Genomic DNA, 118,176 nt, shown 5'->3' with positions numbered 1-118,176 from the left:
GATATAGTCTTTCGGAAACAATGAGCAATATGCAAACAATGTTTCAAGCATGACTGGAGCACTATCGTAACTGAAATTGAGGACTTGTATAATTCCATCATCAACCTCATCAATTTCTGGTATTTCTGGAAATTCGTGCACTTTGTAACGGAACCATTCATCTTTCTTTGCCGTACAAAAGGCCTCCAATAGTTCTAATGGCAAGGGGAACCCTGTGCATTTTTTAACTATATCTCGACCTATCTCCTCCAGTGCTGGGTCTACCCCATCTCCAAAAGCCATTTTCCTGAATAAGTTCCACGACTCATTTTCAGCTAGGCCACGTAGAACATGAATAACTGATTTCTCATCCATGACCTTTGCAACTTTGTGGCTGCGAGTGGTTACAAGTATCTTGCTTCCCGGTAAACCACCCTCAAGCCATTCTCCAAGCTCGAACCATTTATGCCGAACTTCATTCCACAAGTCATCCAAAACAAGCAAGTATTTCCCCAGATAGAGTCTCACAAAGAAGACTCGGCAACTGGTCTTCAGGCTTATTCTCAACATCTTCTGATAACTTTTTCATCTCATCATCATGTCCTCGACAGTCACTTTGCAGATTTAAGAATTTCTTTGAAAATCAGACCACATCAAAGACATCAGATACACAAACCCACATCTTAAGCCCGAAATGTCCTTTTACCTCCCATCGTTGTATACTAGTCGTGCAAGTGCGGTTTTTCCAAGACCTCCTTTACCGACGATGGAAACCACGGACACAGTGTTGCTAGAGGAGGAAGTAAACAAAAGTTGTTTGATCTTTTTCTTTGTCCTCTTCCTCACCAATTATTTTAGTGTCAGGTGCGAGAAATTCAGGCTTCTTTTCGTCTTCCGGTGACCATTTTTCCCTCACCGAAGCAGCGTAAAGTTGAAATTATTATTATATGAATTCATCCAGTTTCTTCCTAAGTTGCCGAATCTGATTAGCCACGTTGAAGCCGTGCGCAAGCTGATTTGATTCGAGAAGAAAAGGCATACCTCTTTTCATCATCTTGTTGCTAGCCATAGTTTTGTCGTATTTCAGGTCTTCGGTCAGAGATGTCATCGAACAAGTCCTGTGCATCGTACAGCACATCCTTGAGCCCCTCGACCCAGTGCTCGAATCTGTTTGTCCTACATTGTTGCTTCGGCATCCGGAAGCACAAGTTGGATGGTCTTGATAGTTTCCCTAAGACTATGGAGCCGCCCTCGCCACAGCAGAACAATTGGATCATTTGAGAAGGTAGGGCGCGAGGTTTCCCAATTTGGGAGCCGATAAAGCTTTCCATTATGCCAGTGGGCAATGCTGTAGAGCAGTGATTCGGCCATTTCCAAAGGCAAAATCAGGGTCGAGAAGGCTGCAGAGCTGATGCTTTTGTTGAGAGACAATAGTTTGGTGGTGCGGCATGATCAACTTCATGCACGAATATACAGCAAGGCCAAACGGCATTTCCATGTTAGTTCATGGTCACTGTCACCTGTAAATTCAGTGGGAATGGATTTGACCAGTAAGAAGATAAGCAGTGTGCAAATGTTAGGTGGTGTGATCAACTCATGCACGAATATACAGCAAGGCCCAACGGCATTTCCATGTTAGTTCATGGTCAGTCACTGTTGTAAATTCAGTGGAATGGATTTGACCGATAAGAAGATCAGCATGTGCAAATGTTAGGTGGTGTGAAAGGCGCGTGGGTCCAGAAAAAGCAAGAGTTAACACTACAAATGCCAGCAACTCAGTATAATAGCAAGCTCACTGGGCTGCCATAAGTTTTTTTGATCACTTTAGTGCTAAAATTTTTGAAATCGATCACTTAAGTGCTAAAATTTCTTGAAAAACGATCACTTAAGCGCCAACTCCTAGAAGGCGTACACAATTTTTCGCCAGAATCCGATGTGGCATTTTTTTTATTAATTTTGAAGCCGACGTGGCAAGCCGAGACGGTACTTAGGCGATCGTTTTTAAAAATTTAAAGCACTTAAGTGATCGTTTATAAAAATTTTAGCATTGAAGTGATCCAAAAAAAAACTTTTGGCACTTATGTCAGGTTCGTTTCCATGATGTGTCATCATCTCATTTTCCTGAAAAACATTTTTCACAGGCTAACCCAGCTCGCAAAATGCCGTTTTCTGTGGGAAAAACATTTTCCTTACCCATCTCAAATCCTTCTCATTGTTTGAGGAAAATGATTTCCTTTTCACAAAGAGGAAATCATTTTCCCCCAAATCAAGGCAAAATTGCCCATGGAGGGAAAATGTTTTCTCGCGAGAGGATGTTGATCACCAGCCATCGCTGTTGGGTCCGTTGCCGGCCAGCGGCCGCCGGCTGGGCTTGGCCGGCCAAGGCTGCTTTCATTGGGCTGGCTGCTACGGCTACGGCTTTGGCGGGTCCACGCTCACGGGCTGCTAGCTGGGCTGCTGCTGGTGCCGCTGTGGCTGCTGCTGCTACGGTTGCCGGCCGGCTGTTGGGCTGTCAGCCGGCCACTGGCCCGCCGCTGCCGGCCATGTGGTTTGGCCGCGTAGGAAAAATTCGAAACTTTTTCATATTGATCGGCCGAACACCGTAAAAATTATGTTCCCGGAAAACATTTTTCGTCAGAAAATGACTTCCTCGAAAATATTTTCCAAAAGGAGTATATTTTCCGCCAAACGAATCTAGAGCCTAAGCGATCATTTTTCTTCCGATTTGGCACTCAAGCCGAGCTTCAGCCAAAACTTTCGACACTAAAGCCGAGCCACTGTAGGCGTGCTTATAGACTTATAAAGGCCCTTTTGGCGTGAAAAAGGGTCTAAAGAAAGAAAGAGCAAAGACCAAAAGCCTATAGGTCTAAAAAGCAGGTTGCCCCGTATGTTTTGAGAAAATTTTCTACTTTTTGTTTTCATTTTCGTTTGGAACGTGAAAACAGTATTGAAAAAAAGCCTTCGGTCACGTATTGAGAGTAGTTTCCAAGGAAAACCCAAAATTGTTTAAGTAATCCTAGAGTTGATGAGGAGAAGGTCACAAGAGATTGCTGAAAAATACTCTCAAGTACTGGTATTGGTCGAGATTTCTAGTGAATGCACTTCAACGATGAGCTATCGGGTAATTAGATTTCCATCGCGATCGGGATGTCGAACTCGTCGAAAGAGTCTCGGCCATGTAATCTTTGTTGATTATTCTAGGGCTATTATTACGAAAAATCCTAAACCTGGGTACACCGCGAAAAATTTATTCAAACTAATTTTTGACTACAAAAACCCCAAATCGTTATTATACATTGTAACAAATTTACCCTCCGTTAAATTGGATTAATACCACAAAAAAATCATAAATTGATAAATATGTTGCAAAAAGAGGGTGGAAGCCCTAAATCGGAGAGACTGCATACCGCCACGCGCCATCTAACTTAGCAATTTGGATGCAAAATTCTAACTAAAACTAACATATGGTAAATTTATCAGCTGTGTGTACCGGTTTGGGGCTTTTGGTAGTCAAAAAATTGGGTTGGAGGAATTCGTTATTATGCTGTAATACACTCGGGAGTTTTTTGTGGTAAAACCAATGGAGAGTAAATTTTGTTTAAGCTTCTGATGGTAATATCAATGAGAGGACAAGAAAGTTTATATTCCCTTGGTTATGAACAAGGTGAGCGAGAATGCAAGTATACGATGCACCTAAATTATATTCACATGTTGTTAGTAGATAAGTTAGATTCTCTCATACGCTACTTCCGGATAGAAGTGATTGTGAATGTATGGTATTGAGCATGCATGCGTAGCTCAAGAGAACGGGTTGCATCGATGATGAGTTCCTAACAATGCCAATGGCAATCGCAAAGTTCACGGGGTAATTGCAGTTGTCCGATTTCACTTTCAGTCAATCTCCGTAGTGGGAATGGAAATTGACCAATAAGAAGATAAAGCTTGTGGAAATGTTTGGCGGTGTGAAAGAAAGACGCATGAGGTCCAGGAAAAGAGAGGAAGGACCCGATAAGAAGACAAGTGTGTAAAAACAGGCTGCAGGATCTTGCATGGGGATAGACCTAAAGAAGGGTAAGCCACCTTGCTGCAACTGCTATAAGTGAAATGATTTAAAACTTCAAAGATCCGGTGCTACCTGGTGGATATATACGCGTATTCGGATCCATCAAGATCGCAATCAATGTCTAAGGCGCTTTTCAACATCCAGAGGCGAAATGACTCCTACCAAATTAGAATATCCTGCAAGCCATAATGAGAGCATATCGGCTGACCAGCTTTAATTGGGAGTAGCTATGAGCCCTAAGTTGCTTTTACCTTCAAGAATCATTTAACGTGATGCTTGTGCTTGGACATAAAGAGTCCTTGTTCCTTCCGCTGCTACCGACATGGATTCCATTCTAAAATCACCCATACGATGTATCCAAGCAGATCAGCCAATATCAAGAATTCCTAATATCCGTTTAAGAACAAAGCATGCCGCAGTAAAAAAGGAATACTTAACCAGTTAAAACACTCCTAACAATATTCTTTCAAAAGCTAGTGTTATATCAGATTTGACCAAACAATTTTCGTGGATTGCACTCAAATTAATAGCTTGATGACCACTTAAGAAAGGCACTCATATCAACGTACAAACACACAGCTAAACCATGAAAAATCCATTTGTGGCTGGTACGGACGGAGAGGAAACGCAAGTGGGCAATGCTATGTCGTGGATAACTTTTGGAAGATTCCCAATGGACGAAGTCCGAGCTTGATATGCCCGAAATCGATAGGCTTCCCTAGCTAGTCTATCTCATGGCTTGACTATGAGGCAAAAAGCAAAGCACGTTGCCCTGTTTGTTTAGAGAAATGGCCCTTCTTTGCTTTTCATTTTCGTGAACTTAGTATGTTAAGAAGCGCTTAGTCGTGTATTCAGAACCGTTTCCAAAAAAGCAGTTTTCAAAATCGTGCTAAGTGATTGTATAGATGATGAGAACACTATGAGAGATAGATCCAATAAATTGCTCTAAAGTGCTAATATGATTAGAAGATTCTTTAGCGGATGCACTTTATATGATGAGGCACCGAGATAGATTTTTACCGACTACGATCGCATATCAATCCACTGAAAAGTTTGTCAAAACGATGCAGCAAAAAGCAAAGCAAGTAGCCTTGTTTCGATAGAAATCAGGACACTTGTGTGGTGTCGCATTGACGAACACGTGTGGAATGGACATGTCATTGAAAGCGGTGGGTTGAAATGAATCTTTGCGAGTGGACATCGTCGCCGTTAAATACATTTTCCATGGGCCTGGAGCCTTGCTGCAGTGATCTATCTGTTACATTTGATATATCGAAAATTTGTCATCCTAAACGCACATCATCATGGCTCCATAATTTATCATCGAGTAATAATTTCATATCGCGAATAAGAATTCATACTTTCATATAAATTAAATTTGGCATATTTGGGATGATTTTGTTCCTTAACTCACGAACAATCGTAAGCATTATGACCACCGGTGGTATTTATGTTATTTTCATATATGAATTTAAAGAAAATTAAAAATCTAGGTGATGACAATAATGTTAACTAAATTGTAAAACATCAAATACAAATTGATTGGATTTTGCGTAGAATTATGTACTTATATGTTAGAACTCACTTATGTGTTAAAAATAAATAAATAAATAAATATATAAGAAAAAAAAACGTGATGAAAATGAGAGAGAAAGTCAAACTAAGATGATCATTTAATAACTTAAGAATTTTCCTGAAAGGAATAAAACGAAAAAAACTGGAAGTCGGCAAAACAAACCAAAGCCCACTGGCTGTAATTCGACACTCATGGATCTCCCTCCCATCCATCCAAAAATTCCTCCTTTCATATTATTTTATAGATATTAAGGCTCCATTTGTTGGGCGATAAATAAATACTTAGAAAAATATTTTTTCAAAAATGGTCACTTGTATCTAGACATGGCCATGGTTCGTGAACAAAGCTGCTCAACCGAACCTAGGTGGTTCCAGCTCCTGGCCACAGGCGAACCTGAATCGGCGGCCCGGTCTGCCTGGCTCCTATCAAGGGGGGAGGAGGAGAGCAGGGGAGGAGGCGAGGTAGCTGAGGGAGAAGGAGGAGGGGCGGCTTGCGCACATTGGTAATTACGAACGGGGTGATCGCGGCGATACGGCGGGGTCAGATTCGGGAAGACCTGGGCGAAGTGAGGAGAAAAGGGGAGGACCTAGAGGAGGCGCAGGGGAGAGGGGGAAGGGGCTGGTCATGAGGGAGCTGAAGAGGACGAAGATCTGCGCTGGGACCCCTAAGCAGCCCGCCGTGAGGAGTTGCTGGGGAAGCTGGTCAAGAGCTTGACGCCGAGTGTGGGAGGGAAGGGGTGGGAGGACCGTGAGGGCAATGAGGAGGAGGAGGAGGGGGCGCCGAGGGGGAGGACCGAGAGGGGAGCTTGAAGCCCTCGACTCCAGAAGATGAACACATTACATCGAGTTTTTTTTTTTTTTGTTTTTTTGGAACTGGGTCGGCCCGGCCAACTGGCCGTCCCAAGTTTGACCCGGGCCGATTCCGGCCAAAACGGCCCGTGGCCATGTCTACTGCATCGCTACAAAAATAAATGAACGGTAAATATTTTCGTCGCATACGAAAATATTTAGACATAAATCGTTGTATGTAATGAAAATAATCTTCATTAATTAATTATTTCAAGCGATACAAGCGATTATTTTTGTGAAAAGTGATTTTCCAAATCATTCATTTTCCGGGAGACAATGGAACCTAAGTCAATTTACCGAATTGACTCACTTTGCTTCCTTCCAGAACAATTAACAATTAATATCAGCAATTCAAGCATCTATTTGCTCCTCTCAAAGAATAATTACCTGCTCATTTCATTCATGGAAAAATAACTGACCTTTCTTTTTTGGTAGACAATCTCAATCTATAATCTTTTCTTTTTATATGCGCATTTAATTTTGTGAGCACGTAGTAAGCTAATAAAAGTAAGATTATAGGATTCTGAAAAGAAAAAGAAAAACTGGAAAAACAGAAAATAGTGAAATGAGATTACAGCAATGGCGGCTTTTGAATGAAACGATAAGGAATCAGCAATAGGAAGAATCGAACTCGAATCCTTCCCACCAACAACCTTCTCTCCTTTTGTGTGCTTGGCGTTGATCGTTTCTACCCTTGGAGTTGTTGATTCTTTTGAGCTGCGACTGGAGGAATGGGAATGACAAAATTAGAAGACAAAAGCATGTGGAAATGTTAGGTGGGTGTGAAAGACCCAAAAAATTGTTGTCCTATCGACCAGTAGCAGATATGGCCCCAGTGTCCACACACACACTATAAAGAATCTTGTAAGGGTTTCATTCTTCGAAGGCGACACTGATTTGCGCGTTACTGAGATGGTTTCCAAGTCTCGCGTGATATATAATTGGCAAAGATACACCATGTCAGCTTACAACTCGCGTACGCGCGATCACTTCGCCAAAACTTTTTTTCTGATCACTACAAGCTCAACTTTTTGAAAATCGATCACTTTTAGTACAACGTCGACGTGGCATCGGCACTGAACGCTGTGGCGTACGACACTGGCCACGGAGAGGTCCGGGGCAAAAGATTAAAAAACCAAAAACGACGCCGTAGTAGTTCGGCTGACGTGTATTTTAAATATTAATTAATTAATTAATTTTAAAAAAACTTCAGCAGTTAGGCGACAGTGGAGCTCACGAGCGGCCACCGCTAGGCCACTATTTTCACCACCGGAAGCGGCCAGACTAGGCGGGCGCATGATGCGCAGCGAGGTCGTCGCCCCGGCGGCCCGACAACCTCTGTCGACTTCCGGCGATCCTCGGGGCCGGCTAAAGCGAGACTGGACCCCGAAGGAAGGCGAGACTCGCTGCCAGCCCGGGAGTCGCACGGCGAGGTCTCGCCTCGGGACAAGGGTCGCGACGGCGAGGTCTCGCCGCCTAGCGAAGGCGAGGCTGCACCTGGGCTGTCGCGACCTGCGACGGCGAGGTCCCGCCGCTTAAGAAAGGCAGCGTACCTCGGTGGCCGGCTCGAAATCGCGACGGCGAGGTTCCCGGTCTCGCTCGCCGGGCGAGTGGGACCCGCCGTCGCTCAAGGTGCGACGGCGAGGTCTCGCCTAGCCTAAACCGAAGGTGAGGCCGACTCTCGCTTAGGCCGAAGGCGAGTATGGGCCTCGTTGTCGGACCCAGTGGCGACGGCAGGTCTCACCTGCGAACCGCCCATCGGCGGGGCCAGGGTCGCTGCTCGGCGTGGGCGGCACACCCTCGCTTGACCCCACGCGCCCACCACCGCTAGCCCTTCCTGACGGCAGGTGAAGTGGCTAGAGCTATGCCGAGGGCTCCCTCGCTACCGCCGTAACACCTTATTTGTTTTTTGTTTTTTGTTTTTTTTTAATTATTTTAATTATTATTATTTTTCTAAAAATTAAAAAATTCAAAAAAGCCAATGCAATTCCACCGTGTACAAGTCGATCATTTTTTTAAATATAAATGCCATGTCAGCTTTTTACCTAATTTTGGCTCTGAGGTCACTAAAGCCGACGATTTTCCTCCGACTTGACACCAAAGTGATCCGAAAAGCTCAAGGCACCAAAGGATCGCCGCACACAAGCTTACTAAGACGGGTGATTTCACTACTATAATTGCGATACGGAACTATGGGGAGGGCGACCGGACATGAAATGCTGAAATTATCAAAAGCCTCCGTGAGGTTTGCTTTTGGATTCAACGTACATACACACACATAGCTGTCCATGAAAACTCTATTTCTAGCTAGCATTGATGGAGTACGAACACAAGTGGGCAGCTAATGTCGTGCATGACTTTCGAAGTGTCTCAATCGGCCCGAGCTAGGCTACGAAACGGTACGGTCTAAATAACATATGGTTTGGACGATGCGCAAAGCAGAAGCAAAGTTATGCCGTCCGTTTGTTTAGCTAAAATCTTCTCAGGTTTATTTTGCTTTTCATTTTCATTTGAACATGAAATAGCATGTGCAAAAAGGGTCTCCAAAATTGTTTAAATAATTGTAGAGTTGACGAACGGAATGTTACAAAGGATGATTAATAAAATAATCTCAATACTATAATGGGATTAGAAGATTCCTCGGTGGATGTACTTATTACTGGGCGAACTATCTAATAAATAGATTGTCATCGATTGTTATTGTAATTGGATGTCAAACCCGTGAAAGAGACAGGTGGCAAGGCTAACGGCATCTCCATGTTACTTGCTTAGTCGCTCCACTAGATGGATAACATAGAAAAGACGCGGTGGGGTCTAGAAAAAAAGGACTAAAGAATGAAAGAGGAAAGACCAAAAAGCCTATAGTATCCATTGGTCACGTATTGAGAGCTAGCTTCCAAAGGAAAATCCAAAATTGTTTAAGTAATCCCAGAATTGATGAGCAGAAGGTCAACAAGAGATTGCTGATAAAATACTCTCTAGTACTGTATTGGTGAGGAGATTCTAAGTGGACGCGACTGCAGACGACGAGCTAATCTGGGTAATTAGATTTCCATCGATCGCGATCGGATGTCGAACTCTAGAAAAGTCCGGTCATGTAACTTGAAAGGTTATTCTATTATCAAAATATTCGGATCAGTCTCGTATTTTGTTAATGAGAGGACAAGAAAGTTTATATTCCTTAGTCATGCACAAGGTGAGCGAGAATACGAATAGATGCACGAAATTAAATTCACTTATCGTTAGTAGATAAGTTAGATTCTCAGCTACTTTCGGGATTTGGCGGATTGCGAATGTGGCTGTTTTTTTTTATCAAGAACCATATTCATACAATTCTCACGACTTAGCTTGCGAGTATGAACGGCAAAGTGATCGACGCAAAGTAGACTGCAAAGATCTAGAGCGGGGTAGAGTTTCCAATTCTCGTGGCATAACATTTTTTCTTTGAGCCTTCGCTATCCGGGCGCTTGCACTCTTGTTGGACTCTCTATTACAAAAGGTCAACTTAATATCAGATAAGAAAATTTTCCCAACAAATCTTTGGCTTTCAAAATAAGCACATGTATATCCCACTTGAAATAATCTACACATGTGATAGCTTTAACCAAGTCTAAATTATCTCGACTCTAGTAGAAGGCAACTTGCCCTGCTCAAAGAAGAAGACTAGCGTTTCTAGAAGAAGACCGACTCCCAGCTCGAGCCGCAGTAGTTGGCCCTCACTCGTTTTGCAAAACCATCTACCATTCTTCCATAGCTATCTCGCATCACAAACAGCTTGTTGCCCCGATGTTCAAGGAACCTTCAATAAAGGAAGCATCAATATCGATCTTCTCGTGACTTCTCGTCATGGATTTCGCCAAATTTGAGGTAAGTGTTGGCCTTCAAATGTACCTCTTCTTTTCCTAAATCTCGTTTCGCCGTGCTTCATTTTGAGCTTCAACCTCGAGTCAGATTTATCACTGATGGCTTGGTTTCTGCTCTTCAATATGAAATTGTTCCTTGATTTCCAAATAAGCCAAAGGACACTTCACCAGTAGTCAAAAGGTAGCAGTTGTGACGCTAAAATTCCATAGCCATTCTTCAATTCTCGGGAGACCTTGATCGGGAAACTTGATTTGCAAAATGGATCGGGACCCAGTATTTGTTTCCTTTGGCCTATGGACAAAGAGGAGAAAAAGATGCTCAATAGTTAGGATATTGGGTGAGATAGCTCACACATCTGCTCGGGTACAATACTTCTTCTAAATAGATTTACCTTTGTTGGTAATGCATTTCGACATATCGCCTATAGGAAAATCCGATCTTCGGCTCGTGTTTGCCTTCCAAATTCTCGTCCACAATGCTTCTAGGGTTCGATATGAAGAAGAAGCCTGACGGTTTGGTTTCATCGAAGTAGCTGTCTCTCAAGCTTTCTATTATAGCCACTCTTGATCAGAGTAGGATCCTTTATTTGGTATTTAACCAAAACCAATTTGTCTTCGTGTCATGTGACCTCAAAAGGGATTGCAAGAATTTCATCGACAAGCTGCTCATCAAAAAGCCAGCCGGAGCTTTGATTCATTCCACTTCGACTCCTCCCGGCAAAATTAACTCACCTACCCTCTTAGGCTCCTCAAATGGCCAGCGGACCCCAATAACTCCCCTGCGAAGCCATTTGTCTTCTAATGTTAATTTGTTCCCATTGCCCACGTGTGACCACATAAATGGAAGGATGGATGCATGCTCTCCCCATCGAACACTAAGCCACCCTCTACGAGGACGAGTCCATTTCCCCGCATGCCGAAATCACAATTAGGGAAATACAAACTCTTTCAATACTTGAGTCCATAATGAGGAAGGGTTTGGGTAATTCGCCATGCTTGTTTTCCCAACATAGACCCATTAAAAGTCATTAGATCCCTAATCCAAGTCCTCCAATATCCTTTCTTCGCTTCGAACATCCCATTTCCTCCAATGGAGTCCAAATTTTTGTGTTTCACCATTTTTCCACCAAAAAGACGCAATTTTCTTTCAATTGCCTTCGCAAATGGGAGACGGATTTTAAAGATAGACATAGCATATCAAGGCAAGGCTTGTCACCAATCCTTTGATGAGTATTTCTTTTTCCAAATTTTGACATCGATTTCCCTTCCAACCTCGCTAGTTTCGTGTTTACTCTTGCTAAAGTATCCAGCAAACATATGTTTTTTTGATGCCCCTAGGCCCGAAGGGATCCCTAGGTACTTCCTTCTTCTCTAATTCTGAACTCTAAGCCTCATATGACATAATCCGCCTCAAACTCAAATGGACAATCCTTGCCGAAATATACCCCTGACTTGTTTAAGCTTATTGATTGCCAGACGCAAAAATGTAAGATGATTCAAAACAATAAGTAATTTTTGGCATTCCATAATCGTTCCATCGAAGAAAAAGATCGAGTCGCCTGCAAACAAGAGGTGAGATAGCGTGGGGCGTGAATCTAACTCACTGATCCCCTTTATACTGCCGTCCTCCATTGTTTCTTTTTCATCAAAAAAGATAATACATTACCCACCAAGATGAACAACAGGAGCAGGATCACCTTGTCTAATTCCTCTTGTCGGTTGAAAATAAGGCGGTAGGCTCTCCATTTAGCTTGACACTAAAGGACACAAAGAGAGACACATTGCATAATCCACTTCACCCATTGATCACCGAAACCCATCTTCCCCATGCAAGCTTCCAAAAATCCCATTCAACTCTGTCATAAGCTTTTTGCATATCAAGTTTAAGCACTTTGCTTGAAACTTTGTTTTTCTCTTTCGATTCGTCAACCGATAGAAGCACCTCTTGGACAATTAAGATGTTATCCTGAATTTGTCTTCCACTCCGAAGGCACTTTGCTCAATAGAAATTAAGTTTGGCAAGCATATTTTCAATCTAGTTTGCCAAGACTTTTGATATAATCTTGTACGCAAAGTTACACAAAGCTTATGGGGCGAAATTGTTCCAGCTTTTCCTGGTTTGGGATCTTTGGAACGAGGGATATATATGTTCCGTTCAGCTCGAGTTGAGATACCGAGCGAAAAAAGTTTTGTACCTCCCTGAAAACTGCTTGTTGTAGCTCTTTCCAGTTATGCTTTGAAAAAACCGGCCATTTAAACCATCGGTCCTGGGGGCTTTGTAGATCCCAACCGGTAGAAGCTCTTGCACATTTCTTCTAGTGTCATCGGCTTTGTCAACATCTGGTTCATGTCCTCCCCTACTAGACAAGGATAGTCCTCCGTAGTTGGCTGGAAATTTCAGGGCCGATTTGTTTGAAAAAAGGTTGTCAAGAATTGAGATGTGCTCTTTGTAGTTGAGTTATATCATGAGCCCATTCCCCTTCTTTTCATTTTTTAACATGGAGATTTTGTTCCTCTGTCTCCTCTGAATTGTTGTGGCGTGAAAAATTTAGTGTTTTTGTCTCCCCATTTGAGCTAATTTACTCTCGATCTCATACCCCAAGACATCCCCTCTTGTCTCCACATCTTCTCGATTTCATTTTTTAGAACCCTCTCTCTTTCCCAATGCAAGTGTCAGTTGTTGGAGATGTCCTGAAGCTCTCTCTTTAAAAGGTCTATTTTCTTCTTTCCATTGGAGAACTTTGTGTTGCTCCATTTAGATAGAGCCAATGATACTACTTTCAGCCTCTTCAGCAGATCTTCATTCATCAATTCTTCCGAGTGCCAGACTTTTTTAATGATGTTTCCACATTCCTCATCTTCCAGCCAAAAAGCCTCAAATTTAAAGTCTTTTTTCCTTTTCACTAACTCGGGAAAGAGAGATAACAAAATAGGACTATGGTCTAAGACCCTATTGCTTCGCAATGCATATGCTTCAGCGTGTGGAAAGCAAATTGCGCCGGTCCATAGTGCACAATACCCCCGTCCAATCTCTCCTTGACATGATTTCTCCATCCCTATTATTTGTCCAAGTGAAAGCACATCCCTTACTTTCCAAGTCCATTAAAGAACAAGCATTGATGAAGTCTCTGGAAAGCATTGAGTCGATAATGTTCCCGCCATGCGCTTCCTATTTTTTCCCCAAAGGATAAAGGATTTCATTGAAGTCTCCTATGCGCACTCATGGTAGATCATTCAAGTGGCTAATGTTGTACATATCTTCCCAAAGAACTAGCCTTCTCTCGAACTCATTTGGTGCATGTATAAAGGTCACGCATTCGTTGTTTTGTTTCCTCTACGCACACCAAATCTATAAAGAATTTAGAGTTTGATTCCACTATTAAAGATACTTGTCATCCCAAAAAATAGCCATACCCCCGGCAATACCCCTCGGATTAACCAAAAAATCGTTCTAGAGTCGTAGCCGCCTCCGAGCCGAAGTACTACTTGTTCTTGATTTTTGGTCTCCATCAAAAAAATATACTTTGGGCTTTTCTTGAGCCACAGTTGGCTTCGATTGCTTGAATTATCAAGGGATTGCCCAACCCCCGACAATTCAAAGATATAATATTCATATGTAACCCGGGGTGGCTTATTAGGGCTAGCCACCAAAGCCCATTCCATTGTTCCCCGACACCACTTGAATAGGTGTATCCAGCAATTGAGTTTTCATCTAGCAAGCCTGCGAGTTTGCCATTTGTGCTTTATGTGGCAGTACTGCGTTTCTTCTTAGCAAGGCTTTCTTTGTCTCTTTAAGCTCTTAGTCCGAGCAACTTCGGGAGCGTTTGTACATCGGGGGAGGTAGAGCCACCTTTGCCCGGGATTCGTAAACAGCGGATTGGTTGAAATAAAGTCCTCACCCTCTTGGCTTGTTGTCACATCGCTTACTTGTATCCCCAAACATTATGTTCTTTCCCTTTTCTACTTGAATATGGTTGAGCCTGAGAGACAGGTGAGGTGGCTTCACCGAAAAGGCACAATCTAGAGGGAAAGTATTGGGTTTCGTAGATAATTTCCCTCCTCTATATCCCTCCTCCTTTAACTTCCCATAAAAGAGCTTCATAAAAGGATCGTGACGACTCGTGACTTCGGCTTTAAGCCACCGGCCATGTAGACACTCATCCTCGCCCTCGATTTCCCCTTCTTTGAATTCGACTTCTTCACGACTAATTTGCGTTGTGCCTAATCTACCACAAGAGTAGCGTAAATTAGGGAGCCTCTCAAACTTATAATCCAACCGAGCTTTTTTTTCCCTCCCATACTAGCAATAAATCCAGATTTTAAAGGGGTTTTCACATCTAAGAGGGCTTTCAGCCTTCCCAATTTTGTTAGCTATAACACCTTTCGCATCTACCTTCACATCCATAACTGGACCCAGGACTTTAACGAATGCTTCTTAGAATGACTTCTTCTGGTAAGCCATTCAAAAGGAAGTCCGTGGGATTTGCACCCAAAAGGACACGTATCAAACTCATCGGTGTGGAGGCATATCCGGTTCGATTTTTTTGAGAATCAATAGATGGCTCGAGGAAGGACCAAGGACTAGTTTCAAACACCCTCGGAAGTTCTTTCTCGCCTCAAGTGAAGGTAATGGCATAAATTCCAGATTCCAAAGGGGAGAAGGTTACATTCTCAAGTCTCCATGCTCTCCTCATTGTGCTTTGGAATGCTGGAAAGTTTATCTTTGGGTTTTGAAATGACTTTGCCAACGAGGGTAAGTCTACCTTCTCCGATTTTGCTTGTGAGGGAACCGCCTCATCCATTGCGAGTAACTTCGTTCTTGACCAAAGCCCGCCTAATCGTTTCCCGAGTAATCGCCATTCGACTTTCGGATTCCTCCTCCCTCTCCATGATCACTTTCCAAAGAAAAACAGAAGGCATACAAGAAAGACTTACCCGAGACTAGATGTAATCGATTCAAGAATGAAAGACCCAACGTAGAGCGATCGGGAGAACCGCATAGCATTCGATATGGACTCTCAACCGAGAATTTTGTTGGACAAGACGCCGACCATAAATCACCTTCACCTTACCCTCACCGGTAGTGCTCCGCAGGTTAAAAAGGGGGAAGAGTGGTTCGTGCATCAAACCGGGTTTTGGGCTTTAGGAAACCACTACAAAAAATATGATTTTGCGACTTAATTTGCGACGAAAAATTTGCAAAAACTGTCGCAATGAATTTGCGACAGATTTTTGCGACGGAAAATTCCGTCACACAGGTCGTCGCAAATTTTTGCGACGGAAAATTTAAATTTCCATCGCAAATTTGCGACGGAAAAAATTCGTCGCAAAATCCATCGCAAAGTTCGTCGCAAATAATTCGTCGCAAAATCCGTCGCAAAATCCGTCGCAAAATCCACTAGCAAAATTCATGGCAAAATTCGTAAGCAAAACTGGCCGCAAATTTCCGAGCAGCAAAATTGCCGCAAATCGAATTTGCGACAATTTTGTGACGCTACTAGGTTGCCGCAAAATTCGTCACAAAGTTCGGGCCGCAAAATTAAGTCGCAAAATCGTCGCAAAATTCGCTCTAAAAAACCGCCGCAAAATTGTGGCAAAATTGGGCAGCAAAACTCGTCGCAAATTTCGTCGCAAAATTGGCCGCAAAATTACCACGAACTTTATTCGTCGCAAATTAGCCATGAACTTTATTCGTATTTAAAATTGCCACCAAATTTTTTTACTTTTGCCATGAACATTATTCATGAACAAATTTAGCGACGATTTTTTATTAATTCTTTAACGACGAACTCTCCGCAACGAATATCAAGCTAGGGACGAAATTAGCGACGTAAATTTTAATTTTGGAACGAACTTTTGTAATTTGTGATCGTACGATAAAATCATTTATTTTATTTTTGTGATTTTAAACCTAATTAAAAGAAAAATTAATTTTTGGAATTTATATTTAACATTGATTAAACACTTAATAACATCAAAATATTATAATAATATGAAAATGAAATACATTCATCTACATTTTCCACAAAAATGACATAAATATTTTTCTTTATAGTACACATAATGAGAGAATAAATAATCTTGCACAATAACTAATCTTTGCAATAATAAATAATGACGATGCAAATAAATCAAAAAGAATATCCCGCTTTTAGCGACAATACCCATCATATAAAATACGAACAAAACTAAAGACACCTGGGCCCATGTGAGATGCTCACTTCCCCGGCTCCATTTTAATAAATGCCGGTTGAAATGTTCTTTACGCAACCTCCTCATTTGCATAACTTATGCAGAATTGCTCAAAGTCAGTTGTTCTTCTACAAAACATAAATTGTCCGGAATTAGACACAAAATTAGTGACATTGTTTCCACATTAAATGTTAATATATTCAGCTTCTAAAGGATACATAATGACTGTACACGGCATAGATTGTGAGGATATGAAAAGGTGCAAGGCGTTCATGGCTCAATGTGAATGATATACCTGCATGTACATGAATATTGGATCTAAGCAAGCTTACAAACTCAAAAGCACATTAATAGCAGACATCGAGTTAAGTCTTTAAGAGAAAGCCTCGAAGCCATTACCTGCAAGGATGATTACAAGAGCTGTTGTCCAAAAACTTCCATAAAACCACAAGAAGACAGTGCCACAAAGTGCAAGCAGCAAAAGTGCAGCGGCAAACCCCACAAAAATACCCACAAGAACATCATTGCACCTGAATGAATGCAAACTTCAGTCAGTAAAAAGGAATGCAGCAGAAGCAAAGTGTGCTTAATAGAGTTATTCTGAACATTTCAGAAAGAGCAACTGAGGAATGAATTCTAGGAACATAGACAAAAGAGGATGTGTATCTTACTAGATAAAATCCAGCAAGAATACCGTGTGGCTCCAAGGAGTTTGGAAGTGACAACAGGTAATACTCTATGCTTATTTTGATTTCTTCTACTTTGACAGGAAGGAGGAGTTGCACATATTTATAAGCTCAGTTCAGGATGAAATATTGACATACAAACATGAATGGATCCAGGGTAACAGGTCATGTCAGGATGGGAAAGGATAACTTGAACCAGCAATACAATAGGAAGTCAATAAAAATAGCTTGTGAAGTGACGAGTGACTTTTCGACCTAAAAGGAAAAAAGTGATGAGTGACTTACCGAGACCACAAGAAACTTTACCATGCCGACCATAGCGATAGCTGAGAAAATTCCACACCATATGATAGAAAAGAAAGATGTAGTCCCCATATGTAGGAAAGAATCGATTCCCCTAAGAGTGCAATCCAACCAAATCATTGATAAGAGAAACATTGTGTTCCCAAAGTATACAAGCCATTTCAAAACAACCTAGTAGGCCAGCTCAATCTTCACTTTGACATAGTCACGAGCCTTTAGTATGTCACCTTTGTGACTCTAGCCACTCTCCAGCTGCCCTTAGGACACACAAAACTGATCTTCTCACATTTCTAACAACTAAATTGTCAAATATGTGGACATTTTCTATTAGATTCGTTATATGCCCATTCAGCTTGCAGCCCAGGCCACCTTTTCGGCTATTTTGACAATTATTATCACAATGTAGTCCACCTTGTTCTCTCTCGTGGGACATGCCCATAGGAGATGCATTTTGAATATAATCCCCTGAAGATTCCCCAGACAGAACTGGGTGCTCTAATCCCTGAGCTGCATCTGTCCCTTGTTTATCCATACTCATTAGTTTCCCAGTTCCTTGACTCATGCTCTCAGCCGACACGTTGCTCGAGTGATGACTGTTCACAGTTGTCTCTTTAGGAGGAATCTTCACGTCAGTAGCTTGTCTTCTTTCTTGATGTGTTTCTGAACCCTTCTTTTTGCCATTCTGTGAGGAACTACTAACCCCATTCTTCTGCTGATTGCCCTTCCTAGCCATGAGTCAATATCCTAGGAGATTCTTCCTGGGTTAGGATACCAAGTTAATACATCCCCATCAATCAAAGTTGGCTTGCCATGCTGATAAGTGTTTTACTGCCATACCATCACCCATATTAAAACAGATGTCAGAGCTTATCTACCATCATTTAGGAAAAATAAGATGCCAACCTCGTTGACAGAGCACACTCCACAACTTCAAGAAAAGCTTGGTCAAGAAGTTTATGCACCTAAAATCGTAATTTATACCTTCCAAAGAGATGCATTTTACAAACTGTAAGACCTAAAAACACAGTAACATTGTTTTTTACTTTTTAATTTCAACGCAGTAGCTTCTAGTTATAATTACAAAAAGCAAGGGAAAAAAATCAAAGGTGCTAGAAGTTTTGAGAAATCCATGGTCTAAACCCTCCAAAATCACTTGAAGCAGGGGGGAGCCAATTCCAAACTGAATTACAGGTCAGAACGACTTCACCAAGCAAGCTCTGTTACCAAAGGCGACTCAACAGTCACTTAGCATAACAAAAGTTGCAAGCTTCCGCTATTTAACCAATACTCCTCTGGGGAACCACAGACATAGGTAAGAACTTTCAACGGAATCGAACTGAACACATTCCCAAGTAAAGAAAAGTGTAAATTCAAGACCCAACAACCAAAAAGTTTACTTCCCCGAGAGCATTGCAAAAGCTCCGAATTTGAACACTCAGCCCAGTAATTCAGCTAACAGAACCCCGCTGGATACGAAAATCAAAAGCCAAGCAACACCACTGTCGCACCCAGAAACATCGCTTGAAATTCAGCACGCAACACTAGCACTAAAATCACGAATTACAACACCAGAACCCCCTTTACCCCAAACTACACCCGAAACAGTCGAGAACGAGCAGGAACGCAGCTAGAATCGAGCAATCAGGCACCCGAGAGAACGGGAGGAGCACGCAATCAAACGAACAAGCCGGCAATCGGGTGCAAGAATCACGGAACGCGACGACCCCATCCAGCGAACACCAACCGGAACACCCAAAGGGGAAGTACCTCGAGGCCAGTTCGGCGGCGGCGCCGCCCCCCAATTCGGACGAGGGAGGGACGGGGGCGAGGGAAACACGGGGGGCCGAGGGAACCCGAAGGGACGCGGGGCCCAGCTGCTGCTGCTGCTGCTGCTCCTCCTCCGCGGCGGCGCGTCCTCTCCACCATCATCGAAGCTGCGGTGCGAGGGGTAGGTTCTATATCTAGCGAGGGGTACAGCGAGTGCAGATCTGATCGAGAGACGAAAGAGGGAGAGGCAGGGAGAACAGCGAGTGCAGGGAGGATCTGAGGAATCAGCAGAGAGAGAGAAGAGAATGGCGGGTGAGGGCGGGCAAATTGGAAGTGAGGGCAGGGAACGCGAAATTTTGCGACGGACTTCTTTGTCCGTCGCAACTAGCTACGGACAACTTTTTTCCGTCGCTAATTTGCAGCATCGAACGATAACCATCTCTGTTCGAAACGAGTTTAACCAGAAATAGTAAAAATGGACAGTTTCCGAGTAAAAAACCCGTTTGGATAACGACAAAAATTTCTATTTCTGTAACGTAAACCCGTTCGATAACAAAGATAAAATTTCTAATTCTAAATAAAAACCCGTTTGATAAACAATGTAAAATTCTATTTCCGTGAATAAAATCCATTTTTTTAGAAATGGAATAAAAAATTGAAAAATTCATAAAAATCTTTAAAAAATTCAGAAAATCCCAAAAAATTGAAAAATTCCAGAAAAAATCATCAAAATGTCGAAAAATAAAAAAATTTAGATTTCGGAAAATAGGAAATTTGTTGAATTTTTTCAAAAAAATCAAGAAATCAAAAATTTCAAAACTTCACTGCAATCTGCTTAGAATACCTGTACCACCCACTTTTAGTGAAATTTAAATTTTTTAAGTGCAAAAAAATCAAAAAATCAAAAATTTCAAAACTTCACGTATGAAAGCTGTAATACTGCGCTTTACCCACTTTCAGTGAAATTTAAATTTTTTAAGCGTGCCCAAAAAATTCAAAAACTCAAAAATTTCAAAACTTTACAAAATGGCTTAGAATACATGTGGCCACCCACTTTGAGTGAAATTTTAATTTTGAGGTGAAAAAAAAAGCAAAAAAATAAAAAATTTCAAAACTTCACATGACTTAGTGATACATGCGCCATCCACTTCTGAAACAAATTTAAATTTTTTAGGTGAAAAAAACATAAAAAATAAAAATTTCAAAACTTCACAAAATGACTTACAATACCTTCTAGCCACCCACTTTGAGTAAAATTTAATTTTTTTTAGATGCCCAAATGGTATTTTGATTTTTTTTTTATTTTTGGTTCCTAAAGAAAATTAAATTTCACTCAAAGTGGATGGCCACATGTATTCTAAGCCACTCTATAAGCTTTGAAAATTTTTTCTTTTTGCTTATTTTTATTTTTTTCGACACCTAAAAAAATTAAATTTCACTCAAAGCTGGGTGGCCACATGTATTCTAAGAATTATGTGAAGCTTTTTATTTTTTATTTTTTTATTTTTTTTGCACCTAAAAAAAATTTAAATTTCGCAAAGTGGATGCACTACGTATTCTGTGCCATTTTCATGAAGTTTTGAAATTTTTTCTTTTTTTCTTTTTTTTTATTTTTTTCGGCACCTAAAAAAATAAAATCTCGCTCAAAGTGGGTGGCCACAGGTATTTTAAGCCATTCTATAAAGTTTTGAAATTTTTACTTTTTTGCTTATTTTTATTTTTTTGGCATATAAAAAATTTAAATTTCAATTAAAGTGGGTGGCCACGTATATTTTAAGCCTATTCCAATGAAGTTTGAAATTTTTTATTATTTTAATTTTTTCTAAGACCTAAAAAATTTAAATTTCACTCAAAGTGGATGGCCACAAGTATTCTAAGCCATTCCCGTGAAGTTTTGAAATTTTTGATTTTTGTTTTTTTTTTTATTTTTTCGCACCCTAAAAAAATAAAATTTCGCTCAAAATTGGTGGCCAAGCCACGTATTCTAAGATATTCCGTGAAGTTTTTAAATTTTAGAATTTTTTATTTTTTTTGGCAACTAAAAAAAATTAAATTTTGCTCAAAGTGGGTGGCCATAGATTTTCTAAGCCATTTTGTGAATTTTGAAATTTTTTATTTTTATTTATTTATTTTTATTTTTTCGTACCTAAAAAATTTAAATTTCACTTGAAGTGGGTAGCCACAGATTCTAGCCCATTCTGTTAAGTTTTGAAATTTTTGATTTTTTGCTTTTTTTTTCTCACCTCAAAGATCGTGACTTCCATATGAATATGTGTCAAGAAAATGAATTCCTCGTAAATGGTTCTCACTTTTGCTCCGCAAATGAAAAACCAACTTTTTTGGTTCTCATTTCTAGTTTCGTAATCGGCTTTGGAAGCAAACTTGTCCCGGAAATAGAAAAATGAAATTGCGTTACCAAACGGGTTCTGCGTCCAAAACTCGATTCGAATAAAAACCAGCCTCCGGACGTAACTGCAATGATTTTCATGCAAAGACCTTAGCGACGTGACTTCTTTTTCCGTCGCTAATTTCGGCCGACGGACTTCTTTGTCCGTCGCAAATTAGCGATGGACTTTTTTTTCCGTCGCTAATTTTAGCGACGGACAAAAATGTTCGTCGCTAATTTTCCAAGGCTCAATTTATTTTTTATAGTGTAATTTTGTGATGGATTTTAGTCCGTGCCTCATTAGCGACGGATTTACCCACGAAAATAAAAAATAGTTGGGAAAGTGAAGCAAGAGTTTATTTTCGTCGTTATCCGTTCGTTCGGCGGAAAATATTCTCCTTTTAAAATATTTTCCTGGAAGTCATTTTCCCGAAAACGTTTTCCCCGAAACATAATTTTCCGTGTTCGGCGATCAATATGAAAAAGTTTCGAAAAATATTTTCGCCGGCGACTGGCGGCGGCCGGCGGGCGGGCGGGCGGTCAAGGGCGGGCGGCGGTTGGCGGTTATAAGCTGGCCACATACTAACGGCGGCCGGCGGCTAACTACGGTGGACCGGCGATCAACTTCCTCTCCCACCTAAATCATTTTCCCTCCCATGGGCAATTTTACCTTCAACTTGGGGGAAAATGATTTATTTTCACAAAGAGGAAATCATTTTCCCCAAAACAATGAAGGATTTGGGGGTGGGGAAGGAAAATGTTTTCTCACGGAAAATATTTTCCGCCCCCGAACACCGGAAAACGAGGAAAATATTTTTCGAAAAAATATTTTTCTGCAAACGAACACAGCCTAAATCCGTGGCTAATTAGCTACGGATTTAGCGACGACCTTTTAAAAAATAATTAAAAAATTCAAATTTTTTACAAAAATAAAAAAGAGAAATAAAAAATAAATCAAAAATCTGATTTTTTTAAAATAAAAATATTTAAAAATTCTTTTATTTTTTTGATCTAAAATAAAGTCATGAGATTGAAATCATTTTCCAATGAAATCCAAACATCAGAAAACGATTTCCATCGTATATCACCAAACGAATGAAAACTAAACGTATTCATGGAAAATGATTTTCCGGAAAACACTTTCCTTTATCATTAAGTTTTCCGCAAAATAAACGTACCCTTAGAGTGATTACCAACTTTTTTCGATCAAGTTACTAACTAGTTTTATGTTACCTTCTTTTATTTGGTTTTCTATTTTGAAATGACCGACTTTTCTTATCTCTAACAAAAATACATTTGTAATTTTCTACCAGCTTTGAATTTATCTTCTATTACATGAAATTATCAACTTTTTTGTGTGCCTCATTAACTTTTGCCCAATTAAGTTACCAATTAGTTTTGGATTGTCAACTCTAATTTGAGTTGCTTACCCATTTGGTTTTTTAACTTACCAATTTTTATATTGAGTCATGCTTCTTTTTGCATGACTTACTAATCCCATTTTACGATTTAATACCAATTAATTTTCTATTACTAACTGTTATTTTACTTAATTACTAACATTTATTTGATTTTATCGTCAACTAAATCCGCGACGGATTCTTTTTCCTTCGCAAATTTGAGTCAGATTTTTTTCCCGGTGCAAATTTGCGATGGATTTTTTTTCCGTCGCAAATTTGCGACGGATTTTTTTTTCGGTCGCAAATTTGCGACGGATTTATTTTTCCGTCGCAAATTTGCGACGGATTTATTTTTCCGTCGCAAATTTGCGTCCGATTTTATTTCCAGCGCAAATTTGCGACGGATTTTTTTTCCAGCGCAAATTTGCGACGGATTTTTTTTTTTCCGTCGCAAATTTGCGACGGATTTATTTTTCCGTTGCAAATTTGCGTCCGATTTTATTTCCAGCGCAAATTTGCGACGGATTTTTTTTTTTCCAGCGCAAAGTTGTCCGGACTTCCCTTTCAGTCAACCTCCGCAGTGGGAATGGAAATTGACCAATGAGAAGATAAAGCATGTGGAAATGTTGGTGGTGCAAAAGAAAGACGCGTGGGGTCTACAAAAAAGGGAACTAAAGAGAAAAAGAGGATAGACCCAAAAACAGGCATATGATCTTGCTCGTGGATCACGTGGAAAGGGCAGCCACGAATCTCTATGCAAGTGAAAATGATTTGAACGTTCAACATCTGGTGCTGCCTGGTAGACACATAAATGTATTTAGACCCATCAAGGTCAGCAATCAATGTCTTGAACCGCAGTTTCCAACATCTAGTAGCGAAATGCTCTCATTAACTTAAGAAGTTAGTGTATTTAGACTCGTATATTTGGTCATGAAAGAAGTAAGCTTGTCAATAAGAAGATGCAAGTTTGGAGTGATGGATATCAATATTGGTGAAAAAAATTTAAGTTAGCCGGTGTTTGAATACACTAATTAAGAGACCATGACAAGGTCTGACTTGAGGATCGAATCACCGTTTCTTGATGAGTTTGCATCAACATGGAAACATGGCATGTCACCATCTGAAGAAGCTTTTCTGTGTCTTTGAGATGGCAGTTTTCAAAAAGACACATACTTTTTGAAAATGCAATGTCAGCCTTTACCGCCATAATCATTTCATTCGCCAAGAAAAAGGAGATGGCGGTGAGTATGTTTTGCATGTTTTGATCAATAAACCAACAAAGTTTCTCACACAAATAGCTCTCAATTCTCCCTTAGGCAATAAACGAAACGAGTCATATTCAACTCACCAAATATACAGAGTCTTAGACAAAATTCATCTTCTTACAGAAAAATAAAAATAGTGAGAAAATGTGATGATACAATGCTTATCTTACTGCTCCACCGTTCCATGACACAAAAGTAGGGCATGTCCTTAATTGCAAAACTTGCTAAAGACTCACAAAGTTCATATGTAGTGTTAAACAAAAGACTACAACTCATTTTGCTCAATCCAGAAGTGCACAAATTTCAGTCGTAATGGATTCTCTATCTCACATGCACTGTTCGTAAGTCATAGCTTAAGAATACTGCACTTCTAAATAACCTTTATGACGAACTCTTCAAAGCATGAGATGAATGGTGGCCAGCTCAAGTCATGCGAAAGAATTGAGACGCCAAAAAAAACCAAGGCTCAACCTTTGAACAAGACATGTTTTTAAGAAATTTGACAAACTACAACTTAGAAGCTTAGATAGAATGTCGTCCTTTATACCATCAATCGAAAACATCCACAAAATCGACCCATTTAACATTTGAACATTGTGCTAAATGATGCTGCGTATCATGTGGTCACCAATACAATGAAATTAAAGCTGCATGACCAGCTAATCTCCACGTATAGTCGACAACTAAATGTAGCAACGAAAATATGATAGCGACATGGCAAGGAAAGAGCATGTTGACCTCGATTGTATCAATTGCTTCATCTGAAGGAATTGCATGAAATACTCTGTAAGAAGAAGAGAATCAACGAGCAATGAGACACAAATTTAGGCTTCGAAACTTCTATTGAAACATACCACCTATGGAAAAAGGATAGCAAAATACTGGACAATCACGCCAAAATCCATAATTGGGCACTTAGACACATCATTATTGACCCGAGGTTCATTTTTTCTTTAAATTCTCCAAAGAAAATTCCTTCTATTTAAATGGAAGATTCCAGAAAACAAAGGAGCATACATAAATTAGAAGTGAGCTTTTTCTCAGTTTCTTTTAGTCCTAAAATAATTTTGATGATAGTCATTGCTAGTCCTATAGACGATTTTTGCTTGATAAATAGAAAAAGTTCAACTATAGGGCACCAAGCGGGTGCAAACCCATTTACATAAACAGCCCAAAAAACTAAAGCCATACATAAAATAGCTCTCAAAACCAAAAGGGAGCTCATGCAGGATGAACCATCAATTATATGAAAGCAATTGGCATATAACAATTGCATAGGGTTTCAAATATCATGAAATCATGACAAGCCCGAAACATACATGTTTAGAGCTCATCGTCTATATTAATGCGTTCCTTCTTCAAACTTTTGCCAGAAAAGATGCCAATATCTTAATTTAAGGAGGGATTACTCCAGCAGATTTCTGTAAGTAATATATTCATCAATTTTCTTTCAGCATAGACGAGGCTCTTAACATCGGTTAATATAGAGTCGAACAGGAAATTCTGTCACCATGCAAGAATGCTCAAAAAGGCACAATTCTGCAAATGTTTAAAGAATAAGCAAAACTAACCTTTCTTCTACACCGGGAATGAGATCCTCAGTCAAAGCCACTCCGCCAATCTAAATCACCAAACCGAGTCATTATACCCAGTCAATTTATAGCAATTCAAAGAACATCTCAGGGTGTGCACGATACTCACCAGTTGTATGCTGCAGAATAGTTTTCTCTTAAGATCGATATGCCCTGTTAAAGTAATATAAAAAACTATGAACCATGATACATTAACAATCCCTGCAAGCAGAATTGAAGAAATTGCGAAGGACCTACCAGTTGAAAGGATGCTACTAGTGATTGCTTCAGCAAGGTCAACCTTCTCTTCCTTCTTAAGTTTTGTTTGAAATATAAGATAGCTGTCCCACATTAGCAATTTAATGTTAAACCCAGGATAAAAGCTATCTGCCATGTCTGGTCGTCTGGGATAATCAAAATGCCAAGTTTCTTTTAGAATATCCTCACTATCATTATATCTTGCAAAATAATCATTTTGTCACGATTAAACTTGATCTGAAAAGTTCTTAGAAGTAACAATTTCGCTCACCAAGAACGAGGTGGCGGAGGATATACATCTGGAGCCAAAAGCATTAAATAAAACAAACCTATAGAGGTACCTAAATAAAAAGGAACTATTGGTGCATCTCTAGAAAGCTAAACATCTAGAAGCAAAGTACTATAGAGATGAGATTTCATTTTGGGAAACATACTTTGAGAGCAGTAAGCCTTGTCCTATGAGATACAGCTGGCATCCCGTCCTCGTATGAGTGAACAATTGGTACAGCATCAACCTCCACCTCCTGTAAGCACGAAACTTAGTTTGTGGAAGAATGCTATGATACGGATTGTCCGAAAGAGAACACTTGGGGTTTGGGTATAATTTAGGTGTAGAAAACACTTGAGCATGTGAGTGAGCAATTATAACTTGGATTCTCCGATTATAGTGGATTATTTGTTGCTGGCTCTCTTCGTAGACGTAAGTACTGATATATCGGACTGAATCACATAAATCTTGGATGTCTTTTATCATTCCTTGTTTATTTCTTTGGTAATTTCATATTGGGCTTAATTTGTAAGATCTCGGTTAGCTTTCGCATTCGTTAATATTAAAACATAAATCCCCATTCTCACGTGGGTTTCTACCATTAAAAGTGGAGCATGGGCATACGTTTTTCAGTGCTCACGAGTACAAGAATTTTGACGAACACCAAATCTTAATTACCAAATTAGAGGGATTCATAGACTCACTTGGATGTATCACTAGGGTTCTTTCAGTTCGTTTAGCATCAACATATCTGTACGCTTGTTCAACATGTCACTGCGAACTTGAGGCCATAATATATGATGCCTCTGGGTCCATAGGAGGCATCTGGATATATCCTGAAACCCTATTACCCATCAATATCATAATCTTGGATGTTCATGAAGTAGTTTCAAGTCCAATTAAACAATAAAGTAGATATTTTGGACAAATAATAAAAAGTTGCACGCTGAATTAAGTTATCTCAAGATAAAAAACAGTAGATGGGTCAAAAGCTCTCTATCTGTAGTGTGACGCCGAATAATGATAGCCAGACCTCACATAATACAGGCAAATCAAAAGAGGAACCTTCAAGTATGTAAGGTGGTTAGGCAAATCAACTTTAAACATTGTGCACATGATGGTAGTGAGGCTAATGCAGATATACTGCAGTAAGCTCAGAACTATGAGAAGTAGTAAGCAGCACCACTCCATCAAATGGTAGTATCTTCTCGGAGGTAGGTAGAGCCACTCCATCCTGACATTTACAAAGGACAATTTCTTCATTAACTCAGTGGAACATAATCCATCATAATATTTAAAGTTGTCAGTAGATATAAGGTCTGAGCAGGATGTGTAGAAGTCTAATTTGTTTCATTGTTGTTAATACAATATTGGCCCAATTGAGAGTTATTTGTTTACCAGAAGAATGTTAATCAGACATATGAAACACAGCATTACAGTGGTCTAGAAAAGGAGAGTGCCTATTTACAAATGTTAACTTTGTAGCATAATTGGTGATAGGAAAAATCAAAACATAAACAGAATTTCTTCATCATTTTAATTCAGTTTTCAATCATTAATTTGGAGGTGACACTAACATTAACAAAATGAGAGGAGATGGTGGAACAAGAAATTTATAGCAAAGAGGAAAGAATAAGGATGAAGGCTGCAGCAGCAACAATCTCACTGCCGGTATGGTGATAACAAGTCAAGATTGATGTTGAAAGCTTAGACTGCACTGCTCTTTAATAATAATTACAGGTCAATATGGATTTCAGAAATAATTACTCTCGTCATGGGTCACTCATAAAGACAAACGAGCATAGCTCCTTTTTCTTTTCCTTCGGTTTATGAAAAGGTGTTATCTCTAAGGTCAATCTATGTTGACATGACCAGTGAATTTGCTTTAAAAGCTTGGCGGCAATGATGAGCATTGCATCATCTGCTCTGCATCACCAAAAGCAAGACTTATACTCCAATAGAGGCAAAATGTAAAATCTTACAAGTACCCCAATGCATATGACTGATGTCACCTGAGCTCCCACATTCACAATGCAGGCAGTTGACAAGCCGTTCCCAAAAGCTGCAGCAAGACTTTCCTGTTGAACATAGTTAATGAAGTATTTATAGTCTACTAATGGAGAATACAGTGGGTAATACTATAGTCACCTAAATATTTGTCATGATCGGTGATCACATCATGAGACAAAACACAATTTGGAGAGTGGAGAATACAGAAGAGAAAAAAGCATGCCATTTGGCTAAAGTTATTGCCATGCAAAGTAAACAAGCTGTAAGATAATGTGTTACATAAGTTACAAATCATGCATAGCCATAAATACGATATCAATTTTGTGATTCTAGGGAATGGCTGTCATCGGAATAGTGAAAGCATGCTAAAATATCTTTCACAGTTAAATATCTTTATCAACTATTTTATCATAAAACATGTTTCACACTAAAATATAGGTAAATTTCTGCAAGTCATCAGAAGGCAGAAAGGTTCCCAACCTGGTGTACCACGGCGGAGCTAAATTGCAAGTCCCGCAACACTATAGAAAGCACTTCCTTAATTTTTGCTTGAAACCAGAGAAAACAGAACATTCAATGTGAAATCTGCTAGATCCCTGGCAGAGAAAAACAGCAAAACAACCAACTACCCATTCAGTGGATTCTGGACACATGCATTCAATGCAACAAGCTCAACTTACAAGAAAGCAAGGGAAGCTGTTTGCAAAGATATTGCCATGGAAAAACCTTTTCGCTGTACCTAATAAAAGATGTACTTAGAGCACAAGAGGTAAAAGGATACCACCCACTGAAGGTACAGATGCAACTCATCCTTCAACCATTGATGTTGCGATCACTATATCATGTTATAATAGTATTTTTCGAAAAGCATATCACTAAGGATGAAGAATCCACCGAAGAATTTAGATAAATACCTCTTCCATCAGCAAGATGACTAAGCATACAGAATTTCAGCTCGATGGGACAAGCCCAGAACTATTTAACTACTAAAGCTAAAACACATTCTCGAATCTTAACTACCTGAGACGACACAAATTCTTGCATAACGGGGATGATGGAAGTGAGCAGGAGAACTTGTAGAGTAGAAGTTGATAAAAAAAGGAAAGCTAATCCATCACAATCTCTTGATTACAAATTACTCTATCTTCTTCTGGCATGGTGCATTAAGTGTAAAATCACTCATAAAACAATTATTCCCTAATTCTTTTAAGGCTTGTAGCAAGCCAGTACAATTTTGAGATTTTTTTGTATACTGGTTATGACAGAACTTGATGGAATATTTAAATATGGTTTGAAGTACCCAAGATTGGGAATTGGAACGGTGTAGTCTTTCTATATTTTTCTTTACAACATTGAGGGTGTGAATCACACCGAAGATAAGGATCATTCGGTCTGTTGGCAGGTATTTTCAATCCAACAATATACTAATCTGTCTTTTCTGAGACAAATGTGAGCGAGGAGGCTAATTTCCTTGGAGGCAATCTAGTAAAGGAAGTTCCTCAAAGAGTGGCTTTCTTTCCCTAGAAAAAGAAGGTTGTCTTAAAAAACATTTTGACAATCAGTAACATGCTGAACGGCTTTGATTCTGGTAATTGGTGATTTTGTAAGTGTGCCCTAGGGTTGTTAGGAACAAGGTTGCTAGGAACACTCATTAACTGTTGGTGCTTTCTTGGTTGAGTTTTCTACAGTTAAGAACAAGGTTGTGAGGAGCGGGATCCTACTTATGATCGATGAAGGTGTCTAAGGGATCGGATTGTAACATCAGATGGTGGGTTGTAAGATCCTAAAGTATTACACCGACAATATAGAAATCTTGGATAGTCCAATGAAGTTTGTTAATTATGAACATGGTGTGACATTAAAACTCCAAAATGGTGTGAATTTATAGTTTATATACTACATGTACAAGAAAAATCAGTATTTCTATTACCTGAACATCGGATATACATATTTAAAGGTGAAAGTATGTCAAAGGTCGACCAATGGGATCAGTAGGATCGCATCGATCCTATGATTTTTCTTAGCTTAGGATAGGGACCATGTAAAGATCCTAGGTAATTAAAGTCCTCCTTAAGATTCCAATCATTTCTTCAGTTTCAAATGAACTCCGGGCATGGATAAGAATGCATGTTAGCACAAGCAAGGAGAAGAAGAGATTGAAGGATTTCATTCCTCCAACAGTGAGAGAAATGTCAGAAGTTCATAGAAGGAGAAGCAAAACACAGCGTTCACATCCAAACTCATTAATGTTAGAAGTTTATTGAGAATCATTTTCCGCAGGGGTGGCAACCCTCAGTAACTTTTTTACAATAAGTCTATCTTATGCTTTCCAGCAGAAAATGTGGTATAGCAATATGACTCTGACGCACTGCCAACTGAAGAATCATAAGAGTACTTACAAAATAAGGTGGGAAGAAGTTGACAGCATGATTTTGATATAAGATCATACATACAGATTGACCTTATATCCAAAGTTCTATTTCAGCCTCTCATCCATTCTTTGGCAGTTCTTTAGCTTTGACTATAGGATCTTCTAAACCTATCACAAGTAAACACACAAGTTAATGACCCTTTCAAGCATCCCAACATAAAACGAAATTTCTTTGCAGATCACTCATAAACTGCGCCTGGTGTAATAAACTCCCGAACCAAAAGTGCCAATATATTTACTACTGATCCATGCTTTAGAGCTTAAGAAAAGGCCACCAATTGCTCAATGAGATGCAGAAAGTTCCCCAAAAAACCATAATCCCGGTAAATTTAGGTTTCCTCTTGTCAACCTAAAGAATATTACATTAGCTGAAGACCTTAAAAGTCCTTTCTTGGAGTAATCTTTAGCTACAGCAATGGTATACTACCTCTCAATTATAGAGTAGAAAAAAGAAATCTATTCCTAATGATAAACAAAGTAAAATGAGCCAATAAACCGTAGGAGAAAATAAAGAAGAAGCATGGGAAGAAACCACACTACAATTCTCTTATTACTCAACCACATGGTCATGCATCCACTTACAACACATAGAATCTCATGAAATGCATAAGCGGAAAAAGTAATAGTAAACTCTTCGTGTATAAACAAATGGACATAAGGAAAAGCAATGCAAATAAGTACCACGATTATCAAATGTCTCAGGCACAACAAGAATAGCAGAATACATATTCCTTTCAGATTGGGGTATATGAAACTTCTCCACCAATATCCCAGTCTCAGATAGTATGCAAATCCTCATATACCTGAGAAGCAAAATTATAGGGATGAGCAGCATCATGCCAAATTATTTTTTTCTACTTCACCGACGCCATACTATTATTGTATGACATAGCAAATGTATGTAGTACTTCACATTACAAGGGTGTTGCTGGATGCTTAGAGCTGACTCTTGATGAGGATATATGAAAGATATCGATGAATCTAACTAAGCAATTATTTTCTTTCTTCCTTTTTGGAGTGAAAGAGTCGAACTCAGTAATAACGAGACAGCACCTTCCTTCAGCGCGTAATATTAGGGGTTCTGATCTTACCTGCTGCATAGGATAATCTTGTGAAATGTTAACATGAACTCTTTGGATAGGACGGCACAAACAGTACGGCTCTATGGGTGATATTTTCAGCTTCGTCACAAATGAACCTTCTGTTTTTACGTTCACCTAAGTCCATATCCATTCCTTCGTGTTTGTCCAATGAAGTACTAGGCAAGTCTTTATTATTTGAGCTATCTGCAAAGCAAAGTTGAAAGTCATATAAAGAAGCACATACTAAAGACTTGCTGCAGATTTTCTATTTCAGCACAAAAATCATATTGCATTACACAACCTGTGTATAAAAAATATGAACTCGATCATTCATATAGCCCGGCAATCATAAATGCAGGGGACACGTAGGCGCAGGGGAAAAAAAGAGATGCTTCCACAAACACTGTAGATCATTTAGCAACCTGGACTATTTGTAAAATGCCTAAGACCTTTGCTCTGGCTGAGAGCCAACTCCACATATCCTTGAATAGCAAGAAAAAAATGAAAACAACCCTTTTCCGTTTTTGTAAACTACATATATAGTATTGCAACATTACGATTATTTTAATTTTTTTTTTTTTTGCGGCTGGACATGAATTAGATTTTGTATATGTTTTGATGTCATAATATCTAACATAGGGCTACCGTTTAGAGTATCATAATTTCAATACTAATTAGATTAGTAGGCTCATAATTTTTTTTATCAAGGGTAACTTATATGGGGAAAATAGGATACATGTTACATGATCTTTGCAATTTAGGATTTCCATTTTTTGCTTTGTTTATAGTTTTACATAGTCACCATATAATTAGTTATTAATTCATGAGCTCTTCCGAGTGCATCAATCACGTTTCCACATACAAGTGAAAAAAGAACTCTTGAGTAAGGAATGAATGAAATAAATTTGGATTGTTAGGAAATGGATTAATTACTTACGATTTTTAATTCATATGTTTAATAATCAATTAATCTCTTTTTATTTTTCACCATGCTTCATTTTATTAAATATAATGTTACAATAGTTTAGTAAACAGTTATGCGCTTTTCCGATATCGCTTCCATCAATCGTGTTTATGCATAAATGTGAAAATAGAACTCTCGAGTCAGGAATGAATGAAATAATATTGGATTTCCTCTTGTCAGGAAATTAATTATTTACTTATTGTTTCTAATTAATATATTTAAATGACTAATTTATCTCTTCTTATTTCTCCTCATTCTTCATTTTATTAAATATAATGTTACAATAGTTAAGTAAACATTTATGAGCTCTTTACGTAGCCCCAGGTAAATTAATCATGTTTTTTCATATAAAAGATGAGAATGCACAAGATTTGGACACGTGACGCAATTATCGAAGTCTATTCTATCCAACCATGTAATAATCCTAATTGGAAAATGTTTTCACTTCCTATTTTATTGAAGATTCCGTTAACATGTGCTTTCATGGATTTGGCGACAAATACTGTCCTAGTTGAGAAACAAGGAATTCTTAGGACGCGAATAATAACCATTCTGTTTTCCTGTTTTTCTTTTTTTTTTGTTTCTGAAAACAGGTTTGGAACAGAAATCTGTTTGGTAAAATAATTTCATTTTTTTATTTCTGGGACAAATTTTGGCCTCGAAATAGATTTAGAACAGAAATGAGAAGTTAAAATTTTTTGCTTTTCTATTTCGTAATGTAAATGTAAATAACAACTCTCTTTTATTGCTCACCCTTACGCCCACCGCTCGCCCACTCGCCACCCATTGCCGCTCGTGGCCGTCTGCCGCCACCATTGCCTTTCGCCAGGCCGTCCACCGGCGGCGTTTGCTAGCTAGCCTTCCGCCGCTGCTTGCCGGCCATCCGCCGTCCCCCGTCGCCACCTCCTTTCGTCGGCCAACCGTTCGCCGCCACCGCCGCCTTTCGCCGGCCATCCGCCGTCGCCTGTCACCACCGCTGCTCGTTGGCCGTCTGCCGTCGCCTGTCACCACCGCCGCTTGCTGGCTATCCGCTGCTGCCGCTCGCCGGCTATCCGCTGCCAGAAATAGTGCCAGGAAAGAGAAATGTTATCATTCGTGCCTTTAGTTGCCAACTCCGAGAGTTTGTTTGATATCTTCTAGGGTCGACTTTCAATTCAAAGAAAACTCATTTCTTTACGACCTTCTTGTCCCTTGTGTTTAGCTTCTTCACTAAATCATCACTCCCATATCACCACTATATAACCACGAAAGCGAACTTCATCAAGACCTAACTCACTCAAATACGGTAACACCAAGTAACGGAACACACAACGGACACCAGTACTGATCCCAAACATGACCGAGCAAGCGAATTGAGAGCGTTCGACAAGACGAAAGCCAGAGTCCAAGGCCTCGTGGACATTGGGATCGCCCAAGTCCCCCGCATATTTATCCGGCCGCCCGACAGCGTGGCCTGCATCGAGGATCATGTGTAGATCCCGGTAATCGACCCAGGACGTGCGAACACAGGCGCCGCTTGTCGCGACAAGATGGTGCAGAATATTGGGCAAGCACTGGAAAAATGGGGTTTCTTCCGGGTGATCAACCATGGGGTCCCTGAGAGCCTTTTGGAGGAGGCGATCAATGGGTCGCACAGGTTCTTCGCTCAGGAGACGGCGGCCAAGAAAGGATTTTACACTAGAGATTTTGCGAAGAGGGTCATATACAAGAGCAACATGGGACTTTATAATTCAGTAGCTGCTGATTGGAGGGACAGTATATTTTGCTTCATGGGACCTGAGCCTCATTTCTTTACAACCTTCTTGTCCCTTGTGTTTAGCTTCTTCACTAAATCATCACTCCCATATCACCACTATATAACCACGAAAGCGAACTTCATCAAGACCTAACTCACTCAAATACGGTAACACCAAGTAACGGAACACACAACGGACACCAGTACAGATCCCAAACATGACCGAGCAAGCGAATTGATAGCGTTCGATGAGACGAAAGCCGGAGTCAAAGGCCTCGTGGACATTGGGATCGCCCAAGTCCCCCGCATATTTATCCGGCCCCCCCGACAGCGTGGCCTGCATCGAGGATCATGTGTAGATCCCGGTAATCGACCCAGGACGTGCGAACACGGGCGCCGCTTGTCGCGACAAGATGGTGCAGAATATTGGGCAAGCACTGGAAAAATGGGGTTTCTTCCGGGTGATCAACCATGGGGTCCCTAAGAGCCTTTTGGAGGAGGCGATCAATGGGTCGCACAGGTTCTTCGCTCAGGAGACGGCGGCCAAGAAAGGATTTTACACTAGAGATTTTGCGAAGAGGGTCATATACAAGAGCAACATGGGACTTTATAATTCAGTCGCTGCTGATTGGAGGGACAGTATATTTTGCTTCATGGGACCTGAGCCTCCCCAGCCCCAGGAGTTGCCCGAAGCTTGCAGGTGAGCCAGTGGCTTCTAATGTCTTTTTCACCTTTCAAAAAAGGGAAAATTCATGAACAAGTTCACAAAGTGAATCAATGAAGATAGTTTGCAAAAGAGTTGCAGTAGTTCATATAGGTGCTAAGTAAATGCTTTTCACTGTATGATACTTGAGAGCCTTTTTTTATTTTCTTCAACAAATCAAGGGCTAAACTAGCACGTGTATGAAACTAGAGTTGTTCGTGTTTTTCTCCATTGAATCAGCCGGAATAGGTGTTGAACACTCAGGAAATGAAAGTGCCCAGTTCTTCATTCGGTCAGCAAAGGCAACTGCAACTGCCGAATGGGTACAAAGTTTCTCCCTTAAATTCCACTAGACATGTTATAGCATGTAATCTTGCATCTAGTCTCGATCAATGAGACGATTCAGTAAGATGATCCTCAAAGATTGACCATTTTCACTGACTGGAACCTCGGAGGTGGTCTTCTTGTTCTTTTTGGGCAGAAAAAAGGATGTTCCTCGACAGTTGACTTTGTGTGTTCTAGTGGTGGCAGTACCAAACTTTTGCAACCGAGATGATACAAAATACCAATACCCTTTGTTGTATTCTCTGGGAATCTGTCCGATAATACTTTTACAGCAGCTCTAGTTCAGTTTTCTGATACATCGCAATATCTGTGGCAGAGAAATGCTGATGGAGTACTCAAAGCATGTGATGAGACTGGGCTCTCGTCTGTTTGAGCTCTTATCAGAAGCCCTAGGGCTCCACCCAAATCACTTGAAGGAGATGGAGTGTGGAAAGGGACACGCGATCATGTGCCACTACTATCCGCCATGCCCACAGCCCAAGTTGACCCTGGGTGTGACAAAGCATTCAGACAATCACTTCCTCACAATTCTCCTCCAAGATCAAACTGGAGGACTTCAAGTGCATCATGAGAACCACTGGATCGACGTTCCTCCAATACCTGGAGCACTAGTGATCAACATCGGAGATCTTTTGCAGGTAAGTAGCTTTGGCCAGATATCATTGTTCATCTCTGAACTTTTCTGAAACCGTATTTTGATTGGTCGACACATTGCGATCATCTTCTCGCCCTTATTACTATACTTCCTCGTATGCTAAGTTAGTTGAAGAGCTCTTGAGAATTCAGGAAGTAAATTACCACGGCATCTTCCCAGTAGCAATAACATCATGTCTTCACAATTTGGGATTTTCTTTGGTAAGACGAATCCATGTCTACCATTCCCAAATGCCTTATGCATCAAGTATCCAAACAGAGCTATTTAACTCATCCAAACCTGATCCAAACTTTGTTAGGTCATGCTAGCCTCACATTCGCAGGTTCAAAATTGTCTAAATGAGACAGATGTATGTTGAAACAATGTTTTTCACAGCAGCGGTCAATGTGGGGTCCTAGATATTCTGCAGTTTTTGTATTTATCAACGTGAAGAGTGTAATCATAGCAATAAGAAGAAATTTTGCTCCTTCATTTCTGAACTGAGAACTAACAGACCGAGAATGGTCCACTCATTTTGGCATTCACAGCTCATAACAAACGACCGGTTTAAAAGCGTCAAGCATTGAGTCATGGCAAACAAGAGAGTGTCGGTGGCATGCTTCGTCAGTGACACTCCTCAGGCATCTTCAAGGCTGTATGGACGCATCAAGGAATTGACATCAGCAGACAAGCCACCAATCTACAAGGAGACTACACTTCCAAACTACACTGCCCATTACATTTCCAAAGGCCTAGATGGAACTTCTGCACTTCCTGATTTCCAGCTGTAGACTGTGTAAACTTTTTTATGTGGTCTTATTGATGTTTGTATTTGAAGATAAGTGTGTGTTCATCTACTACCACAGAACAGGATTGCCTTTCTTCACTGCTTGGTCAACTGAAGCTTATATAGCTTCAACTGATAGAACTATGAGCACCAACTTCCACAACTCTCAAAAACAAAGATCATCCTCTAAACAAAAATGGTCTTTAGATGAAACTGTAACCAATACTCGTACGACAGTTACAACACTAATCTACCACGAGAAAAAAATTGCACTTGCAGGAACATTTATGTTTGGTTCAGCTTCGACTTTGTATATTGAAGGCAAGGATAAAAAGTGGAATTCTTGCGAGCCATCAACTCACTCAACGACAATAAGCATAATCAACCGCAAGGCAAAAATCTATCTACACTTAGATTTTTTATGAAACTATAGGTTTCCAGTAGACGCGATGAGATCTGGAACCTAATTGATCCAATCGAGTCAACATCACATTAAGACGATACAACGATTGATCCAAGGGCCAAGACGACATTGAATTGTAATGTCATCTATCGATGGTCAACTCTGTCCTAACAGATTTTTTTTTTCCATAAATTGCAAGACTTGTGTAGTAGCTACCCAGTTGCCCAAAGACTCGGCCATTATTTAAACAGCATTGTCATTTTCTCAGCAAGTGGTAGCTCATAAGCTAATGACTTTCTCCTTCCATTTTTATGGACCTAATAGTTCTAAAGTCAAATGGATCGTCCCAATGTGATGTCACTGTTCTCTTCTCTCCATCTCTCAGCTATAAAGAAGCTGCTCATATCATCCATAACATTCAATTCATAACAAACTCATCTCCAACAAATTCACATTCACAGCGAAATTGAATTGCAGTAGAGAGAAATAGAGAGAGGAACAATGCCTACCATCAATTTGGCCTCCGACTCCGGCGAGCAGAGTTATGACAGAGCGAGCGAGCTAAAAGCGTTCGACGACTCGACAGCCGGCGTCAAAGGCCTCGTCGACGCCGGCATCACGGAAATCCCCAGAATCTCTTCATCCGATGGGACAAGACATCGGAAGACAACTCCGAATCGGGCGGCAGCTCCGAGCATCTCGGCGTCCCGATCATCGACCTCGGCCGGATCGACCGCGACCCGGCCAAGAGGGAGGAGGCGATCGAGGGGATGCGACGCCGTCGCCGGAGGAGCCGCCGGAAGTTTGCAGGTAAGTGCCTCCTCCGGTCCCGGAGTCACCGACGCCATTTTCACCTGCGACGTTACAAAACATGTTTTTCACAGAGACAAAGTAACCTTTTCATCTTCGAGTTGACTTTTGTTTTATATATATTTTTTATTTTACAAAAACTAATTTTATTTAACCAGAAAAATGAAATCTCAATATAAATAACAATTTATGAGTGGATCTAACCTAATAATGACTTTCACGGCCAAAATTGCAGGGACGTACTGATAGACTACTCCGAGCAAGTGATGAGCTTGGGCGGCGCGTTGCTGTTCGAGCTCCTGTCCGAGTCCCTCGGGCTGAGGTCGGACAGCCTCCGGGAGATGGGCTGCACGGAGGGCCTCGTGGTCATCTGCCACTACTACCCGGCGTGCCCGCGGCCCGAGCTGACGGTGGGGACGAGCGAGCACTCCGACAAAGACTTCCTCACGGTGCTCCTGCAAGACCACATCGGAGGCCTCCAGGTCCTCCGGGACAATCGCCTAGTCGACGTCCCTCCTATCCCTGGAGCCCTAGTGGTCAATGTTGGCGGCCTCCTGCAGGCAAGTTCGATTCAATTCGACCCTGTTTCTTATATCCGGCGACGTTAGTCGTAACATCTAATAATTTGCAAGCAACCCCTCGGATCAACGACAATGCCGCCACCACGGGCACTGACAAAGTATTACTAGTGCACGGTCTAATGTCGTTGAATACAAAGTGCCAGGTCAATTATCAGAACACCTGAAATTTTTGCGAACATAGGCGATGTCTCGGGGATCTAGGGAGATACTCTTTGCCTGGGGATTTCTTGCTCTTCGCGATCATTGGGACAATGGGGCGGATGCTGATAATGCCTGTCCTCTTATTTCTTCCTTTCAGCTCATAACGAACGACCGATTCAGAAGCATGGAGCACAGAGTACTGGCGAACGCGGTGGGCTCGAGAATCTCGGTCGTGTGCTTCTTCAACACGAGCTTCCAGCCGTCGTCAAAGCTTTTTGGGCCGATTAGGGAACTGTTGTCCGAGGACAATCCTCCGATCTACAGAGAGACCACAGTGAGGGACTATCTTGCCTACTTCAAGGAACATGGCCTTGATGGAACTTCCCCTCTGAGGCACTTCAAGCTGTGAACTTTACATTTTGTTTAACCAAGGAAGAGATGCACAATCCTTCTTGAACAATTAATGTCGTCGTTATGAATTTTAGGGTTTCAATTCGCTAGAGATGTATTAGCCATATCACTGTAGCATTGTATTGATTGTCTATGAAATAAGATTCCTTTCCATGCTACCATTGTACCAACGTACCATATTGTCATAAACTTTATTTGAACAAGGAAATTGATTCAATCTGCGGAACTCAATTCGATAATAATTTGCAAACAGGGATTGCGCTTAGACATCAGTTTTGGAACTGGTTGTGGCCGGTCGGATATAGACATGGACGATGCTCATCAAGTTTTCGAAGTGCTCAAGTATAGAAGATGAGTTCGCTAACCGACAAGGTTTCTCATAACTCGAGCGGTCAAAGATGACGAGCCTGTTTGCAATTTTCTGATTGCTTCTTAACTTCACCACTTCTGTCATTTTAAGCCATTCGTTTCCCAAATGCTTTTCCAAGATACCTGCGTTTGACCGGCAGTACGTAGAAAAAGCCAACCGCAATTCTTGAAAGTCAGACGAACTTGCCATACAATAATTGCCGGTTGCTTCTTGGTCTTGTCATTGAATTCTAATCACTTTCTTGGTGATGCAACGCGTATAATTGTTCTTTCTTAGTATGATATTTAGATAACCAATACATCACTACAATAACATCGAAATCTCAAATTTTTAACTCCACTAAATCCACAGACATTTCAACATAATCAATCTAGAGCACACATCTCTTGAATACATGGTCAACAACCAAGAAATCACTACTAGGAGTATCAACACGCAATTCATATTCAAGAGGTTCAGGCAACACATCAAGCTTCATTGCAAATTTAATAGAAATAAAGAAATATATAGCACCATGATTAAACATCACATAAGGATATTGTGAGGCAATAGAAATTTTACCTGCTACAACTGCATTGGATACTGCAGGATCCTCTTCCATCACAGCAAAAACCTTCCAAATTATCCTCTGTCTTTATTGTTTCTCTTGGTGTCTACCAAATGAAGAAGCATTTCTCCACATGGAACAACTGCGTGCTAGGTGTCCTGGTTGCCCGCACAGGTAACATGATCTACTATCAATTGGAGCATCTCTCTGTATAGGACAATCCTGCCTCATGTGCCCTACTTTCTCACATAAGATACTTTCCACATGTATTACGAGGGCGCTGAGTATTTTAGGTTTCAAACGGTCTGCTGATGCCTCTTCGCTTACTACTACCACTTGCTTCTTGAAAATCAGTGAACTCGGGCAAATGTGCATTTTCTATCATTTTCAGGCTCAACGGCTCCACTTCCACTTAATTCTTTCATGACAATGGAAGTCAAGTACTACTTGACAATTTTCAAATAAATCAGCTTGGGTGATAGGCTAACTGGGTTTGTCCCTTGCATCCTGTGAGTCCGAACTCCTATCATATCAATCCTCTCGTCTCCTTTTTGAAGCCACACCTTGAGAACCTTGAGGCATATCTCTGGTATTACTCGCTTACCTTTACTATTCTTACGAAGTGACACCAGTTTCTCTGAGTCAAAACGCATGATCACCTGGATCCAAACGAAATATAACCTTAGCACCTAAAAGATTAACGCACTAAAACTATTACACAATCTCACAACATCTCATAAAATCTACACTCAAACATATCATAACCTAAGTTTTGATACCAACAAGAATATGGGATGACACGGCCGTCCTTCTACCCGAAGGACGCAACCTCAAACATAACCATAAAAAAGAAGGGATATGTTCACTACAAACCTTGTAACTTGTCATGAAAGTGTAATTGAGTCCTAAAGTTAACACCGTCAAATTTACTAATGGAAAATACTGACGTGGCGCTGACATGACTTATTTTAATATTTTTTCTCTCCTACTTGGCTAAATTATGAAACATAAGACAAACGACGTCGTTTTGGCTAAAAATGTGACATCCTGAAATTTGCCCATTTGGGATTTATGAAATGAGTGGTTTTATGAACGTACTTGTAGCTAGCTCTCGCTCGGAATTGGCCATTCCTGGGACACTAACCGTTAGGGAAGGGCTAATTAGGGATTTAAATTCGTGCGACTAAAGAAATTCGGTCGTAAACTGATTTTCAACCATAGAATCGTCGAGGTGACATTTTGAGCCAATGTAGGCCGATTTTAGGATAGTTACGGGCCAGTTCGTCATTGTCATACAAGTGGATCACGGGTGATTCCGTTTGACCACGAGGTGAGTTGACGAACGACCCAGAACCTATACCGAACGATCGCGCCCGTTGGAACTAGCGATCGATCCTCGCGATTACATTGACAACCGAGGTCGTCACGATCCGAACGAACTTGCACGTGACTTGATTTAGTATCAGTCACGAATCGAATATGCGAATTTCCCCAAAAGCCGCCCGTTAGTTCGAGACACGCTCAAGTTACGTTATTTAAAATTCAATTATTAAATTAGAGACCAATTTGGGCATGAAAATTTAGGAAGTCACGACAGGACATTTGGACGACATTATTAGCATGTTCAGTCTTGGATTTTCTCGGATCCTTCAGAAAAATTCAATTTTGGCGAGAAATGAGAAAAGTGACCATTTTACCCTTGGAGATTTATAAAGGGCAAGTTTTAAGAGGGAGGGGCATTTTGGTCATTTTGCCCTTGGTTGGACAATTTTGCCCTTAAAATTTTATGAAATTCCCAAATTGCCCTTGGATATTTTAGGTAAGATTCGATATGGGCCGTCGATTTCAAGATAAGATCAAATCTGGGCCGTCAGATGAAAAGTAGAGAGAAGGGCATTTTGGTCATTTGGCAAAATTGGGTCAAAACTTGGGTTTTAAGTCAAGAGGCTCTCTCTCTCTCCTCATTTCCTCTCTCTCATCTCATGGCACCTCTCTCTCCCTCACCCACCGAACCAGCCCCCTCCCCTCGCCTAACCGCCGCACGCCGGTCACCGCCCGACCGGATCGCCACCGCTCGCCACCGCCACTTGCCGTCGCCACCGCCGAGCCGCGCCGCCGCGCCGATCGCCACCCCGTTCCACTCTAGCCGAGTTAGTCTGAAGTCCGGTAAGTCGCAACCTAACCCTTGCCTAGAACATCGGGTATTATTGGACTCGTTTAGACGCGGTTTAGGGTAATTTAGGGGTTGATTAGGGTGTTGATCGTGGTTGTTGGTGGCTGATTATGGCTGTTAATGGCTGTTGCGTGTTGGATTAGACGTCTGGGAATGAGTTTTGGCGGTTGAAATTCGGTAGAAATCAATTGGGGTTCGCATCCTCGAGGTTTAGTGTGATTCTCGGATTCGCGGTGACTGTACCCGTCCGGTTTGCTATTTTTGTGGAGAATTTTGAGGGCCGAATTTGAGGAAGTTTTCTTCATGAAAGTTGCTCCTAACATCTTGAAGTATGATATAATTTAATTTGAGAATTTTTGGAAATCATCGGAGGCCATTCGGAAGTCCATCTTTGGACCGAAATTAGTGTGCTGGAAACACTGTTCCTCCAACCTTCGGGTCTGTTCGAATTTTTATAAATTTTTCCAGACCCATTTTCAAAATACTTCCTTCACAAAACTTGTTGGAGACATTTTTGACTATGACATATAAAAATTTCAAGGCTTTCCAAAATGATTTGGGTACTGAATGAGATGCATTTTTATGGTCAGGTGACCTGACCGGACGGGTTGATTTTCATCTGACTTCAAGTGACAAAAAGAGGTGTTTACAGTTGGAACTGGGTTTCGAGTTTTTCATGAAAAATGTTTATCAAGATGTTTTACGCAACATATCCAAATTTCAGAATTTTTGAAGTTCATTTACTATTTATTTTTATGGGCTTTCAGTCACTGTGTAAACTGCCCAATTTTACCCCGATTCTTTGAATGTTCGTTTTTATGAGCGGAATGGCGGGGGTGTCGAGGTTGAATTGTTGCTGCCTCGTGACCAGAATTTATGCTTGAATGTGTTAGATGAGTTGATTTGAGGATGAAATGAGGATGTTTCGAGGCTGGAGTGAGACTGAATAGAGTGTCGGATGTTGTGGGATGGAATTGGCGAGCTTAGGGCTCGATTTAAGGACAAATGGTGTCGGTTTGGTGTGTGGTAGTATGGCTGGATTGTGGTGTTTAACATGCTTGGAAATATCGAATTTATGCCTATGAACGTGGCTGTGTTTGTGGGCCTATGAGTGGTCTTGTGTGTTTATTGAACCGTGATTTGATGGATTGAAATGTGCTTTGTTATGTGCACGCTTGGGCCAGACTGAATTAATTGTTAAATTGGCCATGTCAAATGCTTAGTGAGCATGAATTGTGTGTGAATTGATGCGTGCACGGGCCACGTGTGATTGGCCAATTGAGTGTGGCAAATGATTGTTGAGCATGTGCATGAATAAGAGAGTGAATGTGGTGTGACATGTACGATTGTGGGAATTGTGCCGTCCTGACGCGTGTACTTCAACGCGGGACAATGCCCGGTATTACCGGAAGACTGCCAGCCTGAGGTGTGTACTTCAACGCGGGTTGCGCAGTAGGTGGTAGATGTTGAGCCTGAGGCGTGTACTGTAACGCGGGCAAGAGACATAGCCTGAGGCGTGTACTGTAACGGGGGCTAAGAAGTGTTGTGAAAATGAGACGGTTGTTTATGCCGTAGGTGGTAGATGTTAAGCCTAAGGCGTGTACGGTAATGCTGGCAAGAGACATAGCCTGAGGCGTGTACTGTAACGCGGGCCCTGGAGTGTTGTGATGAGTTGGTCGCAGTGGACCTGAGGCGTGTACTATAACGCGGGTCACTAGCGAGAGTTGTGGAAAAAGATGTGATGAAACGGGAACAAATGCATGAAATGTCATTAGAACGTGCATGTGAGTGGAATAGTGCTATTGTAAGTCTAACGTGCAGGTTGCGTGTATTGAGAATCAGGTGAGTACGATTGTGTGGACGTTGTTTGTGTGTTGCTTGATTCGGTGTTTGGACTTGTCTGGAATACGTGATAGCCTCGATAAGGTTTAGGTTGTGTACTTATTGAGAAGTGTCTCATGGTTGTATCAACCAAACCATTTCAGATCACCCGCCCGAGCCATGAACCTTCTGCCGCCGCCGCTGCAGCCTATTTGGGATTGTTATGCATACTTATCATGATGTGGTAAAATTCCCGATCGAGATTGAGGCCGATTCGGAGTCGTTGGATGAAGCTGTGCCTAATGAGGATTCGGATGAGGATTCCGAAGAGAGTGAGCCAAAGCGGACGCCATCTAGAGGGCGTAGGGATTAGTTTTGGAGCTGAGGAAGAGCCTAAAAGTGTCCCATTTTGGTGTAGCGTTACACAGGCTACTAATCTTTTGTGTTATCGGTGGTTTGCAGTTTAGTAGTTTAATGTGTATATTTTGTTTTGTGGTTTGTAAATTGGCGATTGTGGCATAAGTTTATGTTGTAAATGGATATTGTGCTTAAATCGTGGTATAGTATATGATTTGGTGGTTTGGCAATTTATTCTCCCTAGCACCCCAGGTAAATTATTGTTTGGGTGTTTGGTGTTTCCGCTGCGATTAAACTCTGATGGGTTCGTTTTGGGTCGACGACGTTTCCTGGGACGTCGCACTAATTCGACTTAAGAGGGATGTCGCGTGCTCGAGGGGTTCGGGGCGTGACAAAAAAAAGGAGGGGGAGAAGTCAGGCGAGCCCTCCCCGCCGCCGCTGCCCAACCACCATCACCGCCGGGGCCAACCCCTACCTAGTGGCAATCCTCGGCCAGGTCTGGGCGAGGGCCTAGGCCCTCACTTGCCACTAGCCCCTCCCGGCGAGGAGGGGCCCTCCTTGCCTGACTTCTCCCCCTCCCTTTTTTTTTAAAATCTAATTTAAATAAAATTTTTATTAAAATAATAACAAAAAGTCACATCATCACCACGTAGGATAAAAAAAATTAATAAGAAAAATCACGTTAGCATTTTCCGTTAATAAATTTGACGGTGTTAACTTTAGGACTCGATTGAACCAACTTGATAAGTTTTAGGACTCAATTGCACTTTTTGCAAGTTTTAAGACTCAATTGCACTTTCATGACAAGTTTTAGGACTTGTAGTTAACATATCCATAAAGAATAGATTTGTTACAGCATTAGAGTTTCTACGGTCCGTAAAAAAGAATATGAGACAAAGTACGTCAAAAGCAAAAAGTCAGTGAAAGAATGACATCCACGAGAGTTCCATGAAAGAAAAAAAAAGGTGGGACAAACAAAATATCATTAATAGAAACCATATACAATCATAGTACCAGGCCAAAAAAACAGTTCATCCAATCCCAAAAAGAAAGGCTCTATTTTGCCAAAAGCACAAAAGAGCCATCCAAAATCAGTTAACAGAAGAGCTAAATCATCAGAAGTGCCAACCAAAACTAAATTTTTCCAAGCATCTATTGTAAGAGCACCATGACGAATAAACATACAAAAACTATCTGCATGATTTACAGAAGATCCAATCAATAATTGCAGTTCACATATGAAATAAGAATGAAGAGAACTAATGTGGACCTCCTGCTTTCCAGACTCGTAAACAATTGCTACAACCGAAGAAAGTCTATAGTTATCTACCTTCCAAAAACAACTGAATACTCAGATGATGCCAAGAATCAAGATCTTGTCCAATCAAATCATTTTTCTAATATCCAGCTAAGAAAAACCATTGCAGATTGAAGGACACTCTATATCGAAGTTAATTCTGACCTACAAAAGAAAAAGAACTGAAAAACATCCTCTTTGAAGACAATTGAAGGAACTAGAATCAATAATATTGGAACCATTCACTGCCCAGAATCCATGAAATGGGAAGTATCAACAATGCTCGAAATTTGTCAGCGATGAACACACAAATCGGTGCCCTTACCAAAAAAAAAAAAAACACACAAATCGGTGCACCTACAGATTTGTAATCAGCAAGACAACCCTCTTCTGCCACTTGTCATCCAAAGAATGAGATGATCGTCAAGGGAGAAAGTCAGAATTATGTTCAGACTTCAAATTAAAGAGAGGGATTATGAAAGAAGTCAAATACAGACATCAAACTTCTTCAGATAGCTCTATCATCATAATCATGTGTCCTAAAGGTGTATCCAAATCTGACCGTTCAAGTAAATCTCAAGACAGTAGAGTAGCATATGGCCTCAAAAACAGTTCATAGTCAGTCGAGATTATATCGTGCTTAGCCAACCTGTCAGAAAAACCATAGGCAGACAAATTCCCAATAACAGATTCAGGTCCCTTAAAGGCGAAGGAGATACAGCAGGACCTCTTCATTGGTACGAACATCTATAAGTATGACTGGCATCTCAGTTAGTTCTCAATTTTCATTACCTCTTTTGATTGATGACAGCACAAACGATATAGCCTTGCAAGTTAAGCATTAACTAGAAGGAAAATGAGTAAAACGGACAAAATACTTAGAAATCAGAATTAGAGATAGCTTTCATATGAATACATGACTCAAGGTAGGTAGCAAACTTAATCCAGAACATCCATTTTTTAACAAGAACTAGGTTATTATAATGAAAACACGGAAGTTCTCTGCATTACAACAGGTTGTCAATAGTACTAGAAACTGGACGTAAGTAATTACTTCCAGATCTAATAGCATTTCTGATAACCATCCTGTCAATCTAATTAAAAGCATACTATCAAAAATACTTCCAAGTCCAGCCAATCTGAACAGGATTCTACCAATTGATGCAAAAGTATCACACCCCCAAAAAAAATTCTGCATAGGTGACACCAACTTCCGGAGTAGAAATTGGAAAAAAAATTATAAGACAACAAACCAAAAACTTGAAGCACAGAGAAAGGGGTCACCATTGTGGGTGCTTAAGACCTAAACCACTCGGGAAATCTCTTCCAGTAGGAGTGTAATATGTCCAGCCGCCAGTTCAACGTTCTTAGTGAAGAATCTCTAACATGACAAATATGACGAAAGTGCAGATTGAATTTGAAACAAGTGAATATTAAACACTAAACATGACAAATAAGACAGTTCACATTTCTGCAAGTTTATCCAACGAGGTAGCCATCTTTTGACCGAGTATATCCACATAGACTTTCAAAGTAAGACAGCAATCCAGATAAGACCAGGACTATTGCTTCAGGTATGTGCTATCAATGGAGCACATTTATTAAGTGGCACATTCAGGGAAACAAGATCGCACCAATGAATAATATATATAAAAAAAGGGACAACTACAGGGTACTGTAACATTATAAATTATTGATTGTCACAGACGGAGCAAGCATAGACAGCATTTGATCAAGTAAAGTCAACCATGTATCGCAGTCATTGGCATCCTGGAACAAGTTAGGAAATATGCCAGGTTAGCATCAGTTTTACTGATGTGAGGACAATACCTATTGCATTACGGGTATCTAGCAAGAAGGAATATAATTTCTGCCTGTCACCATCCCCATTATATAGTTGTCCTCAGATCTGCCCAATTATGCTTGATCTATATTCCGCCAAACAACAATTATCATAGTTGTCCTAATATATAAAATTGCAAATATTTGCTCCACAAAGTAAGAAACTGACAATAAACAGGAACAGCTCTCCATACATCCTGTGCGGGAAGCGTGAATTCCTATGCGAGGTCTTAAGAACTCTGCCCTAGAAGATCTTTTCTTTTTCCATAAACTGCAAAACTTGCGTGCTAGCTGCCTCGTCCTCCAAAGAATCAGCCATTATTAAACAGCAATTGTCATTTTCTAAGCAAGTGGCGACCGGCGGCGGCGGCGGGCGGGCAGGCGGCGACCGGCGGCGGGCGGGCGGGCGGCGACCGGCGGCGGGCGGCCAACGGCGATGACGGGCGATCAACTTCCTCTCCCACGGAAAATATTTTCCCTCCCATGAGCAATTTTCCCTTCACTTTGGGGGAAAATGATTTCCTCTTTGTGAAAAGAGGAAATCATTTTTCTCAAAACAATGAAGGAATTGGGGGTGGGGAAGGAAAATATTTTCCCAGGGAAAACATTTTCCGCCCCCGAATACTAGAAAACGCAAAAAATGTTTTCCGGAAAATATTTTTCCGCAAACGAACATAGCTATATATTTATATAGGTGATAAGTCTTTCTCGTACCTCTACTTAAGCTCATAGTCACGATCGGTGCTCCCAATCGATGACCAGAACGTGCGCAATCTCTGGCCAATCTTCACGGCCATCTGTTAGGCACCACTCTTTCAGAGCATCACAATCATCGATTCTCAATTCCGTCAAGCGTGTGAGGTTGCGCATCTCCAATGGCAAACGCTTTAAATTCCGACATCCAATTAATACAAGCTTTTCGAGCAAAGAGAAATTTCCAATCCATTCCGGCAAACTCTGCAGATCCTGACAGCGAGAAATCTCGAGAGATTGTAGAGTCTTGACATGTTGAATCTCTTCGGGTAATACCGTCAAAGTATGAGGACCATAGATTTCAAGGACACGAAGTTTCGTAAGGAATCGCCATTGGATGCCGTGCTCGTCTTCTTCGCACAATAAATGAAATCCTTCAACTCCCACAATGATGAGTTTCTGGAGCGAGGAAAGGTGCTGCATGCCAGAGAGACTCCTTTGTTGGCAAAAGTCGAGGCGCAAGGACTCGAGATTACTAGCCAATTGGAATAGAGTCTCGAGCTTCGAGGGCTCCAGATCACTACCACTAAGATGTAGATGCTTTAGTTCAGAGAAAGGGATGAATGTGGATCCCATTGCTGCTTCTGATGGGCAATTTGGATTGGCCAACAGTTTCGTTCCTTCTATGTGCAACGCTTGCACCTGGGGGAATGGTGCCACGTCATTCAAGTGGGGACAGCCCCATATTGTCACGCACCGAAGTTTTTGGAATGATGACCGTGAATTGTCTGGCCGATGCTTTTTATCTGCTCCTATTAGTTGCCTTCTTCCCAACCATCCTTTCATGTTTCCGCAATCGATGAGGGACAGTCTCTCAAGAGATGGGAAGAAGGGGCGTGTAGTATTAGATTGCTCCAGGTCACTTGTCTGCTGAAGGAACTCCAACGCAGGCAAATAATGGAGACTCAACGTCTTTAGGGAAGGGAGTTCACTCAAGGGTGGTAGGTGGCTTAGTGACCTACAACGTTCAATTGAGAGGTTTCTAAGATTGACCAATTTCCTCAAATCTCTTGGAAATGTTTTAAGGTTCATACATTCACAAAGTTGAAGGACCTGCAAGTTCACCAAATCCATGATTGAATCTGGCAAACTCTGCATAGATTGGTTTGCAGAAATCCTAAGAAACCTTAAGTGCTTCAACTTTTTAAAAGAGGAGGGAGGGAGAGGAATATTTGTACGAGCCAAAACTAATGCTCGACAGTGTCTACACTCAGACAAAACTTTGGAAGAGTTGAGTGAAGAGGAATTACAGATAAACGTCCGCAATTTGGATGTTTTGAGCATGGACACCATTTTCTCTTCAGAGGAAATCTCTGAAATAAACGCATGTCGAATTCGTTCATCATTATCTCCTCCTCTAAAATTAACAGTCTTGCATTCACCTCCCCCAACTTTTTGGGCAAGATCATGCATGAGATCATGCATCTTGAAATTTATGACCTCACCAATGTTGTTTATGCGTATAACATCGAGGAATGACCTACCTAATAGTTCTTCCAAGTAATTGTTAGCAACCTCTTCAAGGTCATCCTCCCTGCTGTGGGACTCAAGAAAGCCTTGTGCCACCCAAAGTTGTATCATCTCCTGTTTACGATAGATATAGTCTTTCGGAAACAATGAGCAATATGCAAAACAATGTTTCAAGCATGACTGGAGACGATCGTAACTGAAATTGAGGACTTGCATAATTCCATCATCAACCTCATCAATTTCTGGTATTTCTGGAAATTCGTGCACTTTGTAACGGAACCATTCATCTTTCTTTTTGCCGTACAAAAGGCCTCCAATAGTTCTAATGGCAAGGGGAACCCCTGTGCATTTTTTAACTATATCTCGACCTATCTCCTCCAGTGCTGGGTCTACCCCATCTCCAAAAGCCATTTTCCTGAATAAGTTCCACGACTCATTTTCAGCTAGGCCACGTAGAACATGAATAACTGATTTCTCATCCATGACCTTTGCAACTTTGTGGCTACGAGTGGTTACAAGTATCTTGCTTCCCGGTAAACCACCCTCTAGCCATTCTCCAAGCTCGAACCATTTATGCCGAACTTCATTCCACAAGTCATCCAAAACAAGCAAGTATTTCTTCCCAGATAGAGTCTCACAAAGAAGACTCGGCAACTGGTCTTCAGGCTTATTCTCAACATCTTCTGATAACTTTTTCATCTCATCATCATGTCCTCGACAGTCACTTTTTGCAGATTTAAGAATTTCTTTGAGAATCAGATCCACATCAAAGACATCAGATACACAAACCCACATCTTAAGCCCGAAATGTCCGTTTACCTCCCCATCGTTGTATACTAGTCGTGCAAGTGCGGTTTTTCCAAGACCTCCTTTACCGACGATGGAAACCACGGGCACAGTGTTGCTAGTGCTAGAGGAGGAAGTAAACAAAAGTTGTTTGATCTTTTCTTTGTCCTCTTCCCTACCAATTATTTTAGTGTCAGGTGCGAGAAATTCAGGTTTCTTTCGTCTTCCGGTGACCATTTTTTCCTCACTCGGAAGCAGCGTAAAGTTGAAATTATTATTATATGCGAATTCATCCAGTTTCTTCCTAAGTTGCCGAATCTGATTAGCCACGTTGAAGCCGTGCGCGAGCTGATTTGATTCGGAGAAGAAAAGGCATACCTCTTTCATCATCTCGTTGCCATCCATAGCTTGTCGCCTCAGGTCTTCGGTCGAGATGTCGTCGAACAAGTCCTGTGCGTCGTACAGCACATCCTTGAGCCTCTTGACCCAGTGCTCGACCCGTTTGTCCTGCCATTGCTGCTTCTCGGCATCCGGAAGCCCAAGTTGGATGGTCTTGACAGTTTCCCTAAGACTATGGAGCTCGCCCTCGCCACAGCAGAACAATTGGATCATTTGAGAAGCGTAGGCGCCTCCAGGTTTTGCAATTTGGGAGCCGATGCTTTCCATTATGCCAGTGGCAATGCTGTAGAGCAGTGACTCCGCCATTTCCAAAGGCAAAAGCAGGGGTCGAGAAGGCTGCGGAGCTGATGCTTTTGTTGAGAGACAATAGTTTGGTGGTGCCTCATGAACAACTTCATGTACGGATATATACAAGGCCCAACGGCATAAGTGTATTCAGACCCATCAAGATCAGCAATTATTGTCTACAAGTGCAGTTTTCAACATCCAGCAGCGAAATGCTCCTACGAAATTAGAATATCGCGCAAGCCATAACGAGAGCATATCGGCTGACCAGTTTAATTGAGAGTAGCCATGAGCCTTAGTTGTTTTTACCTTTCAAGAATTCATTTAACGTGTTGCTTGTGCTTGGACATAGTAAGAGTCCTTGTTACTTCTGCTGCTTCCACCGACATGGATTCTGTTCTGAAACTAGTCCATACGATGTATCCAAGCATCTCAGCCAATATCAAGAATTCCTAATATTTGTTTAAGAACAAAGCATGCCGCAGTAAAAAAGGAATACTTAACCAGTCAAAACACTCCTAACAATATTCTTTCAAAAGCTAGTGTTATATCAGATTTTGACCAAACAATTTTCGTGGATTGCACTCCAAATTAATAGCTTGATGACCACTTGAGAAAGGCACTCACATCAACGTACAAACACACAGCTGTCCATGAAAACGCCATTTGTGGCTGGCATGGATGGAGTAGAAATACAAGTGGGCAATGCTTTGTCGTGGATAGCTTTTGGAAGATTCCCAATGGATGAAGTCCGAGCTTGATATGCCCGAAATCGATAGGCTTCCCTAAGCTAGTCTATCTCATGGCTTGACTGCGAGGCAAAAGCAAAGGACGTTGCCCTGTTTGGTTAGAGAAATTGCCCCCTTCTTTGTTTTCATTTTCGTGAAATTAGTATGTAAAGAAGCGTTTGGTCGCGTACTCATAACTGTTTCCAAAAAAAGCAGTTTTCAAAATCGTTTAAGTGATTGTATAGTTGATGAGCAGAACACTATGAGAGATAATCAATAAATTGATCTCTAGTGCTAATATGATTAGAAGATTCTGAGCGGATGCACTTTATATGATGAGGTACTGATACATAGATTTTTATCGACTACGATCGCATATCAATCTACCGAAAAAGTTTGTCAAAAAATGATGCAGCAAAAGCAAAGCAAGTAGCCTTGTTTCGTTAGAAATCCGGACACTTGTGTGGTGTCAGATTGACGAATACGTGTGGAATGGACATACATTGAGCGGAGGGTTGAAATGAATCTTTACGAGGTACATTGCTGCTGTTAAATACATTTCCACTAGCCTGAGCCTTGCTTGTGTGATCTATCTTGTGCACTTGATATGCCGAAAATTTGTCAATCCTAAACGCACATCATCATGGCTCCATAATTTATCATCAAGCAATAATTTCATATCAATAACAAGAATTCATACTTTCATGTAAATTAAATTTGGCATATTTGGGATGATTTTGTTCAACTCACGCACACTATAAGCAGTATGATCACCAGTGGTATTTATGTTATTTTCATATATGAATTCAAAGAAAATTAAAATCTAAGTGATGGCAATAATGTTAACTAAATTGTAAACATCAAATACAAATTGATTGGATTTGCGTAGAATTATGTTATTATATGTTAGAACTCACACTTATGAGTTAAAAATAACTAAATAAATAAATAGATAAGAAAAAAAACTTGATGAAAAATGAGAGAGAAAAAGTCAAACTAAGATGATCATATAACAACTTAAGAATTTTGTTGAAAGGAATAAAAAACGAAAAAACTGGAAGTCGGTAAAACAAACCAAAGCCCACTAGCTGTAATTCGACACTCACGGATCTCCCTCCTATGCATCCAAAAATTCTCCCTTTCATATTATTTTTTAGATATTAAAGCTCCGTTTATTTGGCGATAAATAAATAATTTAAAAAATATTTTTCAAAAAATAGTCACTTGCATCGCTTGCAAAAATAAATAAACGAAAAATATTTTCGTCACATACGAAAATATTTAGACATAAATTGTTGTATGTAATGAAAATAATCTTCATTGATTAATTATTTCAAGCGATACAAGCGATTATTTTTAGGAAAGTATTTTCCAAATCATTCATTTTCCGCGAAACAAATGGAACCTAAGTCAATTTACCGAATTGACTCACTTTGCTTCCTTCCGGAACAATTAACAATTAATATCAGCAATTCAAGCATCTATTTGCTCCTCTCAAAGAATAATTGCCTTCGCTCATTTCATTCATGGAAATATAACTGACCCTTTTTTTTTGGAGACAATCTCAATCTATAATCTTTTCTTTTTATATACGCATTTAATTTTGTGAGCACGTAGTAAGCTAAGAAAAGTAAGATTACAGGATTCTGGCAAGAAAAAGAAAAAAACTGGAAAACAGAAAATAAGAAATGAGATTACAGCAATGGCGGCTTTTGAATGAACCGATAAAATCAGCAATTGGAAGAATCGAACTCGAATCCTTGCAACCAACAACCTTCTCTCCTTTTGTGTGCTTCGCGTTGAGCGTTTCTACCCTTGGAGTTGTTGATTCTTCTTGAGCTGCGACTGGAGGAATGGGATTGACAAATTAGAAGATAAAAGCATGTGGAAATGTTAGGTGGGTGTGAAAGACCCAGAAATTGTGGTCGATACTATGTTAGGTGGGTGTGAAAGACCCAAAAATTGTGGTCGTATCAACCACAACAGATGTGGCCCCAGTGTCCACACACACTATAAGAATCTTGTAAGGTTTCATTCTTCGAAGGCGACACTGATTTGCGCTACTGAGATGGTTTCCAAGTCTCGCGCGATATATAATTGCAATATGGATCTATGGTCATGTAACTTTGTTGATTATTCTATTATCAAAATATTTGATAGTTCGTATTTTGTTAATGAGAGGACAAGAAAGTTTATATTCCTTAGTCATGCACAAGGTGAGCGAGAATATGGATATGATGAACGAAATTAAATTCACTTATTGTTAGTAGATAAGTTAGATTCTCAGCTACTTCTAGACAGAAGTGATTGTGAACGTGGCGGTGTTCATGCGGATGCGTTGCTGAAGAGAATTATTCGTAGTTAATGACGAAGTTCCCTAACAATGCGCATGGCAATCACAAAGTTCACGGGGCAATCACAAAGTTGTCCGGACTCCCCTTTCAGTCAATCTCCGCAGTGGGAATGGAAATTGACCAATGAGAAGATAAAGCATGTGGAAATGTTTGGCGGTGCAAAAGAAAGACACATGGGATCTACAAAAAAGGGAATTTAAGAGAAAAAGAGGATAGACCCAAAAACAGGCTTATGATCTTGCCCGTGGATCACGTGGAAAGGGAAGCCACCAACCTCTGTGCAAGTGAAAATGATTTGAACCTTCAACATCCGGTGCTGCCTGGTAGACACATAAGTGTATTTAGACCCATCAAGGTCAGCAATCAATGTCTTCAACCGCAGTTTCCAACATCCAGTAGCGAAATGCTCACATTAACTTAAGAAGTTAGTGTATTTAGACTATGTATATTTGGTCATGAAACAAGTAAGCTCGTCAATAAGAAGTTGCAAGTTTGAATGATGGACATTAATATTGATGAAAAAAAATTAAGTTAGCTAGTGTTCAAATACACTAATTAAGAGACCATGACAAGATCTGACTTGAGGATGGAATCACCATTTTGTGATGAGTTTTCATCAACATGAGAACATGGCATGTCACCATCTGAAGAAGCTTTTCCGTGTCTTTGAGATGGCATTTTAAAAAAGACACATCCGTTTTGAAAATGCAATGTCTGCCTTTACTGCCACAATCATTTCATTCGCCAAGAAAAAGGAGATGGCGGTGAGTATGTTTTGCATGTTTTGATCAAGAAACCAACAGAGTTTCTCACACAAATAGCTCTCACTTCTCCATCAGGCAGTAAAGGAAACGAGTCATATTCAACTCACCAAATATACAGAGTCTTAGACAAAATTCATCTTCTTACAGAAAAAAAAAAGGTGAGAAAACGTGATGATACAATGCTTATCTTACCGCTCCACCTTTCCATGACACAAAAGTAGGGCATGTTCTTGATTGCAAAACTTGTTAAAGACGCACAGATAGTTCATATGCAGTGTTAAACAAAAGACTACAACTCATTTTGCTCAATCCAGAAGTGCACAAATTTCAGTCCTAATGGACTCTCTATCCAACATGTACCGTTCGTAAAGTCACAGCTTAAGAATACTACACATCTAAATAACCTTTATGACAAACTCTTCAAAGCATGAGATGAATGGTGGCCAACTCAGGTCATGCAATAGAATTGAGACGCTAGAAAAAACCAAGGCTTAACCTTTGAACAAGACCTGTTTTTAAGAAATTTGACAAACTACAACTTAGAAGCATAGATAGAATGTTGTCCTTTATGCCATTAATAGAAAACATCCACAAAATCGACCCATTTAACATTTGAACATCGTGCTAAATGATGCTATGTATCATGTGGTTGCCAATACAATGAAATTAAAGCTGCATGACCAGCTAATCTCCACGTATAGTCGACAACTAAATATACCAAAGAAAATATGATAGCGACATGGCAAGGAAAGAGCATACTGACCTCGATTGTATCAATTGCTTCATCTGAAGGAATTGCATGAAATACTCTGTAAGAAGAAGAGAATCAACGAGCAATGAGACACAAATTTAGGCTTCGGAACTTCTATTGAAACATACCACCTATGGAAAAAGGATAGCAAAATACTGGACAATAATGCCAGAATCCATAATTGGGCACTCAGACACATCATTATTGACCCGAGGTTCGTTTTTTCTTTAAATTCTCCAAAGAAAATTCCTTCTATTTAAATGGAAGATTCCAGAAAACAAAGGAGCATACATAAATTAGAAGTGAGCTTTTTCTCAGTTTCTTTTAGTCCTAAAATAATTTTGATCATAGTCATTGCTAGTCCTATAGACGATTTTTGCTTGATAAATAGAAAAAGTTCAACTATAGGGCACCAAGCGGGTGCAAACCCATTTACATAAACAGCCCAAAAAACTAAAGCCATACATAAAATAGCTCTCAAAACCAAAAGGGAGCTCATACAGGATGAACCATCAATTATATGAAAGCAATTAGCATATAACAATTGCATAGGGTTTCAAATATCATGAAATGATGACAAGCCCGAAACATACATGTTTAGAGCTCATCGTCTATATTAATGCGTTCCTTCTTCAAACATTTCCCAGAAAAGATGCCAATATCTTAATTTAAGGAGGGATTACTCAAGCAGGTTTCTGTAAGTAATATATTCATCAATTTTCTTTCAGCATAGACAAGGCTCTTAACACCGGTTAATATAGAGTCAAACATGAAATTCTGTCACCATGCAAGAATGCTCAAAAAGCCACAATTCTGCAAATGTTTAAAGCATAAGCAAAACTAACCTTTCTTCTACACCAGGAATGAGATCCTCAGTCAAAGCCACTCCACCAATCTAAATCACCAAACCGAGTCATTATACCCAGTCAATTTATAGCAATTCAAAGAACATCTCAGGGTGTGCACGATACTCACCAGTTGTATGCTGCAGAATAATTTTCTCTCAAGATTGATACGCCTTGTTAAAGTAATATAAAAAACTATGATCCATATACATTAACAATCCCTGCAAGCGGAGTTGAAGAAATTGCGAAGGACCTGCCAGTTGAAAGGATGCTACTAGTGATTGCTTCAGCAAGGTCAACCTTCTCTTCCTTCTTAGGTTTTGTTTGAAATATAAGATAGTTGTCCCACATTAGCAATTTAATGTTAAACCCAGGATAGAGGCTATCTGCCATGTCTGGTCGTCTGGGATAATCAAAATGCCAAGTTTCTTTTAGCATATCCTCACAATCATTATACCTTGCAAAATAATCATTTTATCATGATTAAACTTGATCTGAAAAGTTCTTAGAAGTAACAATTTCGCTCACCACGAACGAGGTGGCCGAGGATATACATCTGGAGCCAAAAGCGTTAAATAAAACAAACCTATAGAGGTACCTAAATAAAAAAGAACCATTGGTGCATCTCTAGAAAGCTAAACATCTAGAAGCAAAGTAATATAGAGATGAGAATTCATTTTGGGAAACATACTTTGAGAGCAGTAAGCCTCGTCCTATGAGATGCAGCTGGCATCCCGTCCTCGTATGAGTGAACAATTGGTACAGCATCAACCTCCACCTCCTGTAAGCACGAAACTTAGTTTGTCGAAGAATGCTATGAAATGACTTGTCCGAAAGAGAACACTTGGGTTTTGGGTAGAATCTAGGTTTGGAAAACACTCGAGCACGTGAGTGAGCGATTGTAACTTGGATTCTCCGATTATAGTGGATTATTTGCTACTGGCTCTTCTCGTGGACGTAGGTACTGATATAGCGGACCGAACCACATAAATCTTGGATTGTCTTTTATCGTTCCTCGTTTATTTCTCTGGTAATTTCGTATTGGGCTTAATTTGCAAGATCCCGGTTAGCTTTCGCGTTCGTTAATATTAAAACATAAATCCCCATTCTCACGTGGGTTTCTACCATTAAAAGTGGAGCATGGGCAGACGTTTTTCAGTGCTCACGAGTACAAGAATTTTGACGAACACCAAATCTTAATTACCAAATTAGAGGGATTCATAGACTCACTTGGATGTATCACTAGGATTCTTTCAGTTCGTTTAGCATCAACATATCTGTACGCTTGTTCAACATGTCACTGCGAACTTGAGGCCATAATTTATGATGCCTCTGGGTCCATAGGAGGCATCTGGATATATCCTGAAACCCTATTACCCATCAATATCATAATCTTGGATGTTCATGAAGTAGTTTCAAGTCCAATTAAACAATAAAGTAGATATTCTGGACAAATAATAAAAAGTTGCATGCTGAATTAAGTTATCTCAAGATAAAAAACAGTATATGGGTCAAAAGCTCTCTATCTGTAGTGTGACGCCAAATAATGATAGCCAGACCTCACATAATACCAGCAAATCAAAAGAGGAACCTTCAAGTATGTAAGGTGGTTAGGCAAATCAACTTTAAACATTGTGCACATGATGGTAGTGAGGCTAATGCAGATATACTGCAGTAAGCTCAGCACTATGAGAAGTAGTAAGCAGCACCACTCCATCAAATGGTAATATCTTCTCGGAGGTAGGTAGAGCCACTCCATCCTGACATTTACAAAAGACAATTTCTTCATTAACTCAGTGGAACATAATCCATCATAATATTTAAAGTTGTCAGTAGATATAAGGTCTGAGCAGGATGTGTAGAAGTCTAATGTTTCATTGTTGTTAATACAATATTGGCCCAATTGAGGGTTATTTGTTTACCAGAAGAATGTTAATCAGACATATGAAACACAGCATTACAGTGGTCTAGAAAAGGAGAGTGCCTATTTACAAATGTTAACTTTGTAGCATAATTGGTGATAGGCAAAATCAAAACATAAACAGAATTTCTTCATCATTTTAATTCAGTTTTCACCCATTAATTTGGAGGTGACACTAACATTAACAAAATGAGAGGAGATGGTGGAACAAGAAATTTATAGCAAAGAGGAAAGAATAAGCATGAAGGCTGCAGCAGCAATCTCGCTGCTGGTACGGTGATAACAAGTCAAGATTGATGTTGAAAGCTTAGACTGCACTGCTCTTTAATAATAATTACGGGTCAATATGGATTTCAGAAATAATTACTCTCATCATGGGTCACTCATAAAGACAAACGAGCATAGCTCCTTTTTCTTTTCCTTTGGTTTATGAAAAGGTGTTATCTCTAAGGTCAATCTATGTTGACATGACCAGTGAATTTGCTTTAAAAGCTTGGAGGCAATGACGAGCATTGCATCATCTGCTCTGCATCACCAAAAGCAAGACTTATACTCCAATAGAGGCAAAATGTAAAAACTTACTAGTACCTCAATGCATATGACTGATGTCACCTGAGCTCCCACATTCACAATGCAGGCAGTTGACAAGCCGTTCCCAAAAGCTGCAGCAAGACTTTCCTGTTGAACATAGTTAATGAAGTATTTATAGTCTACTAATGGAGAATACAGTGGGTAATACTATAGTCACCTAAATATTTGTCATGATCGGTGATCACATCATGAGACAAAACACAATTTGGAGAGTGGAGAATACAGAAGAGAAAAAAGCATGCCATTTGGCTAAAGTTATTGCCATGCAAAGTAAACAAGCTGTAAGATAATGTGTTACATAAGTTACAAAACATGCATAGCCATAAATACGATATCAATTTTGTGATTCTAGGGAATGACTGTCATCGGAATAGTGAAAGCATGCTAAAATATCTTTCACAGTTAAATATCTTTATCAACTATTTTATCATAAAACATGTTTCACACTTAAATGTAGGTAAATTTCTGCAAGTCATCAGAAGGCAGAAAGGTTCCCAACCTGGTGTACCACGGCAGAGCTAAATTGCAAGTCCCGCAACACTATAGAAAGCACTTCCTTAATTTTTGCTTGAAACCAGAGAAAACAGAACATTCAATGTGGAATCTGCTAGATCCCTGGCAGAGAAAAACAGCACAACAACCAACTACCCATTCAGTGGATTCTGGACACATACATTCAATGCAACAAGCTCAACTTACAAGAAAGCAAGGGAAGCTGTTTGCAAAGATATTGCCATGGAAAAACCTTTTCGCTGTACCTAAAAAAAGATGTACTTAGAGCACAAGAGGTAAAAAGATACCACCCACTGAAGGTACAGATGCAACTCATCCTTCAACTATTGATGTTGCGATCACTATATCATGTTATAATAGTATTTTTCGAAAAGCATATCACTAAGGATGAAGAATCCACCGAAGAATTTAGATAAATACCTCTTCCATCAGCAAGATGACTAAGCATACAGAATTTCAGCTCGATGGGACAAGCCCAGAACTATTTAACTACTAAAGCTAAAACACATTCTCGAATCTTAACTACCTGAGACGACACAAATTCTTGCATAACGGGGATGATGGAAGTGAGCAGGAGAACTTGTAGAGTAGAAGTTGATAAAAAAAGGAAAGCTAATCCATCATAATCTCTAAATTACAAATTACTCTATCTTCTTCTGGCATGGTGCATTAAGTGTAAAATCACTCATAAAACAATTATTCCCTAATTCTTTTAAGGCTTGTAGCAAGCCAGTACAATTTTGAGATTTTTTTGTATACTGGTTATGACAGAACCTGATGGAATATTTAAATATGGTTTGCAGTACCCAAGATTGGGAATTGGAACGGTGTAATTTTTCTATATTTTTCTTTACAACATTGAGGGTGTGAATCACACCGAAGATAAGGATCATTCGGTCTGTTGGCAGGTATTTTCAATCCAACAGTATACTAATCTGTCTTTTCTGAGACAAATGTGAGCGAGGAGGCTAATTTCCTTGGAGGCAATCTAGTAAAGGAAGTTCCTCAAAGAGTGGCTTTCTTTCCCTAGAAAAAGAAGGTTGTTTTAAAAAGCATTTTGACAATCAGTAACATGCTGAACGGCTTTGATTCTGGTAATTGGTGCTTTTGTAAGTGTGCCCTAGGGTTGTTAGGAACAAGGTTGCTAGGAACACTCATTAACTGTTGGTGCTTTCTTGGTTGAGTTTTCTACAGTTAAGAACAAGGTTGTGAGGAGCAGGATCCTACTTATGATCGATGAAGGTGTCTAAGGGATCGGATTGTAACATCAGATGGTGGGTCGTAAGATCCTAAAATATTACACCAACAATATAGAAATCTTGGATAGTCCTATGAAGTTTGTTAATTATGAACATGGTGTGACATTAAAACTCCAAAATGGTGTGAATTTATAGTTTATATACTACATGTACAAGAAAAATCAGTATTTCTATTACCTGAACATCAGATATACATATTTAAAGGTGAAAGTATGTCAAAGGTCGACCAATGGGATCAGTAGGATCGCATCGATCCTATGATTTTTCTTAGCTTAGGATCGGGACCATGTAAAGATCCTAGGTAATTAAAGTCCTCCTTAAGATTCCAATCATTTCTTAAGTTTCAAATGAACTCCGGGCATGGATAAGAATGCATGTTAGCAAAAGCAAGGAGAAGAAGAGATTGAAGGATTCCATTCCTCCAACAGTGAGAGAAATGTTAGAAGTTCATAGAAGGAGAAGCAAAACACAGTGGTCACATCCAAACACATTGACTTTTTAAGAGAGGTCATTTATTAAGAATCATTTTCCGCAGGGGTGGCAACCCTCAGTAACTTTTTTACAATAAGTCTATCTTATGCTTTCCAGCAGAAAATGTGGTATAGCAATATGACTCTGACGCACTGCCAACTGAAGAATCATAAGAGTACTTACAAAATAAGGTGGGAAGAAGTTGACAGCATGATTTTGATATAAGATCATACATACAGATTGACCTTATATCCAAAGTTCTATTTCAGCCTCTCATCCATTCTTTGGCAGTTCTTTAACTTTGACTATAGGATCTTCTAAACCTATCACAAGTAAACAGACAAGTTAATGACCCTATCAAGCATCCCAACATAAAAGGAAATTTCTTTGCAGATCACACATAAACTGCGCCTGGTGTAATAAACTCCCGAACCAAAAAGTACCAATATATTTACTACTGATCCATGCTTTAGAGCTTAAGAAAAGGCCACCAATTGCTCAATGAGATGCAGAAAGTTCCCCAAAAAAACATAATCCCGGTAAATTTAGGTTTCCTCTTGTCAACCTAAAGAATATTACATTAGCTGAAGACCTTAAAAGTCCTTTCTTGGAGTAATCTTTAGCTACAGCAATGGTATACTACCTCTCAATTATTGAGTAGAAAAAAGAAATCTATTCCTAATGATAAACGAAGTAAAATGAGCCAATGAACCATAGGAGAAAATAAAGAAGAAGCATGGGAAGAAACCACACTACAATTCTCTCATTACTCAACGACATGTTCATGCATCCACTTACAACACATAGAATCTCATGAAATGCATAAGCGGAAAAAGTAATAGTAAACTCTTCGTGTATAAACAAATGGACATAAGGAAAAGCAATGCAAATAAGTACCACGATTATCAAATGTCTCAGGCACAACAAGAATAGCAGAATACATATTCCTTTCAGATTGGGGTATATGAAACTTCTCCACCAATATCCCAGTCTCAGATAGTATGCAAATCCTCATATACCTGAGAAGCAAAATTATAGGGATGAGCAACATCATGCCAAATTATTTTTTTCTACTTCACCGTTACCATACTATTATTGTATGACATAGCAAATGTATGCAGTACTTCACATTACAGGGGTGTTGCTGGATGCTTAGAGCTGACTCTTGATGAGGATATATGAAAGATATCGATGAATCTAACTAAGCAATTATTTTCTTTCTTCCTTTTTGGAGTGAAAGAGTGGAGCTCAGTAATAACAAGACAGCACCTTCCTTCAGCGCATAATATTAGGGGTTCTGATCTTACCTGCTGCATAGGATAAGCTTGTGAAATGTTAACATGACCTCTTTGGATAGGACGGCACAAACAGTACGGCTCTATGGGTGATATTTTCAGCCTCGTCACAAATGAACCTTCTGTTTTTACGTTCACCTAAGTCCATATCCATTCCTTCATGTTTGTCTAATGAAGTACTAGGCAAGTCTTTATTATTTGAGCTATCTGCAAAGCATTGTTGAAAGTCATATAAAGAAGCACATACTAAAGACTTGCTGCAGATTTTCTATTTCAGTATAAAAATCATATTGCATTACGCAACCTGTGTAAAAAAAATATGAACTCGATCATTCATATAGCCCGGCAATCATAAATGCAGGGGACACGTAGTTGCAGGGGAAAAAAAGAGATGCTTCCACAAACTCTGTAGATCATTTAGCAACCTGGACTATTTGTAAAATGCCTAAGACCTTTGCTCTAGCTGAGAGCCAACTCCACATATCCTTGAATAGCAAGAAAAACATGAAGACAACCCATTTCCGTTTTTGTAAACTACATATATAGTATTGCAACATTACGATTATTTTAATTTTTTTTTTCTTGCGGTTGGACACGAATTAGATTTTGTATATGTTTTGATGTCATAATATCTAACATAGGGCTACCGTTTAGAGTATCATAATTTCAATACTAATTAGATTAGTTGGCTCATAATTTTTTTTTTCTCAAGGGTAACTTATATGGGGAAAATAGGATACATGTTACATGATCTTTGCAATTTAGGATTTCCATATTTTGCTTTGTTTATAGTTTTACATAGTCACCATATAATTGGTTATTAATTCATGAGCTCTTCCGCGTGCATCAATCACGTTTCCACATACAAGTGAAAAAAGAACTCTTGAGTAAGGAATGAATGAAATAAATTTGGATTGTTAGGAAATGGATTAATTACTTACGATTTTTAATTCATGTGTTTAATAATCAATTAATCTCTTTTTATTTTTCACCATGCATCATTTTATTAAATATAATGTTACAATAGTTTAGTAAACAGTTATGCGCTCTTCCGATATCGCTTCCATCAATCGTGTTTATGCATAAATGTGAAAATAGAACTCTTGAGTCAGGAATGAATGAAATAATATTGTATTTCCTCTTATCAGGAAATTAATTAATTACTTATTGTTTCTAATTAATGTATTTAAATGACTAATTTATCTCTTCTGATTTCTCCTCATTCTTCATTTTATTAAATATAATGTTAAAATAGTTAAGTAAACATTTATGAGCTCTTTACGTAGGCCCGGGTAAATTAATCATGTTTTTTCATATAAAAGATGAGAATGCACAAGATTTGGACACGTGACGCAATTATCGAAGTCTATTCTATCCAACCATGTAATAATCCTAATTGGAAAATGTTTTCACTTCCTATTTTATTGAAGATTCCGTTAACATGTGCTTTCATGGATTTGGCGACAAATACTGTCTTAGTTGAGAAACAAGGAATTCTTAGGGCGCGAATGATAACTATTCTGTTTTCCTATTTTTCTTTTTTTTTGTTTCTGAAAACAGGTTTGGAACAGAAATCTGTTTGGTAAAATAATTTCATTTTTTTTTATTTCTGGGACAAATTTTGGCCTCGAAATAGATTTAGAACAGAAATGAGAAGTTAAAATTTTTTGCTTTTCTATTTCTGTAACAGAAATAGAAATAACAACTTTCTTTTATTGCTCACCCTTACCACCCACTGCCACCCACTCGCCGCCACCATCGCCTTTCGCCTGCCGTCCGCCGGCGGCGGCTGCTAGCTAGCCTTCCGCCGCTGCTTGCCGGCCATCCGCCGTCCCCTGTCGCCACCTCCTTTCGCCGGCCGAACATCCGCCGCCGCCGCCTTTCGCCGGCCATCCGCCGTCGCCTATCACCACAGTGCAGCATTGGCCGTCCGCCGTCGCTGTCACCACGCGCTCGCCGGCTATCTATAGCCGCTGCTACTTAGGCTATCACGTGCCAGAAAGTAGGGCCGGGAAGAAATGTTATCGTTCATGCCTTTAGTTGCCAACTCCGAGAGTTTGTTTGATATCTTCTAGGGTCGATTTTCACTTAAAAGAAAACTCATTTCTTTACAACCTTCTTGTCCCTTGTGTTTAGCTTCTTCACTAAATCATCACTCCCATATCACCACTATATAAACACGAAAGTGAACTTCATCAAGACCTAACTCACTCAAATACGGTAACACCAAGTAACGGAACACACAACGGACACCAGTACAGATCCCAAACATGACCGAGCAAGCGAAATGATAGCGTTCGATGGGACGTAGTGTCGGTCATGGGTCGAGAGCGCGTAATCCTAATGAGCCACCCGTTAGCAAGAGATAAGCTAAAGTCGCGATTGTTCAATTTTAGTCATTTCTTAGAATTCGGGCCGAGAATCGAGAATTTTGAAAGTGACAATTTTGAGCGGCGATGACGTTTTGGCTTGGCCAACCTTGGGGCCACCCATTTATGCAAAAAATGGATTTCGGTTCGACCGGAAAAATTACGATTTTGCCCCTCCGGACCCCGATGTCGATTCTGAGGTCGTTTGAGGTTATTTTTCGAGGCCGATGCCATTTTGGGATGGCCACGGACATTTAGAGTGATTTTGGTCAAAATTTGGAATTTCGACAAAAATTAGAAAAATAATATTATTTTATTCCCGAACTTTGCAGTCAATTTTCGAGGGCTTGCGAGATGAATTTCGCGATTCCAACACCACATTATGTTGGCCACGCACATATGGAACACGTATGTGCAAAAATTGGAATTTCGCCCTGGGACCCGGAAAAATGACGGTTTGCCCCTGGGCCCGTTTTAGTTCCGAATTTTGGGAAATAATTTGAGATAATTATGGATAATTATTAGCTGCATTATTAGGGGCCAAAGACGATATTACCCCTCAATTATTTGATCCTATCTCTTTAGAACCGTTAGATTAGGGGTATTTTGGTCAAATCGCGTAGGATCGCGACATGTGGCGCCCTAGGCCACTATTTTTGACCAGCTGACCCTCCTCTCTCTCTCTTCCTCCCCATTCTGGCCAGAACCCCCACGATCAGCTTCTCTCTCTCTCTCTCTCTCTCTCTCTCTCTCTCTCTCTCTCTCTCTCTCTCTCTCTCATCTTCATTTCCTCCCATCACGCCGGCGTTCTCTTCTGCTTATTCCGCCCGTTTCAGCCTCCAATCCAGCCCGTTCGTCTCGCCTTTCTTAGGTAAGTGACCTCCCCAAATGTCGCCTAGGACCTCGGGTATTGTTAGGCTTGTTTAGGGCTCGGTTTAGGTGAGTTTAGTGGCTGGTTTGCTCGGTGGTGTGTGTTGGCTGATTTCCAGTTAGGTTGCTGCTGCGTCGCTGGTTTTGTTATTTTTACTGTGACTTCTGTGGCCCGAATTTGAGGAAGGTTTCTTCATGAAAGTTGTTCCCAACATCTTTAACTATAACATATTTTAATTTGGGAATTTTTTTAAATCATTTGATGCCATTCGGAAGTCCATCTTTGACCGAAATAAAACTGCCCGATTTACTGTTCACCCGACCTTCGGGTCTGTTCGAATTTTTATAAATTTTTCCAGGCATATTTTCAAAATACTTCCTTCACAAAAGTTGTTGGGGACATTTGTGGCTATAACTTATAAAAATTTCAAAGCTTTTCAAGGTGATCTGGATGTTGAAATAAATGTATTTTGAGGACAAAACGGTCTGTTTGAGCGAACTGATTTTGGTCTGATTTCGAGGGACAAAAAGGCATGGTTGTAGATTGAACCGGATTTCATGTTCTTCATAAGAAATGTTGATCAAGATGTGTTTTATGATATATCCAAATTTAGAATTTTTGGAGTTCGTTTACTATTTATTTTGATGGAATTTCGGTCACCGTTTAGGGTTCGGTTTAGGGGTTTATGTGGCTGTTTTGGGGGCTGAGATGAAGGCTGGTCTTTGGTTGTCGTGGGCTGATTTGGGAACTGATTTGGAGAAGAAATTGGTGAGGATTTGTAGGCTCGATGATGGCTGTAATGTGTGGAGCGATCGCGTTAATTTGTATAATTGATTGGAATTATTGTGATTGTTTGGAGACGATTTAGAGGCTGGATATTTGTTGGTTACTGACTGATTTGGCAATGAAAAAATTGAGGTTTAGTAGATTTGGATAGGGCAGTGATATTGTGGATCGATCAGATTCATTTGTGTGATTGAGTGGGATTGTTATGGCTTGATTGTGCTTAATTGATCAATTGTGTTGTTTGTGATTTGTTGGCTGGGTCGGGATTATGTGTTGGGCTGAATATGGCGTGGCTGTGTGCCGTGTGTATGTGGCCGTGAGGTGTGGCGGTGTGGTTGTGTGAATGCGCATTGAATTTGCGTTTTAAATGTGTATGGTCGTGTGGTGTATTCGTATGACGAGAACGTGTATTTGTGAAGGGTACGTGAGATGTGAATTGGTATTGTTAGTTTGGTTGATGGGTTGTGTGTTATGCATGTTTTCGTGCGTGCGGTACGTGAGTGCCTATGTGGGGTTTGGGGTTGTACACTTATTGAGATTCGTCTCACGGTTGTATAACCGTCACTTTCGACCCCCTGGCCTTGGACCGGGAAGTTTGCCTCCTCTTTTGGAAGTTCGAGGAACCGCCTTTGGTGCCGGTGGAATTGCGGGTGAGTGTCCTGAGGCTCAAGCCCGAAGAATCGAAGCGGAATGGAAGGGCGATCCTTAGGTTTTCCCTAGGGTATTTTAGGGGTGTAAATCGGATTGACCCATAGGAAGTTAAGTTAACCGCACTCGATCTTTTGTTAAAACGGTGGTGGAGGATGTTCGTCTGTATTTATGTTTGTATATTCGGTGTTGTATGAATATGTTGTTTGATTGTTATGGTGGTCTACCCTCGTCGTCGTCATCTTTCTCGTCCGGGTTTTGTTATTCGCTTCCGCATGTGGCTCTGATGTTTGGGTTGGGTCGGCGACGTTCCCGGGACGTCGCATCATTTCGACCGGAGCAGGGGGATGTCGCGAGCTCGTAGGGGTTCGGGCGTGACAGCCCAAGTCCCCCGCATATTCATCCAGCTGCCCGACAACGTGGCCTGCATCGAGGATCGTGTGGAGATCCCGGTGATCGACCTAGGATGTGCGAATGCGGGCCCCGCCTGCCACGACAAGATGGTGCGGAATATTGGGCAAGCACTGAAAAAAATGGGTTTCTTCCAGGTGATCAACCATGGGGTCCCTGAGAGCCTTTTGGAGGAGGCGATCGATGGGTCGCGCAGGTTCTTCGAGCAGGAGACGGAGGCCAAGAAAGGATTTTAAACTAGAGATTTTGCGAAGAGGGTCATATACAACAGCAGCATGGGACTTTATAATTCAGTCGCTGCTGATTGGAGGGACAGTATATTTTGCTTCATGGGACCTGAGCCTCCCCAGCCCGAGGAGTTGCCCGAAGCTTGCAGGTGAGCCAGTGGCTTCTCATGCCTTTTTCACCTTTCAGAAAAGGGAAAATTCATGAACAAGTTCACAAAGTGAATCAATGAAGATAGTTTGCAAAAGAGTTGCAGTAGTTCATATAGGTGCTAAGTAAATGCTTTTCACTGTATGATACTTGAGAGCCTTTTTTTATTTTCTTCAACAAATCAAGGGCTAAACTAGCAAGTGTATGAAACTAGAGTTGTTCGTGTTTTTCTCCATTGAATCAGCCGGAATAGGTGTTGAACACTCAGGAAATGAAAGTGCCCAGTTCTTCATTCGGTCAGCAAAGGCAACTGCAACTGCCGAATGGGTACAAAGTTTCTCCCCTAAATTCCACTAGACATGTTATAGCATGTAATCTTGCATCTAGTCTCGATCAATGAGACGATTCAGTAAGATGATCCTCAATGATTGACCATTTTCACTGACTGGAACCTCGGAGGTGGTCAATCTGTTCTTTTTGGGCAGAAAAAAGGATGTTCCTTGACAGTTGATTTTATGTGTGTTCTAGTAGTGGCAGTACCAAACTTTTGCAACCGAGTTGATACAAAATACCAATACCCTTTGTTGTATTCTCTGGGAATCTGTCCGATCATACTTTTACAGCAGCTCTAGTTCAGTTTTCTGATGCATCGCAATATCTGTGGCAGAGAAATGCTGATGGAGTACTCAAAGCATGTGATGAGACTGGGCTCTTGTCTGTTTGAGCTCTTATCAGAAGCCCTAGGGCTCCACCCAAATCACTTGAAGGAGATGGAGTGTGGAAAGGGACACGCGATCATGTGCCACTACTATCCGCCATGCCCACAGCCCAAGTTGACCCTGGGTGTGACAAAGCATTCAGACAATGACTTCCTCACAATTCTCCTCCAAGATCAAACTGGAGGACTTCAAGTGCATCATGAGAAACCACTGGATCGACGTTCCTCCAATACCTGGAGCACTAGTGATCAACATCGGAGATCTTTTGCAGGTAAGTAGCTTTGGCCAGATATCATTGTTCATCTCTGAACTTTTCTGAAACCGTATTTTGATTGGTCGACACGCTGCGATCATCTTCTCGCCCTTATTACTATACTTCCTCGTATGCTAAGTTAGTTGAAGAGCTCTTGAGAATTCAGGAAGTAAATTACCACAGCATCTTCCCCGTAGCAATAACATCATGTCTTCACAATTTGTGATTTTCTTTGGTAAGACGAATCCGTGTCTACCATTCCCAAATGCCTTATGCATCAAGTATCCTAACAGAGCTATTTAACTGATCCAAACCTGATTCTAACTTTGTTAGATCATGCTAGCCTCACATTCACAGGTTCAAAATTGTCTAAATGAGACAGATGTATGTTGAAAACAATGTTTTTCACAGCAGCGGTCAATGTGGGGTCCTAGATATTCTGCAGTTTTTGTATTTATCAACATGAAGAGTGTAATCATAGCAATAAGAACCAATTATGCTCCTTCATTTCTGAACTGAGAACTGACAGACCGAGAATGGTCCACTAATTGTTACATTCACAGCTCATAACAAACGACCAGTTTAAAAGTGTCAAGCATCGAGTCATGGCAAACAAGAGAGGCCCGAGAGTGTCCGTGGCATGCTTCTTCAGTGACACTCCTCAGCCATCTTCAAGGCTGTATGGACCCATTAAGGAATTGACATCAGTAGACAAGCCACCAATCTACAAGGAGACTACACTTCCAAACTACACTGCCCATTACATTTCCAAAGGCCTAGATGGAACTTCTGCACTTCCTGATTTCCAGCTGTAGACTGTGTAAACTTTTTTATGTGGTCTTATTGATGTTTGTATTTGAAGATAAGTGTGTGTTCATCTACTACCACAGAACAGGATTGCCTTTCTTCACTGCTTGGTCAACTGAAGCTTATATAGCTTCAACTGATAGAACTATGAGCACCAACTTCCACAACTCTCAAAAACAAAGATCATCCTCTAAACAAAAATAGTCTTTAGATGAAACTGTGCCCAATACTCATACGACAGTTACAACACTAATCTACCACGAGAAAAAAATTGCGCTTTCAGGGACATTTATGTTTGGTTCAGCTTCGAATTTCGGCTTTGTATATTGAAGGCAAGGATAAAAAGTGGAATTCTTGCCAGCCATCAACTCGCTCAACGACAATAAGCATAATCAACCGCAAGGCAAAAATCTATCTACACTTAGATTTTCTATGAAACTGTAGGTTTCCAGTAGACGCGACGATATCTGAAACCTAATTGATCTAATCGAGTCAGCATCACATTAAGATGATGCAACAATTGATCCAAGGGCTAAGACGACATTGAATTGTAATGTCATCTATCGATGGTCAACTCTGTCCTAACAGATTTTTTTTTTTCCATAAATCGCAAGACTTGTGTAGTAGCTGCCCTGTCCCCCAAAGACTCAGCCATTATTTAAACAGCAATTGTCATTTTCTAAGCAAGTGGTAGCTCATAAGCTAATGACTATCTCCTTCCATTTTTATGGACCTCATAGTTCTAAAGTCAAATGGATCGTCCCAATGTGATGTCACTGTTCTCTTCTCTCTATCTCTCAGCTATAAAGAAGCTGCTCATATCATCCATAACATTCAATTCATAATTCAAACTCATCTCCAACAAATTCGCATTCACAGCGCAATTGAATTGCAGTAGAGAGAAATAGAGAGAGGAACAATGCCTACCATCAATTTGGCCTCCGACTCCGGCGAGCAGAGTTATGACAGAGCGAGCGAGCTAAAAGCGTTCGACGGCTCGAAAGCCGGCGTCAAAGGCCTCGTCGACGCCGGCATCGCCGAAATCCCCAGAATCTCTTCATCCGATGGGACGAGACATCGGAAGACAGCTCCGAATCGGGCGGCGGCTCCAAGAATCTCGGCCTCCCGATCATCGACCTCGGCGGGATCGACCGCGACCCGGCCAAGAGGGAGGAGGAGATCGAGGGGATGCGACGCGCATCGGAGACGCCGGGGGTTCTTAACGGAGTCCCGGCGGCAGTGATGGAGGAGATAGAAGGAGGGGGGGGAGGCGGTTCTACGAGCAAGACGGCGAGGCAAAGGAGGCGTTCTACACGCGCGACGTCACGAGGAAGGTGGTGTGCAACAGCAACTTCGACCTGTACACGACGTCGGTGGCGAGCTGGAGGGACACTTTTCTTCTGCTACATGGCGCCAAGCCCGCCGTCGCCGGAGGAGCCGCCGGAAGTTTGCAGGTAAGTGCCTCCTCCGGTCCCGGAGTCACCGACGCCATTTTCACCTGCGACGTTACAAAACATGTTCTTCACAGAGACAAAGTAACCTTTTCATCTTCGAGTTGACTTTTGTTTTATATATATATTTTTTATTTTATATAAACTAATTTTATTTAACCAGAAAAAAGAAATCTCGATATAAATAATAATTTATAAGTGGATCGAACCTAATAATGACTTTCATGACTACTCCGAGCAAGTGATGAGCTTGGGCGGCGCGTTGCTCTTCGAGCTCCTGTCCGAGTCCCTCGGGCTGACGCGGGACCGCCTCCGGGAGATGGGATGCGCGGAGGGCCTCGCGGTCATATGCCGCTACTACCCAGCGTGCCTGCGGCCCGAGCTGACGGTGGGGACAAGCAAGCACTCCAACAAAGACTTCCTCACGGTGCTCCTGCAAGACCACATCGGAGGCCTCCAGGTCCTCCGGGATGATCGCTGGGTCGACGCCCCTCCTGTCCCTAGAGCCCTGGTGGTCAATGTTGGCGACCTCCTGCAGGCAAGTTCTATTACCGTCTGATTCGATTCAACCATGTTCCTTATATCCAGCGACATTAGTCGTAACATTTAATAATTTGCAAGCAACCCCTCGGATCAACGACAATGCTACCGCCACCGGCACTGACAAAGTATTAGTAGTGCACGATCTAATGTCGCTGAATACAAAGTACCGGGTCAATTATCAGAACACCTGAAATTTTTGCGAACAACATAGGCGATGTCTCGGGGATCTAGGGAGATACTCTTTGCCTGGGGATTTCTTGCTCTTCGCGATCATCGCAACAATGGGACATATGCTGATGATGCCTGTCCCTCTTATTTCTTCCTTTCAGCTCATAACGTTCAAAAGCATGATGCACAGAGTACTGGCGAACGCGGTGAGCTCGAGAATCTCGGTCGCGTGCTTCTTCAGCACGAGCTTCCAGCTGTCGTCGAAGCTTTTTGGGCCGATTAGGGAACTGTTGTCCGAGGACAATCCTCCGATCTACAGAGAGACCACAGTGAGGGACTATCTTGCCTACTTCAAGGAACACGGCCTTGATGGAACTTCCCCTCTGAGGCACTTCAAGCTGTGAACTTCACATTTTTTTACCAAGGAAGAGATGCACAATCCTTCTTGAACAATTAATGTCGTCGCTACAAATTTTAGGATTTCGATTCGCTCGTGGTGTATTAGCCATGTCACTGTAGCATTGTATTGATTGTCTATGAAATAATTTTCCTTTTCATGCTACCATTGTACCAACGTACCATATTGTCATGAACTTTATTCGAACAAGTAAATTGATTCAATCTGCAGAACTCAATTCGATAATAATTTGCAAACAGGGATTGCGCTTAGACATCGGTTTCGGAACTGGCTGTGGCCGGTCGGATATAGATATGGACGATGCTCATCAAGTTTTCGAAGTGCTCCAGTATAGAAGATGAGTTCGCTAACCGATAAGGTTTCTCATAACTCGCGCGGTCAAAGAAGACGAGCCTGTTTGCAATTTTCTGATCGCTTCTTAACTTCATCACTTCTGTCATTTTAAGCCATTCGTTTCCCAAATGCTTTTCCAAGATACCTGCGTTTGACCGGCAGTACGTAGAAAAAGCCAACCGCAATTCTTGAAAGTCAGACGAACTTGCCATACAACAATTGCCTGTTGCTTCTTGGCCTTGTCCTTGAATTCCAATCGCTTTCTTGGTGATGCAACGCGTATAATTGTTCTTTCTTTCCTCTCCCTGCTCTTGGAACCAGTCATTGGATACCACAGGACCTCTGTCTTTCAATTTCTCCAACGTTTAATATAAGATAGGACTTGGAACTCGAGAGTGTTTTCGCTAAGGAAGAAAAATGTAAGTGTTCAGCAGAGATGAAGCAAATGAAAACAAACAGAAGTACGATCGGACGTGCGAGCTAAAGGCTTTCGATGAATCAAAGGCGGGCGTCAAGGGCCTTGTCGATGTGGGGATTACAGAAGTTCCTCGTATCTATGTAGATCGCCCGGAGAACCTGCGGAGTGCGCCGGCATAGGGCGACGACAGCCACTTCCGCGTTCCTATAATCGACCTTGAAGATATTGCGAAAGATCCATCTCGGCGCAAGGAGGTCGTAAATGAAGTTCGAAGCGCATCCGAAACATGGGGCTTCTTTCAGGTGGCGAATCATGGGATCCCCGCCGCTGTTCTGGAGGAGATGCTGGATGGAGTGCGCCGTTTCCATGAGCAAGGTGCTGGAGAGAAGAGACGTTTCTATTCACGAGATTTCACGAGAAGCGTTGCGTATCACAGCAATTTTAATCTGTATAGAACAGAGGCGGCTAATTGGAGGGACACCCTATTCTGTATTATGGCACCTAATGCTCCCGAAGCAGAGGACTTGCCGTCGGTACGCCGGTAAGTGATTTTGCAGAATATTCAACCGCAATCTCTTATGATAATTTGTTAAGTGCTTGCTTCTAACGGATTAGGAATTTGTGACGAATTGACCCACTAAATTTTCTCGAACAACCTAGTGACATAATGCTGGAATTCTCGAAGCGAGTGATGAGTTTGGGAATCACCTTGTTCGAGCTACTGTCGGAGGCGCTTGGGTTGAAGCCGAACCATCTGAAGGACATGGACTGCGCTGAGGGACTCGTGCTTCTGAGCCAGTACTACCCCAAATGCCCGCAACCGGAGCTCACTCTGGGAGCCAGCAAGCACGCCGACAGCGACTTCTTTACCGTGCTCCTGCAAGACCATGTCGGAGGTCTCCAAGTTCTTCATCAGAATCAGTGGATCGATGTGAGCCCCGTGCCTGGAGCGCTGGTAGTTAACATCGGAGATCTGCTTCAGGCAAGTATCACCTAACGTACTCTCCTCCCTACATCTTATCACTAGAGACCTTGTTAGGCACATCAATTAATCACAACCAAAGCATTTTACGCCTGAGATCTTTATCCAGCAGTTGAGTGTTCACTTGTAATGACGAACCAGAGCATTTTTCTCAGCTTATCTCGAACGACATATTGAAGAGATCCGAGCATAGAGTGGTGGTAAATGGCGTGGGGCCGAGAGTGTCTGTGGCGTGCTTCTTTTACACGGCGACGCCGCCATCTCCAAGACTGTACGGACCCATCAAGGAGTTGGTTTCGGAGGGCGATCAGCCGAAGTACAGAGAAACCACCATCATGGAGTATATTTCCCACTACAGCGCGAGGAGCGATGGGACTTCGGCACTGCAGCTGTTCAAGCTGTGAGTATGGCAGTGGCAAACATCTGGTGCTACAAATTGGAGAGGGAATGCCTACATTAGCAGAAGATAAACCTGAGCGCGATGCAAGTTTGCTGGCTAGTTTATTACTTTTCATATTCATGTTATGTCTTAGCTTTGATATGCAAAAATACTTCATTAATTGACTACGTCATACAATCAATCCACTTGGTGCAAGTGCTTTAGGAGACTATACTCAATATACCCGAATATTCAGAGCACGGAGTTCCAATGTGAAGTCCATCTCAACCGATGATCTTGTGAATCCCATATTGTTGGGACCCACATAATTAACGATTGATGCACGGTAGGTCCATGTAATTTATAAACCAAGCACCAACTTTCTTCATGGATAGAGTTGCACCAGCACTATTAAACTAAGGAACTGGGTTGGAACGACAATTCGATCTACAATGTTTTAGTTTTCTACTTAGTGTATTTAAGTCAAATCCTAGGTCATCGGTCAGTGCTTGAAAGTCCTATATTCATGTGAACTCGTTCTTCCAAGAACATCAGTTTCATGCCCAGACAATGTTTCTCGTGGGTGCACCTACTTCTTCTTCTTCATCTCAAGAAGCGATAGGAATTATCCTGGAGCAGCCGAGAGAAGGCGAGGCTGTGTTTATCTAGCATGAGGAGATCCATGAATTGGTACAAACAATGTGTTGGTCCCAGAAGTAACAAAAGCTTTTGAAACACGGGAAGCGGTCCCTATATCATCTCCAAAACTATAGTTACAAGGTGGGAAAAAAGCTCATTGCAACGTTACATAATCTCAAAAAACAAGAAGCTCGCCAAAACGGCGATATCGGCTAGCGAAGGGAGGGAGATGGAGTGGGAGAGAGGGAGTACTTCGCCTTTATTACAGAAAGATTGTGCTTCAGTTTTGCTGCTATGCCTATGTTTTGGTGTCATAAGCTCCGACCTTTTCGGGTGAAAACAAAATAAAGTTTAAAAGCAGAAGAAGACCTCAAATAGAAAAGAGTGTTTTGGTGTCGTAAGCTCCAACTTTTGTGGGTAAAGATCACAATTACAAATATAAGAGCCGAAAAAGGACTTTCGATAGATGGAGCGAGCTTTGTTTTTTGCCACTGCGTTCTGGTGTCGTAAGCTCTAAGCAGTGGAAACCTCTTCTCGTCATGCAAGTTCACAAGACCGAGAGATTAAAGACGGACCGACACTACGATGCGTACTTATGCGCCACAGAAAGATGGGTGCAGATTTGACGCTAAGGAAGAGCCATTTCCTTAGTGTCACGAAAAAACCAGTTCGAGGGTTGTTGTGACAGCATTTTAAGTAAATGCGGTACATGTGTATCAATTTGGGGTTCTTTATAGTATTAACTCATTAATTAAACAATAGATGTCTTTTTTTGTCCATAGTCAATAGAGTACTCGACTATGAAAAGAATTAGAAATGTTTTAAAAGTTCCCGGCCGTGTTGTTTGTGTGCAGGCGAAACTGGACAGGAAAAAGCAGAGAAATAGCTGAATCGTGTGCATAATTTCAGTTTTACGTGCAAATTAAATGTCAAGATTATGTCTTGAGTTTTTTTTTTTTTCAAGATGGGTATATATACAAGTGTTCCGAAAATCAACGTAGAGATGATGTCATTTGATCAGGTCACTTGACACGAGTATTTCATGAGACTTTACTCAATATATCATAACATTCATGTTGGGGAATAGGATGTGCCACATATTTCAACTTAGATAATTAATTCGAGAGTTACAATGTACCGAATGCTCACGAATCACAGCAAAAATGGAATATCCGAGAGAGCGGTCTCTCTCAATTTTTGAATATCTTGTCATGCTCGGTACAGTAGGACGACAATGGCGGCTTGATTAATGGAAAGGGCGACAAAGAGGCGATCGGTATTGGCGACCCGCGTCACCGTAAAGAATGTCGCATCCACTGCACCAACGGACGTCCGCTACAAGAACGTGGTGACAAGTACTGCACCATCGTGTATGGCTCGGAAGACGTAGACGTTGGCTGGCCAAACGGGAGCCTTGAGTTTGACAATGGAGCTCCGTGGCTAAGACGTTCGCAAGAAACGATAAGGGCCTCGACGCGAAGCATTTCCATGCACGTCGTTGTCGAGAATATCTTCGAATATATCGTGTTGAAAGTCTTTCTCACCTTGCCTCGCTCGCCGCGCTGACTCCGTGCTGGAAGAAACAGAGTAATGGCGACGGAGGTGAGGCTCAACTCCGACGGTGGTTATGACCGGAGAGCCGAGCTGAATTCCTTCAGCGACTCGAAGGCTAGCGTGAAGGAGCTGGCCAACGCCGAACTGACCCGCATACCCTGAATATTCGTCCACCACCAGCTGAAGCTCGAGCTCGGTCATGCCTCGGAATCGCTAGTGTCGACCCCGAGCGTTCCAGTCGTGGACTTCGGAGGTGTGGGCTGAAGCCGAAGCCGAAGAGGACCCGGCGAGCGGAAGCGGACGGTCGACCTGGTCCGGGAGGCGTGCGAGAGGTGGGGGTTCTTCCAGGCGGTTAACCACGGCGTGCCAGCGGCCCTCATGGAGGAGATGGTGGAAGGGGTCAGGAGGTTCCACGAGCAGGACGTCGGGGAGAAGCGGGAGTGGTACTCGCGAGGTTACGGGTGGAGGAAGGTGGTGTACAACAGCAAACTTCGACCTGTATCAAGCTCCGGCGGCGAACTGGAGGGACTCGCTCACCCGCGTCTTGGCTCCTCGTTGTCCGGATCCTCAGGAATTGCCTGCTGTCTGTCGGTAATCTCTGCTTGTGCGTGTCTGCGTGTGCGGAGAACACACGCTCACGAAATAATTTCTTAATCTCGCAAAAAAATTATACATAAATCTTACTGCAAGATTTAATCACTAAAAACACTTAAACTCTTGGTGTAATTTCACGAACAAACCCACGGAGATAATCCACACCAAGCACTCGCTTAAAACGCCGCTTCACTGCTCACATCAACTATCTCACTAGAACCAATGTAGGAGCCATATATATATATATATATATATATATATGGGCCGTGCTTTTTTCGCTCCTCATTTGATTTAGACACTCTCATTTTTGTGTGTTTTGACTATATTATCCTTTAAGGGTCCATCATTTCTAGTACAACTCTACAAAAGTGATCTTTTTTTTATTATTTGGATATCGTTTCTTTTTTTTTCCTTGCGGTCTCACTTTCCTTTTTCTTCTTTTTTTCATGCCTTTGACATCTTAATTCTTCACTCTTGCAAATCGCGTTTGGGCTCCAATGTTGTCAAAGAAAATAGATTACTTCAATTCTCCTAAGATTAAACAACCAGGTTAAACATATCATATGTCATTGTTTCCAACAAGTCAATTAATGAGAAGCAACAACAGCATCACAAAATTGAGGATGAAGAACTTATGGAAAGGATATTGAGAAACTAAACCTAGAGGAAGAAAAAGTTTATAAGATGTAAGTATGCTACAGACTACAAAGAAATTGTGCAACTGATTCACAAACACTGTTTTGATGCACAATATACTCTAAACGCAAAATTGAATCACAAAATCAAGAATTTCCATGACCCAAAAGTGAAATTCATTTTTAAGAAAATATTATCAAGAAATACTCAATAGAGACCAGGATGAGCATGATTCGAGAACAAGAAAACTAAAAAGAAAAAACAAACAAGCTTTTGCCAGAACCATACCTCCGATAGTGAATAAGGAGTGTGCGGATTGCTAAAGTAAGTAGTTTTTAGGGGATTGCAAATGCATGATAGATTTACTTAAGAAGAAGGAGGAGTGGGAGGCCTAAGAGAATGGCTTGTCATAGAGAAAATATAAAGACGATTTGCAAAAGCGAAGAATTGAGATGTCAGAGACATGGAAAGAAAGAAAAAAAGGAAATTGGAACCCGCAAAGAAAAAGAAGAAGGATCGAATAATTAAAAAAAAATCATTCTTCTAGAGTTGTATCAGAAGTGTTGGGTCTCACAAGGGATGGTATGATCAAAACACAAAAAAAGGAGTGTCTAAGCCAAAGGAGGAGTGGAAAAAACACGATCCATATATATATATGCCCAAGAAGTGAACGTGCAGTGGCCGACTCCAGCTTGGAAAGGGATTCCATGCGGTCAACAAGTCCAAGTTTGGACTTTCCTATTCGTCTTTCTTTGGCAGACCGTGACTCCCAATAGAATTAGGAAAGAACAAAATATTCTTTCTATTTTCCTTTTCTTTTGTTTGCTGCCAACTCTTGCATATTAGGAAAGCAAATTTTCAATATTTTCTTTTGCTCGATTTCGGACATCCGCAAATTATCAATTCAGAATATTTAAATTTTCGCTTCGGGCTCAAACTCGAGATATATTTTTAATAATTTTGACACGTAGCAATTCAGGGGAAGAAAAGGAAGAAACCGAAGAAGCTCTAGCCTAGATAAGATTTAAGACGTGATAATTAAGTAATAATGGGGCTCTTGGACTCGATGGAGCTGCTGCTTGGCCTGGCGAAACGAGTGCCCAGCGTGCGCGGAGTTCTCGTGATTTTGTCGAAGGGCTTCAGAGCCATAGTTCAGTTGAAGCAAACAATCAAAAGGGGGCGTAGATCTTCAGGGGATTCGGAGTTGGAATGACTATAGATTCGGTTTGAATGGAAAAACTTATTCCTTTTCTGTTCTTTGTCTTTGCTACGCAAGAATGACTGCTCAGTTACGCGAATCATGAACTCGTGCTTTAGAGCCTCAATTTTGATAATTGGGTTTTGGTTTTTGTGCGAAGCAAATCAATCAGATCCATTTATATCTCCAGATCTAAAACCAAATTAAGTAATTCAAGCACCTCTGAAATTACTTATTAGTAGGATCATTTTTGAGCGACTGAGGTAGAGATTGATTTTCTGATGTTCATTGCGTTTGACTAATCACCTGTTCTCTGTAACCAATCGATTCACAGAAACGTTATAATTGAGTACAAGGACAGAATTCTGGAATTGGCAGATACGATATTCGAATTGCTGTCCGAAACTCTTGGCCTCGACCCTAGCTACCTGAAAAACGTCCACTGTGGAGAGGGACACTTAGTCATCGGCCATTACTACCCAGCGTGTCCCAAACCAGTCTTAACCCTCGGGACTAGTGATCATACCGATAGCAGCTTCATCACCGTTCGTCTCCAAGACCAAATTGGTGGCCTCCAGGCCCGCCATCAGAACCAATGGATCGATGTTACCCCAATTCCAGGAGCCCTCATAATAAACTTGGGAGACATGATGCAGGTCAGTTCAGAAGAGATTCGTGGTTTCCATGTCTACCAGTTTTGTTTTTGCTAAATCGAACCTTCCATTGCATCGAAAAAGTACAATATTACACGAAGAGTTAGAGCCTATATCAACACGATAAATTAAGGAAAACTCCGCTAACACTAAGTTTTTGACTCTAGGTGTGAGATCATTAAAAAGAAAGACGAAGCATTTCCTAAATGATAAAAAGCCCATTTTGCAAGCTCATGAGCAGCAACATTACTAGATCTGTTGATCCACTTGAAACTCCATTACGGATTGTTCTTTGAGAAGTAAGCGAGTATCCAAGACGAAAGGATGAATACACCAAGGACAAATGCCATTTTGTTGAATAGCATCAATTAACACCTTACAATCACTTTCAAAACCGCCTTATGGATGCCGAGGATTGAGCAGCTTTGCATGCGAGAAGAAGAGCTGCAGCTTCCACTTCCACCGGCGAGTTCTATCTTCCTCGTCTTGTCCACGCTTAGACAACGAGCCTCTATACGATCGTGCAATAATATCTGTGGCATCTCTGTTATCTTTCCACGCACCATCTACATTAAATTTCAACTCTTGGTTTGATGGAGGAATCCAAGAGTTTGACCTTACCCCAATAAAATCCGATTTCTCGCTTAACCTAACTTTGTCCTCGATCTTGAACATATTTGAATATTCCAAGAAATCTTGTATGATAGAGGCAAGTTATGGGTTCGAGTACTTGAAGGGAAATATCTGCAAACCTCAAATTTACGGAATCACAAGGTCAAGGCATCAGCCTCTCCTCTGTGGAAGGCAATAATAGATACCGAGAAATACTTAATCTAGGAACTCTATATCAAATAGGGGATGGAAAGTCGATCGAGGTCGGAAATCACCCCGGATTCCTAATATCTCAACTCATATGCCTTCTTTTATTGATCCGACCTTGCTTTGAAGCACGAAAAAGATAGAAAGCTTCTTTATCCCAGGGACAAAAACTTGGGATGTATTAAGTCTAAATCGGACATTTTGCCCAACCTCAATACAAGCCATCCTTCGATCCATGTGCCAAACTCCATTGGGGTAGACAAATTGATTTGGCATCCAGCTATCGATGGAGTGTTTTCTGTTAAATCGCTTACAAACTCATAAAGTTGCAAAATGAAAATGGTAACAATAGTGGGATTTGGAACAAAATCTGGAAAGCTAGAGCTCATGAGCGACACAAAATGATGTTGTGGAGGATAGTGTCTAACGTTTTACCTTGTCGAGCTAACTTGTTTCAATTGATCCATATCCCAAACCCCTCTTGCCCGTTGTGTGGAGCTTCGGAGGAAAATTCAGTACATTTGTTCACAATATGTCCTCTAGCCCAAATTTTGTGGAGACAGAGCCCATGGGGTATTATCTCGTCTGCTTGGAACTTTAGGTCTCCGAAGAGATGGTGAATCACTTTCTTGATCCAGGAAAAATAGCACAGACAACGGGAATGGATTGCAAGCTCTTCACCCTTTATGCAGCAATTCTTTGCACTATAATGTGGCGTTACAGGAATGCAAAGCTACATGAACAGACTATTCCAGTGCCTTCCCACACGATTCCATGTCTACCAGTTAGTTTCTCGTTTCTGTGTTCTTGCATGAGCCGATACATTTGTAGCCTAATCTGTGCTTTTTTGTGTGGCTGATCTGACGAGCAGGTCCTTCAGTCAATTCAGTTACAACTGTGGAACTTCCAGTTAGCTCTTGCAACATTAACTGAGCTAAGTGAATTCTGTCTAATGATTTTTCGATCTGGGTGTTGTTTTTCTTTACGATCTCTTGGTGTTAGCTAATTATATTGACGGCCAAGCTAGGATTTGGAAGAATGACTTGATAAAGTGTTCGCCTTTTTCAACGACTTTGATTACGTATGCTATATTTATGTGTGATCGTTATTTCAGTCTTTGGTCTTCACTTTGCTATTTCCTCGAACGATAAGTTCATCAGTGTCAGTCACAGAGTTCTAGCCAAGAACATCGGGCCAAGAATTTCAGTGGCATGTTTTGTCAGGCAGCATCTCCCTCCAGAGAATACTTCAAGGTTGTATGGCCCTATTGAGGAGCTGCTGTCAGAAGAAAATCCCCCAATTTATCGGGAAATTACGGTTAAGGACTTAGTCACTCACTATTTTGCAAAAGGACTCGACGGCGTATCTGCACTGGAAAATTTCAAGCTATGAATTATGTCGGACATGTGATGCAGAATCTATTAGTGGTGTGTTTCTGGACCGGTTGGACAGGCAGAAGTCCAAATAGAAGGTAAAACGGTGATGCGACTAAAACCGGCAGACCCGGTTGACAACATCGGATCGGGCTCAAATTCGGTCGTTTAAAACGAAACGGCGTTCTGAACAAAGCTTACCGCATTTGGCCGTGACTAACAATGGATCTTAGCGATTCGGGATCGTTTACATGGGTTTTTCTATTATATATTTTTTATGGGTTTTAATTTTAAGGGCAGTTTTGTAATTTTGATATTTTATGCTATATAGTCCTAGTAGGGTTTGGTTTAGGGATATATAAGCTTGTTTTAGGATTTTTTTTTAAAGAACAAAACATTATCATCAATATTGAATTTCGAGATTTCTTTCTCTAAGCAAGATTTTGCTTGAATTACTCGCTGAACGCTGCGTCAACATGTGAGTTCGTGGATTTTCACTATTGAATGACGGTTGTACACATTTGATCTGTGTAGTTTCTCACTGCATTAACCCCCAGCAAAGCATCCGGATATGGAGGGTTTTCCATCAGAACACCCCCCCCTCCCCGCGGGATTGTAAGAGCGTCCAAAAAGTGAGCTTGTTCATTGACAGCATGGACGGCGTGGCGTATACGAGCAAATGATGAGATCCACGTGAACGCCACGTACCTCATGGGCTTCTCAGGGGACGTGACCGGGGAGTTCACCGATTTCGTGAACATTTTCATATAATTCAGGAATTACATTGAACATGAATAAAAAATTTATAGATCACATTGAATAAATTAAAAATTTACCGAGCACATTATACATTAGACTAAATTTTAGGGATCATATTAAAAAAATTAAAAATTCAGAAATAATATTACATATTAAGTTAAAATTTAAAAATTATTTATATTATTATCCCTACCCTAAGCATTATTGTTCCAACAAAAAGTTGAAAAACAAGGGCGCAACTTTTTCACTCCCCCTCCTGCACGTTCATCTCCACGTGGCAAACTAACGACCGTAAGATCCACAACGGCTGCGTCATCCTTAGCGCACCTGACCTCACGAAATCGCTCCGTGGTCCACACGCACTCGCCTCCACCGCACCATAATTCCGTCTGGTCTTTTTCCCGTCTGCGAAGGATGATGAGTAAAAGACACGATTACTAGACAAGATTTTTGAATAGATGGTACACGAGATGAATGACTTGTAAACTTCGAAAGAAAACAAACGGGGATCTAACATGATATTAAGAACATACCGAAAAGTTAGATTTAGGATCGAGACTAAATTTTGGTGATGATGACACGTTTGACTTTCACGCCAGGTTTGTTAGATCAATTGAAGCAAAGAAGTAATTTGCTTATATAAAACCTTTATTCAAAACTTGATGAATGGAATTTTATCATCATCAATATACTTTTCTTTTTCTTTTCATCTTCACAATTTATCGAAGTGACAATTATGAAATGTTGGCCTTGAAATATAATACAACACAGGATGCCTCACTTAAAAGGGTTTTGATGCAATTTAGGGTACAAAAATATTCAAATCGATTCATTTTTACGATAGTAGAATTGATTCCTAGAGAGAATCAATTTGCCAAAAGACGTTAACCCTGGAAACTGCAGAGAAGTTTCCTTTCTATTAATGTGAAGGCTATGTACGAGTCAATCCGCCACCGTGTTATGTGCGCTTGACTGCATGTACAACAATTTCCAAGTAATTGCCACTAACGTAATAAAACTTGTAGCTGGTCCACATCTTTAGCGTTTTTCTGCGCTTGACTTTGTTTTATTGGTTGACTTGGACATTTCGATCACCGACGACTCCAAGTCTTTTTTTTTTTTGCTAACGACTCCAAGTCTTTTCAATCATAATTTGCATTCCCTTTTATAAAGCCTGCATCGCATTACTATTTAGCTAAAACTTTCATTGCGTCAGATTAAACAGGGGAGAGATGATTCATTCTCCCATCACCATATTTATGTACCGTGTTTTACTTCTCACATTGCATGTCCTACTACTGGGGACGAGATGCGGTGCGAAGAAGAACCACTTGTGCCCCGCTTCATCCTGTGGCGAGATACGTAATATAAGCTACCCCTTTCGACTGAAAGGCGATCCAAAAGGCTGCGGCTACCCTCAGTATGAGCTAGCTTGTGAAAATAACCGCACTGTCCTATATCTGTATGCTGGCCGGTATTATGTAAAGTCGATCTATTACGATTACTATTATAACGAAGATGACTTCCACGGTCACATTACGGTGGTTGATGATGGACTTCAAAAGGGTAATTGCTCATCGCTCCCTCGTTACTCATTGGCGAGCTCCGACTTCAGTAACCTCCTCAGTCCATACTATCCTTTTGGATTCTTGATTCGACGGTGACCTTCGTGAAGTGTTCACAACCCGTTGCTTCTACTTGGTATTTCGATACCAAACCTTGTATCGAGGGAGCATACTCTGCCGACACGCCTCCCAATTCTTCCCAAATGAAGGTGTACTCATATGCTCTACTTGGGTTTTATCTAGAAAGCACGGGACATCAAGGATTCTTGCACCATAACCATGATGTCATTCGCACCGTATTACAATTGGGTGGGAGATGGGGATCAGTATAATCGTGTGAGCAGTCCATACAACTACAAGGACCTCCACAACATGATGGCGGAGGGATTCAATCTCACCTATTGGGGGCTCTATTTGCCAGGAAGAAGATTTCGATTTTGCTTCTTAGGTTCTAGATACCTAAGGAATGGGTGCAACCACAATTATTTTCGTAAGCGACTTTCCCTGAAGCTTTTCTTTCTTTCTTTCTTTCTTTCTTCTTCCTCTTCCTTTTCTTAAACGCTAGCTCTGCTACATGAGATCTTACAAAATTTATTTAACGAGTGACGTGGCAAGTGTCAATTGGATATTGTAATTTGTCGGATCCACAACATCAAGTCATTAGTTCCTTTAAATATCCAATAGAGAAATTCGTCACATCATTTTAAGTAAAAAAATTAGAAGTGTTGTTCTTTTTTTTTTTTCGCAAACCATGGAGCTTTTCTGGATTTGACACTATTCCTTTATATTTGTTTGGGGGAAAATGTTAGATTTGATTGTAGCTCGTGCCCCTTGCATGGCTGCTATTTATGTGGGTGAATAAACTGCACACATATTGGATGATGTCTGTAAATTAGAACTATGCGCGAGTGACTCTTGAACTTGTGAAATCAATTGGTGCATCTAGGGGAGCGAAGTCGTCTTTCTTAAAGAGAAAAGATCATGCTATGGTAACATGGATTCAATAGGATATAGTTCGATCTAAGCGCTATCTAGGAGAGCGAAACTCATTTACTGTTCTTTATTCAACACTTCTCCACATTGCAACTTTTAATGAACAAAAGTGTGTCTTTGCACTTTACAGTGATTGTATAAATTTATCTTTGGCTTGGGTTATAGCTTAGCGTGACTTTTTTTTTATGTTTAATTGCTAAAATGATAGATTTAGTTCTTTATTGATTTCTCGTTAATTCTAATTAATCATTCTCAGTCATCTCGGACGAATTCTCATTTTTTTTCTACAGATAATTCTACGTGGAGTACCATGTATAATGTTGCGCTAAATGCAGCTCCGAATCTCGCCTTTGTCTTGGGTACAACTAGTCCTTTTCTCCTTACAAATATGAAGGTTTCAAGTAGCACTTTGACAAAATAGAAAACTACACTAATCTATGGCCAAATTTCTCCGCAGGCCACTTCCTCGCAGCAAAGTTCACACTTGGAGCTCCATTTGTGTTGATATTTTTAATTTACAAGTGGAGGAGAAGGCACCTAGCAATGGACGAAAACATTGAAGAATTCCTACAAGCTCATAACAACTTTTTGCCCATAAGGTACTCTTACTCAGATATCAAGAAAATCACAAAAAATTTCAAACACAAATTAGGAGAAGGAGGATATGGTTCTGTGTACAAGGGAATACTTAGAAGTGGCAATGAAGTTGCTGTTAAGATTTTGAACAAATCAAAATCTAATGGCCAAGATTTTATAAGCGAAGTGGCTACTATCGGAAGGATCCACCATGTTAATGTGGTTCAACTTGTTGGTTTTTGCTTCAACATCTCTAAGCAAGCTCTCGTGTACGATTTCATGTCGAACGGGTCTTTGGATAAGCATATTTTCTCTAAAGATGGCAACTACTCTCTTGATTATAAGAAAATATATGAGATCTCTCTCGGTGTGGCTAGGGGGATAGAATATCTACATCGGGGATGCGACATGCAAATTCTGCACTTTGATATCAAGCCTCACAATATTCTTCTAGATCTAAACTTCACTCCTAAAGTCTCAGACTTTGGGCTTGCAAAACTTTATTCTACGGACCACAGCATAGTATCATTGACTGCTGCAAGAGGTACCTTGGGATATATGGCTCCTGAGCTATTCTACAAGGACATTGGTGGTGTCTCTTATAAAGCTGATGTTTACAGTTTTGGGATGTTGTTGATGGAAATGGCCAGTAGGAGAAGAAATCTAAATGCAAATGCTGACCGCTCAAGTCAAATTTACTTTCCTTTGTGGGTTTACGATCAACTCAACAAAGAAAATGAGGTTGAAATGGAAGTAGTAGAAGAGGAAAGAGAGATAACTAGGAAGATGGAACTAGTTGCCCTTTGGTGTATTCAGTTAATCCCAAATGATCGGCCATCAATAAGCAGGGTCCTAGACATGCTTGAAGGAGATATTGATAAATTGCGACTGCCCCCGAAGCTACTTTTGTATCCGTCCGACAAGCCAGTTGATGACGTCAAATCTGAAATAGAACTTGAATCCTTCTCAACTTCATCAAGTGCTCCAACAATTTTCTGATTAGGACCAAGTTTTGAATAGCAATAAGATTACGAAATCATGGATAGTATGATTTTCTTTTCTCCATGTATGAATAATATGTAAAATAAGGGTAGTTCCATCATAAGCATAATTGGCCATGTAATTCGTGAACCTGGATGCTTTTACCGTTTGTTAATTCCTGTGTTTCGTAGAAGAATTGCCTCATGATTACATTACTTGTTTCCCAAGTGCTCTTGATATGACAGAACAAGCTCGTCTTGTATGGAGCAATGAGTCTGTCTCCCTTCTCTCTACCGTCCAATATCAAGCTTTCTCCTTCCCGCCGAAACCTCTCACCCTCACTCTCGACTGCTGCCCGATCACCCAACTCGATGGAGGCCACCTCCGCGGAGCAACATCCCACCTCGACCTCATGTCTCGTGATGTGTCCAATCCCGACCTCCTCACCATCTATCTCCTCCTCAAGTCCTGCATTCACTCCTGTGTGTTGGCGAGTCCATCGCGCGCTCGCTCGGTCCCAGCTGGAGCCCAACTCGATGGTTCTCAACTCGCCCATCAATCTCTACTCCAAATTCATTGACTGGGCTGGGGCAGAGGGGGTTTTTAGGGACACGGATAACAAAAGGGACTTGGTTTCTTGGAGTTCCATGATCTCTTTGCTATACCAATAATCATATACTTGAAGATGGGGTTTTCCCTAATGATTCTCATGCGTGTGTTGGGTCATTGATTGACATGCTTGCCAAGGGTAGTGCCGATTGGGTTTCAGCTCGTAAGGTGTTTGAGGCAATGTCCAAGAGGAATGTGGTTGCTTGGGCTCATGAGGATGACCTGATCTACTCAGTTGGGTTGTCCAAAGAAAGCTGTTGATTTGTTTTAGGCTACGCTGGTGTGTGGGCCTTTGCCAAATAGATTTAAGCTCACAGCTGTTTCGTCGGCATGTTCGGAGTCGGAGTTGCTATCGCTTGGGATGCACCCAAGTGTTCACACCTAAATTTCGGTGCATCATTTAGTGATTAATTGCATAGAAAATTAGGGATTAAATTTTAATCCCTGAACAAAAATATTACAAATCGCATAGTATAAAGTTTAGGTTCATATAGATTAACTACATTTCGCATCGGATCGGCGGTGGTAAGCCTCACAATATTCTTCTAGATCTAAACTTCACTCCCAAAGTCTCTGATTTCGGGCTTGCAAAACTTTATCCTGCGGACCACAGCATAGTATCATTGACTGCTGCAAGAGGAACTTTGGGATATATGGCTCCTGAGCTATTCTACAAGGACATTGGTGGTGTCTCTTATAAAGCTGATGTTTACAGTTTTGGGATGTTGTTGATGGAAATGGCCAGTAAGAGGAGAAATCTAAATGCAAATGCTGACCGCTCAAGTCAAATTTACTTTCCTTTATGGGTTTACGATCTACTCAACAAAGAAAATGAGATTGAAATGGAAGTAGTAGAAGAGGAAAGAGAGATAACTAGGAAGATGGTACTAGTTGCCCTTTGGTGTATCCAGTTAATCCCAAATGATCGGCCATCAATGAGGAGGGTCCTCGACATGCTTGAAGGAGATATTGATAAATTGCGACTGCCCCCGAAGCTACTTTTGTATCCGTCCGACAAGCCAGTTGATGACGTCAACACTGAAATAGAACTTGAATCCTTCTCAACTTCATCAAGTGCTCCCACAATTATCTGATTGGGACCAAGTTTTGAATAGCAATAAGATTACGAAATCGTGGATCGTATGATTTTCTTTTCTCCATGTATGAATAATATGTAAAATAAAGGTAGTTCCATCAGAAGCATAATTGGCCATGTAATTCGTGAACCTGGATGCTTTTACCGTTTGTTAATTCCTGTGTTTCGTAGAAGAATTGCCTCATGATTACATTACTTGTTTCCCAAGTGCTCTTGATATGACAGAACAAGCTCGTCTTGTATGGAGCAATGAGTCTGTCTCCCTTCTCTCCACCATCCAATATCAAGCTTTCTCCTTCCCACCGAAACCTCTCACCCTCGCCCTCGACCACTGCCCGATCACCCAACTCGATGGAGGCCGCCTCTGCGGAGCAACATCCCACCTCGACCTCATGTCTCGTGATGTGTCCAATCCCGACCTCCTCACCTTCTATCTCCTCCTCAAGTCCTGCATTCACTCCTGTGCGTTGGCGAGTCCATCACGCGCTCGGTCGGTCCCAGATGGAGCCCAACTCGATGATTCTCAACTCGCCCATCAATCTCTACTCCAAATTCATTGACTGGGCTGAGGCGGAGAGGGTTTTTAGGGACACGGATAACAAAAGGGGCTTGGTTTCTTGGAGTTCCATGATCTCTTTGCTATGCCAATAATCATATACTTGAAGTTGGGGTTTCCCTAATGATTCTAATGCGTGTGTTGGGTCATTGATTGACATGCTTGCCAAGGGTAGTGCTGATTGGGTTTCAGCTCGTAAGGTGTTTGAGGAAATGTCCGAGAGGAATGTGGTTGCTTGGGCTTATGAGGATGACCTGATCTACTCAGTTGGGTTGTCCAAAGAAAGCTGTTGATTTTTTTTAGGCTATGCTGGTGTGTGGGCCTTTGCCAAATAGATTTAAGCTCACAGTTGTTTCGTCGGCATGTTCGGAGTCGGAGTTGCTATCGCTTGGGATGCACCCAAGTCATACAGTCTGGATTGGCTTTGGAAGTCGGTGGCGGATGCAAGCTTGGCAGACATGTACGTGAAGTGTGCGGCTAGTGGATCGCTTCGTGATCCGAGAAAGGTGTTTTGATAGGATGCAAGATGAGATCTCGGACAGCGATAATCACGTTCACAAGAAAGGAAAATTGAATGAATGCCACACGAAGGTTCATTTTGCTTCTTTGAAAAATAAATGATTTGGAATTTTTTTTTTTAAAATGATAGCTTGTTTCTCCCTATCAAAGTTTGTGTCAAACTTAACGACAACAATTTATGTTTGAACATTTTCGTAGATTATGAAAATATTTTTCCTTCATTCATTTTTATAAGCTATATAAGCGATCATTTTTAGGAAAATATTTTTTAAATTCATTCATCCGCCAAACAAACAGAGTGTCATTGTCATTTAAATTATATACCCATGAGGAGTCTACTAGAAAACTAAGTATCACCGACACCGACACGTGACACGACACACGACACGACACGACATGCCGACACGTCATTTCTAAAAAAATGAGAATTCTGACACGTTGGGGCACGTTGTATATTAAATGTATAATTTTATATATACATGATAAATTATCATTTTTATGATTATTTCAATCAAATTAATTTGATTCAAATCCACAAATAGATAAATAATTAAAAAAATGAGTGTCGGACGAGTGTCGGTGTCCGACACGTCCGACACGTGTCCAACACGATACGGAGGCCCCGGAAAGTGTCCGTGCTCGTAGCTAGAAAATACTAGTGCTATATAAAAAATCATGAAAAAGCTTCAAGGATTACATAGTGAATGATCATATATGTTGATAGTACTATCTTTATTTTGCATTTCATTTCTACAAGAGGGGAACCGTGTTCCTGTTAAAAAAATTTAAATACATACAATTGCAATAGATCTGTAGTAAATGAAGAAGTTGAAACAATAAAGTGACATATTTACCGATAACCGATTGAAATGAAACAGAATTAGATCTATACTACTTTATGAACCTAATGAAGCATCCAATATACAATCACTTCAATTAAAATTAAATTGTGAGAGATGCACGAAAAATCGCACCGTATTCCTAAAACCAATGAAGAATTTTGAGCCGCCAGGAAAACAAAAATTCAAATTGTACCCGAAAAAGCAGGGGAAGCAGGTTGGACTCACTCCCAAAAGACTAATCCACTTGCATTAAACAATATCCAGATATGAAATCATCCGCGTCTGACCAAATTATCATCGCTTTCATATAAAAAATTTAATCTACCGGCCCATGCACTGTATCTCGGTTTCCTCTATTAAATAGCCAATGTTGGACGACAATATCCTTGCGCAAACCAATAGTACTCGAAAACTACTTATCTAACCTGAACTATGTCAACCCAGATGCTCTTCCTTGCTACGCTAATCGTCCTCTCATCTTCCCTGCAATCCCATGCAGTGGAATACACCGTGACGAACAACGCCGGCAACACTACCGGCGGCGCTCGCTTCTCTAGCGAGATCGGCATTCCGTACAGCCGCAGGACTTTGACAGCAGCCGCCGGTTTCATATGGAGGGTCTTCCATCAGAATGCCCCCGGGGATCGTAAAAGTGTCCAGAAAGTGAGCTTGTTTATAGAGACCATGGACGGCGTGGCGTATGAGAGCAACAACGAGATCCACGTGAGTGCCACGTACCTCGGGGCCTTCTCGGGGGACGTGAAGGGGGAGTTCACCGGGGTCCTGTACCACGAGATGACGCACGTGTGGCAGTGGAACGGGGACGGAGAGGCCCCCGGCGGGCTCATTGAGGGGATCGCGGATTTCGTGAGGCTCCGGTCAGGGTACGTGCCGGGCCACTGGGTGGGGCCAGGCCAGGGCGATAGGTGGGACCAGGGTTACGACATCACGGCACGGTTTCTCGACTATTGCAATGGCCTGAGAAACGGGTTTGTGGCCGAGCTGAACAAGAAGATGAGGACTGGTTATAGTGATAGCTATTTTGTTGACCTGCTAGGCAAGAGCGTCGACCAGCTCTGGAAGGACTACAAGGCTAAGTACGCTACATGACTAGAGTCCATACCTGCTCAATAGATGTACGTGCTTGATAAAAAGCATTGTCAACTATATTATCCTTAATTATGGAACGTTAATACTACTTCAATAAAAAATAATTTAAGACATTTTGATAAGCATACTCATCGGGTCTCCGCCTCGCGGTCTCATGTATGTTCCACGTTAACTTGGATTCGGCCACAAGGTTCAGGGTCCAAGCATCGATATCCTGGGTTCTTAAGTCCTAATTTGAGCCTGTCCCCAAGTTTCAAAGTCTGTAAGGACCGAGGTTTGCAGTGGGTTTATGACACTTTGACAATCGTTCTTGCGACAATACTTTCGTCCTTGTGATTTTTCCTTTTTTTTTCCTTGTGATTTTTAAGTTTTTCTGTGTTATTTTCCATTTTTATTGTTTTAAGCATACTCCACTTGAGTGGGATTTACTTGTGAAAGTTTCTCCAAAAAGTCCTAAACATATTGTACGGCGGCCAATTTAATTCTAAAATTTTCAGTTATGCCAATTTAGTCTGAAACCTATTGCATGGTGGCTAATTTAATCGTAAACCTTTCAATTGTGCCAATTTAGTCATAAATATTTTCACGATTTGCAAATTTAGTCCTAAACCTTTTATCAATTGTCAATATAGTCCTACTGGCTAATTTTGACTAAAAAATGCTGACGTGATGGTCCAATCAACACCAGCCATCTTACGTGGCGCAACTAGTGCTATTGTGGACTATTTTTAATTTTTTTTAAAAATTTGAATATTTTTATTAATTTTATCTTTTTTTTTCTTCATAGGGCTGGCGAGGCCGCTAGCCATTGGACAAGGGCCGTGAAGTCCTTGCCTCGGCTGCAACCCTTGCTGAATTTGGGCAAGGGCTCCCAATAGCAAGGGCGCTGCGAGCCCTCACCCAGCCTTGCCGTGGCTATGAATCCTCTTCCAAAGGCTAGTGGTGGTTGCAGGCCCTCGCCCAGTGGCCGACGGAGGTCGTCGTCCTGCCGAACCTATGAAGAAAAAAAGAAAAGAAAAAAGAAAAAATTAATAAAAAGTTTGGAAATTTTTTTAAAGAATTAACTATGTTAGAGTCGATCGCGCCAGGTAAGACGATCAGCACTGATTGGACCACCATGTCATTAATTTCTAGCCAAAATTATTCAAAAGGACTACATTAGTAATTTGTGAAAAGATTTAGGACTATATTAATAAATTCTCAAAAGGTGTATGACTAAATTGGCCCAATTGAAATATTTAGGAATGAATTGGCAAATTGTCAAAATATTTAAGACTAAATTAGCATAACGTACAACAGGTTTAGAACTTTTTGGGCAATTTTCCTATTTACTTGCCTAAGTAAATGTTAAGGAAATGCAGTTTGAAATGCAGTAAGATGGGCTCATTTGCTTCCATCATGATGTCCCTAGATACAATTTTCTTGTGCATTTGTATGGCTATTCATGATCACCATACAGAAAAATTTTAATAGCGGATGGTCTTCTGTCAAAAGTTCGTGCGTTCTCTGCGAAGGATCATCTTAAGAGGCTTAATTGTTTTTCAACATTTAATGGAGAACTCATTATGGTCACTTTCTATGTGAGAGAATCTTCGTACTTCAATAAGGTCAAGTAATATATGATTGGAAATATCTAGGTGCCTAGTTTCAGATAATGGAATTACTGCATCTTCATCACTTTCTGCCGCAGCCTTCATTTTCTCCTTCTTGAAAACTGACTTGGCTTTCAAGAAATTTTTTTTTTTTGATTATGTGGCTGAGATTAAGAATCATGTGGTTGAGCTGACCCCCGCTTGCTAATTTCTTATACTATGGAGAAATATATATTCCTCTAAATATGTATGTTTCGCGAAAAAATGAAAGATTTTGAAAATATTTTCTAAAAAATAATCATTTGTATCATTTACTAAAATGAATGAACGAAAAATATTTTCATTAATCAATGTATTAACTATTTCTTTATTTTCTGATCGCTTCGAAGGGACAAAAGAAACATTTTGTTTTAGAAATAAATTATTGTCGATGATGAAAATATTTTTTATCGATTAATCATTTCAAGCGATACACGCTGTCATTTTTAAAACAATATTTTTCACATCATTCATTTTCCACAAAACAAACGGAGCTTCTGTTTCGTGTTATTTTTCGAGGTGGTGTTTCAGTTTGGGTTGTTTTCTAGTTTCTTGCTTGAATATGGCAAAGAAGCCTGTTTGTAATTGAACCGGAGGTTCAAGCTGTGGCCTTTTATGCTTTCTCGACTTGTTTCATATGAGGCAATTAGCATCGGTTTGAGCTTCAAGTTTTTTGCTCTGGTTGATTGATTCGCGACAATTTGTTACGAAATTTGTGCTTGAAAAGTATTGGTTCGGATAAATGGGAGTTGATTCACCATCCACTACCCTGTGAAGTGGGCTGATAATTTGTTTTGGTCCTAATTCTCTTTTACAATTTGTTTATGGCTTAGCAAAGAGTGAAGAAAGTAAATGTGAAAACGGAAAGAACGCTCCGCGTGATTCAAATTACTGCATGAGTTTGACGGAGTTATTCTTCGGGTAAATAATTACATCTTCGATCGTGCCTCATAGTAATTGGCACAAGCACTTTTTTTTGGTCGAATGGTACAAGCACGTCGCACGCAGCTAAAGTATGCATTGACCTCGCTAAAAGTTGGGTCGAGATAATTGAGGATGACTAGGCAATTCTTAGGAAAAAAAAAAAGAAATGAAAATCCAACCCACTCTATCCGAATTTTTTTTTTTCGATTCAGATTCTATGGGGATCGGGTCGCAAAAGAAACATATAGCCTTCATAGTAAATTGGTACAGTACTTGAACCGGACCGGCCGTTGATGCCCCTAAGCCACGCGTTGATTTCAACCTCGATTTTCTTTAGGCTAGTAAATCTCCATTACCTTTGTGAACTTGCATGATTTGTCACGTAAAGAACTTAAACAGACTCCTCAGTCCTCACTTATTGACCACTTCAACTCATTTCATCTTTACATGTTATCCACTTGCCCAACATGAATCTCCACGCCATGTCTTGAACAAGTTTTAATGTTCTGGTGACCCCTCTTCGAACTATGTAGTTCCAGGTTGAGCTCTCTTCCTTTGCATAGTTCTAGGTTCAGCTCTTTGCAAGGCAAATTTACTTCAATTTTTTCTGATAAAGTTAACACTTAATTAAATTAGACATGCATAATATAGATGAAATGCCTGAATGAAAATACACGCGTAAAATGGGGTACTATCATTAAACATCGCCCATACCATGTCAATCTTAGGTCAAACTCACTTGCTCAATCTCCAAATAATTGTGTGAGATTTCATGGGAATATTGCCAACTATTCTAAAAACTTAAGCTTTTGGATTTAACTTTTTAACATGGTATTATAGGCAGTACTATCCCTTTCGCATATGTGTGTCCACCCTCTATAAGTCAAATTCTATGTGCCGCTTTTAATCCTGCTTACACGTGAGAGAGGGTGTTAGAAAGTCTAACCCAAATTAAGTTTTTGAAACAGTTGGCAGTGGTCCTACAAAATCTCCTATGATATTAGAGCCAGTCGTGTCCTTTTCGCGTATGTGCATTCACCCCACATCAGTCAAATTCCACGTGTCACTCCTAATCCGACTGGCACGAGATGTTGAAATATTGTCCCACATCACTTGATAACAGGTTTTATATGTTCTTCATATTATATGATTTCTCTCCACCTAATAGCTTTAGTTATTGGGTTGGGATTTCTAACTTGATATTAGAGCCAATGCTATCACTTTCGCATATGTGCGTCCACCCCCCAATTAGTCAAATTTTAAGTGTCGCTCTTAATCCAACTAGCACATGAGAGAGGGTGTTGAAATATCACAACCGATTCTATATGTTCTTTATATTCATTTGGCTTTTAAGTTGGACTTTTTTACCAAATTGAACCAACACATGGTCAAAATGGACATGCACAATTTATATGGTAAGGAAAATTGACACAAATAATCTCTAAACTTTGGCCCAATATGCAATGCCATTCTCAGAATTTTAATTTGTTCAATCTGGGCAATAGCGTTATTATTAAAACTTGTGAATAGTATTGGATGGTTGATTTGATTTCGTTGGAAAGTTAAGGAACTAGATTGAACAAATTGAAAGTTTAGGGACTATATTGAACAATTAGTAATAGTTCAAGGACCGCATTGAACCAATTAAAGGTCTAAAGATGATATTGCATACTAAGCCAAAGTTTAGGGGCTATTAGTGTCATTTTCCTTAATTATAACCTTGTGATAAAAATGGGTACCAACATAATCATAGTTTGTACCACTATATAATATCATGTTTGGATTTCGTCAAACTTTTGGGCTAAAGTTTAATATTGAAATCCTTATTTGAATTTGCTTTTTATAATACAAAAGACGCAATTGTCTTCTTTTTTGCTTAGCAAATAAAGATTTTATTCACAATCAAATAAGTACATTATACACTTGAGACGTGCACGCTGGCGTGGAATGCACATTCAAGAACTAAGAGTGGAAACACACCCTCACAAACTAAAGTTAAACGTGTAAAATTTTGTGAGACTGTGCCCAATTACTCTGAAAGTTAAAGCTGTTAGGTGAATGCGTGATTTAATATTTATATATTCTAAAAGTCCTCTTAAGGCATAGGCTGGATTAAGTGTTGAAATATATTTCAAGGGAGGCAAATAGCGGCCTGGCAAGATTTGAAGTAAGGACCTCCCGCACAATGCCAACTGTTCTAAATGCCTAAGTTGATAGATAAAGGCGTGGTTTAATATTAGGTATTCCAACACTAAACGAACATTAGAAAAAGCTCTACAAAAACTAAGAGTGGAGTGCGCACTCAAGAGAACCCCGCACACAATCAAGTGAAGGGGCATCAAAGTGGCTCTTACGTGAGCGACACTAAAGGATGTTGCCATGGAGGGCCTTGATGAAGGCAATCATCCTAGCTAGGCTGATGCCGGACGAAAGTGTAGCAAATCACGGTTGAGATTCGTGGAAGGAGGGATAAACACCAAGTAAAATCTTAATGAGAAATGCATTGATATCGATATGCATAGAGTAATTGGTAAACTAGTTTCCTAGTAGAATAATTATTAAAAAGAGGAGCATTATCAACTTAAATCTTATGGAGACAATAATAAATTTGAAGATAAGAAATTTATTTAAAAGTATAATCTCAGCGTAAGTTTGATTCTTCATCATTCTCTGCCAGCGAGAAGAATGCGACTCTGGCGAATTGCGTGGACGCCCTTTCGGCTTCGTCGACTAATAAAAGTGCTTCACATACATGTGGGGAATTATGTGAAGGCCCTTTCCAATGATTTAAGTAACGAAATTGCTTTGAACATGGAAAGACGTATATCGCAATCTTCACATTAGGAACTACCTTCACAGCTGCATATTTTTCGTTCTCAATCCCATTCAAAAAAGCAGGTAGCTTTGGAAGTGAATTTCTTGTCATTGAATATCTTAAAAAGAAAGGGTTAATACCACGAAAAATCTTAAACTGGTACATCTATGACAAATTTATCCCAAATTAATTTTTTGACTATCAAAAACCCCAAACTAGCACACCAGTGACAATTTTACTATCAGTTAGTTTCCGTTAAATTTTACCATCAAATTTCTAAGTTGGATGACACGTGACAATTGACGGGTATATCAGTTTGGAGTTTTACCCTCCATTTACCATAGGTGTATCAGTTTGTGATTTTTCGTAATATTAATCAAATTTAACGAAAGGTAAATTTGTCACAAATATACCAGTTTGGGGTTTTTTGTGGTAAAAAATTAGTTTAGGATATTTTGGTCACAGGTGTACGAGTTTAAGGTTTTTTGTTATCAAAAAATTAATTTGAGGTAAATTTATCATAGGTGTACAAATTTGACGTTTTTTGTGGTATTAACCCAAAAAGAAACCTCCACACACAAATTCCTCGGGAAAATTACCAAAAAAGCCCTAAACCTTTTGCAATTGTGCCAATTCAGTCCTAAATTTTGTTTTTGGCCAATTCAGTCCTAAACCTTTTGCAAACCAGCCAATTCAGTCCATTTGGCCGGCCGGCACTGACGTGGCCGCCGGCAGGCTGACGTGGCACTGGCCAGCGTCCACGTGGCAATATTTTAATATTTTTTTTAATATTTTCGAATTTTTTTCCTTTTTTCTTTTTTTTTCTTTTCCTTCTCCCCCCTGGCCGAATAGGCCAGGGGGGAGGCTCGCCGGCGAGGGCCCAGCTCCGGCGAGGCGGAGCTCGCCATGGCTGGGCGAGCTCCGCTCTCCCCAGTTCTAGCTTGCCTCGCCGGAGCTGGGCCCTCGCCGACGATCCTCCCCCTCTGGCCAGACAGGCCAGGGGGGAGAAGGAAAAGAAAAAAAAAGAAAAAAAGGAAAAAAAATTCGAAAATATTAAAAATATATTAAAATATTGCCACGTGGACGCCGGCCGGCGCCACGTCAGCGCCGGCCGGCCAGATGAACTGAATTGGCTGGTTTACAAAAGGTTTAGGACTGAATTGGCAAAAAAAAAAGGTTTATGACTGAATTGGCACAATTGCAAAAGGTTTAGGACTTTTTTGGTAATTTTCCCCAAATTCCTCCATAATAGCTTTTTCCGTTAGGCTTAAATCTCAACCTTGAGTATTGCACGAGACTCAAAAGACTCAAACTCATGAGAGAAATTTTGCTCAAAAGAATTTTCTTTAGTTGATTGATCATGATTAATTTCACAACCAAGCAACAAAGAGATTTCAAAAAATTAATTTTTCAATATCACCAAATCCAAACTTCTCAAAGATCGGTTGAGCCAGTTTGATACCCTTCACTTAATGGGTATTTGAAATCTTTCGTAAATAACTTTAGACCTACCATCACCAAAAGAAATTATGAAAATTGTCCAAAAAGTCATAAATCTATTGCATTTTTCCAATTTAATCCTAAAACTTTTAATATTGTCAATTTAATCCTAAACTTTTTTTTTTTTTTCCTTCCGACGGATTTGGACGGATTTTAACGGGGCGATTTGGGATTCGATAAAAGTTTGTGGTTTTCTTGAGACAAAAAGTTCGAGTATATTTGGGACAAAGTGTAAAGTTGAGGATTTTTTTGAATTTACGTGATTCCAAAAAGTCATAAATCTATTGCATTTTTCCAATTTAATCCTAAAACTTTTAATATTGTCAATTTAACCCTAAACTTTTTACGTTTTGCCAATTGAGTCTTTGGCCAATTTTGACAAGAAATTTCTGATGTGGACACCAGTCATGCTACGTAGTACGACCGATGCTGACGTTAACAATTTTTAATAATATATTTTTCTAAATTTTTATTTTTTTCTCTTTTCTTCTTTTCTTTTTTCTTTTTTCTTCATTTTTGTTCTTTTCTTCTTCTTTTTCTTTTCTTTTTCCCATTTTCCCTCCGCTGACCACCGCTGGGCCTTGTCAATGGCCAACGGAGGTCACTTCGATACCCTTCACTTGATGGGTATTTGAAATTTGGAAATAACTCAAGAACTACCATCACTGAAAAATTTCATGTCAGACTCGAATGCAATTCAGAAGTGAGTTTCAAAAACTTGACCAGAGAACTCATAATAAAATTTGAAGAACGATCATTCTGAAGAAAGATTTTGCACACCTTATCAGTATTTCTAGTAAAAGTATGAAAAACACTAGTTCTATTACTTTCTTTCTCATAGACATGTGAAGAAGTCGAGGAATCATTAACAATTGACATCTAAATTGACTTATCAAACTAATAAATATTAGCTCGATAATCAGTGGAAAAATCCATATCCTATTCCATGTAACCCAGAAGAAATTTAAAGCCCTAAATCTAGACATGGCCACGGTTCGGAACCGGCCGGTTCCGGTTCGTGGCCATGTATGAACCGGCGGTTCCGGGCCGGTTTCGGTTTCGGCCCGGTTCGGAACTGGCCGGTAAAAATTTAAAAAATAAATTATGAAATAAAAAAATAATAAATTATCAAATTATGAAATAATGAATTATTCAATATAAAATGTAATCAAAATGTACATTGTAATCAAATTTGGAGAAAAAAGAGTTTCTCCACTTATCTGCAGTTTTTTTTTTTGGAACTGGGCCCGGAACCGGCGGTTCTAGTCCAGTTCCAAAATTGTTGGAATCGGAACCGGGCCCATAGGCCATGGGCCGGTTCCGGTTCCGAACCGCGGGCCCGGTCAACGGGCCGGTCCCGGGTTTGACCCGGGCAGGTTCCGGGCCGAAACCGGCCCGTGGCCATGTCTACCTAAATCACATGACTAGATTTAGTGTTCTAAGATCGACAAAATCTCGTATACAAAAAGTGATCTTAAAATGCAATTGACTTAGGAACTTCTGCTTTTATACCACGACCGAAGGAGTGGCAAAACACAATTGAGAATAGTAGAATTGAGGGATAAACAGACGACAAGAAAAGGAAGGAAATCAGATAAAAGGCAGAGGAAAGGGGAAGAAATACCAAAAGCTTGACTATAACTTAATAATCTCAATATCAATTCATAATCAAAAGCTAGCTAAAGAGTGCATTAACACCAATATGTATAGCGTACTCAGTAAACCTAATTTCCTAAATGAAAGTTGTAGAGCACATCTTAAGCTCATGTTTAAAGGCAACAATACAAGGAGAAAAATTGCTAAAAATAGATCCCGGGTCAGGTATGGTATGGGTCAATGATTTTGTATTGTGAATAATTACACAAATGGTTCCTAGGCTTTGATTCAATGTGTAATGTCGTCTATAAATTTTTAATTGGTTCAATGTGATCTCTGAACTTTAGCTCAATGTGTATGTCATCCCTTAACTGTTAAATTGTTCAATATGGACCGTGAACTTTTGGTAAATGTTCAATCAAATACCTAAACTATATGAAAATATTCAATATTATTCTTTCATTAATTCAAGTTCAGAGACAACATTGAATATTTTCACATAGTCCAAAGACTAAATTGAACGTATACCAAAAATTCAAGGATCATATTGAACAAATTAAAAGTTCAGAAACGACATTGAACATTGGGCTAAAGTTCAGAGAATAAATTGAACAAATTAAAAGTTCAAAGACGATATTGCACATTGGGCCAAACTTCATGAACATTTTGTGTCATTTTCCCTTTGCATTGCACCTAAATGGGTAAAAATAAGTTAAACAAATTAATTTGGGTTGGACCATTTTCAGTCCGACCCAGTCCAATTCGCCCGCTTGGAAGGCCTATGTAGAGGGAAATTTCCCTTACATCGCTTCTAGCGGCATTTTTATGAAATGATGTAACACTCTTACTGTCATTAAAAAATGTCGCAAATTACGTGAAAAAAAGAACTGCCAAATTTATGTTTGGTTTTAGTTGTGGTTAATGGTGATTTTCACTTTTAAGTGCTACATGATGACAAAAGCCAATGGATTCATTTAAATTAATTCAAGTTATTGTTATAATTTGATTTTTAGGTAATTTACGTTGAGAGACCAAAAGAGACGTGTCTCCCTTAAAGAACAGTATAGATATATTAGATTATTCGGTTGCAAATTGTGCAAATCATCAGCTTGGTGGTTGAACCGGTTGAATCAATCGATTCAAGAACCGGAAGTTAGATAGGTGTTTTAATTGGTCCAAATTTAAACAAACAAAATTGCAATGAATACTGATCATCAGATCATATTAATCTCATTAAGCCCACACAATCTATAGGCAGGCCCAAATGAACCAAGTTGAATGCCATTGAAATTCATCTCTTTGGCTAGGTAGAGAAACTTGACATTTGGACATTCGCATGAACGGCCAAAAGTAGGCGAAAGTTAAGAGTAAATCGCAAATAATCCAAAATTGATTTGTATATATGTTCTATTTAATAGTAGGAGAAAATAATATCTTAAGGACGGTGATCGTTATTACGCATTAAAGCATAAAAGATCTATCACTACTGCTCTATTTTCATCAACAATCAATTTTCCGCAATATTAAGTGGCTGAGATTAAGAATCATGGGGTTGAGCTTACCCCACTTGCTAATTTTCAATACAAAGGAGAAATATATGTCCCTCTAGGTGCATTTATTTCGCAAAAAATGAATAATTTGAAATATATTTTTCTAAAAATGATAGCCTGTATTGCTTACAAAAATAAATGAACGAAAAGTATTTTTGATCGTTTACGAAATTTAAATATAAATTGTTGTTGACAATGAAAACATCTTTCATCAACTAATTATTTCAAGTATACAAGCGAGATTCATTTTCCGTAAAACAAACGGAGCCTCAATTTCATTCTGTTTTTTGAGGTAGTGTTTCTGCCCGGATTGTTTTCTAATTTCTTGCTTGAATATGGTAAAGAAGCCAGTTTGTAATTGAATGGGAGGTTCAAGCTATGGTCTTTATGCTTTCTTGACTTGTTTCATATGAAGCTTTTAGCATCAGTTTATGCTGGAAAATTATTGGTTCGGATAAATGGAGGTTGATTCACAATCCACTACCCTGTGAAGTGGGCTGACCAGTTGTTTTGGTCCTAATTCCATTTTACAATTTGTTCATGGCTTGGGAAAGAGTGACGAAAGTAAATGTGGAAGCGGAAAGAATGCCCTGCGTAATTCAAATTAGTGCATAAATTTGATGGAGTTATTCTTTAGGAAAACCATTACATCTTTGATTGTGCCTCATAGTAAATTAATACAAGCACAAAGCTAAAGTATGCGTTAACCTCGCTAAAATTTGTGTTTAGAAAATCGAGGATGACTAAGCAATTCTTCAAAGAGAAATGAAAATCCGACCCAACTCTAGCCGAACTTCTTTTTTACTCAAATTTTATGCGGGTCGAGTCACTAAAGAAACACATATGCTTCATATCCAGATCCAATCCAATTTCAATGGAGACTCGTGCTGAACCGGCCATTGACACCCCTCAGCCAATTGGATCTCAACCTCGATCTTCTTTAGGCTAGTAATCTCCATAACCTTTGTGGGCTTGCATGATTTGCCACTTGTAGAACTTCAACAGACTCCTCACACCTTGACCACTTCAACTAATTTCCTTTTTACATTTTATCCACTTGCCCAACGCCAATCTTCACGACATGCCTTGAATAAGTTTTATTATCGTAAAATTAGCTTCTTGAATGCCTAGTGACGCCCTCTTCCATCTACGTAGTTCTAGGTTGAGCTCTCTTCCTTTGCATAGTTCTTGGTTGAGCTCTTTAGGAGGCAAATATACTTTCATTGTTCTAATAAAGTTAACGCTTAATTAAAGTATACATACATAATTTAGATGAAATGATTGAATGAAAAAACATATGTAAAATGGGGTACCATCATTAGACATCACCCATACCATGTTCATCTTAGGTCAAACTCACTCGCTCAAGCTCCCATTCATTGAACCAAAACATGGTCAAAGGGGACACACACAATTTTTATGGCAATTAAAAAGAAAATTGATACAAATAATCCCTAAACTTTGGTCAGTATGCAATTTCATCTTTGAACTTTTAATTTATTCAATATGAGTAATAGTGTAATCATCAAAACTTGTGAATAGTGCTGAAGGACTGATTTGACTTTATTGAAAAATTGAAGAACTAGATTGAACAAATTAAAAGTTGGGGGACCATATTAGACAGTTAGGTTCAATTCAATGACCACATTGAACTAATTAAAACAGTGTAATAAAAATGTATACCAACACAATCATAGGTTGCACTACTATATACTATCATGTATGGATTATCATCAAACTTTTGGGCTTAAGTTAAATATTGAAATCCTTGAATTTGCTTTTTATAATACAATAGCGGCAATTGTCTTCGTTTTTTTTCAGCAAATAAAGATTACTTTCATAATAAAAAAAAGTACATTGTACACTCAAGACGTGCCCGCTGAGGTGGATGCGCACTTAAAAACCAAGAATGGATCGTGCACACAAAAACTAAAGCCAAACGTGTAAATTTAATTTACGTTTCGTATATTCTAACATATCCCCTCATGCGTAGGGTGGATTAGACATGGAAATGTATATTAAAGGAGACAAATAGAGACCTCGAAGGACTTGAAGTCAAGATGTCCCTCACAAGCTTATGGGGTTCATGTCCCTAGGCTTAGAACAAAGCATTGTATATTCTTTGCTCCACTTGGTATCGGGTCAAGCTTATGGGGGTACATTGTCCCGAGGCTTAGAACAAATCTATGTATATTCTTTGCCCGACAAGTATTGGGTTTTTATTTCTGCACCTTTATTTCTAGCTTTTCAATACTTGCATGTTTAGTTTCCCCACTTTCAATACATTGATTGTTCTTTTCTTTTTTAGCATGGTTAGGATAAGTTTTAGGATCATAATAAACTCCTAGAAACAATTGTACGAACACTTAGCGATATCAATTGAATTTTAGGACTCATAATTGGTAATAAAGACCGTTTGATCACATAGATGAACAATTCCGCCAAGTTCGAGGTACCGAAAGGGCACTACTAGAAATTATTAGTGTAATCAAGTCACCGACCCTAGAAAACTCTAGTTGTGTAGAAAGTGAGGCAATCTCCTGTGCCTCACCTGGTCCGAAAGGCTAGTGGCGACTCTCATCTCATATGGAATCATTTAGGATTAATCCAAACTTACAATGAACCCAATGTTACGCGAGATAAGGGCTTGGGAGAACCAGAGTCTAATTGAGAGTCGTTGGCCCACCTTTTGGGCATTACCTTTAAATCTCGTCCTTTTCCCGATGCCCCAACTGCGTGGATGGAAAAGAGGATCGTGACACTAATGTTGGTCGAGGTAATCTTATCTCAAAAGTCCCCATCATACTATAGTCAAGCGACTGCTAATACACAAGCACTTAAAAGTTGAACATTTCAGCTTGTCAGCCAAATTAATTATCACCACCTTTGTCGTCCTCTATAAATAACCCAATTAGTTCAACAACATACTGCAAGCCCTGATAATTCTCCAAATCCTAAACCATGTCTAAGCTCTTCCTTGCTACGCTTGTGATCCTATCATGTTCCATCCAATCCCACACGGTGGAGTACACCGTGACGAACAACGCCGGCGACACTCCTGGCGGCATCCGTTTCACTCACGAGAACGGAATCCCATATGGCCAGCAGATAATGAGCGAATCGACCAATTACATTTGGAGGACCTTCCAATAGAACGATCCCGCAGACCAAAAGGATGTTGCCAAAGTGAACTTGTTCATCGACAACATGGACAACGAGTCATACACGAGCAACAACGAGATCCATGTGAGCGCCACGTACCTCGGGGGCTTCTCAGGGGACGTGCAAAGGGAGTTCACGGGGATCCTGTACCATGAGATGACGCATGTGTGGCAGTGGGATGGGGCCAGGCAGGCCCCGGATGTGCTCATTGAGGGGATCGCAAATTTCGTGAGGCTCCGGTCTAGTTACGTGCCAGATCACTAGGTGTAGCCGGGCCAGGGCGATAGGTGGGACCACGGTCACGACGTCATGGCACGCTTTTATTACCATTGCAATGGCCTTAGAAATGGGTTCGTGGCTGAGCTGAACAAGAAGATGAAGACTGGTTATAGTGACGACTACTTTGTCGACCTGCTTGGCAGGACTGTTGACCAGCTGTGGAGTGAATACAAGGCTAAATACTCTACCTGACTTGAGTCCATACTTGGTCGATAGATGTATATGCTTAATAAAAAGCATGCTTAACAATGGCAATATAAAATAAGACATATATGCAAATCAACTTCGCATTATTTGCGATATCCTCTAATTTGCTTCTACTTCTGATCGTTCGTGCAAATGTCCAAAGGATAAGCATCTCTTCCTGGCCAAAGAGAGAAATTTCAACGGCATTCAACCTGGTTCATTTGGGCTTGCTCGTAGATTGTGTAGGCTTCATTTGAGATTCATATGATATGATGATCAGTATTAATTGCAGTGTTCTTAAATTTGGACCAGTCAAAAAACCTATCTAGCTTCCGATTCTTGAATCAATTGATCCAACCGGTTCAACCACCAGGTTGATGATTTGCACTATTTGGAACGAATCATCTAATATATCTGTACTATTTTTAAGGGAGAGACTCCTCTTTTCGTCTCTCAACCTAAATTACCTAAAACTCAAATTATAACAATAACTTGAATTAATTTAAATGAATCCATGGGCTTTTGTCATCATTTAGCACTCAAAAGTGAAAATTACCATTAACCGCCGCTACAACCAAACATAAATTTGCCAGCTCTTTTTTTCATGTAATTTGGAACATTTTTTAATAATGGTAAGAATGTTAAATCATTTCATTAAAATGCCGCTAGAAGCGATGTACGGGGAATTTCCTTTTACATAGGCCTTTCAAGCGGGCGGATCGGGTCGGGTAAAAAATGGTCCGACTCCAATTGATCCATTTAACCTATTTTGATCAATTTGTGTGCAATACAAAAGGAAAATGACACAAACGATCATGAACTTTGGCTCAATGTGCAATGTCGTCCATGAACTTTTAATTTGTTCAATGTATTCCCTGAACTTTAGCCCAATGTCTAATGTCGTCAATAGATTTTTAATTTGTTCAACGTAGTCCCTAAACTTTTTGTACACATTCAATTTAGTCCCTAGATTATATGAAAATGTTCAATGTTGTTCCTAAAAGTTTGGGGACCACATTAAACTTATATGAATAGTTTATGGACCACATTGAACTAATTAAAATTTCAAGGATGACATTGCATATGAGAGCTAAAGTTTATGGACTATTAGTATCATTTTCCCTAATTAAAACAGTGTGATAAAAATGGGTACCAACACAATTATAGGTTGTACTACTATATAATATCATGCATGGATTTTCGTCAAACTTTTGGGCTTAAGTTAAATATTGAAATAATTCGCTTTTTATAATACAATTGCGGCAATTGTCTTTTTCTTTTTCAGCAAATAAAGATTATATTCATAATAAAAAAAAAAAGTAAATTGTACACTCAAGAGGTGCCCGCTGGGGTGGATGCGCATTCAAAAACTAAAGCCAAACGTGTAAAATTTAGTTTACTTTTCTTATATTATAACACATCCCCTCACATGTAGGGTGGATTAGACGTGGAAATATATATTAAGGGAGAGAAATAGAGACTTGGAAGGACTTGAAGGGAGGATCTCCCACACAATGCCAACTATTCTAAATGTTTAATTATAAAACGAAGACGTGCTTTAATATTGAAATTAAAGCAGTACAAAAGCTGTGAGTGGAATACGCACTCAAAAGAACCACACACAAACTCAAGTGGAGGGTTATCAAACTGGCTCTTACGAGGGCGACACTAAAGGATGTTGCCATGGAGGTCCTTGACGAAGGCAATCATTCGAGCCAGGTTGACGCCGGACGAAAGTGTAGCAAATCACGATGGAGATTCGTGGAAGGAAGGATAAACAACAAGGAAGACAAGGAACATCATCAACTAAGACCTCAATGAGAAGTATACATTAAAAAGGAACATTATGAACTTAAATCTTAATGAGACACTAACAAATTTGAAGATAAGAAAATTTGTTAAAAGTGTAATCTCGGTGTAAGTTCGGTTCTTCATCGTTCTATGCCAGCAAGAAGAACACGACTCCGGCAAGTTGCGTGGAGGGCTTCGTCGACTAACAAAAGTGCTTTACACATGGGGGAATCATGGGAACGCCCTTTCCAATGATTGAAGTAAGGAAACTGCTCTGAACATGGAAAGACATATAACCCGATCTTTACATCAGGAACTATCTTCACAGCTGCATACTTTTCGTTCTCAATCTCCTTCAAAAAAATCATGTAGCTTCGGAAGTGAATTTGTCTTGATTGAATCTCCTAAAAAGAGATCTCCAAACACAAGATCTTCTCGAATAGTATTCTCGTTTGCATAAATTTCTCGACCTTGAGTATTGCATTAGTATTTTTATCATGAGGTAAGTCACGAGACTCAAAAGACTCAAACTCACAAGAGAAATTTTGCTCAAAAGAATTTTCTTTAGTTGATTGATCATGATTAATTTCACAACCAAGCAACAAAGAGATTTCAAATTTTGATTTTTCAATTTCGTCAAATTCAAACTTGTCAAAGATCGGTTGAGCCAGTTTGATACCCTTAACTTAATAGGCATTTGAAATCTTTCGTAAATAACTTTAGAACTACCATCACTAAAATAAAATTTGAAAATTGTCAAAAAAGTCCTAAATCTTTTGCAATTTTGCCGCTTCAATCCTAAAGTTCTCAATTTTGCCAATTTTGTCCTAAATAATTTCACGTTTTGTTAATTGAGTCCATCCGGCCAATTTAGGCCAGAAATCACTAACGTGGATACCAATCATGTCACGTAGGACGGCCGGCGCTGACGTTGACAATTTTTAATAATATTTATTTCAATTTAGTGTTACTTTTTTCTCTTTTCCTTTTTTTTTTCTGTTTTTCTTCTTTTCCCCTTTTCACTTCTTTTCTTTTCTTTTTCTTTTTATTTTCCCAATTTTCCCTCTGCCGACCACCACTAGGTCTCGTTGATGATTGGCGGAGGTCACCTGCCTCAAGTGAGGGCGACCCTTGTAAAGGCTTGGCAAGGGTAGCCCTCACCTGAGGTCGAGTCAGCCATTGACGAAGCCCGATGGTGGCCAAAAGAGGGAAAAAAGAAAAAAAAAAAAAAAAGAAGAGAAAAGGAACAAAAGAAAAAAATTAAAAAAAATCGAAAATATTAAAATATTATTAAAAATTATCAATGTTAGTGCCAGCGGTGCCACGTAGGATAACCAATGTCCACATCAACGATTTCTAGCTGAAATTGGTCGGATAGACTCAATTTGCCAATTGAGTAAAAGATTTATGACTCAATTGGCAAAATCGAATTGTTTTCAACTAAATTAGCAAAAGTGTAATAGATTTATGACTTTTTGGACAATTTTCCAAAAAGAAATTTCATGTGAACTTGGATGCAAATCAGAAGTGAGTTTCAAAAACTTAATCAGAGAATTGAGAATAAGATTTACAGAACGACCATTCCAAATGAGAATAGTTCTTTTCCATTCATTCTCATCAGCCCGCGAAGAAGTCAAGTAATCATTAAAATTTGACATTCAAATTGACTTATCAATTATAATAAATATTAGCACAAAAATCAATGGAAATATAACAAATATTAGCCCAATATTTCAAATGATGCTCTTCTTTTCCCTTTTTCTTTTAAAGCCCTAAATTACCCGGCTAGATTTAGTGCTCTAACTTGATCGACGATCGACCAAATCTCTTATACAAAAGGTGATCTTGAACTGCAATTGACTTGGGAATTTTCGCTCTCATACCAAACTAATGCACAACGGAAGGAGTGGCATACCACGATTGAGAATCGTAGAAAGGAGGGATAAACAGATGACAAGAAAAGGAAGGAAATCAAATAAAAGGCAGAGGAAAGTGGAAGAAACACCAAAAGCTTGACAATAACTTAATAATCTCAATTCTTAATCCAAAGCTAGCTAACGAAGCGCATTAACACCAATATGTATAGCGTACTCACTAAACCTAATTTCCTAATTGGACAAACAATAACAAAGAAACATTATCAACTAAACTCTTAGCGCGATAATAATAAATCTAAAGATAAGAAAATCAATTAAAAGTATAATTTTGATGTAATTCTGGTTCTTCATCATACGAGGGCTGGCAACCGAACACGTGCAACGTATGTCGGATGATGTGACAGTAGTAACTAAAAAGAGCGTGCTTAAGTGAGTGGGAATGTAGATGCATATGGGACAACCCACGTCTTCACCACCTGTGGTCCTGGTAATTGTGGTAGGATTGGGACAGCATGGGAGCTGGAAACATGCACCGGTGGATCGGGTTTTCCGCCATGGTTAGTGCGGGCAATACCGTGGCGAAGGCCTCCGAATGCTGGTCCCGGTGGTCGACTTCCGGTGATTGGAGTTTGAGGCCGTGTGCAAATGAGGCTCGGAGCAGCGGAAGAATTTTGACAACGATGTGAGCGGTGAATGGTCAAAGGCCCATGAGGAGGATCTCCATTGGGTCAACCAAAATGGAGAGATGGCAAACTCTCCCATGGCCCATGATATATGGGCTTAATAGGCGCATCCAGAAAGGGAAAAATATCCAAAGACGGAGCCAATTAAGGTTGCATATTTGGTAGCAATTTTGATTCATGGTTATCACAGGAGGTGACGATTACAGATAGGGCCGAGCAACCAGGCTGATTCAATCCGGGAACAGGCTCGAAAGGTTCGGTTCCCGGTTCAATGCCGGTTCACACAGGGATCCAAAAACTAAGAACCGGCCTTGAAAGGTTCGGTTCCCGATTCTAGGCCCAGATTCGGTCGGTAAGGCCGGTTAAACGGGAACCAAACGGAGTTGAACCGGTTCACTCACAAGTCTCTCCTCAACTCAACAAGGTTTGGTGGTCAAAAGGAGAAAGTTGATATCCCCACTTTTCCTTAGCAGGATTTGCGGGTTTCACGTACATGAACAGCTCTCAGGCTCTCAGCTCCGTTAAGTTCTGACTCTCTGACTCTCTGTCGGCAAATAGAAACCGTGCAACGATGGCTCTGTGGGTACTCAATCTTGGAGCTCTCTGCATCTTGTTTTGTTTTGCTCTAATGCAAGACAAGTGAGAGTCTTTGGAGCCAAACTCGAGTTTCACGGAAGCCCATTATTATTTCTTGGATTTAAGCGTCTGGACTCATCTTCATCCCTACTCTATTCGTTTTGTCGGAGACGGTAACTTGAGCTCCTTTGGTTGTCTGCTCTGCTTTTCTGCTAGGATGCTTTGCTCTGGCTCTGTGGAAAAATGGGTCCTCTGGCCTGATGGTTCTCTTCAACTAGGAAGGCTTCTGACGAAGATGGGTTCATGTGAAAAATGGAAACTTTCAAACTTTCTTGGCTGCACATGGTGTGACAACCCGTAAACCTATATACGAGTTCCTTTGTTGTTCTTTTGTCCTTCCCTGAGAGTCATAATAAAATGAAACAAGGGAAACAAAAAAGTAGATGGCCGGTTCGGTTGCAAGCCGGTTCTAGGCTCTCGGTTTCAAAAGCTGAAAATCGATCCTGACAGGGTAGATTTCAATTTTCAAGTCTCGAACCTACGCACACTAGAACCAATGACCTATAATGATGAAGGCAGTGATTCAAAAGAATTCGGTTGGGAAAGGAGGGTTCAATTAGGATTTTTTGCGAAGGAATTACAAAAGAGGCAAGGGCAATTCTAGAAAAATGTTAATCTTATATAAAGTGATGAAAAATAAAGAGCGGCCCAAAATCCACCCCTAAAATGGTCCATCCACCCCTGAAAAATTTGGAGGATGGAATTATCCAGATCATGGATCGCCACCTTGCGACCTAAAATTTCTTTCGGCTAATGGATTGTTAAGACTAAGCCTAACTTCGGACCCTCCCAAGCCCTACCAATTCGCAACTTAGGGTTTAAGTTTTTAACATGCGAAAGTTTTCATGCTTGGAGTCGCCACTAATCTATTTGTGGTAGGTCGATTAGAAACCTAAATAAAACATAGGGAGATATGTTTTATTCCTACGAACCGAGATTTTAAGCTCTGGGGACTTGATTACGCTAGATCTAGTCTAACGCCCTTTCGGTACCTTTTCTTTTCAAAAACATTTGTGCGGGCGTCTGGATCCATTTTAACTTAGTCACTAGCATGTGAGGTGATCATGCGGGTGCGCAAACCACCAAAGTAACACCCAATAAGCAAAACATTAAATAAATTGCAAGATTGGGAGAATTACTTACCTCGAAGCAATGTAAGCATATGCATTGTTAGCTAGAAAATCACATCAACAATTCTAATATGATTTCTAATTAACAAGCAGTTCACTCAATATTTTTTAGGATTTTCACTTATTTAAATGAAAACTAACCTATATGTAATGACGTGCAAAAATTAACATGCGATTAATGCAGCCTAACATGCAAACTATATGTCATGCGACGACGTGACCTAATTCTAATGACAGACAAATGATTTATTTTTGGTATTTTCAAATGAAATTCGGAATTAAAAATTACTCAAATTAACATGCAATCTATCCTAGAGAAAATGATTTGATCTATCCTAAAGTGATTCTTTTTTTTTTTTGGGATTTTTATTAAAATTCGAAATTATTAAATATCCTAAATAATCCACTAAGATTAAAATAATTTCTAATTTAAACTAGGAAATATGCCACCCTAAATCCCAATTTAAATCAAATAATTATCTTATTCTTTTGGATATATTTAAGATTCCCTAAGCATGCAAAATTTCTAATTTAAATCTAACTAACAAATTTTTTGGTTTTCTTTATTTAAAAGAAAAACAATCAAACAAAGATACCAATCACATTCAAACAATCCACGCAATCCGCAAGATTCTTCAAATTCAGATAAGGCAAAGAAATCAAACTAACGGTCATATCTAAAGGGTTATAGATATCGACAGAAAGTTGATTGTTTAAATTTGGAAAGCAAATTAAATATATTATCGTATCCAAGTGATTATGGACAAGATAACGATTTTCCGTATCGCCGCGTATCGTACCTTAGGGATAAGGTCGGATAGTCGTCCAGATACGTTGCCAAATTAGGAATGATTCCTAATTTTTAGGTGTTTTCGAATATTGCGGATATCGCAAATATTATCCTAAGATATATAGCTATCCATCAAAATATTCACGAAATATTCGAATACCCGAAAACTAGGAAATTAAATAAATATTCGGATAATCTTACCTAATTGGCGGATAATTTCAAATTTGAACTCGTGGCGGATCGGGATCGCGGCGAGTGGACCGGCAACGGATAACCGATGACGGGCGACGAGCGATCGACGGCGGATGCGGCGACAATGGGCCGGCTCGCGACCACGGAGTCGGCCGCGAGAGTGACGCAACAGGGGCGTGACTCGACAGTGGGCTCTCGGTCAACTCGGGAGCAAAAATGCATCATCGTCCTTCACTTTTGACCGAATCTGGCCGGTCTTGTAATGGTCTTCTTCGATTATCAAACTTTGACTATTTAAGCCCACACAATTAAGCTTTCCACTTGACTGTCTTCAATGCTTCAAGTGTGTATCAAACAAAAGCCGATCTAGTCATGCGGGGACGTCGGACCAATTGCTGGATGTTGTGGTCTCGCATTGGCAAGAGAAGGAGAACGGTGACGTCGTGAGCGTTGAACTTGGAGCGAAGCGGCGCTCGATGGCTTCGTCGTCGGAGGGCTGGTTCGGCGTCGTTGTGTAAGGACTTCTCACCGTGCAGGCTTGAACGGGGCACGAGCAGCAGAGGTGCGGATTCCGGAGAGGATCGAGCGAGGAGGGTCACGACTCACGGCCACAGTCCGCCGTGAGAAGCAAGCGGCAGGCGGCGGCTCGGCAATCGCGGTGGGACGGCAACGTCACGGAGCAGCCGACGGGAGTCCGCGCGTGTCGGAGAAGCGGCAACCAGCCCGGCGTTGGAATGGGCGACACGGGCACAGCGGTGTCGACTTCGGGCAAGAAGTGACTCACGGCCACATGTCCGGCCGTGAGCGTGCGCGGCGTTGTTGGAGGCCGACGGTGAGGCCACACGGATGCGGCGGCGGACAAGTCCACCCGTGATCCTCTCTCTCCCCCGTTCCTCTCTCTCGCTCTCGTGTTTTCTCTCTGTGTTTCTTGTGTCTGATCCGATCCAAATGAAAAGCCCCTCCTTCACGCATTGCACTATCATCTTATTTATATGCCAAGAAATGGAGCCCACCAAGGAAAGAAAATATACAATATTTTCTCTTTTCAACCACATATTGCACGATCTAGCTTTGCAATTTCTTTCCTCCTCTCCCCTCTCGCACACATCTTCTTTTATATTTGTTTTGTCTTCTTCACTCCCCAAATCAGAATATTGTCCGTATTTCAGCCAATATTCCACGCCTAAACCGACAAGATTACGCCCTTCAAGACTCGGAAAAGAATCTCTCTCTTTTTTATCGATTCTTAATCAAGAATTATGCACCAAATATATGGCAAACATATAATATACACACAATCAAGAATATAACCTTTTGCACGATTTATATGTTGCTCTTGATCGCATGTCCCTAGATCGTGAACTTACGAAAATTCTTTCTAAGTGTAGGACCCCTCGCGCAAAAATAAATGGGCTAGGCCAAAATCTTTAATCCACGCGAGTTTAGTCCAATTTCCATTGAGTTCACAACCTCTGCACTTGAGTCCATCCGCCGCCCAATGCAAATGCAACTATGTGAGCCTAAATACAAATTCAAATGCTTCTAATCTATATGCTAATTTTTTGTCTAGGGACTGGGATCGATCCCTAATTTTTATGCAACGAACGACTGACTGGATTGTCAAAATTTAGGTGTCAACACCACCTTCTCCATCTCTCATCAGCTCCTTGCATCTCTCTCCTTTTCTCCCCTCTCTCTTTGCCGCTCCTATGCACCTCTACCTTCACCCGCCAAACCTTGCCCTTCGAGCTCAAGGCATGCACTGCTCGAGTTGAGGTCGTTCAACCAGAATCCTTTTGGCTATTTACCAGGCGTTCCAAGGTCCAAGAGAATGTAATGCATATGGAGGTGCTTTGTGATTGGGCATTCTCCAATTGCGACTCTATTGGTGACCTCCATGCTGAGAGTTTAATTTTGGTTGTTAGAATAGCAATTGTACATTATTTATATGGATGTATCATTCTTGGTCTTAAAATTGATTCGGTAATCGGTTGCAAAGCCACGAAGAATGACATCGTTTCCTAAAAAGAAAGGGGAAAAATTTTTGAATGACGGAGGAGGTGGGGGCAACAAGGCCGGGGAGGTGATCGTAGGGTTGGAAGTTTGGGTGTTGAAGCGAGGACTGAAAGGGCGGGGTCGGCTATGGCGGAGAGGGTAGCAGCAACAACGAGTGATGCGGGACAACGGTGGAGGTGGAGGGTGGTCTCGCCGTTGTGAATCAGTGGAGGACGGATCTAGTGTTGTGCATCGCTAGGAAGTACATGGAGTGCAAGACCGAGAATGTTGTCCGGCTTTCACCAACTGCTTCATGCACCGTTTTTGCTCTCTCTCTCTTGAGTAACAATCCCCGAAAAAAACACCCATTTTCTCGTCCATATTTTTCTTATTCTCCTCTCTTCGTCGGTTTTCATTAGATTTTATCAATCTACTTCCTCCATCAATGTCACCGGCAATTTTAGTGAGTGGGCTCAACATTGGCTCACAGATATAGTCTTGTTGATCACGTACTTTAAAACAAGGAAAGGGTCCCTCCATGGCCATTAGAAGAATGAAATAAAGCGTGAGATTTTGTGGGAACATTGGCAAGTGTTCAAAAAGTTTTAACTATTAGATGAATGTGTTATTTAGTATTTAAATATTCTAACACTCTCCTCACACGTAGGCTAGACTTTTGCATTAGCTTAAGGCGTGGAAATATGTGATTAAGGAGGAAGATAAGGGTTTAAAAAGATTTAAATTGAGGACTCCTACTCAGATCCAAGATAAGAATAATGCGGAAGAGAAATTGTGGAACTTCTATGTATTGGATGTATATTGAAGAAGAATACATGAGCCTATTTATAGGCTTTATTATATGAAAATATAAGATAATATATTAATTAAGATATGCACAATTAAAGGAAAATATACATGCAATTTTGAGAGATATAGGGAATCACCAGAAATATGTCCTAATCATCTCTAATATAGAAAAATATCCTAATTATCTATAACATAAATAACACAATTGCCTGCAGAACGATCAATTCGAATAAAAAATATATATCTTAGAAATCCAATTGCTCAAAGAAAAAATAATTCAGATACCTGATTGAAAATTTCGGAATAGTTCAAAGACCCCCAATGCTTTTATCCCAAAAGAAAGAGCGAGCTTCTAAGAAGCTTTTCCCATTGTCCGTAAGCTTTGGCATCGTGCTAAAATCGTCTTCTGAGGTTTGTTTCTTGCTGTTGTTTTACGCATGAAGTGCTGAGACAAACGCAGGCTTGTCGTGGTATTTTGATGCCAAGTCCTATCATCCAAATTTTCCTCCTTGCTTTAATTTATTATCATACTTTCCTTTTTTGTCTTAGGAAAAAATCACCAAAAATTTCAAATTATATTCACTGTGACACATTTACTTCAAACTTTTTTTTGTAAAACCAAAAACTAGAAACTATGTCAATTGTAATACATTTACACTTCGTTACAATTCCATCCAAAGTTATCGTTAAAAAGCTGACATGGATCCAACGTGGCACTTAGGAAAGAATGACTCCGATGTGGCGCCACCCGAGCGGCACACTGGAAAAAGAAACAAATAAAAAAATTACACCATTCATTGTTTTTTGGCGAGGAAGAATCACAAAGTGTTGTTCATCGTCTTCAAGAGCTTGGCCAAACTCCCCTAATGCTCTTGCTTTGCTGCCCACTGCTATATGGACGTCCGGTGGCGCTCGTTGATGCTTGCTCGACCACCTGCGGGCTTCGAAGATCGAGGCCAGACCCTCAAGCCAAGCTTTGAGCTCGGGCGGCCATGGTGGCCACGGGCTTAGAAGCTCGACGTTCAAAGTGCTTCGAAGCTTGGCCTCGGCGGCTTGTGACCACCTGCAAGCTTCGAAGTTCGAGGTCAAACCCTCAAGCTAAGCTTCGAGCTAGAGCGGTCATGGCGGCCACGAGTTTCGAAACTTGGCCATGGCGGTTTGCGACCACCCGCGAGCTTCAAAGGTCGAGGCCAGACAAGGTTGCTCCCACACGAAGCTTGGCCACGGCGGCTTGCCACTAATCTAGTGTTCTTGAACTTCCCACTAATCAATACGCCCAACCTGGCCCGGGTTTATCCTTATCCTGCACATTATTATAGTGTCCTCAAATGTGATTCCAAATTCATCGACGTGTCTAAGTAATGAGATTTAAAGTAATGCTAATAAGTCAGCCGTTTTTGGACAAGAAAGCAATGTTCTTCCTCGCCGGAGAAGATGATGAACAGTGATATTTTTTTATTTTTTTTTCTTTTTCCGATGTGGCGCTCACGTCGCGCTGCATTAGAGCTACTTGTCCCTAAAATTGCCACGTCAGCTTTTTAACGATTGTTTTAGACGGAATTATAACGGAGGGTAAATATGTCACGATGGGTATAATTTGGGGTTTTGTTAGTTTTTCCCTTCTTTAATGAAAATCACTTTTTTTTGTTTTTATTTTTAAGTAGATAAAATGAAATTAATTATTATATATCTATGGATACATGAGAAACTCCGTCTCCAAAAAAAACCAATAAATGAAGCAAGTGACCAAAGATAGAGCATATCCTAGAAGAAGATATATTTAATTAAATAATATCCAAACACAGCGGGTTATACATCCAAGTTATCCATGTAGAGTAAGGTGACGCGTTCAATGACAGAAAATATTTTCTGCGCGAGACGAAGCTCCATTTGCTTCATGGACAATCGCCAATTTGGAAGACTTTTCTATTTCGATAACTTATAGAATTTAAGAAAACGAGTCCAAATGTATCTTATGAGTCAACAAAATTCTATGTGAAAACATTGTTACTGATATATTGAAAATATTTTGTTGATTGCTCATTTTTTCTAATATATAAACGATAGAAATTGTGAAAATATTTTCAGCTTGCTGGTTTTACATGAATTATGAATACTACTAATTCAATGCATGTGTCAGTATCCAATATATTATAAATGATTAAAGGAAGGGAAAATTATTTAAAAAGTCATATACCTAATGTATGGCGGTTAATTCAGTCCTAAAATTTTTAATTGTTAGAATTTAGTCCTAAACTTTTTGAGGATTTACCAATTTAATCCTAAACATTTTAATAAATTGGCATGGTCGGCGCTGACGGGGCTACCAGCCACTGTTCAAGGGCCAGTGACCTTTGCCGGCCACTAGGCAAGGGCCGGCGACCCCCGCCGGCCCTAGGGCAAGGGCGTCGCAGCCCTCACTAGACCTAGGGAGGCGAGGGCGTCGCGACCCTCGCCCGCCCTCACTGTGGCCAGTGAGGGTTCGCGACGCCTTTATCGGGTCGAGATCCGACCAAAGTTTTTCCCTCGAATCAGACCCCTCTTCAACCATAGCAAGCTTTAGTATGCATCACAC

General features: G+C 40.4%; 2 protein-coding genes, 1 long non-coding RNA gene and 9 pseudogenes across 4 annotated transcripts; 9 read left to right on the top strand and 3 right to left on the bottom strand.

The window, feature by feature from the left end:
• Positions 1 to 37: 37 nt before the first annotated feature.
• Positions 38 to 549, bottom strand: LOC130137146 (putative disease resistance protein RGA1; the record flags this gene model as incomplete). Its single annotated transcript, XM_056307910.1, has 1 exon — positions 38 to 549. A coding segment is annotated over exon 1 (512 nt), but the record flags the coding sequence as incomplete, so codon positions are not given.
• Positions 550 to 24,341: 23,792 nt separating this feature from the next.
• Positions 24,342 to 31,535, bottom strand: LOC130137151 (actin-related protein 9-like; annotated as a pseudogene).
• A 3,184-nt stretch (positions 31,536 to 34,719) lies between these two features.
• Positions 34,720 to 37,583, top strand: LOC130137150 (1-aminocyclopropane-1-carboxylate oxidase homolog 1-like; annotated as a pseudogene).
• A 371-nt stretch (positions 37,584 to 37,954) lies between these two features.
• Positions 37,955 to 39,517, top strand: LOC130137145 (1-aminocyclopropane-1-carboxylate oxidase homolog 7-like; annotated as a pseudogene).
• Positions 39,518 to 53,767: 14,250 nt separating this feature from the next.
• LOC130137152 (uncharacterized) lies at positions 53,768 to 71,356 on the bottom strand. 2 transcript variants are annotated; one of them, XR_008815771.1, is made up of 10 exons: positions 71,221 to 71,356; positions 63,067 to 63,261; positions 59,514 to 62,778; positions 58,714 to 58,764; positions 58,235 to 58,366; positions 57,696 to 57,785; positions 57,135 to 57,461; positions 57,005 to 57,054; positions 56,172 to 56,217; positions 53,768 to 54,135 (listed from the first exon to the last, which is right to left on the bottom strand). It is a non-coding gene; the product is annotated as an uncharacterized LOC130137152 (long non-coding RNA). The 2 variants fall into 2 exon arrangements; XR_008815770.1 differs by lacking the exons at positions 53,768 to 54,135; positions 57,696 to 57,785 and having other exon boundaries at positions 55,854 to 56,217.
• Positions 68,115 to 70,479, top strand: LOC115666567 (1-aminocyclopropane-1-carboxylate oxidase homolog 1-like; annotated as a pseudogene).
• LOC115666566 (1-aminocyclopropane-1-carboxylate oxidase homolog 2-like) lies at positions 71,110 to 73,631 on the top strand (annotated as a pseudogene).
• On the top strand, positions 73,624 to 75,240 carry LOC115664883 (1-aminocyclopropane-1-carboxylate oxidase homolog 1-like; annotated as a pseudogene).
• Positions 75,241 to 76,919: 1,679 nt separating this feature from the next.
• Positions 76,920 to 82,750, top strand: LOC115664070 (1-aminocyclopropane-1-carboxylate oxidase homolog 3-like; annotated as a pseudogene).
• Positions 82,751 to 84,350: 1,600 nt separating this feature from the next.
• On the top strand, positions 84,351 to 87,540 carry LOC115662371 (LEAF RUST 10 DISEASE-RESISTANCE LOCUS RECEPTOR-LIKE PROTEIN KINASE-like 2.1; annotated as a pseudogene).
• Positions 87,541 to 91,147: 3,607 nt separating this feature from the next.
• Positions 91,148 to 92,106, top strand: LOC115662372 (uncharacterized). The gene has a single exon (XM_030584521.2). It carries the CDS (start codon positions 91,380 to 91,382, stop codon positions 92,055 to 92,057), a length of 678 nt encoding a protein of 225 aa, XP_030440381.2. The 5' UTR covers positions 91,148 to 91,379; the 3' UTR covers positions 92,058 to 92,106.
• Positions 92,107 to 105,017: 12,911 nt separating this feature from the next.
• On the top strand, positions 105,018 to 105,763 carry LOC115687739 (uncharacterized; annotated as a pseudogene).
• The last annotated feature ends 12,413 nt before the right edge of the window (positions 105,764 to 118,176 follow it).

This window comes from Syzygium oleosum, unplaced genomic scaffold, assembly GCF_021117445.2.
Source record: "Syzygium oleosum isolate NSW1041296 unplaced genomic scaffold, Sole_v2.1 Sole_v2.62, whole genome shotgun sequence".
Taxonomy (NCBI): domain Eukaryota; kingdom Viridiplantae; phylum Streptophyta; class Magnoliopsida; order Myrtales; family Myrtaceae; genus Syzygium; species Syzygium oleosum.
The sequence above is the reverse complement of the archived record's forward strand: the minus strand, read 5'-3'. Positions and strand labels throughout refer to the sequence as shown.

Excerpts from the sequence above, each read along its gene's own strand:
- LOC115662372 (XM_030584521.2), top strand. The coding sequence starts at position 91,380 with ATGTCAACCCAGATGCTCTTCCTTGCTACGCTAATCGTCCTCTCATCT.